Here is a 143852-nt window from a genome sequence, read left to right on the forward strand (position 1 = left end):
AATGAAAGGTCTGAGCCAGTAAAGCTGAGAATGACAAATGGGAACCACAATGAAAAGCATCCGACGGATCTGGAAATTAAAGTCCAGCCTCCTGGAGTCTCAGAGGGAGCTGCTCACCAGAGGAGTGATTTTGGGGAATGTCAGGAGTTCCTCATCTGGGTGTCCCATGCATTGCAAGGAAAAAACAGGAGGCTGTTCTCACAGGCACGTTCAGTGCTGCCCTGGCTGCTTTGGGACAAGCCTGCTGGAAAAATGAAAAACCACAATTGGCTGGAGCAAGTGAACACTAGGTGTATGGTAAAGAAGAAGAAGGAGAATAGAAGGTGGATTGCTCATACTGCAGATGAGGCAGGACAAAACTGAGGCTTGGTGAATCTGGAATACCATGGGAGAAGAATAAGGATGATGGAAGATCTGGCTATTATCCACAGTGCCATTAGCACCATATGCGTCTAAAAATGGAGTGTTTTAAATCTTCTGCAACAGAAATGATTTGTGATGACATCAGACTATTAGGTCATTGCCCATTCATCATGAACTGGGGCCCACACAAGTTTCCATGCATAGTTAGGCCACTGGCCACTACAGTAGAAATCACAAAACTTGCAGTTCATTTTTGGCTCAGATGCATTTCTTTCACTAATAAAACATTGAAATGACCAACCTGGCACTGCCTTCCATGGAATGAACTGAGGCTGACTCTGTGCATTCATCCAGGTGCCCATTTTTTGCCCCTAGACTGAGCAGAAGTCAGTACATGAGCTATAGCCAGTGCATTGAGATTTAGAAGGGTTTCAAGGTACTTCTGATTTTGTGCCTCCACTGATTTTGCCATTTCTTGATCTCAGCCCATATGTCATGCTTTGCTGTGGATTTATTGAAGTCAAGAGTTTACAGCTATGATCAAGATTCATAAGATAGTTTGTGGATGCCAGGGAGATCAGAAATGAAGAAGTGGGACAGACAGATACACCTTAAGGAAAGTGCTTTCCTCCCCTCTCTGAAAAGCAATCAGCTGCAGCTATGAAAATCCCATTCAGGAGCCTAGTCTCTTTAAAATGACCCAATCTCACTCTATTTCTGTGTCATTTGTCCCCCCCCCAAAAAAAAAAAAACCAAACAAACCCCATATTTTGGTGCATTTAGGAATTATTTTTTCCAGCACTGTTACACAGTTTCCAGCTACGCTGTGCTTGAGGTGCAATACCCTACCACCACCCCAGCTGCTGAAACGTAAGCTCAGCTACTGGGGCACCATCAGCCCTTTATAGGGATTTGAGTTTTCAGAAATGAGGCATTTGAGCCCTGTGACAAGAACAGACTTCCCCATGGGAGCTGTCTGAAGGAGCAGTGACGCACTTGTACATTTGTCATGTGTGTTTTGGGTCTCCTTGATGTAAAACCAACAGGGAGCAGGAGCAAAAGGTGAAATTGTGAGGTCTGTAATGAGTGAACTGAGAAATGGAGGAGCTCCATTCCCCAGGACTGCTTCTTACTCCTTTGCTCCTGGGGCAGGCTGGCCCCTGCTGCTATGGCAGCCTCCCACCTCCAGCGCCCAGCTCCTCAGCAGCCTCCTTTGTATAAGTCTGCTCTGTTACAGCAGGGGTCCAGGCTGCCAGCAGTGCACAAATGCACTGAGCCAGGAGCCTGAGGCATGGACACACAGATTTAACGCCTTTTATTCTCTGTTGGTGGAAAAAATGTCATTTACTTACTACATGTTTTCACTGTTAAAAGAAAGAGAAGGTTGTTGATACACAAGCAATACTTTAATATACTGACAGCGTTTAACCAGTGCAGCTCCCTCTCGATGGACACAGCTGCCAGATTCAAGGTGTTTATAGCACAGCATTGCCAGGGGAATGAGTTATAACCACGTGATAGACCTTCACACACCCCCTTGACAGCATCAGATCAAATATCAGTTAGGTAAACAAAAAGACCATCCAAAACTCCAGCCCAATCAAAATAATAATTAATGGCATGTAAGTGAGGTCTAGATTTAGGCTGTCATTACAGAGGAAGATGCATTCAGAGGATCCTCTTCAGGCAGTCTGTAGTAGCTCAGAGAATGAGTCACTTGATGCATCTCCGTGGGCATTAATAGGCATAGCTGGTAACAACCATTGACATTTAAGTACTTCACTACTGAAGACACAGCCATGGTGGTCCTCAAGCCTGAAGAGATGATATCTGCTCATGTCTCCTTGCCACTATGGTCCATCTCCCCAGCTTGCTCATCATCAAGTTATAAGGGTTTTGTTTGCACAGTGCAGGTGTAGATGGGCAAGCAGTTTCAGCAGAGGCAATAAGGACCACAAAAGCAATTTGAATTCCTTCTTTGTCCCTTCCATGTCAAACCTGCAGGTCAGGAAGGCTAGCACATGTGTAGAGGGAGGTTCTAGTCCTCTGCCATACATAGTAATTAGGAAACCAGATTATGTATATCTGACACTGTTGCCCTCCATCTTTTTATGTCACTATCACCACAATCCACTAGCAAATACAGGAAAAAGGGTGGAGAAGCCTTTTTTTGACTATCAAACCAGCACACCTAGAGCATTAAAGTCTTTGGAATTAAAATGTGCAAAATAGCTTGTTCAGCTTACCACAGAATCTGCCTGAACACCAGCACTTCATTCCACAGACGCCCTTACTATGCTTACCATTACTCCTTGCACCTCCCATCCTTAAAAGAAATGAAGATCCAGCTAGAGAATAGAGTACTTCAAAGATCAACCTGTGTGAAGACTTTGAACGTCTTCCTTGTAAAATGCTCTGCTAACTAACCAACAGTCCCTCTGCACTGGAGCCTTTCAGCCAAGCAAACTGAAGCAGCATTGTATCAGTCAGGGTCTTTCTCCCCACTCTTCAAACCCTAAATGCAGTTTGGGAATTTGTGTTGGTGGAAACACACACACCCACTTTAGCTGACATTTTTCAGACATCCGACTCATTGGGAGTCTACTCGCTGCCTGGTGTTTAGAGAGGGGAAGGTTAAATTAAATCCTGATGATGATATGGCTCATCCCCAGCAAGGCAGGCACTGCCACATACCTTCGTGATAGGAGACTCGTTAGAAAAATTCTGCCTAGCTCTCCTCAAACTACCACAAGAAATATCAGTTTCCACCCTGAAAATATGAAGGGTGAAAAACTATCTAGGGAGAACCAAGCTCTAATTACTGACCACTAAGTTCATAGAGGTTATCCTGAACTAACTAGACTTTCACTCAGTCCAGCACAGCAACTCCTACAACTTCATCCGTGTCCTTGTGGATCATTTGGGGTATTTTTTTGCAGTGTTTCTAAATCACAACACCCCATGACCCCATGGCTTTTGGAATCCCCTTCAAGTTGATTGCGTTTTCCAGGCTTCCTCCTTCATCTTTGTTCAGGATATAAGTATAGCCCTATAAAGACAGAAGCGAGAAAATCACGCTGTTTTTACTGGCATGAGTTTCCCATCTTGATTCCAGCACAATTTGTTTCCTTGTCCAACAGCTTCTTTGAACTTGGGGGTGTGTGTTTTGTGTGGGGGGTGTGTGTGGAAGAAAACAAACAGAAACTCACGCAAAAAGCCTCACAGCTAATTATAGAAAAATAAGGCAGGTGAGGTTATTGACTTCATCATCTTCCCTAAGTGAAGTTCTGAGATTTAAAAAACAAGTGCTTATTTGGCAAGAGAAATTTGTTTAGGACCGGAGGTCTGTTTTTGTATTTTTTCTCAAGGGAGCAGGGAATTTTGGAAAGCTACTAAGCAGCATTTTTCAAAAAAACCTCATTTGGCTCATGTGTCCTTTTCTGAAGCATTTCACCGGAAGAGCAAAGCATGCCGCTAACACAGCGCGAGGAGGTGAAGGGAACACGTGCCAAGGTCACCTCCCCAGCAGTAGCAACGGCAAGTTTCACAGCAGCGATATAAAACCTCCCTCTGATACAAGACACCAGTCACAGCTACTTTTTAAGAGCTATAAAAATCCAGAGCAGGCACACATGAATTAAAGCAGTTCGGAGAGAAGCGTTGCGTGTCAGTCTCGGCAGCGGGTGACTGAAGGGCACGTAGTGCACAGGGGAGCGGAATGCCCATGGACAGAGTTAGCTGAAAGATTTCTGGTTTTATCACCTCCAGGTGTGTCAGTGGGCAGCACAGATGGTTTGCAGCTGGGAAGCCAGTCAGCATGCTTGTAAGGAAGCAATGTGACCTGTGTTGTGAAGCAATGCATACCATGTTTTCCTTTCTGGCTTGCCCAAATCTCCTTAGTTGACATTTAAGTCCATAACCTCCTGTCCTAGGTAGACTAGGAAGCAGACTGTGAAAATCCCCCTCCTCTGCACCACAATATTTTCCTTATTTATTTCTTCGTCCCTCATTTCTTTGTTTCCCCTAAGCTAGGCAAACTCAATTCTTCTGGGCTTTGCTCATAAGCCACATTTCCACGCTGGTGTCCTCTGCAGAGCACAGGATGTGGCAGGTCCTCGGCAAAAGAGGCACTGAGAAGGTCCCATAGGGGCTTCCCTCAGCTCCTTTCCCTCCAAGGTTAGGGCAAGGCAGTCTGAGGCAGTTGGGGTTACTGCTCAAGTGCAAACCTGCTAGCTACGGCAATTTCTCTTCCTTGTCCCCTGCTGCAGAGCCTGTCATGAGAAATAAGCTTTTGCTATGAACCCACTGACTAGCCACAGCTGGCAGTGAAAAACATCCAACTAAATGACGATGGCTAGCTGTAAGTCTTTCTGGTTTTAAATGGTGATTATTCCAATTGAGTGGAGTAAAGATGATCCACTTTTTTAGCTCTCATATCTATCTACCAGTACTTACCCCACCTCCTGGTTTCTTTGTGTGAAGTTGCAGCAGGGCTTCCACGCTGCTGGCAGCAAAAGCATCCTCCAATATTTCACTACACACTGGAAACCTTAAAAGCAGTGGAGCAGAACTCAGGGCATGGAGCTAATGGGCCCAGAGCCCAGTGGCACTGAGGTCCTAACGCCCATTTACAAGGCAGAGAAAAAGAAAACACTTGGCTGTTCCTGAGGGTCTGATACTCAGCACCATCTAGCGCTTGTCGCCTATGCTACAGTGCACAGAACATGCACTTGAAGGCAGTTTTCTTCCTGGTCACCAATTTGTCAAGAGACAGGCAATCTAGTCTGTTATTTTCCAGGGCTCTGTAAGGATTTCTTAAGTTCTAATCTTACACCTTGGACCAACCCTTTTTCTAGTGTGGGGAAAATGCCTGCAAAGTGGAGCTGTTCTTTCAGACACCAATACAGTGCTTTGAGATGTGCAGCTCAACAATATCTAGTATCGCTACCCATATATCACAGGAGAAGCAGAGGGGGAAAAATAGGGTGTAACACTTTTAGAACATATGGAGAGCATTATCCAAATAGCAAAAATCTGACATAAATCTATATACACATACTTATAGCTCAGATTTGGGCTCTCCATAGCCCTTGCTAGACAAGTAGGGATAATGATTTTTTTATTCACAGTGCATTGACAGGAAGTCCCACTCTGATTTTCACAACTTGCCACCAGCAGTTTCTCTGCTTTTATTTACAGCTGAAAGTCCTGGACAGAGTCAGGGCACAGAGGTAAAAAGGGAGAACAACTGGCAGATCGCAGCTGATGCAAAGTACTGTGGCATTTTTCAAAGGACAATCAATTGGAAAGGACTCACCATTAATCAATGTGAAACAGATACATGTCAGATCCCCCACAGAGCACATTACAATGTGAAACAGCTTCTTAGAGCAAGGTTTTGCGGAGGGAGTTTGGACAGGCAGTTTTTCTCTTAAGCCTGCATTTCTGACAGCTGCCTCATACCTTTTTCCCAGACTTGTCACATTTGTGCTGAGATATATGTCTTCTCTTTTTTTGCTTTGTAACCACTGCACAATCTTTCAGTTTTTTAAGCAAAGAAAGATAGAAGACATATTTTATATCATCTATACTGAAGCTGGAGTTTTTCTTGTACAAGGAAATGGTTTCTTGTTATCTGAAGATGACACCTCTTTTTTACAATAAGAATCTCCATCCTCTTTTTTTCAGTTCTCTTCACTCCCCCATCTCAGAAACTGAACTTATCCAGCAGCTTAAAAAGTAAAATAATAAAAGAAATATGGTTTTGTTCTGTTTCCTGGCGACCAACACCACTGAGACCCCAGGTAGTATCACACTGCACCATGATAGTTAAGTGGGAAGAGAGGATGAAGCACTAACCTTGGAACAGAAAATCCTTAACACAGCTGTCTGCTGTTCATGATGGAATTCAGTGATAATCTGTTCTGAATAAGAGAAATTATGTTCCATGCATGTTTATTTGGCTTTTTGGTTTTTTTCCCTTACTCAGCTTAACCATCTTGGCTGTCTTGCATTACTCTACCTACCTGTAACAGCATTTAACGAAACTCCCTTGATGTGGGGGCTAATACAAGAGGGCACACTGTGGCTCCCTTAATAACTCACAGAAAGCTGGATACGTGTCTTTGCACTTACCTCCAACCGCCTCTCCCTCTCTCCAGAACAATGTGCTCCTGAGGGTGTGGCAGTTACACCGCACTATGTAGAAATGAAAGGGCTTTAAAATGGCCCTTATTCCCAAATAACATCAAGGGGATGACAGTTTGTGTCAGACTGTAGGGATGAAGAAGGCAGTATAGGCCTGGACTACTGTGGAGGCCTGAAGGAAGGAGGACATCAAGGAGCAGCGATGGGAACTTGCGGCGAGCGAGGAAAGCAAGCAGACAACTCAACGTGAGTGATAGAGCAAGCTTCAGCTTTATTTTAAGTCGCAGCGCTTTTATATGCTCTTGTAAACAAGCTTCAAGGTCACGGGTTGCGATACTTCCTTAACAAACAGTCTAGTTCTGCCCTTCGTGCCAAATTACTCTCAAGGTCAACGTGTCCTTCGCCTTTCTTCCTCTTCTTGGTAACTTGCAGATTCTCTGTATTTTTCCCATCAGCGGGTCTGACGCCGGGTCTGTAGTCAGGCAGATTCTCTGTATTTTTCCATCGCATACCCATAATCCTCCAGCCCGCTTTCTATCTCAAACAGCTTATCGTGGGACCCACATGTTGCTTCAATCCTATAGTTTCCCACATTTCCCCCTTTTTCTTTTGTTCCTTGAGAAAGGAACACGGCATTCATGCTTCTTTCCATCATTCGTTGCATACATTGCAATATACAAGGGACACACATTAATATAATGATAAACATTATAAATATCATTAATCCCATCTGCAAAATACTTTTGATCCAATTACCAACGCCCCATCCATTAAACAAGCTGTTAAACCAATGCCATGGATCATCCTCCCTAAGTTCTGAGACCCTCCTTTTTAAGCTCTCAATATTTGCATGTATTGATTCCGAGTGATCTGATAGATTCATGCAACACATCCCTTCAAATTCAGCACACCCATGTCCTTGGGCTAAAAGCAAAAAATCTATGGCTGCGCGGTTTTGCAGCGTAGCGTGTCTTACAGAGCCTACATCTAGTAATAAATCAGACAATGCCTCTGATGTGGCATTTGTTTGCTTAGCTAGCCAACACCCTAGCTTGTTTAATGTCGTGAGGCTTTGAGCAACACCGACTCCAGGAGCCAAGAAGGAAGCAGCTATGATCTCTGTCGGATTCCAAAATCTAGCTGTGGAGTCACAGTTATCCTCAAACTTATGAGTGCTCCTTTTGCTTCTCATCTTTCTATGATGTTGATAAATCATTGAAGTGTTGGGGGTAAGAAGCGTCAGGCGACCTATAGAGCAAGGCCCTCCCTTTATATGTGACAGGATGCCAGGCCAAGCCCGATCTCCACAAATTAAAAACAAACCTGCAGGTAGCGCAATAGGCATATTGCTAGAGCGTGATATATTTGCAGAGGTATAGTTACACCAAGCAGTAGCATTTTTATATATACTTAGGGTGGCATTCACAGACCAAGAAAGAGACTGGTTTTTCCCCGTATAATTAAAATATAAACAAACATCCATTGACAAAGAACCCAATAGCTCAAGCTCTTGCGGCTCAAGACTAGTTTGAGGGTGATGGGCTGCCCAACCGTCCCGATTATCCACACAATTCTGGGGAGTATCACAAAGGCTTATTGGTAGTATATTTTGTGGTACCACTAGCATCCAATTATCAACCGGCACTCCAACCAAACAGGTGGAAAAGGGATTTCCTGGAGATGATAATGATAGGCAGATGGAATCTTGGCCTGTTAGATTTGCCAGGGTAACCCATACATTCTGTTTTGGCTGGGGCGGTATGTATATGCCCTCGGTGATTCTTATCACGATACTCACGATGAATAACGGGAGTACCTTCGTGTACATTTTTTCTTTGTCTTTTCCCAGTGCTTTGGTGCTACTTCCCATATTTCAGGTACCTGGTTCTTTACAGCACACTCTTGGCGCAGCACTAGCAAAGGAGCACTATTTATTTGTCTGATCCAGTCAAGGGTGTGCAATTCATATCGTCTAGAACCCTCTACTTTGTGGCCTGTGATGATTAAAACCTTATGTGCCTGTAATTGGTGATAGTAGCAACTGTCACACCACCTTCTAGCTCGATGGGCTCTTACCCACCTGCGCTGTTGACAGCTATGACACTCTCTTAGTACCCAGGGTCGGCACTTATTGCATTGGGGACATTTTATCCCTATCCTGTCTACCTCTACCGGTGTAGTCATACGTCTTCACCGTCTCCTGTCACTTCGCAGATTTCGTTCCTCTGTTCACTAGGCATAGCCTTTACCCATTTACTGGGTATCCACTTTGGACCACAGCGGCTAGCTCCAACGTCTGTAGAGAGTCACATGGCTCGGCATGTATTAACTGATGTTTCCATTGACCATCTTCATGCCATGTTGCTGCTGCTCTCCTGGAATGTTTACCGGCATCCGTATAGACAGTCACTGCTTCTATTATGGGCACTGCTTTGCGTTTTGGCCTTTCCATCCAGCTGTTATTGCTGATCCATTTAAGAACAGGAGCTTTTATTGATTCTAGTTTGATTTCTATTGCTTCTGTTAATAAGCTTGATTGTAGCGCTGGGGAATTCCTCAGCCACCACTCCAAATCTTCTCGCTTTACTGGCAGGTAGATAGTATGTGGCTCTGCTCCTATTATTTGAAGGATATGAGACCGACCCTTTTTAATTATCTCCGCCAAATCTTCCGTCTTTTCTTGAATTGTTGTCTTCGGCTGTAAGCTTGTAAATATCCATTCCAACACCCTTATCTTCTCCCCCTTTTCCTTTTTGCACTGAGTAAGTGCACCCAAAATGTGAGTAGGACCATAGAGTATGGTGAGATCGATGGGGAGATTGGGGTCCAGCCGGTCTACTGCTCTCTGGACGATCTCGGAGCTAAGACGTTGTATCATAGAGGTTTGTTCAGCAGTCGGTCGGACCGGCGCGGCAGGGTCAGTGCCCTTTAACATTGGGCGAAGAACTTCCAAGTCATCGTTAGTGATTCCGGCTACTGGCCGTAGCCATTGCAGGTCTCCTAACAGCCGTTGAACGTCATTAAGGGTTTTGATTGCTGTGTGTAACGTAAGCTTCTGTGGACTTACTTGAGAGTCACTGATGTGCCACCCGAGGTATTTCCATACTGGTGAACGTTGAACCTTTTCTGTTGCTATTACTAGGCTGTGTAGCTGGAGCTGTTGCTGTAAATATAATTCTTGCTGTGCTGAGAAAGGTTGTTCTTGCGCAAGCAAAATGTCATCCATGTAATGGTAAATTACAGTGTCCGGCCATTGCTGCCTCACGTTTTTTAATGCAGCATCTACAAAAAGTTGACACAAAGTAGGGCTATTCTTCATGCCTTGTGGCAATACTGTCCATGCAAAGCGTAAGTCAGGACCTTCTCTGTTGATTGCTGGCAATGTAAATGCAAATCGCTGGGTATCCTGAGGATGCAACTTTATAGTAAAAAAGCAATCCTTTAAGTCAATAATCAGTAAATGCCAACCAGTTGGTAACATGGCTGGATTTGGAAGGCCAGGCTGTAAAGCACCCATCGCTTGCATTTGTTGATTTACTGCCCGTAGGTCATGTAACAGCCTGTATTTCCCCGACTTTTTTTTTATAACAAAAATAGGGGTGTTCCAGGGGCTTGTTGAAGGTCAGAGATGTCCTTGGTCTAATTGTTCTTTTATTAATATGTGGGCTTGTTGTAGACTTTCCCGTTTGAGCGGCCACTGCCCGACCCACACTGGCTCTTCTGTGAGCCATGTCAGTGGGATTGGGAAAGCCCATGTGGCAGTGACCACACCCGAAAAGGGGCGCTAGCTGATGCAGTGGAGTCAGTGGTAAGTATCACACCCAACTGATTCAGCACATCTCGCCCAATCAAAGCATGGACTCCTGCTGGCAACGGCATGACTGTGACGTATAAAGAGGCGACTCGGCCATCGATAGTTATTTTAACTCGTTGCTGGCTGCGTTGAACTAGTGCTGTGCCTCCTACCCCTTCTACTCCGTCGATCTCACTCCTTAGTGGCCATTGAGGCGGCCACTGATTTCGTGCAACAATGGTGATGTCAGCTCCTGTGTCTAGCAAGGCAGAAAGCCTTTGGCTCTCACTACCATGGGTAATCACTACACTGGCGAGGGGTCTTTCATTCAGAGATAGAGTCAGGAAAGTAAGTCCCCCAGTGGATCCAAAGCCTTCTGTTCCTCTAGCGTTGGTATCATTTGATACCAGCGGCTGTGCCAGCTGTTGTATCGGTACGAGTTGTGCAAGTCTACTGCCTTTTGGTATACATATGGGGGGAAAGGCAGTCTGTGCCACGATACAAATTTCTCCTTCATAATCACAGTCTATAACTCCAGGAGAACAAACAATCCTTGCAAACCGCTTGATGACCGTCCAAATAATAATGCTCCACACGCTTGCCCATTGATTATCAATGGGCCCTTTATTCCTGTCCTGATCTTCTGTGGACGAGTGTCTATCAAGGTGACATCTACTGCCGTTGCCAAGTCCAAGCCGAGGCTCCCTCTGGTGGCGGGTTGTAAATTGGAAGCTGGCCGGAGTTGCTCGGCATGACTGGTGGCGTGGTGACGGAGGGCTGAAAAGTCACCGGAGCCGCTATCGGTGTCTGCGCGCTGCGACCCCGGGCGCTCAGCTGCCCGTTTCCTGAGCGCCAGCAGGCAGCTGTATTGTGACTTTGAGCTTGACAGTTTTTACACCATAAGTTGGTTTCGCTGCACTGTCTCTTTATGTGTCCTGCTTTTCCGCAGCGGAAGCACCGAAAATTAGCCGGCCCTTTTTGGTTATTGTTAGGGTTTTTGGCTGGACCCAATGGGGCGAGAGCGGCACAAACTTGTTGCTGAACCTGTACTATTCCTTGCCCAACTTCCCTCAACGCTTCAACTAATATAGCTTGAGGGCCGGTAGGTACTCGACTCATGCGTTCAAGCATCACTTCAATGCCTGCGTCTAGGGGAAGTGTAATTAAAATACTTTTAGTAGCATGGTTTGAGTTTTCCATAATACATTGACGCAGCAATGGGCCCTTCATAAAATCATGTAAGTCGGCACGATTTAACGCTTCTGTAACTCGATCTACAAATGTGGCAAAAGGCTCTTCCCTCCCTTGTTTAATTGACATGTAAGAAGGGGTGACTGGTGCTGTTTTGACACGCTGTAAGGCGTCCCTCGCTAGCTTCATTGATTCTCTTAATACATCAGGGCCTGTTTGCATTTGCATGTCTATGGACGAGAAGGGTCCTATTCCCATAAGTTGTTCTACTATTACTCCTGCTAGCGGATCGTTTTGCTGGCGTTGGGTGTTTGCCGATCTATCACATAGGGTATGCCAGTGAGCCTGCCATAAAAGCTGCTGTGACTGTTTCAATATGAACTTCATAATGTTTTTAATATCCTCGGGACAAAGCAGCCCGCTTCCCCAAATGTAATTTAGCATCTGTCTGGTCGGTTCACTGTGTACACCCGATTCACTGACAGTACTTCTCAGCTGGTTCAAGATTTTCCAATCAAGAGGGTTATGGTGTGCTAATAAATTTTGATTGTTAGCAGGGTCTGGTTTATAGATGACAGGGAAAGCTTGAGCTAGCAAGTCGGCGGTCTCTAGGTCCCCATTTTGTAATGCCTCTAACCCAATTTTCCGCCAGTCAACTTGGCTGCGCACAATAGGTACAGAACGGTGACTAGACGGCGTGCTTGGCTTATTTTCCTCCACCGGAGAGACTGCATCATATGAATTTTCAATACCTTCACCTCCCTTTCCCAAGCTCATTCCTTCTCCGCTAGTTTCTACAGATATAGATCTACCAGGAGGAGGAGGAGGAGGAGGAGGAGGAGGAGGAGGAGGAGGAGGAACAACAAGGGGTCTTCGAGGTACAGTAACTAGGATCCCCGAGAAGGGAGGCGAGGGATTATCTAAGCCAATTCCAATCTTTCCAGCATTGGGGTCACAGTTGTCTAGCCGATCAGAGGCGGCTGTCGCTAATCTTTTTTCAGTTTTATATTCTTTCATACAGTTAATCACTTCCCACCAAGGTTTCATTAGCTTTTTCGCTGTCTTATCGTCATCTATCACCAAGTCCCACAAACAATCACCATAGGCTCTCCACTCCTCTACTTCAAAAATCAACTCCGGTTCTTTAAAAAACCCTTTCGCTTTGCCCACTGCAACTAGTCCTGACAAGTCCTTTAACTGACTTACTCCCCGCTTTTCTAAAAAGCGCTTTAATAATTCAAAAGCTACCTCAACCTCCATCGCCCGATGTGAGGATAATCAGCGTTGTTTGTACGGCTCTCGCTCCTGGGTTAGCTTCAACTGCGGAAGGCGGATCCCCTCTTGAATTCCAAGGTTGGGTCCAGGCCGGAGGGTCGGAAAGTATCAGGAATGATGCATAAAACGACTCCTCTTTTGCCCCCTGGCTGCCGTCTGCCAGTGCGTCTCCATCTCTCGCTGCCGTATCAGAGATAGTCCTTTTCATGTCCCTGTTCGGGCGCCATTTGCGGCGAGCGAGGAAAGCAAGCAGACAACTCAACGTGAGTGATAGAGCAAGCTTCAGCTTTATTTTAAGTCGCAGCGCTTTTATATGCTCTTGTAAACAAGCTTCAAGGTCACGGGTTGCGATACTTCCTTAACAAACAGTCTAGTTCTGCCCTTCGTGCCAAATTTACTCTCAAGGTCAACATGTCCTTCGCCTTTCTTCCTCTTCTTGGTAACTTGCAGATTCTCTGTATTTTTCCATCGCATACCCATAATCCTCCAGCCCGCTTTCTATCTCAAACAGCTTATCGTGGGACCCACATGTTGCTTCAATCCTATAGTTTCCCACAGGAACTGACCTACTGGTTCAGACTGGAGGTGCCTCTAAACCAGTACAAACAGCACACACTGGTGAGGGCTCCTGGAGACTCATTATTACAGAGGCTCCCTCGGCACATGAAAAAGGCCCACTTCCTCAAAGGCATTTAGGCACAGGGCCAGGGCAATGAGGTAGTTCTCAAGGCTAACCATGTTGCCTTCACTGAAAAAAATCCAAAACCATGTAACAGGTAACATGGAGTTCAGATACTCGCTAGGGAGCCAGAGCAACAGAAATGCAATTCGAAGATAGCTTTCCATCCCTGCCATTAGTGAATACCAAGCAGAGAAAAATGCAAGAAGCCACGGGGATATGTTGTCTTCAGTCCTGTCAGTCATGGATGTGACAGCTGGCACCTTTAAAGACTGTCAAAGGAGAGGAACCAAGGCTCTCCAAATGCCAAGGCTGTCAGCAGCATAATTAACATGTCATGTATGGTCTGCTCAGAAATGCAGCACTTGCTGCACCTCCAACTGCCAGACTATCAAAAATGTTGCTCGGCTGGTAATTCCTGCACCTTGCAATAATGTCTATGTTACTGCAAAGCCAAGAAAAAGGCAAACTGTAGTGTTTGGGAAGAACCACATCAGTTTGTAGCCCATGGGGGAAGGCAAGCTAACCCGCTGCAGGGGCTGTTGGTACTCCCACTCCAGAGGAGTGTCTCTGGAAACTTGTACCCAGTTGTATTCTTACAAAAGTAAACCTGTTTCACATAGACAAAACACCCAAAACAAAACGGATGGAGCCAAGTTCTGCAGAGGATTCATAAACAAGACAGGTTTGGGGACCTCAGCAACTGGAGCGTGCTCCCCTCTAACCCTCAAGAACCAGGCTGAGGCAGGTAGCAACAAGTGACAGGTAAAAGAGAAAATTTCTCTCCCCCACCTCTGGCAGCGTACCTTGGGCAAACTTACAAACACAAAGTGATGAGTGATGGAAAGAAAAATGCCATGTTGTGAAATCCAGCCCACACAGAGAGAGGCATGGCAATTCTCTCCCTCCACAGACAAAATGGGTGTGCATGGTTTAGTCCAGGAGGGTCCTAGTACAGGTAAGATACTTGGGCAACCTAGATGAATGCTCAGGTTGAGCAAAATCCAAATTTTTATTTAAAAAAAGGTAGATCTGTAGCCATCATGACTGACCAACATGACCAGGCCAAGGATAAGCACCTGAATCCACTGAGAGCCTCAGAACAACAATTCAAGTGTACCTGAGCAAACTTGCTATTGCATTACTTAGAAGTACAGTATTGCTACTAGCACAGGCTCTTCCACGGCTCATCTCTGACAGACAGATCTGGAAAGGAAAACTCAAGAGGGTGAGGCCCAGATGTTACTGTAAGGAATAAGGGACTTAAAAGGTCAGGGTGAGACGCAGAGAAATAAGAGAGAAAGCAAGCATGCAAAAAAGCAAAAAAGAGCTTCAATAGTGGTAGGCCTGGTAAAAGAGCAAATTTTTACTGAATGTTAACAATTAGCAATGAAAACATACTAGAAAGTTTTAGCTATAGACCGGCAGAAAATTTCAAACCATAATAATATTTTAAAAATCTATTTCTGCACAATAAATATACCACTTCCCCTCCTCTTTCAGGTTGATTTAAAATGATACAAGTTAAGGATATCTTACAGAACAAAGAACCTTAGTTAAGAAAAGATTAATGAAGGAATTTTTCCTTGCAAATTTCCATTTCTGAACAAGTGATTTGGAAAAAAAAAAAAACACAAAACTCTTCAATGATACCACTGACTCCTTAAATTTAGAGGACCTGTAGTCCAAATCTTGTCTCAACATCATCATCTTGTCTCAACAAACGGAAAAGACAGCAACCCTGTGGTCAGCCCATCGGTTCCATTAAACAAGAACAGCTTTATCAAGAGTTCCTGCATCAGAACAAAGGGAGAAAACCAAAGCAGAGTGAAGAAGTGAGATGGGGACCTTGTACTCCTGATTGCTGAAAAGGAGTTTCTCGGCCAGGCAAACAGCTCTCACCACACTGATCAGACGCATTAAAGACAGGAGATAGCACTATCAGAACACATGCTCAAAATGCTTTTCAGAGAAATAGTTATAGCCAAGCTGCTGCTGTAGACAGGAGGTTCTTGCTGAGATTACAATCAGCTGCGTGAATGAGCACAGAGACAGAGCATATTTGGCTAGATCAGTTTTTGTTAAGACCTGTCAGTGGTACAGGAAAGGAATAAAATTGCCCTTATAATGAAAATGGTCTCATTTGCAGCTCTGTGATAAGTAGTATTCATCACGAATCTTTGATTACTTGTGCTCAGGCTGCTACTGCAGCTCCTCTGGGATGGCATTAATGTACCATTTCTCCATGGCTCCTACTTATCTCAAACAGTCTCTGTTACAAACAGGTTTTTCACCCCTGGCCTGTGAAATTTCCTGAATTATCTGATAAGGGAGAGTTTCAGCCACAATCACAGCAGGTCCATGGTTCTGCCCGAATATTATAATAAAATACAGGTCAACTGCACTATACACAGTAGCGTGAAGCATGATTTCAGGGTTTTACTGAAACTTCTTTACAGAGACGTATAAAAGTTGAGCATAGCTTCATCATTTGGGAGAAGCACACTCATCTCACACAATCAAAAGCATCTAAAGCAATTTCACAGAAAGGGGTATGTATTTTTAAAAAGTTATATTTATCTAAGGTCTAGAACCAGGCAAAAAAACAGGAATATTTAAGGAAGTCAGACAGCAGCACATTTTAAAAAACAGTAACAATTAGCACACGCTAGCTTATATTTTCAAAGCATTTTACAAAAACACGAATTAATTAAGCCCACAACACCCTTGTGAGATAGATTAAGTATTATTAGTCTCATTTTAGAGACAGGGAAACAGGCATGGAAAGAGTATGACCTGCTCACAACCACACAGATCAAATCCAGGAACAGAACACCAGATTCTCCAGTTTTCTGCCACATGTGGTCTGATCTGTTAAAAGATGCTGGTCTTTAAATAAAATTTGTTTCCTCTCATTCCTTTTAAGACACCTGACCCCATTTCAGCCTGATGATAAACAAGTGGAAGTCATGATAAACAAGTGGAAGTAGGAAATAACATTTTTTATAGACTGTGTGTTGCTGGAAGATGTTTAAGAAAAAGACTTGATGTGGGTGCTTCCATACTGCTAGTGTCAGAGTGTGTCGCTTCTCATCAGGCAACTGCTACCAGGAAACTCACTGAGGCCTATACTGCGATGCTGATATAGCTCAGAAGCTGCAAAAAAAAGGTAAGGTTTCTTGCCACTTCCAAACAAGGAATCTCTCTCTGGCAGGGAGTCTTCTCTGAGAAGAACGCATATGAGTACAACTGCAGTGAAAGCAAAGACTTTTATCAGGAGACTCTCAAGGTTCAGCTAAGGGTGCAGATGTATCTGTTCAAAAACCTGGCAATGTTCATATATTGTGCTCTGTGTTAAGAGAGATGGTCTGGAGGCATCAGTCATCCTAGGGGGTAGAAAAGAACTCTCCATAGTCAGTTTGAAAAGACCAGTTCCCTTAGCATATCACCTTTGCACCAAACTAGTCAGTGACAGACTAGGATTAAAAATTCCAAACCACTTGAAAATTCAAGTCAACAGATTTAACTCTATAAAATGCCAAATCTGGCAGATCCACTGCTGCCTGTTTGCAAACCCAGGCCTAGATGTTAGGGGAGACATAGAAATAAAAACAGTCCTTCCACCTTCAGTTACATATGTCCATTAGACACTACCTAGAGTCGAGGAAGTTAGTCTCATGACAGCTCAATCTGAAGATCCTCCCCATACTTTCGGATCAGCTTCAAGTGGTTATGGTCCACTGACCATTGCTCTGGGAGATGCTTGGGCTGCATGCTGTCCAAGAAATGCTGCCGCCAGCGTCTCTCTAACTGCATAAGGGAGCGCAGGCCTCCTTTAGCAAAACACTGCACCACCTTCAGTCCATGTGGTATGTAGCTCTCGTTGAAGATCCTGCCAGGACAGAAGCAGAATTTATTTTCACACCAGTCCGCTGTCAGACTCTAGACCAGTCTGCAATGAACAGCAAGACACCGAAGACACTTTCAACTGCAGAGTTTAATTACAGACACATGGTAAGCTAACCAGGAGGGAGAGTTTTAAGCTTTGCTTCAATGACAGATTGCTCTCTGGAACACAGTTACGCTGGGAAGCTGATTTCTTTGAACTGAGAAAGTGTTCTTTTTTTATAGCAATTCTAAACAAAGCTCTCAAGGACCATCAAAAGCTCCTCAGGAGACAGACTGCAAATTTCTCACAGTAAGAACATATGACACTCCAGAGCCCTGATCCTGCCACTGAATTCCCTGCCTGGATAGGTTCTGAGTTACAACATTAGCATACTACAAACCACAGTGAGCCTAACAAGGAGAAAATACTGACTTCATGCAGACAGAGACCAGAAACTAGTTAAGATATTTGAGGAGACTTTGAGAAAGCGGGAGAGGAGACTTCTGATATTATTGTCTTTCAGTCTTCCTCCCTGATCTGTCCTTCAAAAGAAGTATAAAATAGTGGAGGGGAAGATGGAGAGCAAGAATGGAAGATTGATGGAAGGGAAAGGGAAAGAAGGGAAGAAACAAGAGCTGCAATTCACAGACCACTGCTGGGTTGAAGGGAGAAGGCAGTAGACAGAAACAAAAACACAGTAAGAAATGCAGAGTGTGCTTGTCTGTTTAGAGACTTAAGCTACAGCAGAGACAATTATCTTCTTATCCTTGCTTTCTAGTTAAATGTATCAAACTACTATAAATCCAGACTCTGCAGGCTTATAAAAGTGATGAAGTTACACTTTCAGAGGCTCATTTTTCCTGTGCAGATCAACTTCTAGTTGTCTCAAATTCAGACATTCCTTAACTTGACATGATTATTTTAGGTAAGATACATGAAAATCCCAAGGCGACCAGCAACAGGTTTTGTCTTACTTTCATTAAAAAGCTGGGGGGTGGGGGGGTCGAATTCAGCATGTGTGATCCTCAGCTCTGCAAATCCTGGATTTTCTTTTATTTTGCTGCAGTAATATTTATCCAAGGCTCTGTGTGTAGACAGTTTTTTGTTGAACGTATGTGCCAACATAAATGACTAAAATGTTACAGCTTGTTATACCTGGTTTCCAGACCAGCTGCTTCCTGGAGCATCTCTGGGGTGACTGCCTCTGTATTAAAGAAGTCCTTGATGCTTTGCAGAAGTTCTGCCCTTCGGGGGTCAGGCAGGCTGTCTGCATTCAGCAGAGCTCGTGCACCCGAGCGCACTTGCCTGCGCAGAGGGTCCTCCAGCAGACGCACGCCTTCCTCGGAGCCCATGGGGGCACCAAACTCCTCAGCCAGCTGCTGCTTGAGATGGTTGTCATAGTAATTGGAGATGGCATGGCAGGACGTGCAGAGCAGCAGAACGTCATGAGAGTTGTGGTCCTTCATCTGGATGGGGAAGTGTCTTCGGTATTCATGAGGAACAATGTTCTTCCTAAGGAAGACAAACCAGCCAGCTCATTACATTTGCCTGGAGCTACTGTTCATCAGTTCCTCCTCTTTCTGGCCTACAAAGAGTCAACCAATACTAAAAGTACAGGAAAACAAAGATCGCCAGGGTCAAAACCCTCAGTGCAGCAATAGGTTCTGCAACTTCTTTTTACTTGTACTTCTCTCCACAGGTTTTCTGCATTTGTCTTTTTAGTCCCCTTCCAAAAATTCATTGCTTTCAACTAAAAAAAACAACCAGACAAACAAACAAAAGTGATTCATTCTGTCCTGTTTTTGGCTGGGATAGAGCTAATTTTCTTCCTAGTAGCTGGTATAGTGCTGTGTTTTGCATTTCATATGAGAATAATGTTGATAACACACCGATGTTTTAGTTGTTGCTTAGAGTAAAAAAAAATTAAAGCAATGCACAATGAGAAGCATAGCTCCTCACTAAACAGCAACAGCTGCAAAGACAAAAATCTCACCCTTTGTGACCTTGTGGGCTTCAGGCTCACCTAAACCTTTCAAGAATATAAGAATTAAGTAGTGGAAGGAATAGTACTGCTATTTTCAGAAGGGCATGCCATCAGAACAGTGTGTGCTGGCATACTGCTGCCCACTGTGAAACTGCAGCACATACATGTTGCATACATGTTTTTCTCTCCAAGGACCAATACCTCCTGCCTCTGGAAGAACAGGGAAGGTTGGCCTGTTCAACATCAAACTTACCAAGACATATACAACTACAGAGCATTCAAACAGTGATAGCACATCCAGGATGCGAACAAGCTTGATGTTTCAGGCTACTAACCAAGCTTCTGGATGTCAAACTAGATCCAGTCCTCAGTCCTGTTTTAAAAGATGCATTTTTCTCCTATCCCACTAAACTCACCGGATATAGGACTCTCGCTTGCCACATACAACACACAGGTTCTCTTTAATAGTCAGATAATAATCAACTTGAGACTCAGGACGTCCTGAAGGCTCAAAGCGCAGCTTCACAATGAATGGCTCTGTGCTAACTAGCTCTGAAAGAGTAAAGGCAAATAAAGAATATTCAAGAGAAATTTTTAATTGAAAGCTAAAATAACAATGCTAAAACATAGGAGTCACCCTAGTGAATCCCAAACAGCATTTCCAATAAGAAAGGATACAAAAAATTCATGCCCAGTTATCTAAGAAACAAGGCAAAAAAACCCAAAAGCTCTGTATTTCAAATACCAACAGAAAACTGGTATGCTCACCTCCAATCCTCTTGTCCAGATACCACTGAGCCTTCTTGCGATCACAAGTGCACAGGGGCTGTCCGTCTGGTGCATGCAGGAAGCAGTTGTCATACAGTGGAGATTTTCTGTGAAACAGCAGCATTACAGCAACTATAATATCATACCACAAAAACACAGCTCACTATAGCCACTCATTCCACACTGCAATTCATGCAGCCTCCTCCAAATCACAGGAGTGTCCCTAAACACACATTGGAGGCTGCTGAGCACTGCACAGGCTGCTGCTAAGGGAAGCAGAACATCTAAAAATTTACCTGGGGTTCACCAGCTGACTGTAAGGTATCATTGCTCTCCTGCTGCCAACAGAATTGTAACTCTGAATCTCAGTTTTCAATAAATGCCATCGATGATGACAGTATTTTAAAAAAATACATTAGAAAACAAAAGGGAATCAGAGTCAAGAAGGATGATGAGCTGAGTAAGCTAAAAGAGACTGTCAACTTACATATGGGCAAGCCCATATTTTAATGTTGTATTAAGACAACTTTTCTAAAACTTAGTGTAAACAGCAATTACTTCATTCATCCAAGAGAAATACTACAAAACAGCTCTTGGAGCCCTCCCTGGGAACCCAAAGATGTGAGTCAATGGGAACAATGAAGCTGAGCTGAGGCCCTCTGAAACACACGCACTTGAACTTAGCCAGTGGCAAAAAGTCCTGCTTGAGCAGCCCCCGGTGGTTTGTGGCAGCGTGTGGAAGGGCTCTGTTTTGCAGAAAACATTCCCTTACTCTGCCAACCTCCTTCAAACAAACTGAAGAGCAGAGCAGGCTGGGCTTGGGGAACACCTGGGAAGAACTGGTCAAGGATACAGACTTGCCACAATATGCTGTGGAAATGTTTCCTTTCTTTCCAGCAAGTTCACTGAGCAGAGCTAAAAAGCTTGATTCACAGGCTATGTAATTGACAAAAGGATGTCTTCTGAGGTCCATGGGGGAAAAAAACCCAGCAAAACAGGTCTTCTTCCACGGAGCATCAGCAGTTCAGCTCAAAACGCCATGATAATTCAAGTACTGCGCAACTCTAAATAAATAAACATTAAAGCTAAACAGGCTTAAAGAAAGGAAGAGTGGAAAAGGACTTCTGAGATCACATCCAGTCTTATTACAGACCAGAGCCAGACTGCTGGAGATACTGTGAAAAAAAGTGAGTGTACAGATTGCTCATGAAGTGGAGCATGGTTAAAACCAATAAAGAAACAAACAAACACAGGAGATCTCAATTTAGCTTGGACTGCAATTTTGTTTAAATTTTAATCCTCCCATGAGGTACAGTCCTTCTGTTTTGTATGACACAGGCTCCAACTGGAAAAAAAGAAATCTGAAGGGACTTACTGCGTACAACACAATACTGTTAAGGACTGCTAATGAAACCAATGTTTCTGGCTGCATTAATGTCTTCATTGCCAATCCAATAAACTTGAAAAGCAGGAAACAAATACTAAAATTACTGGTTTTCTTTCCAGATGGTGATTACAGACAATTTTAGTTCCTACATCCATGTGATTAATTTTATTAGATTGTATCTGAACAAAACCAAACATACTAGCTCTCCACAACTTCCACTGCACTGAGCTTAAGGAGACTTCTCCAACTTGGTTTGATTTAAAAACAACTGAACTTTCATTAGCAAAAGGCCATAAGTATTTAGGATTTGCTCCACAAAAATTGCCTGTGGGACAGGGATCCTGAATCCAGCAACATCTGCCCCTGCAAGGCAAAAGTAGTACCATTCCCTCCTCTCTCTCCCTGGCCAACACAGAAGTGTAATGCTTTGACGCTGCCACAGACTTTTCCTTCCTGTGCCCTCTAGCACCTCACATAACCTCTCTCACCCCTCCTAACCTTAGCTTTCAGCTCTGCTCAGTACCCTGACATCTCTGCGGCCACAGTGACCTGGGGCAGCACAGTACAAACAGCAGTCCATGAGGCAGATCCTGCTCACGGGACAAGCTCTATGCAGTTGCCACCTTCTCCCTGGAGGAGACACAGCACAGCTGTTTGGGCAGTAAATGCCACCTGGACAGCCAACTGCCTCCTGCTGGGCCTCTGCTCTCCAGCTAATGTCTCCATAGGGGAAGGAAGGGCAAAAGCTGAAGACAACCCCTCAACCTGCTCATGACCTAGTACAGAACCAAGTGCTGCCCCTACTTTCAACACTACTAGAGGGAAATGCAGAAAACAGAAACAGGATCTGGCTCCCATGACTGTTAGGTCCTTTCCTAGCTCATCTTATCCACTTTGTTTAATGAGTAGAGCATGAGGTGTCATTCAAAGTTTTCCATCTGTGGCACAAGGAGTAAAATGTGCTCATAGACTAACCTTGCAGAATATCCCACACCCAGAGGCTTTCGCTTCTGCCTCCGAGGATCTCTCACTTGCTGACTGCCAGAGAGCTGGCCGTTCATCGAAGATCTCCGATTCCTTGTTTTCTGAGGGGAATGTCCCTCTCCACTCTTCTCCTCTCCTGCGTTGCCACTCCTTCTTCCCCTAAATGGGACATCCACCAAGCCCCGGCATTTACCCAGAGCTTTTTCCCAAGCAGCAATAGAGTTTTCACCTTCGGATGTAGCAGAGAGGCTGGCAAATCCCAGCAAATGGAGGAACAGAGCCACTGAGACCTGGGCATCCCTAGCAGCATAGAGAACCTGCAGAAAAGTATAGACATTGAGATACTGACAAACAGCAAACACTGCCAAACATTATCAGTCTTTAACACCTCCTACAGTAAAGCCAGAAGCTGGATTTATTTTCTTTTGAAGTTCATGCAAAGTTCTGGCATCTGAATGACACTTTCATAACACCACCACATCCCACGTTTTTAGGATCAGACTTGAAATACTCATGGGACTGCAAGGGACTGAAAAAAATTCAGGGCAGCCAGGCCTCAAACACCCTTCTGCCCCACCAAGCCCTCCCTAACTAAAAAAAAAAAACAACCAAAAACCCAAAACCAAACCCTCCCTTTTGATACACCGTCTACAAATATTCAGCATGGTTATTTATCCTGTCACTCCCTCTACTGGTCATTGATTTTGTAGATACCTGCAGCATAACTGTAAGGAAAGTGATCAATCAGGGAAATCATAATGGTCTAAAGATAGTGAACAAGGTTTCCAGGGTCTCTTTCTTATATTGCACTGACTGCTATAGATTGAAGGAAAGAAAATAATAAAGTGAGGGTTTGGGTGCACAAACACTTCTTCAAGGGATCTTGCCTTATAGACCTTTCAGGATTAAAGGAAAACAAGGGTCAAGAATCCAGGGAGAGTAACAGAAAATTATCTTCATGGAAAAAGAGCAAATGCGGGCAAAGAGTCTGAAATTAACTTTAGACCACAGTCACATACAAGGCTTTGAAGCAAAACTCAAAGAAAGCTCAGATCTCCCTATTGCAATATCTCTTCTGTACTAAGAAGGTTCCTTTTCCTCCCAAAACACTAATTTGAAGACACACCTGATCTTGTGTCAGTTCTTCTGCCTCCCAGTTGCTGCAACGCACATGAGGAGACTTGTCAAGCGAGCAGTTCAGGACTTTTTCAGCTAAAGACTTAAGGCTAAGGCAGCTGTGAAGTAGATCCTTCCTTCAGTTTAACAAAGAAAGTGAAACAAACATTAAAAACAAAACGATACACCCATGTAAATTTTGATGGTCTCACATGCCCCGAACCTACCAGAATATAATGTACATGGTGCATGACTCCCACTCAAGCAGCATACAGCTGCCTGTCAGCTTTACAGGCCCTCTCCCTCCCTCCCCTAAAGTGTCCTTTCTAGATTTAGTAATTATCTGGTGCCTGCAATATAGAAAACAGGCAAGGCTGGGAGTTAGTAACATTTAAGGCTGAAGCATTTGGCCCTGAACTACCCACTTCTGAAATGAAGAGGTCTATCATAGAGTGACGGACCGCTTGCCGCAGGGATTCATGAGGAGCATGAGAGCCAGGAATGACTCAGAGGAACCCTGGCCACTAGAGACAATTAGTCCATCCTCATTGATAAAAAGGCACTGTCAGGTCAGCAAATCCACGCCCCAGATGACTAACAAGACACCCAGGCATACATATATTGTACGTGAAGAATATTCCCAAGTAAAACATCTTATTTTAGGATGAATGAAGGATGAGAAAATGACATCATGATTGTAACCTTTTAATGGAAGCATTGTTATTAGAAGAGAAAATTAGAGCTGGTGTATTTTAGTAATTTTCAAGAAAACCTGTAATTCAACAGTTCCAATTAAGTGCTCCTGGCACATTTATCCCATACTTCTAGGCAGTGTATTCAAACATCTGCTGACATGGCGATCATTCTCACTGTGCCTGGACTTCTTGCAAGCTGAAGTATGATACTCAGAAAAGTCCATATGGGTGTTGCACGAGAAGACTAACAGGCACAATGAGCATACGAAATCTTTATGAAGATTTCATTTCCCTTAAGACCACAGAACAGAAGCATGACATGCCCTTGGGCTGCAGCTGCCAATGCCCATGCTCTAAAACCACCCTGAGAACTCCAGACCTACCTGCCTGGTATCATTCAGCATATGCAAATTACTTTAAAAATATTTCCAACTCAAATGATGCCTCAAACAGAGCTGCCTCTGTCTTCAGACACTCACCGCTGTCTCATGGCTAAATACCGGAGATCCACACTCCCTTTGACTGGAAGACTATAATCATGAAGTAACTTGCAAGCATCTTCCCAGCACCCTACCCCAACTTTCAACACAGTGCTATCCGCCATGATGTCCAACAGGGTCTTTGGGATGGTGTGTCCACTGGCAACAAGCCTGGGCAACCGAACAAGAACGCAGAGGCCACTGGAAGAAGCCATCTGTAGAAGGGACACAGGATTTGCTTTTCCCTCCACAGATACCTGAAATAACGACAAAAATCGGAGTCTGGGTTACAGTATTATTAGCAATACTGGAGCTAGAACAAATTCTAAAAAACGCCACTGAACACAGGAAACACCTATCAGTTTATACAGTCAAGTATTGTAACGTGTCTCTCAAATGTTACTGCAAATTTTGTGATCTCTTTCACAGTATTACTGTCCCCAAGCTGCTGTTTGCCACGCTCCTACAAGAGAAACTGTCCCCCTTTCACCCTTCCCCCTCACAGCTGAGCTGGGGGAAGCAATCAGACACATTTCTTAACCCACATCGGTACAAAGCCATCCACTACATAAAAGTTTATGGCAAACACATTGTTTAGCTGTGGCTTATATCAATGACTGTGGGGTGAAAATATTTCCAGCCAAAATGATGGAGAAGCCAGACTTTATAAATTAATCAAAGCCTGTTTTGAGAGTTCACACAAGCAAACGTACAAGCGGAAGATGAACTTTCGCTTTCTGGTAGTCCCAGTGAGTTATATCTACACACCAGTGTTCCCCTCCTTTTTGGGTTTATTATTCTGAAGAAATTGTTTCTTAAGTATGTAGCTGGATTGAAAACAGTGTAAAGCCAGGCTACTTCTAGTCAATCACCTTTAAAGAGATATCATACAAAACATATAATGCTATATTTAGCCAAACAATTATCACTATGTTTAGTATAGTCGATTTATCACAGGAGTTCAGTAAACAAATACAACTAGTGAATTAAGAACTTATAGTCAACACACTTAAACGTGAGGACGATCAAAATTAGCAGCTACTTCACTGCTGTCATGACAGATAATCACACAGGCAGTTTCAAGAGTCAGTCCTATAGTATCCATTTAAGCAAAGGATCACTCAACGTTCAATGATTTCCCGCTGCAATTTGCAATCTAAAGGAAAGGCGTTTCTTGATCACTCACCCACTCACAATCAACTCCAAGCACTGGCCACTTCTCCAGCTCCTTCTTCAGCAAGGGTTCAACACAATCCCACTCCTCCTGCTCTGAAACTATCACTATGTCTGCACCAAGGGTCCTCTCTACCCAAGAAAAGGTGGAAGATCTGAAGAAGGAAAGTACCTCCTTATCCTCTGCCTTTATCAGTTTCTCATCTCCCGAGTTTAAAACTGCTTCCTCTTGCTGACTACTACAGCATGCTTTTCCTTTCCGACGCTGGGCTGCTTTCCACAAAACCAGGCCCCCCACAGCAACACCCAGCAGGGTCGCCAAAGTAACTGTCACTGCTGTTTGCTTGGGCATTTTTTTATTTCCCTTCTCCCCCTTTCACTTTACCCACTCAAAATGCCATTGTAGGATTTTATCATGGCCTGCAAAGAAAAATGAGAGAGGTGGAAATTAAAGACAACTTAATGAAATGTGTTTAGAGGTATTAAATACACCCAACGGTACCATAACAAGGGTCTAGCCGCAACTTGGGATCCTGACAGAAGGGCTGGGTCCCGCTTTGATAGCGTGGGGCCCAGGGGACAGACTGCTGCAGTGGTGGGTTGGGCAGTAACAGGAGCCTGAATGCTGCTGCTGGTCACACCACCAGCCACCTTAAAGGGAATTCATTGATTTTTACTGGTGCAACCGGGTGCTTCCACAAACTTTGATATTCCAAAAATAAACTAACCAGGGTTATTATCAACATCTTGTAGCTCAGTCTGGGACCAAATCAGGATAAACAAGGACAAGATGAAATTACTACAGAATAAGCATGCCCATTCATGCATTAGTAAATAAAAGGCATTGTCCATTATATTCGCATCCATAAGGTCAAAAGCTCTTCAGGCACTGAAAAGCCCTAAAGAAGCAGTACCTATTTATAAATCGCCTTCCCCCCGTCACACAAAAGCTTAACTTCCCTTCAGCAAACTGAAATCAGCCCTGCCCTGCAACCCCTCTCCCAGCCCACCGGCGCTGCCTGTCAGGGTCTGCCCTTACGCGCCCTACGACGCGAGCAGGGGGAACAGGAGCTGAGGTGCCGGTACCGCTACCCCAGCCCGGCACCGCCGCCCGCCCCGGCGCTGGCCCAGCTGCGGGTCATTTACTGTCGCTGCCCGAACGGGGCGAGAAGACCGAAGCAAGGAGGGCCGCCCGCGCCGACGGCCTCTCCCCGCGGTGCAACACCCGCCTCCTCTGTGGCACTTGGGGAGACCCCTCTTTGGGAACCGGGGGACGGCCGGAAGCTCGTCTGGTTTTGGCCATGGGGGCGGGATGGGGGCCGGCCGGGGCCCCCCTTCGCCCCGGGGAGCGGGCGGAGGCCCGCAGAGCCCGGCCTGGAAGGCCACAGCCCCACCGCACTGCGCAGCCTTGGACACCCGCCGGCGCGGCCCGCTGCCGGGATGCGCGAAACAACGCCTCCCCGCCCGGCCCCTACCACGCCACCGCCCAGCCCAGGGGCGCCCCGCCGGGGCGGCCGCTGCCGGCCGGCCCGCCCGATACCTTCGTCTCTGCGGTACGGCTGTCTCCGGCAGCGGGAACACCCCGCCGGGAGGTCGCCGCGCACACCGGGAGCCTTAGAGCGGAGGACGCTTCCTCCTTCCCGGCAGTGCGAGCGGGCGCTGGGCGCCGCCATGTTGTACGGCAGGGCCCAAACAGGCGCTAACGTACCTTCAGCCGAGGGACACCGCCTCAAAAATAATACTGTGGTATCAAATATTAATGAAAATATTGAAAAGCGAGCTCCCTGTAGAAGGTTTCTGAAGTGAAAAAGTGGGTTGCTGTTGGCCCTTAGGAAGGCTCCATGAGCCCATGGTGGCTGGCTGGTGGGAGCCCCCAGCAGCCGGAGGGTGCCACAGAGCAGGCGGGCAACATCATAGAGTGTCCTGAGTTGGAAGGGACCCTCAAGGACCATGGAGTCCAACTCCTGTACCTGCATGGGACAACCCCAAATTCACACCATGTCTCTGAGGGTGTTGCCCAAGTGCTGCTTGAACATCGTCAGGCTTGGTGCCGTGACCTCCTCCGTGGGGAGCCTGTTCCAGGGCTCCACCACCCTCTCAGTAAAGAACCTTTCCCTCATATCCTACCTAACCCTCCCCTGGCACATCTCCCTGCCATTCCCTCGGGTCCTGTCATCGGTCACCAGAGAGAAGAGATCAGCACCTGCCCTCCTCCTCCTCCTCCCACCCTCGTGAGGAAGCTGCAGACCACGATGATGTCTCTCCTCAGTCTCCTCCAGGCTGAACAAACACAGTGACTTCAAGCCTCTCCTCATACAGTTTCCCCTCTAAACCCTTCACCAATTTCGTGGCCCTCCTCTGGACACTCTCCGGTAGCTTTATATCTTTAATGTCCTGTGGCACCCAAAGCTGCACACAGCCCCCGAGGCGAGGCTGCACTGGTGCAGAGCAGAGCGGGACAATCACCTCCCTTGTCCGGCTGCAATGCAGGGCTTGATGCACCCCAGGACTCGGCTGGCCCTCTGGGCTGCCAGGGCACACTTGGCTCATGTTCAACTTGCCGTCAACCAGAACTCCCAGGTCCCTCTCTGCAGAGCTGCTCTCCAGCCTCTCGTTCCCCAGCCGGTATGTACACCCAGGGTTGCTGTGCCCCAGGTGCTGCAGGGCAGGCAGGGGGGTTGCTGGCCAGGAGCCGTGGCTGCCCACCGCCTGGGGCAGGAGCAGGGCCCCGACAGGGCTGCCAGAGGCCTTGGCGCTGGGAAGCCAAAGCAGGGGGAACAGAAGGTAAAGAGAAAAGGCAGAGCTGAAAATAAAAAGCAAATCCTCCAAAGTGGCAAACTGGAAGAAAATAAGAAGGGACAAATCAAGTGGAAAGGATTAAGAGGTTAACAAAGAATTATAGCAAAGCTCGGATGTGGGGAGCAAGTATAGTCTTTTCTCCCAATTTGGTCTCTTCTCCCAAGTTACTAGTGATAGGATGAGGGGTAATGGCCTCAAGCTGTCTCAAGGGAGGTTTAGACTGGATATTAGGAAAAATTTCTTTACTGAAAGAGTGGTCAGGCATTGGAACAGGCTGCCCAGAGAGGTGATGGAGTCACCATCCCTGGAGGTGTTCAAAAAATGTATAGACGTGGCACTTTGGGACATGGTTTAGGAGGCATGGTGGTGTTGGGTTGACAGTTGGACTTGATGATCTTAGTGGTCTTTTCCAGCCTTAATGATTCTATGAAGTATGAACATTAGAACTGCGACACCGTAACACATGGACAATGACTATACAGCCAGCTGCCGTGTTCATGGTTACCCTCATCACCAGGCCTTGAGGCCAAGGTTGTCAAATCCAAACAAATTTCCAGCCCAAATTCCATTGCAACTGGAAAAGATCTGAGCACCCAATTTCTTCCAATGCCTTTGCAATTCCCAGTATTTCCCAATTTTTGTGCTGTTAGAATCCTGGCTAGTTGCACCTGTTTGAAGCAGACACTGAAACCACATGTAATATTACTTTAAATTGCTCTGACAATTTGACAGCATCAAATTTCATTTTAACTTTGCGACCCATTTGTAATAAACTGGCATCCGCCCAGAAATCTGAAATAGGCCAATTTTTCCTTTTACAAATTGTTTATTTTAGTTTCTAAGGTAATAGGGGTTTAGTGTAAAGTTACAAAAGAGAAGACCAATAAAGTACCTCAGCATTTATTACACAGTGAAAGTCTCACAGAGAAGGTGCTATATAATGGGAACCCACAGTCTAGCCTTTCTACAATAACAGGATTGTATTCTTGGCTGCATTTAAAGTCTATTTTTCAGGGCATCACTGACATAAACAGAGTCCTGTAAACCAAAAGTCTCTCTAACAGCTTGTCTTACTACCTACATAGCCATTTATTCAAGTATAAAGGTTAAATTAAAAATAAATGAAAGCAACTGATGCATGAGTGCACCCTGGGTAAAAAACAAGTTCCCAAAGCCTCATGGGGACATTGCTGAAGATGAGAAGGTAACCGAGTGAGCAAACACCAACTGCTGGCTTAGCCTTACTTAGGAAATATCTAATGCAGTAGGTACCTAGAAGCCTTTACATGGTAAACAGCAAGATTTATTTTTCTTTCTGTCCCTGTAGCCTGATCTGAGATCTCTGCTGAGGTCTCTGTCTAAAGACTCATTTTTAAGCCTGATTTCCTAGGGAAAGAAGGCGTATGCACTTACACTGTCTGTTGGTGCTTCTGCCTGTGGGTTCCCTTCTCTTCCCCCCTTTCCTTGCCAAAAAACATGTTTAAGGCATTGCCCAATTCCATCTAAATTTGTACAAAGGTAACTTCTGTGAAATGCAAAGCCAAATCAATGAAACAGACCCTAATAAAGTTGTTACTGATAAAATGGTAAGCGTGTGCAGACACTGCTTAACATACGTAAGAGAACCCACACAGCAGTCACATCAGGACAAGTCCACAGGAAACCAGGCTTCACTTGTTCTGCTGATCACAGGAAAAAAATTATTTTTGTAATCACATCATAATCTCCTTTAACAGGGAGAAGACTAGGGTAAATGACTCAGTGTTCAAAGGAAAATCAATGATTGTGGAATATCAGAGGAAAGAGGCTCCAATCAAGACTTAAATCGCTGTTAGCAGACAGTGAGTAGAGAGCTGTGTGTAGTCCCCACTAGCCCATTAACAACACTCCATTTGGGGTCCTATCCTAAACTACAGATAAAAGCCAAACTCACATTTCAACTCCTAACATGATTTATCTTCCTCGTGTTGATACTAGTAAACCCATGACTACATATTCAAACAAGTCAATTTGAGCAAGGTTTGTTTTAACAGGGCTGATACTAGGGAGGCAGTAGGACTGCTTCTTTCATCAAAAAGTCAGAATGAGATCAATCAACCGTGAAGCCACATCCTAAAGGTGGAGGTTCACGCTGCAACAAGGTGGGCAGAAGGTTTAAAGCCTGTTGAAAAGGCAATTCTGCTTCCCCCTTCTACCTATAGGCATTCATAGAAACATTTAGGTTGAAAAAGACCTTTAAGGTCATCAAGTCCAACTGTTAACCTGACACTGCCAAGTCCACCACCAAACCAAGTCCCAAAGCACCACATCTACATGACTTTTAAATATCTCCAGGGGTGGTGACTCAACTACTTTCCTGGGCAGCCTTTTCCAGTGTTTGATAACCCTTTCAATAAAGAAATTTTTCCTAATATCCAATCTAAACCTCTCCTGATGCATCTCGAGGCCATTTCCTCTCGTCCTATCGCTTGTTACTAGGAAGAAGAGACCAACCCCCACCTCACTACAACCTCCTTTCAGGTAGTTGTAGAGGGTGATAATGTCTCCCCTCAGCCTCCTCTTCTCCAGACTAAACAACCCCAGCTCCCTCAGCTGCTTCTCATAAGACCTGTTCTCCAGACCCTTCACCAGCGTTGTTGCTCTTCTCCAGACACGCTCCAGCACCTCAATGTCCTTCTGTATTGAGGGGCCCAAAGCTGAGCACACTATTCAAGCTGTGGCCTCACCAGTGCCGAGCACAGGGGCACAATCACTTCCCTGCTCCTGCTGGCCACACTATTCCTGATACAAGCCAGGATGTTGTTGGCCTTCTTGGCCACCTGGGCACACTGCTGACTCACATGCAGCTGGCTGTCAACCATCACCCCCAGGACCTTCTCTGCCAGGCAGCTTTCCAGCTTCTCTTCCCAAGCCTGTAGCGTTGCATGGAGTTATTGTGACCAAAGTGCAGGACCCAGCACTCAGCCTTGTTAAACCTCATACAGTTGGCCTCGGCCCATCAATCCAGCCTGTCCAGATCGCTCTGCAGAGCCTCCCTACCCTCAAACAGATCAACCCTCCTGCCCAACTTGGTGTCATCTGCAAGCTTACTGAGAGTACACTCGATCTCCTCATCCAGATCATTGATAATGATATTAAACAGAACTGGCCCCAACACTGAGCCCTGGGGAATACCACTTGTGACCAGCCACCAGCTGGATTTAACCCCATTCACCACAACTCTTTGGGCCCAGCCATCCAGCAATTTTTTTTTATCCAGCAGAGAGTATGCCTGTCCAAGCCACGAGCAGCCAGTTTCTCCAGGAAAATGCTGTGGGAAACAGTGTTCAAAGGCTTTACTAAAGTCCAGGTAGACTACCCAGGATTACCCTTACTCTACTGCCTTACTTCTGTGAACATTGGTGCCAGACTGATTCAAGGAATTAAGCAAGCAGAAAGCTAGCACAGAAAAAAAAAAAGTTTTCTTCTGGTTTAACTGCTTGAAATAGCTTACCATAGAGCCAGATCTCAGATCTACATCCTAACCCCAAAGATGAATCAGCAGTAACTCACTGCAGGGATCTGCCAGAGACTGCAGGTTTTGCAAAGAATCTGAAAAAGCTGCTCTCAGAGTTGTGAGCTGCCAGATTGATCCCATGAGATGAGCTGTATTAACATTCATCATCATCAACATAATTCTGCATTAATTGCCAACTCTTTCATTGCTTATGTAGGTACAGAGAGGAATTTCACAATTCCGTCTCTTGAAGAGCTGCTTAACTTACCCCAGTGGTTCAGTTCCAGAAGGCACGATAAGTTGGCCTCACAGTTCATGGCTGCTGAGAAGGTAACACCCCCCATCTCCCAAAACTCCACTCCCAGCTGGGTACTCTTGACTTGCCTGTGCTGATTTTGGCACTCATTGGGGCATTTGCATGAGCCAAATGAACTCAGTAAAACCAGAGACAAGCAGGTCCAATGAGTAGCAGCACCAGCACAAAGAAAGGGACAGAACACACAGCCACAAAAAAGAAAGCTACCTTTCAGTGGCCACAAGTCACTAGATTGGCTCAGCTGCATGTTAAAGCTATCTCTTTAGCTGAACAGGCCCATGGGGAGATGTTGAAGAGAACAATGCTTGTTCTTCCCACCTTTCTGGTCTGTGAAATCAGTAAGCAAAAGGAGAAAAGCCCAGAAGCCATCTACTTTCCACTAGAGGGAATAAAGTCAACAAACAAAATTATTTTTAAAAATGATATGGCTAAAACATGACATAGTCTTCTTGGTTTACCTGCCTTTTGTTTCTATTTCCCCTCAAAAATTTAAAAAAAAAGGTATAAACAAACCAATAAAAGCCTTGAGTCATCCCCGCTTTCCTCTCTAATAACTGCTCGCTCTCTGTTTCACTTCTAGACTCATTCCATAGACAACCAACTATCAGTGTCCAAACTTCTCTATTTCCACTCTGGAGTAACCAAAGCCATTCAAAGGTTCATCAGAGCTCAGAAAAAAGTATTTAAACCTCATCCTCTCTGGCCAGACACTATCAACCATGCTTCACTTAAAATCTTTTACCTATTTAAGCCTTCCTTCAAAGTGTTCTTTGACAGAGTCTCACAGAGCTCTATCCTTGGTCTTTTTATTCTCCCACATTATTGCTGAGTTATCTGAAATACAAGTAACACCTCTCTGCAGATGAGTTACACCTCTGATGAAAAAGGCAGATCTATCTCCCTCTACCCAAACTCAAATCATAGCCTTTTTCCCTCTTACATGGATGACTAGCAGGATGTTAAAGCTCAGCGGATCTAGAACACAGTACTTTCTCTTCCCTGAAAGGCCTCTTACTATCTTCTTCGTGTATATCTGTGGATAACATCACCAGTCTACCTGCCACTCAAGTTTGTATATCAACTGTTCAGCTCTGAATGAAACCTCTTTGTAGATCCTAGCACCCAAGGTACATCTAAATTTTAGACTTCTATATAGCATCTCTAAGACAAAGTCCTTTGATCCATCCATGCAGCTAAGACCCTCGTTTAGGTCTCTTGCTTCCATACCTAGACTGCCCCAATACCTCTCCCTCCAGCATTAACCAACACAGTAAAACAACAGCCATTAACTGCTGTAAATGCCATGATCTGACAATACAGTAAAGCTGACTGTAGGCCTCCTATTAACGATCAGATATGCCACAGCCATCAAATGGAAACCACTAATGCAATTTAACTCATTCTGCCAATTCAAATTTGTTTAGAAAAAATGTTGGTGGGATAATTTTGTACCAGCAGACATTAAAACCAGATCAGGTATTGTCTTGTCAGTCCTTCCAGAGGCAGAACAAAAACTCTGTAGCGTAGGCAGAAGCCAATGTGAGAGCAATGTGACACCATGGTCATACCTGATCCAGATCAATTTAGTACTGCTGGGAGACTGGGCTGTGCGCAGCTCTGGAATTAGCAATGCTGAAACCACAACCCAGGATTGTTTACATGTATCATTACTCTGACCAACATCACTTCTCTGTTGGAAGCATTCTGCTAGTTCCCTCTGCTGTACTGCATCATTTACCTATCTTCATTTCCAAGAGCATCTATGAAATGTCACCGCCCTGTTCATTATCTCCCATTTAATTTCCAGTTGACTCCTCTCTGTTGTCCACTTGCTGAAATCCCAGAACTTTTTTGTGTGTGTGCTTTATTTCATGCTGCTTTGAGGCATGGCGGAGACTATAAACATCCTACAGAATTAAGCAGCTCAAGGAGTATGTACAGACCCTGACTTACTCTGCCCATTGAGTCTGGCCAGGCTCAATCCACTTGGGTCTGTGACATTCAAACACTCTCAGTACAGCACCCAGCATGCTAAGCTAACATGTCCAACAGAACGGTAATGTGAAGAAGTTCAATCTGTTTGACCAAGTACTGTCCATACCTCAATTCCATTCCAAGCTGTGGAAGGTTTCTATTAAAGCAGAAAAAGATGCTTCACAGATGCTACTTCAGCCGACTTGGGCCAACAGTGTTTGTGTTTTGAAGAGATTACAGCACTCTGACATTATTAACACAGCAGCATGTTATTTTCAAAGGAAAATACTGCCAGTATAAGTCATGATAATTTCCTGAGGTGTTATATATTTTCAACAATAATTCAAACAAAGGAATCAGAGAGCAAAAAGAATGCTTACCAACACTTTTTTTTTCTAACCTATATGGTCATGTGAGATAATATTGCATTAGCAGAAAGGGTTGGCAGTCTTCTATTATTTCACTTTCAAATTCTGACAATGTTATCTTCTTTCTGACTGCTTACAAATATGATTAAAAAAACCTGTCAGTTAAACGTTTCCAGAAAATCCTGGTGCTGTGAGTTTAAGAAGTAATTTTATTTCTATTTGTCCAAGTAAGTACATAGCTTTCCTAGAGACTGTATCCAGAACATGGAGGAAATCACCAAAGATTTTCTTGTGTTGCATTTCCAATGGAAGGCTCCTACACCTATTTATTTCAATACAGAAACCAAAAATATCCAACCTGAACAATACATTAAGAAAGAGGAGAAAATGAACCGTGTGACAAAAGTGACAGCTGCGGTGTTCAAGGCCAGTTTGGATGAGGCTTTCAGTAACCTGAAGTATCCCTGCCTATGGCAGGTGGGTTGGAACTAGACGATCTTTAAGGTCCCTTCCAACCCAAACCATTCTACCATTCTGTGATTCCATAAAGTATTTCTGGAAGGCTCTTGGACCATATGGCAATATGAGCGGTATGAAAATTATAGGGGAGAGAATGGAATACAAACTGATGGAGTCAGTTTAGAGTCTATAGGTAGAAAACTAGTGCTAGTTACCTATGCTGGGAATTCAGAAGTGAGCAACAGTTACCGATTGTAATTGCACAGAATTTCATGGCATGCAAGCAAAAGAGCTATAAAATATGATTTATACCAGTACAATTTACCTGTCTCTGAAGCTAAGGCAATAAACACAAATCATGATGGACAGGGTCTTTGCCTCTCTATACTGAGGCTTGCTAGACATGTTATATAGCAATAGTTGGCCATCAACAACTGTAACTAGAAAAAAAATCTTCATAAAGCTCAGATGCAGAAAAGATTAGGCGTTCTTGTTTTTCACTTCAATATTAACATTGTTAATTATAATTCTAACAGAAAACAGTTAACAGACTGTGTCTGGAAATTCCTCACACATTATTATTACACCTTAAGTTCTGATACTTACACAGTAATGTGTATTGATAACACATATGGAAAAGAGTTCTATACAAAGCTGAAATGTAAGAAATGTCTTACCTTTTTTTTATTTTCTTACATCTTTTTATTCTGATTAGAAGTGAAAAGTTTGTTATTTTCTTTTGTTATATGTTAGAAGTAACGCTGTAGTGTTGTCAGTTAAGAAGCATGGTTTATGGATTTCATGTTCTTTAGCCAAGAAGAATCCCAAAGCATTTAATTGACTTTCTGTAACAAAACAATTCCAGTTTCTACTGAGAAGCTGTCACTGGAACATGGCAGCAGTCTAACAATATCCAGTAATGGTACCACACCACAGTTTATGTCAGGAAGGATTTTTTGTGTTTGCTTGTTTTAACATTTGGAAACTCCTAATTCCCAGCAGGTGCAGTTCCACACTGGGAAGGCCAGGACTGTCAGGCTAATTCCTCACCTTCTGAAAACTAGATCTTCCTGAGCTACTTGAGTGAGTTCACCTGCACCTGCTGGGAAATACAGACCCGAAAGTTTCAGGCCGCAGGTCTGGAACCTCGTGTGCAGGGAGTACACGATCAGGCACTGCAAGGTGGGACTGGGGGCTACATGCTGCACCTCAGGGCCATTACTCTTTGAATGACACTTGTGTGTCTTACACAGCATCAGGTGTCACACGAGGGACAGGGTCCTGTGAAAGATGGAAGAAATTTTTTGCCACAAACACACAGGTTAGGGTGTTGTAAAATGGTGAAGGGCAACACAGATCAGTTCTACCTGCTTAGCTGGCTGCTTTTAGGAGTTTTGTTGATAATGAAGGGTAAGAGAAGAAAATCCATTTGTATTTCTGACAGTCTTCTGGGACTGCAGAGGGCTCTACTTACTTGAGATGGGGCAACCCTCTTATTTTCAGTGTTGCTCGGGTAGGACCAGGAGAGAGCAAGCAATAAAACCTAGAGAGCCCCATAAAACTTATACGAAAAAAAAAAAAAATCAACAAAACTCTACAGACATAGTATTTGGAAATCCCACAGAAAGCACTCACTACTTACGGAGGGCATATCCCCACCGCAAACAGTATGCACTTGGGGCAGTTCTCTCTCCCCCATCCTCCCTCCCGTGAGCTGTTCGCAGGACCCCACGGGGCACCCCTCGCCCCCCACGGCGGGCCGCCTCGGCTCCCAAGAGGTCCCTTCCCATTCACCTCAGTCGGGGACCACGCCCGCCCGCGGCGGCGGCGGCGGCGGCGGCGGCGGCAGCCCGCCCGCTGCTGCTGCTGCTGCTGCTGCCCTTCCGGGCCGGTAACAAGCCCCTCAGGGGAGGCGGGCCGGGCCACCCCTCACACAGGGCAGTGCAAGGCGGCCGCGGGCAGCAGCAGTGATGGCGGCGGGAAACGTCCTCCCCTAGGTCCTCGGAGTTACCAATTTATTCGTGTCCGTCCGTCCCCCCATCCCGCCGCGCCGTTACAGGAGCGAGTTAAAAGGCGGCGGCGCGACGTTAGAGCCCAGCCGGGAGCGGCGGGGAGGCGCGGGCTGCAGCTGAGGATCAGCTGCTGAGGGGAGTGGGGAGGAGCCAGCGGGATCAGGAAGCGGTGGAGTGTCTAACACCTCTCTGCCATGGCTGGCTAAAGAAAAATCATCATAACCATAACAAGGGGGGAAGCGGGGGAGGGGAGGTGGCGGCAGCGGGGGAAGGAGCGGCGGGGAGCAGCGCAGGCGGCAGCATGAAGAGGAGAGGCAGCCGGGGGGGCAGCATGCGGTCGGTGGTGGGGTTCCTGTCCCAGCGGGGCTTGGAGGGGGACCCCCTACTCACCCAGGACTTCCAGCGGAGACGCCTGCGGGGCTGCAGGAACCTCTACAAGAAGGACCTCTTGGGCCACTTCGGCTGTGTCAATGCCATTGAATTCTCCAACAATGGAGGCCAGTGGCTGGTCTCAGGTAAAACGAACGCTCCCCGTCCCTCGCCCCCTCCCGCCACCCCCTCCTCAAAAAGCATCTCTTCTTCCTCTCCTCCACGGCCGCCTCCCCCGCGGCCTGGGGGGAGGGGAGCCGCGGCGGCGCTCAGGAGTCATTTCCCAAACCCACCGGTGCCTGGGAATAATGTTTCCCAAGTAGAAATCTAAAATGGTTGACAGGTTTTAAATTCTACTATTATTGGGGGAGTGGGAGCCCTGGACAAAGTTTTTACGAGAGTGTTTCCAGGGGGTGGGAGCTGGGGGCGCCCCTTTCTTTGCAGGCTCGCGTGTTTTGCCCCTTAAGAGATGTTTTTATTTTGGGGGGACACGCACACACGACGATGGGGGGGGGGGTAAGCGCACGGCGTGCATTGTGGGCGGCGGGTGACATTTGTCAGCACCGTGCCCTGGGGCGGGCGGGGGTCGGCGGTGGCGGCTGAGGCCGTGGTGCCGCTCGGTGGCGGGCGGGGAACCGGATGAAATTTAAGGACTGGTCACTTTGAGACCACCACCCCCCGCTCCCCCATCATTTTTTGTAGGAGGGGAGCAGGGGTTTGTTTTGTTCCTCCTTCCTCCCCTAGCAGGACGCGTTTTGGGTCGGGAGGGGCGTATTTTCGTGGTGACGTTTTTTGGGTTCAAGCCCCCGTGTCCCCGCCGGTGGCCTGCCCGGGGGTGGGGGGATGCTGTCAGGTAGAAGGGAGACGAGAGCTTGGCATCAGCTGCGACACCGAGAAAGGGGAAAAGGCTCTGCGACCCCTTCCCCCCTCCGGGGAGGGGCTCGGCGGCCGGCTGCCTGCCCCCTCCCCAGCGGCGCTTGGCGCAGGTGCCTCTTCCTCCCTCCCCGCCCCTAGGCTCGGAGGGGCCGCGAGGGAAGGAGGCAACTTGAGGCCCGGGCCTGGCCGGCCGCTGCAGGCCGCGCTCTCCTCGGGCGGCTTTTAGCGATAGGCCGGGGAATCGAGGGCCTATCCCGCCCGCCGCGGGGCACGGCGCGGCGCCCCGAGGACTGGGGCCTTGCGGGGCCGCGGCGCCCCTCTCCCGCCGAGTCGGGGTAACCCGCGCCCCGCTGCTAGGGGGCCAGAGCCCGGCGGGGAGGGGGCTGCCCCGTCCGCGGCGTGCCGCGCCGCCTCGGGGTCGGCCTAGCCGCTTGAGGGCCGTGTCCACTGCAGGCCGCGGGCTGGGGGAGCGTCGCGTCCCGGCCGTCCCACGCCCTCGGGGGAAGCGGGCTGGAGGGAACGGCCGCCTTTCCCCTGCCCTCCTGGCAGCGGGGGCTGCCGGCAGCTACCTCCCCCGGGGCTGGGCTGCTGTTCCTAGGGCTCCTTCCCTGGTGGGTGGGGGAATGGCAGAGCTCCTTGGCATCAGGCCGTAGCAGCTTTGTTGAGAGTGGTCATTCCGCTTGGAAGGGGGTGACGGCGTGGTTGCCAGCCAAGGGCTGGGGAGGGGCAAGAGGGTCTCGGTTTTGCTTGGCTGGCCTCTGGTGGGCTGTAAATAGCGACAGGGCTGCTGAGGAAGGTGGCGAGGGCACAGCTGAGAGGGCTGCTTATTGCCTTGCTGTGGTCTCTGGGCAGAGGTGGCTCTATTGCACAAAGGTATCGGTAAAAACTCCAGAAATAAAACAGGGATTCAATAAAAAGTTACTGTGGCTGTTTGGTTTTCTTTAAGCAAGGGCAGAATAAGCACACCTTATGAACACAGAGTGGATGCTGATACACTGAGACCTTTCTAAATTTAAGTTTCTTACCTGAAGAAACTTACAAGTCCAGTGATTTCTGGAATAGGTGTCCATGAAGGATCTCAGTGTTACTGTCAGAGATACGTTTATCTATATGCATGTGCAACTCTTAAATGGATGCACATCTCATCTGGTGAATAAACATTTATACACACACACATATATATACACACGCGCGCGCGTGTGTGTGTTGGAAGGGAATGCTGATTAATCTCTTCTAAAGTTCCCTGATGTGCTAGCGTTGGCATGCTGATTTGTACTGGTACTTCTCCAGTATGAAGTCAAGCTATGTCTTTCTAATTTACAGACTCCTACAGAGAGCGCAGGTGTGTCTCTTGTTGCTTTTTTGTTTTCCATAATAAGTGGTGGAAACACCTTTGGTGTTTTCTGTTCTTCTTGCTAAAGAAAGCCTCAGGAGGCACTTCAGGTCTTGCCATATCATTGAGGCACTTATCTATGTTGACATCCATTCTTTAGGTAGAAGCATAAGAAGTTGAGAGCTGGAAAGGACTTTAAGAATTAGTATTGTCCAAACTGCCTGAGTCAAGGTAGGTGCAGTGAGAGAATGGAGGCAGATTTCACATCACATGGACATCTAAAGAAGTGTAGGTAAAAGGAAGGCTTTCAAACTATGTCCACTTTTCAATTCCATAGCTTCTCTTGAAGTTAGAGAATGTTTATAGGGGTTAAGCTTTTCCTCAGTATGTAAGACAGAAATGGTACTAGAGTTGTACTGTCCTAAATTTCATGAAATGAATAGGAAGCAAGAAAAAAAGCAAGGTTGGGAAGAGGATACTTAAGTTACATGTGCTAGCAGTGCACATATTTGGGATAATTAAGAACAGACTACCTTAAGGCCTGAGAAAATTAAGAGCTCTAATTGTGGTAACTGTTTTAACAAAGTTTTACATTATCTGTGACCAGAAGATCTAGAATGCTTTATGTGACATAACAGCAGGCAGGTGCTTTGTTCTCCCTTCAAGAATAAGAAATTTAAAAGGCAGAAGATTTATGGATACTCTCTTAAAATTTCTTGCTATCGTAAGCCCAGGCTTTGTTAAAATTACACTCTTTTTTTTAAGGTCATACTTAATCTTGAAACTCTGAGAAATAGCAAAAGCAGGAAAAAACAGTAAGAAGGAGAGCTCAGATGAAAGATAAGGGAAGAGTATAAGCTGCTTCTAATGTGGAGTTTTCTAGAAGAGTTGCTTCAGAAGACTTCCAAATGCAGATAAAGCCTTAGAATAGATGGCATGTGGATCTCTCCTCCCTCAAAATAGTCAGTGTGCTGAGGTAAGGATGAGATGTTAGATACTTCCATCTGTGCTTATTGCAGCTAAGAGAGTTAACAGGGATATTGGAGTGTGTGAAAAGGGAGAGGGCAAGCAGCCTTTGCAGTCATTCCGTTTTAAGTAATATGTATAATCTTAACCTAGAGAAGTCTGCTTCAGCTAAATTGACTTATTAACAACTTAGACCTTGTTAGATCTGTTTTAACTGCAGCTGATACAGTGTATTTGTGGTGGCTGTACAGGTGCCATTTAAATGCTAGCCTGCATCCAAATTAGTGCTGTTCTCATCAGTGTTGGCTGGAATGCTTTTTTTTGGATATCTCTCCCACATTTTTTTTTCTTCTTTTTTGGATATCTCTCCCAGAAGCAAGTCTGTAAGGCTAATGATTACTGTTTCGGTAAACATTTCAAACTGTTTAAACAGGGTTTACATTACAGTTCCAGATAGTTTTCCTGTTAGGATTTTGGAGAGAACTGCAGCATAGACAAGCTTCAGCAGGCCTTCTGAAAGCATGTTTGAAAATTTTTGGTATCTTAACTTCTTTAAATCAAATCTTGTATTGGAGACTGCACATTTAATAATAATTCATTTTGTTCCTAACCAAGTTTTCAAGTAAAAAGAAGTTGAGGTCAACAGGTTGAGTTGGGGGCCAGTCTGTAGGCTTTTTCTATGACTGTATGGAACTCAGTCTCACTTTAGAGAGGGGGAGAAAGAGAGAGAGAGACACTAATGATTTGGGGCAGGAGTGCTAGAAGAAAGGACAGGCTTAAGGACAAGAATTAAAGAAAATTGAGAGAAATGAAAGGAGGAGGTGGATGCTCAGGAGAGGATGCAATGTGACAAGTAGAAAAGACCTATCTGTAGAATGACACAAGGGAAGAGGAAAGCTTAACATGTAAGAAATGTGTAAGTGGGCTGAAATTAGCCCACTGCTGGATGGAGTTGAAAGACTTCATTAGACAAAATGTCTCTTTGCAATACTTTGTGTACTAGGTGGTGGTATTTTTCTGTTAACAGTTTGAGAAACACATGACTGTCTGTGCATGGAAATTAAGTTCACCATGCAATGATATGCAACTGAATTCTTCCCTCAGATATGTCAAGCATCTCCTTGTGCAATTTAACTTCTTAAAAATCATCTTTACTTAGTCTGTGTCTTCCTCCCGTCCTCAAGTTTGGTGGATATGTTCTCCTATTTGTTTATCTGACTGTCATTTTTCATGACTGCTATCTCTTACAAACATGAGTATCTTTTTCAGAACCTCCCACTTCCCCCCCCCCCCCCCACTTTAAACTGCACTTTCAAGATAACTTCTGGGAAGTAGTATAATCAGAGGCTTACTTAATCCATGTGTATGTTCTTTTTCTCTCAGCTGCTTCCTCCCTCATCAGATAATGCAAAAATTAATTGCTCTTCTATGATCATAAATTTGTAGGAATGCAAGAAAGTACTGCAAATTTATCTGTCATTTGGTTGCCATGTAAGTCTGATGGAGCATGAACTTTAAACAGGGGAATGAGGTAACTTTAGCAAAGGTAGTGGAATATTACTTCTGAATTAAGGGGATTATGTATCAAGTATGTTTTAAAGAGCGGTAGTCTTGATCTTAGTCTCACTGTGTCAAGCAGAATTCTGTCTGAGGAGGGATCTTAGATCCAGTTACTAGGCAATGTTTTCATTAATGTCTGAGAAATTATAAAATTTAAAGGTGGTACCAGAAAAGGAAGCAATAATTTCAGAGGATAAGAGTTGAACTTAAAGTTAAGAGACAATACCTGGAAAAAATGGCATATGGTTTGATAGGGACAAATGAGAGCCACAGCATGTGAATAAAAATGGTGAACTCTACAAATACACTATGGAGACTAGACCGTAGTCATGTAGAAGAGGATCCAAATGTGTTAGTAGATCATAACATAAATATCATCAGACATGATAAAGCATGTGAAGCAATCCTGCATTATTTGGTGCTGTTGGGACCTCAGGGTGCTGTGTTCAGTTCTGGGTGCTGTACTTTGAGATGATGTGGCTGAACTAGACAAAGTTCAGAAGAGAGTATGAAGAGTGATCAGAGGTCTAGAAAATGGAAGTCTGAAAGAAATGGGTCCATTTAGTCTACAGAAAGAAAAGCTGAGTAGAGATGCAAGTCTTAAGCTGCATAAAAGTGTTTTTAATATATAAAGTTGTTATATAAGTTGTAAACTCTGTCCACTGGGAATAGGACAAAGCAATGGCCTTAAATTATAGGAAGGAAGATTTTAGGATGCTGTTTGATCTTATGTTTCCCCTTAGTCCTGTAGTTCATTCACTTATTTCTCCTCTCCATTGTTTGTAATGTGGCTCCTCTGTAGCTTAAAGTCATAAACTGGTGTGATGGAAGCATCTGAAAAGGCGGAAGGAATAGGGAAGGAGAGGTTTTTTGTCTGACAGTTGATTTTTCTGTCAGGTCAGCTTCTTTAACCTACTTGCCCTCTGGCTGCATCACCACTGAATTCAATAAGAGGGAAAATAGCAGGAGCACATGGCAAGGGGGAGTGGGATTATATGTAACGTCAAACTGCACCCTCGGGCTAGATATTAAGATAATCTGCCTAATGGCAAGGATAATGAAGCTCTGAAATAGGCTGCCTAAAGAGGGTGTGAAATCCACATCAGTGGTGGATTTTTAAGAACAAACTAGACACACATTTGCTAGGAATAATTCTGACACAGTCTGGCTTTTTGCCCATGGCCAGGGTCAACTAAGTGATCAACTTCTTGAAATACTGTCCGATCTTTCGGTGATTCGTCCCCACTGGTGTGTTTTGAGGCGCTTCTGTTAGCACACAAGAGCTCAAGTGCGTTTTATGAGCTGTGCAGATACTGTTTAGACTAGATACGCTTTTGGCAAGGGTACGTTCTGGCCCCCTTCAAACCATTTTAGGACTAATAAGAACAGTCCTGGACTACAGGTAGACCACTGTTGCTGTGAGGTAGACTCTTTTTACAAATTTAATTGTGTATGAATGCAGTGATTACCTATCTAGAAGGTAACCAGATTGGGAAGGACTAGTCCAAAAGCAGGGCAAAACTGGAATGCTTTGTTTAGGAACTGTGGAGGCAGTGTTTGTGCTGAGTCATTTGGGACCTGTACACTTATCTAGAATAGGCATATTCAACCTTCAGTGTTTGTGCTACTTTAAAAACAAAACAAACCCAAATGAAACCCCCCCAAAAAACAAACAATCCAAAACAAATGATAAACTTTTTTGGGGGGGGAGTCTTCCTTCTACCACCCCACCGTGGCCCCTGACTCTTGAGGTGTGCAGCATGCACAAACGGTTCTGAAGTGGGCAAACCATGAAGAAGACAAGATGCTTTTAATTATTCTGGGAGGTTCACTTTGGGTCGTCAGGAACTACAAGAGTGTCAAAGGTGAACATGAAGTGTTTGTCTACTTAAGAATCTGTTTCAAGATAACTATCCCAAGATTTGAAATGCAAGCTTTCTTTTTTAGATATGTTCTGTTATGTATTTTCTGGGTAGAATTCCTTAATCCTCTGCCTCTTCATGTCTCTCATCAACGTTAGTCAGAAGGACCAAAGCATTAGCAAAGTATTTCGGTGACTTGGGGCAGGAGAAGAAATGTGTGTTTATGTATTTTTCATTTATGTGTGCTAGTGGGAAAAAAAAAAACCTGCTCTTTACATCAAGAATAATATGGGAAGGTGATAAAATTTCCAACCTCTCTGACCACAAACACTTCTTTGGTCTGACATCTCTTCCTGTCTGGTTTTGAATGTAGAAGCAGGTTAGACCCATAATGAACACTGAAGTACTTGTCTAATTACATCTTTTAAAATGTGGTTCCCTTCTGAAAAGTAACTGTAGAATGGCATTGTGTGATTCTTAGCTGGGTAACACAAGCTTCTACTTTTCAAATTGTCAGTCATGCAGTCCTAAACAGAATTGGCAAAATAAGATGGAAGTGAGGCTATTTCCACTTTGTAGATGTGAAACATATTACTTCTGACACCATGAACTGAAAAATTACAAATTCAAGACTTTATGTGGGGCTTCAGTTCCTAGAAAATCCACACGTGGAGCTCTGGTGCCTAAGGTATTTTCATAGGAGGCCATATATCCAGGTTTCCCAGATGTGTAGTAAGCCTGTTGCTCTTGGTATATGCTCTGTATTGCGTCGAGGACGTACCGTTGTCATGCAGTTTTTCTCTTTTGGGGAGCATTGCCTAGTTGTCACCAGCCTGTGCAGTGCGTCCAGTGCTTTTTCAAAAGTGTTGAGTGGCTTCTGCATCATGTGTTGGAGAACTGGTGTATGTGCACATTAAATCCACTGTAAACTGAAAGCCTCTTAATCTGCATTCATTGATCAACTACAGAACAAATGCTGTAGGCCTGGAGTTTAAGAGTTCTCTCACTTGCAATTTATGTTGCATAATGTGCGTACGCTTTGTCTGATGAATCATGGTTCCTTTCTAGAGTGTAAAAGCTCTATGTATTCACATTTTCTTTGCTGTCTCCCTGTATACCTGCCCATACGTGTATACCTCCCTCCTTTCTTACCTCTTAGTCTAACTTCTAAGACTCAGGTTTTGGTAGTGGAGAATGCATTTGCTGGTTTGCACCTCTCCTGGTTTCAGTCACATAAGACTTGCCTTTTCTTGGGTTTATTTGCCTGTGATTTAATACTACTTGTTCTGTAGTGTGGGGATGTGGAGGCTGGCAAAATGGCTTTCTGGCACAGATCCTCCTCTGTGACTGGACACATTGTTGAGGCTTTTTCTTTCTGGTGGAACTGGCCTTACGTCAGAAATATTTCTGGAATAGCTGAATTGGAGTTAGACAGGAACACACTTCCAACCCAGTTAGCATTATCGTTTTATCAAACCTCTCTGTCTCACTGGGGTGTGAGAGGAATTAAAATGAGGTGTGAAACAGGGGTGTAGAAGTTCTCAAAGACAAGTATGTGCAAGACAATACATAGATGGAGAAAGGACAGAACTGCGTGAGTGTGGGGAGCATTTAAAAGGTCCTAAACTGTGGAACACATGCCACCACCAAGGCAAACATAGTTCTTGGACTGCTGGGGTATTGGATATTCAATAGTGGGGCCCTTTGTACCAAAGTCTCATGGAGATCCAGGTGTCTGGGAAGAGAGAGACATTTGGATTCAGTAGGAAGAGTTGTTTCTAAGCTGAGCAGAGGAAGCAGGCACTAACATATAGAAACTTATAGAACATATAGAACTTATAGAAAAGAAGGTAGTGGCAACTTTTGAACACTGTCAAAATTTTTTCTGCAAAGGTTGCAATTTATCCCTTACCATACTCTGTGTGTGCTGGAAACCACAGTAATGTTTGTCTTTGGGTTTCTTCATTATTTTTTGTTTGTATCTGGACTAGGTGGGTAGTGGAAATGAATAGGATTTTGCTGTTAAAGTGAGACACCTAGATGGCTGTGCTATGAGGTAGGAGGATGTGTAGACTTACTGCAGTGGTTTTGCAAATTGGTTTGCTATGGTAACAATTAACAACAGTATGTTGTTATGTTTTGCCCTGAAATGTCTTTTATAGAAGTCTTGAAAGACAATAAATATAGTCTGATAGAAGCAATGTTGGTGTTCACCAGCCTTAAATGTTGCTTAAATTGTTTGCCAGGTAGAGATAACTTTAAGACTTGACCGTTGGCAGCTTTGGAAAGTAACCGCTTCAGGTGTGACAATCACTTCTTGATTTTAGCATGACTAGTGTGGTCATATGTTTCAGCAGTCATGTATTTCTATGTCTCCTTATTACTAGCTCATCTGCAATCACTAGGGTGCAAATACAACTTTCTCTCCTATTTATAGACAGAAAGGAAGCTAAACTTGCATCGCTTTAGTTGACCATAAATTACCGTGAGTTTTTCTGGACACATCACATTTGATTCTTATTCCCAGTAGTTATCAAATCCATCCCAGATCTTTTTATTGTCTATTACTTGTTTGCTCTGTAAAGTACAAAATCAGGAGGAGGAATACACAATAAATTTCATGGAGCATGGGTGAGCATGACATGCAGCTGTACTGTCTATCAAAGTGATTGTCATAAAATCTGTTAGGAGGCTTAAAGGCTGAGAGACTGTTAACTTAAAGGATGTTTGACATAGAAGTTTTCCCATGGAACTGAGCTTAATGGCATCATATGATGTGAAAAGTTTTAAGAAATCTGATTAACAGTAGTTATTCTATACACTTTTACTTCTTGAAGTAAACTGCAGAGCAATTTATTTCAGTTCCCTTTTGTCTCTGTTTCATGCCTTTTTCTTTCTGGATAGCAGCTCAGAAGGCACTGAGTTTATGCTTTTGATTGTGCAAAGCAGCAGTCAAATGTTTTAAATGAAATCAGCATGTTTCTAGTGGCACTTTTGACTTGTGATGCCATTCCCTTTTGTTATTAAAGACAGATACCAAAAATATTTTGAGTCTGACTTGAAGCTTGATTCAGATTTTTACAGGCATCTAAAATTGATTTGGAGAGTGCTGTCCAATACAATAGTATCTTGAGTTTTTTTCTTTTCCTAATAAACAACATAATTAAAGCATGAACAGTGTCTAATAGTTACTTCATATCTGACTGTTTACCAGACAGAGAAGGCGGCACTTATATTTGTGCATAGGGCTCTAAACTGAGAACTGCACCTAGGGATGCAACCAGAATTAGTACAACAAGCTGTAAAGCAAGGCAGGGTTGAACTTTCCCCCCAGTTATTCTCTTTGTCAGGAGTTCACCTCAGAAATGTCTGTCTTCACCCCTACAGATCTAGAAGCATAACATAACTGTGAATGCTAAGGACTTCTCAATGCTTCAGTAAAATCTGTTTATGGCCAGATGCCAGTCCTGTAGCCAACCTATGCCATGAAGGCTTTGCAAAGACTGCTAGAGGAGACAGAGTTGTCAGTGAAAGCGGAAAAAAGTTCCTCTTTCATGAATAACGTAAGTGATGCTGGCAACAAGGAGTTGGTGTAGAAGCATTTTGCCAACATGCATATGTTGATCTGGCATGTAATTAATCTACAGCTTGCTACAGAATTTTACATACCAGTAAAATTCTCAGTCTTCAGGTTGCAATAGGTTGTCACTACGTGTTGGCAGAATGGCAGCTGTTTCATACAAACTTTTCCTGCTGATTCCTCTGTTTTATTAATGTTAATTGAATATTAATATTCTCACAGTAAGGTGCATGGCATCTTAATGTAAATGCCTGTCTATATATCCAAACCCTTGCAAAGTATAAAATTTTTATGCTAATTAGGGTTTCAGCAAAGCCTTTTATGAATAACTGGAGAGTAAAATAACTTGTCTGACATCGATTTACACATGACTCAGGCAGTAATGCACATTTCCTTTCTTTCTTCTAGGAGGGGATGACCGCCGGGTCTTACTTTGGCATATGGAAGAAGCCATCCACTCAAGAGTCAAACCAGTTCAGCTGAAAGGAGAGCATCATTCTAATATCTTCTGCCTAGCTTTCAATAGTGGCAATACAAAAGTGTTCTCTGGAGGTAAGGAAGGAAGAGCACCCTGATTTCACAGGAGTTTGCATTATGAAGGCCTTGGAGTAGAAGTCATAAGTGAGATCCTGCCCCACATGAAAAGGTCTGTTCCATAGTCCCCTCAGGATCTGGAAGGTGTCCTTAAGTAGCAGCTGAAGATTCTTTGGGAACTGGGAATTCTTTAGCTACCACAACATTTTCAATTATGTCATGCTTCTCCTTTTTGCATCATGTCTTGAGCTATCGTGAGAATCCTAGGTCCAGTCTGCCCCTACTTGTGCTACAGATTGTGGAATGTGGTCTTTATTATTCCCTATTAGCTGTACTGAGAGCAGACCCTGCATCCTCTCTGGCACTTAAGCCTGATGCTTGAAAGTCTCTGCTGCTACTAGCTGATTTTAATGCACCCTGAGATGGCTAATGAAGGACTATTGCCATCTATTGGTGGATCACTTTTCAGACCCCATTTCAGTCCTCACTAGGTAAGTGGCTGCCTTATAGAACTGCTCACACATTGGGCTCTAACTGGCCTTGATATTCTTCATCTTTTTTAATATAAATCCACTTTTAAATGCAAATTTTAATTCAGCGTTAAAATGAATATAAGGAAAGTGGGCATGTACTTGTTCTGGAGTAATAATACCTAGAATTTCGGTTTATTTCACCACTTGATTTTTTTTTTTTTTTGAAACGTTGAGGTAGGAGAAAAATCTAATTGAGAGGAAAAAGGCAGAATAGCTCAAAATGCAGAGTGATTTTCTGCTGTACTTCTTCCTCTGTCTGATATGATAATAGAATGGACAGAAATTTGTATCTTTCATCAGTATGTCCATTAACATACAGCTAGACTTATTTTAGGATATTGTGAGACTACTTGGTCAGAGCCCTTCATTACCTTTTTGAACCAAGATTCATCAGCTGCAAATCAATGCTATAAATTGATTTGAAGCGCATGTGAATGGTGGAAGCTTCCCATCCTACAACGCTGTGTTAAAACTATAACAACCCGTAGAAAAAAGGTATGACGAAGCTTAAGATGGTGTCAATTTTAAGGATTAAATGATTCAGATACACTTCTCAGGCGGATAAAATCCCAAAAATGTCAAATAGCGATGTCTGTGTTCTGATTCTGTGGACTGCTACTTCTTTTATGGGAAAGACAGCAGTCCACACTGTCTTCAAATGAATGTACCTGCACGAGTGAGTCCAATGAAATTCTGGGCTGGAGTCTGTTCTACTTTAGTTTGAATTCAGACAAATGGAACCATACATGAATATTCAAGGAATGAACTGTGCTAAATCTTGCTGAAACAGCTGTGATGGTATTTTCTCATTTCCAATTCAACCCTCTGTCCATTGGGCCCTGCTATCAGAGGCTACTGTTTTCACAGGAAGGGCAGCCGAGTGGTTTGACTGTACCTTGCCGCTGCAGTTAACACCTGCAATTGAAGATTTACATCATTGATTATGGTGGATTTTTGCTTGGATGTCAGGTTAGATGAACTGTGACAGCTGATACACAGACAAACTGGCTGTTCTCATCCCTTTTTTTTTCCCCTCCTCCAGTTTGCATAAACACACTGTGCCTCTGCCAGAAATTATTTCCATTGGAGGAGTCAGGAGTTCTTTCAGCTGCTCCACTAAGATTTGCAGAGCTCATCTGCAAGGGCTGCAAGCCTGACTCTTGGATCCCTTGTAAAGAGTAATTTTGCTGCATGGCCTAGATGTACCATCTGTTTTATCTCTGCCAGTAAAATGGGACTATCTATATTTATTCACTCAATGATTTCTGGGATAGTCTTAAAAGGTCTGAAAGAATTGTGGGATCTATTGGTTGTCATCCCCCCCAGTACTGAAGTTGGAGTTGTATCCAAATCATGGAAGTTGGAATACTTCAAAACACTAAAAACTAGAGTGTGGAAACTAGCACAAGGTGCACAGAGCTCCATTCTGTAAATAAAGCTGCCAGTGACTAATGACACAGGATCTGGTGACCTTTCCCTAAAGCAGCTCTTGGTAGCAGAGGAGAAAGGATTTTCCACTTCAGTACGAGTTGAATTTCATTGAAGGAATTTCAAAGCTCTTTGCTTTGAAGGAGCGCATGTGTAGCGTGCACCATGTGTAGCCATTACAAAAATGGAAGGCAGGAAGTGAGTGGACAGTGTTTTGCGTGTAGTGTGTGGAGAAAAAGAAGTGTCTCAGGATACCGAGGAAGTTCCCATCCCTGAAGAATAATACTGTTGCCCTTCTATGTCCAAAGACACAGAGAGCAGAGCAGCATTTGAAATAAAAGATCCCCTCTTAGTAAAGCATGGATTTTTTTTTGGGTGGTTTTCTTTTGCATTTAATGTTAGCTATAGGAAAAGCTGAAATAAACCTATAGGGAACTGAATTTGTTTCTGTAGAGGCCTGATGTGACACATGGGGTTTAGGCCACCTTAACTGTGCTCCTCTGTATGTGCTCTGCAGTATTTCATCCTCACAGGTATAATTGAAGGGAATGGCAGATAATTCTTGTCTTTCTGGTTGTTGTAACTGCAGTTATCAAAGGAGGAGAGATTATAAATAGGAGCATTGCATATACAATTACAACCTAGTTATTCTCAATGAAGAATGAACTTTCCTGTGTTGAAGTAAAACACTGTAAGTGGGAACCCTACTGTGCTGAACAGCAGTGACATTTTCTGCAGGGATGAATCCTTACCAGAAGCAACTAAGCAGTTTGTGGTTAGATTTGTCACCACCTTCTCCTCCCACACACAAAACAGAAGTAGTGGTTATTCCACACACCCCCTCCTTTCATTCTTTCCCATTTTGGACCTTGTGATGGAAGGGAAGGTTAATCCCGTGACAATGAGAGGCCTGAAGCCAGGCATCTAGAATGATTCTTGTGCTCATACTGTATGGAGAGTCAGGAGGAGGAGTGTCTGCTGAAGGAAGTTTTGTCACTGGTGAAACTAGGCTGCATTTTTCACTGGTGAAATACATAGGCACTAGAGTAGTTTTACTAGGTATAAACCTTGCCTGTAATGTATAATGGGCAGTTTCCATTGCAATTAATGATCAAAGGATGCTTATGCGCAAGTGACTTGTTTATTGTAGCATGGAAAAGATGAGCTACTGTGGTAATCTAAGGCTGGCATGATTTAAGTAGGAGCCTGTGCAAAGACCAAGAAGATGTAGAAAAATCTCACACTTCATTAGTCAAAGAGAAACTTTCTCATATTTATTCTGTTGGGACAGAATACAAATTGAAATGTGTATGGGAAAAATAAAAATTAAAATAACTGAACACCTAAGAATCATAACATGAAAACTTTTTCCTTCTGAACCTCTGGCTTTGGTGTACATTAGGAAAGCTTCAACTTGATACCACAACTACAAAGACATAAGTGCAAAAATATGACTTTGTGGGGTTTCTGGGTTTTTTTTTTGTTTGTTTGGGGATTTTTTTGTTTGTTGGTTTGGGTTTTTTTCTGAATTAAATATAAATATGTCCTTAAATATTTCTAAAGAGGAGGTGCCAAATTAGATAAATTTATATTCGGTGCAGAGACTAAAAAAAAAATTCTGTTGCTATAGCTTGAAAAACACTGTGTGAGCCAGTGGAGTTACTTTATAGCTGTGACCACCTTAGTCTGCATGCATGTGGTTAGCCTCCATTGTATTTAATGGATGTGATCAAAGAAAAGTGACATGATTGTCCGGTTACTTGGTTTGTTTTTTGTTAATACAAAAGAAATTACACTTGCTGTCACGTTCCTGCCGTCTCAATGGTTGCAGAACTCTTAATGTGGACTGTGTGAACTGGTGGTGTTTGAGCTGGGAACTCAGTGCATTTTGCTTATGGCGTCTCTTTTCTCCTTCCATTATCATTTTATGGAGCATCCTCTGAGCAGGAAGAAAGGTGTATTCACATGAGAGTTAAGTATTCTACTGCTTTATATAGTATTCTTCTCTTTACTGCAAATGTGCCAACTCTCAAGCTCAAACTGAACAATGATCAGTAATACAGTTAAGTAGAATTACTTATTGAGCAGTAGCAGATGGAATGGATTGGTGCATTTAATCATGACTGGAAATGTCACATTGGAGGCTTTCACATAACTGAGCAGGGGGCTGACCACTTGGCAACGGAACTTCTTTCTGCTTCAGTTTTATTTTCAAAATATAAATTTTTTTAAAAAGTATTGGGTGTGTTTTTTTTTCACTATTATGCTTTCTAACCACTGGAACATGATGTTAAGTGTTTATATTTCTCTTTATAGGCAATGATGAGCAAGTTATTCTCCATGACGTTGAAAGGTAAATACACAGCTTGTGTTTCCACTGCTTCAAGAGGTCGTTTAATGTCAATTCACTGCAGGCACTTTTTGTTTTAAATTAATGGTCTGGCAGAAGAGCATAGTGTTTTAATCCTGAAACAGCTTTTTATTTATCTAAATTCATATCTGGAGTGAAGTATTGCCCACCACCCCATTTTTTTCACCACTTGGGTTCTGCATCGTTTTGACCTTGGGAAAGAGAATGGTTGGTTATTAAACACACATGCTCTCCTGCAGGCAATATAGTAGGTTCTGAGTAGCTTCAGAGCCATATTATTCTGGCACATATACAAGTATTGTGGCACATATGGGCTTTTTGTTTTGCTCCTCAAAACACTCACCTGACTTGTATTTAAGATAGCTAGTGCTTGGCCTACCTAACTACCTTTTAAAACTTTAGCTGCAGCTGCCTGATTCTCCACAATAATGTGAAGCATATTTATTTTGATACTTACTTTTTACCAAAACTGCAAAGCAGTTGGAAATAAGGCTTTGTTGTGCTACATCAAGGTTAAGCTCTTAGTCAAAATATACTAAATACAGTAGTGGTATGGAGCTCTCTAGAAATGTCTTTTGAGCTTACTGCTTTTGAAGTAGAAAAAAAACCAAAGTTAAAATTTTGGTCTGTACTGATAACTTATACAGATTTAAGCAATGACTGTTTAAATAACTTGAGCTCAAGAAAATCAAGTATAAAGAAAAAGCAGGAAGAGACCTATGTAAGAACAGAAAAATATAAAACCTTAAATCTTTGAGTTGCCTGAATCCATGATGTGGACATATTTCATGCTATGCTTGTCCAAATCCTTTTGCATTGAACTGATTAGTGTACATCTGCCTTTCATCATACCTTTTATCTACTTCTTGTATAAATCCTACATGAGAGCTGGGCAAAAGTAACTTCATCCTACTCTTCTAATGCTTTCTCAGAAATATTATGTTTGGTGGGTGGTCTTGTTGTGGCTTGACTTTTTGGGAGTTTAGGGGTGTTTTGGGGGTGCATGGTTTTTGTGGGTGTTTTTGTTTGGTTTGGGTGGGAGGTTTTTTTTGTTTGGTGTTCTGGTTTTGTTGTTTTTGTAATTCAGTGGGGAAATATAAAAATTTTAGATGCTGGTCTTTGTGTTCTGACTTTTCAATCTTCTACAAGATCTTTGTCCTTAGCAATTTTCTACAGAACACACTTTTTCCTGCTATGTCTTGCTTAGATGTTTTAACAAGTCTTTTTGATATGTATATATTTTTAATTTGCTTTTGTTATCGGGTTTTTTTAGGAACACTAAGTCCAGTTGTAATGCACACAGAATTCATTCCTCTAAAGCTATTTGTGTGATCTTCTGAAAGAAACCTTACTAGTCTGGCACACTGAATTCTGATTTTTATAGAAAGAGTACTCTGTCTTGTTGAATGACAACACTTGGTCTATCAACTGCTTTTTCATGCTTTTAAATGGCTTTTTCTGTTCCTGCTTTTTTTGTCCTTTCCATTAATGATCCATGAGACAGAATTAGTAGATTTTTCACTAAGAGCATCGATTACCCTGTGAGCAAAACACTGATTTTATGTAGGATCTCTTTGGTGGAGTTTCCGTGAGGTGTGGAGATTGTACACAAAGTATATTCTCTGAAGAAGTAGAGGGGGTTTGCCAAAGAAATGAAACAACCCCAGAATATTCTGTCTTGGTATTTTAGCTTTTAGCCTCTCCATGCCACAATTTCCTCCTTTTTAAATTATCTAAGAAGTTGGGAAAAGAATGGACAATGGGCTTTTTTTTTTGTTAGCCGGGGAATGGATGAAATCCAGGTCCTTTGTGGGGACTTATTTTTATTTTGTTCTCTTTTGCTGCTTTTTCTATATGGAAAAAATAAAGGTCTGGTCTATCCTGGAGAACCAAGAAAACTTGTTTAAAAAAACAGCTAAAGAGTTGCTCCTTTGAGCTTCCACCAAAGTTTTGGAGGATATAGAAGCCTGTATTAAAGAATGAACTCTGTCTTATTTTCCTTTTTATGTTAAATAGTGTAAATTTAGTTCACAGATCCCAAGACCTCTTTCCCTTTCCCATTACCTCCTCCCAGCCTTAATCTAATGCAAGATGATTTCCATAGCATCTTGCAGTTTATGAAGCTTTTAATGTGTGGGGTTTGGTTCGAGGGTTTTTTTCTTCATAGCATGATATCTTGGTCACTTTACATGGGCTCTTTGTTTTTTACTCTAATTAAACTTCTTATAAGTTACATAAACCTTGTCACTAAGTATTACTAGGTAGATTAAACTGTAAATAATTTTGCTTCTTAAAACAACAGCAGAAGAAGGAAGAATGATAATACTGTGTGTCTTTTCTCCAGCACTGAGACTTTGGATGTGTTCGCCCACGAAGATGCAGTGTACGGCCTTTCAGTGAGCCCAGTAAATGACAACATCTTTGCCAGTTCATCAGATGATGGCCGGGTTCTTATCTGGGACATCCGAGAGTCTTCCCATGGAGGTGAGATCTCTAGATGGAAAAGATGATTGATTTAGAAAGAATTTAGGGAAGGGAAAAGTTATGTTTATCTGGGACAGTCGAGGCAGGAAGCATTGGAGAAGGGTGAAAGTAAGGCATAATTCTTGTGGCTGCTAATAGGCAAGCCTGGTCTTTACAGTTCAGTGTTACTGTCTTAAATGACTTCATAAAGTACTAGCATATAGTGCAGGCTAGCATAGAACTTGGTATGAACAGGTATTAACTTGAGTAAAGAAGCAGTGGAGAACATGTTTCTTCAGTAAAAGCATCTTGCTAAACTTGAAATCAGTTAAGAATGTGGATTCTTTTTGTTTTGGTTTTTGTCTATAGCCTAGGATAAAAAATTTTTTGGATGTTTAGAAAGCTGTTTTGATTTGAGTAATTTCCCAAAGTTATTTATATGCTTTCCTTTGTCACTGAAAATTGTTCTTATGCATAATGTTTTCTGGTGGTATGGAGACTTAGACACCTTAGGTGATAACAGGGAAGTTGAATTATTACTTCAATCCTTGTTTTCTAAAACAGAACTGAATACTGTTGGCTTATGTAACAAACCTGCATCTTCTCAAAACACTGCAATCTCTGTTTTTACAGCTGCAGTTTTAAGGCTGAGGAATTTAAATTTAGACCTGTAGTTACATAAATTTGGAGTGGAATACTTCAGTAATTGAATTTCAGTATATGAATACTTAAATAATACATCGGTAAAGGAAGTTGTGAGTTTACTCCATCCTATAGAACACAAAGCTGAGAATTTAAAGCGGAGCAATCTGTGGGAGTACAGAATCTGGTTCCCTGCCTTCTAAAATAAACTTTCATCCTTTTTTGTAAGCTGATTAAATGCAATTGCCTCAACTCATAGTTTCTACTGGTCTTACAGGAAACTTGTTTATGGCACTGAAATCCAGCTTATGTGCTTTGTGGCAATTTGTACACATTTGTTGTTGGGTCAAGGCTGCTGCTTAAATGAATTAGCTTTTTTCATACCTAGTGAATTTGGTAACTTTCTAGACTGCAATTCTGTCCCTTTTTGGCTAGGAAATGAACACTGAAATAAGACACTTTATAGTTTCACAGGAGTATTTTAGAGCCACTACTATCATGAGGGCTTTTCTGAACATGAGTAACCAGAATTAGGTCTGTCTTGATAAGACCACCAGAATACTCCCAAGTAGATTGCTTATTGATGCCCTCCCTACCCCAGGCATATTGCCTTTGTATAAACAGAAACTAAATACACTAGCACTGCATTCAGTTTTCATTAGTCTGATTCTTACTGTGAATTCTGATTCTCTTGTGCAATTGTGATACCCCTTATCTCTTTCCCATCTGGTAATTTTCGTAAAACATTCTGAAAAACAATGCATGCACTCAGTATATGTGTATCACAGACTTTAATTAAAATATTTCTCTTTTATCTCTTTGTGGAACTCATTAATAACCTCCCTCTTGCTCAGAAGTCCCTTACTAGTACAGTGAACTGTTGTCTTTCCTTCAGCCAGTTTTGTACCCCATGCAACATTCTTTGCTATCCCAACTGCCTGTAGCTAAACTTGATACTAATACCACATGTGAATTTAGTTCTCATTAGATCTAGCACTTTTCCCCTGTATAAAAAGTCAGTTACTTTATCAAATAAAGAGATCAAATTAGTCTGATGTGACTAATTTACCTTTGATAAATCTGGGTGTCACTTCATCCCTATCTTTCTGTTTTTATAATATGCAAGTGATGTGACCAGACACTGAATATGGCTTCCAAATTAGAAATGGTGAAATGCTGCTTTATTTCCTTCTCCTGAATGCCACACCATAAAGATCTGTCTGTTAGGAGAACTACCTGTTGCTGACAGTGGATGTCAACTGTTGGTCGGACTGGATGCTTAAATGCTTGTATGAAGCTGCTCAGTATTGTAAGCTAATGTCCCATCTGCTTTGCATTTCTGAAACTGCATGAAATAAGGTTTACCCTTTGTTGTAGTTAAACCTTGCTACTGCTTTTACTGTTGCTGAGACTTTGTATGAGAAGGCTGTACCAGTGAAAATGGAGTAGTGTCTTAGGTTCTTTTTAAACCAAGGGCTTTTCCATGCTTATATAGGAGTCCTAAGTCAGCATTTATGTGAGCCCTGCCAATGTTTACTACGATATAATGCTCGTCACTGGGGTAATTCACTTCTCTGCAACGGTATTGTCACGGGAATAGGCACTATGCTTGCCAGTGTTATGTATAGCTAGTTACCTTGAGTGGCCAGCTCATTAAAATCTTGCAAATAACCACATAGTTTAAAATAGTGCAGTAAAAGAGGCTGGAAAAGAGGTTTCACTCCCTGTCTGTTTCTCCCTGTTTTTCATATGCAGTATTTTTTTATAAACTCACTTTTCATTTTTGTTAGAGATGGTGTTGAGCTTCTCCCTTGAGAAACACTTTCATACTCTGTATGAGAGCTACAATTATGAATGAGCATAAAGAACAATAAAAAAAGTAATCCCCCTACTTTTCATTAAAGTGATTCAGTGCCTTATTAGTTTAGCTCCTGTAATCTCTTTAATTTGACAGGCTGAAAGGCAACTCTTGATATTTTAGAACAAAAGGCTATTTATAATTAAGGGGTGAGGGAAAACACCCGTAATTAGTGACAATGATTTTACTAGACAAATGTACACAAAAGTTTGTTTTTAAAAAAACAACCCCTTTACTTGGCAATCTGATATTGTCTCTCCACTCGGCTGATGCGGGCCTTTGCTCCTCAGTGGGGGCTGCAATTTTAATAAGTCTCTGATGTCCCAGCAGGGATCTGATTTGATGATGCAAATGTAGAAGGTCAGTTTTGGTTTAAAACCTTATTTGGAGCTCCCGGCAGACCAATAGCAATCTCTAAAGCCTTGGGGCAGGCTGGCAGATCAAAAGTTTGCTCCTGTTCTTCCCTTTACCTCTGCCTCCTACGACAATTAATAGCACCAGGGAGCTTCAGCCATGATCAGAGACCTTTGTTTTGATCACTGCTAAATGAATATTAAAAAGGAAAGTCCGTGTCAAAAAGCTGTAATGGAGAATAAAAGGAGGATACACATGTGGCAGGCCAAGTAGAAGAATTGTCTCGATTGTTTGATGGGCAGTAGTTTCAGAAGGTACTGGGAATTCGGGAGGGTTATCTGTTTAACCATGTAAATATGTCTTTGAGGGATGCGAGGAAAGAAATTAAGTACCTTTGGAGGTGCTTGTGGGGCTAAATGTGCCTGCACACAGTGGCTCAAATTAGGGCAGTAAGAGTCTCCCAAGCAACACAGTGGTTACATCAAAGCAAACAGTGAATTAAAAAGTCTGGCATAATCCCTGGCTCAAAATAGGCATTGATTCTTGTTTAAGTTGAGTGGAAGGGTGGCTGCATGCCACAAAAGATACACACAGCAAAGAGAATTAGGCTGTGCCTAAAGCCATGAAGCTAGCAGAAAGATACAGGGAGGGATGACAGAGTCAAGGCTTTTTCCCACTCTTCATGGCAGCAGCATTTTGACAGAATGAATAGGGCAGAGTAGCAGCCCAAACAGTCTTGTAACACTAATCAAGGTGAGAGGGAGAGTCTGGATGAGCACCTTTTTAACTCTGAACAGAAAAAGCCAACTGTTAACATTTTTATGCAGGAGAAACACCCTTCTTGTCTACTTGTACAGCTGCTTGTACAGCACTTAAGAGGTGGCAGGACTCTTTTCTGCAGGGTTGGCAGCTTGCTTTGAGCTGACTTCCATACAAACTTATTTAACTCTTTGTAATATTATTCTGCTGTATAAGCAATTGCTGCTATGTTTACAGTTTGCGTGATCATCAATGGCTGTGGAATCCTCCAGGAGTATATTGCTAGGCAACTTTTAGAAGCGCCCCTATGTGTAGTTCTTGTAGGATGACCATTTGGTCATGAACATGAAGATTCAAATACTTGATCTTTAAGCGGCTAGCTTTAAACTCGACCTTCCATAAGCAAAATGGTGTCTTTAAATCCAGTCTGTGTCCTTTTCCATGTTTTGACAAAGGTAACACATACGTGGGTGGATTTTAAAACCTCAGTTTTTATATTGCTTTGAATGTGTCAGCTTGAGAAATGGTTTGAACATGCCTCCATGTCTTCAGATATTGTTATACTGGTTCCGTAGTAAGCTGCCGAACTTATTGCATTGAACAGTTTTATGCGTTGTTTGTTCTTATGTCTGAAATGTCAACTTTTTCAACAGACCCCTTCTGCTTGGCACACTACCCATCAGCCTTTCACAGTGTGATGTTCAATCCAGTAGAACCCAGATTACTGGCTACTGCCAACTCTAAGGAAGGTGTGGGACTCTGGGATATTCGTAAACCTCAGAGGTAAGATCTGGCTAGCCTTGTCTTACACTGTGCTCTTTCTTTCCTTTTGAGAGGTGATGACATGCCACTCTCTCATTTTAAATTCAGAACTTAGGATGGTAAGAAAAGAGGCAGAACAAAGGTAATAGGAATGTTAGTAATGTTGAATTAAATAATTTTGCATGATTAACATTCTCCTTCATACATGTGATCTCGTTTGATTTAAAATGGGGCTAGATCTCCAGTGTTAAGGTAAGTGATTTTGGAAGCCTGCCTGGCCTCACCACTGCAGACTAACTTGGATTATTGTGTCAAAGTCACATCATTATATTTGGCACTGGCCTGCTAATACTGGAAAAAGCCATGGTGAGCAATGCTTGGTTTACAGTTTGTTTTTTCTACCCAGCTCAGTTTTCAGTGGCTGACTAGAGATTGTGGGCAAGGCAGCTTTTTACTCAATGCTTATGGGTTTTATGTGACTTCCTAGACACCTGGATAATCACTTTGGCTACATAACGTACTTCTAGATTTGTACAGAATTTTAAACAAATGAAAAAAAGAAGTTTGCAGTATTAAGTGTGGCTAGACTGGGTTCTGAAGTGGACGTAAGAAGTGTCATACCAGAGTTCTGCATGCGTGAGAGATTAAGCTTCTGTTGAAGTCTTTTTCAATCTTTGAGATTTTGAAAGTAATTTCCTTTTATTATCATAATAATCAGAAAAAAAATTTGCACATCAAGTAAATGTTTCTCCCTTCCCCCCCCCCCCACCAAATTTTACCTGATTCCAGTTACAAGAGTAAGTGTGGAAAAGGTAATTTCAAAAATGTGAGAAGAGGGGAGAATGGGTGGTACTTGCTTTACAGGACAGTAGCCTCAGCTATTTTAAACTTTCTGTAGCATACACTTGACTCTCCACTTAGTGGTGAATTCCTTGGAATATCCAGAAGTGCATATCACTAAATTCTTCTTGGGTTTGTACTGTACAGAGAATAAAAAATTCTCAAGTTAGTTATAGCTGGCTTTAAAAAAAGTCTAAAATGTTTAGACATCCATTACAATAGCAAACTAATTCTGGTTTCAGGAAGGTTTATTGTTCTTAAATATTAGTGGCTTGAATTTATTTTTAAGCTTGAATCAGAATTTACATGCTGATGATGGTGGCTCTAGACCTTGCTCACATTTGTAAAGTTAGCCAGAGCCCCTCTTGGCAGGTGTTGTACAGTCTGCTATTAAATTTCTGTTTAATTAAAATTTAACTGAAAGGGAGTTAGGAAGTTCCTTAAGCTATCTTCTCTTATCCTTGTCAAACTTAAACTCTTTATGTATAGTAAGTAGTAATAACTTAGTAACTTTCTAACATCAAAATAACTTCAGTGTTTACTGGATAGAGGGAGAGAAACACAAGACGTTAGGGTTATTTTGCTCTTACAAAACATGTTTCTTGATATTTTTGCCATAAAATTTGTCATTTTCATTTCAGTTCATGCCTGTTTCTTCCTTGTGGGCTAATATGGACAAGGTTGGCTTCCTCTTGCCAAGTCAGCTGGCCTTACACTGGTTTTTTGCAGGATTCTTTGTTTTTCAGCTTCTACCTCAATTTTGTGATTTAAGAACTTCTGCAGATTGAGTTGGTCTTGTTTCTGAAATGGAATTACACTAAAACATTTCTCTCTTCAGACATTTATTCTCAGAGCATGAATATAAAACGAATGATGTTGGTAGAGTGGTATAGCTTATGTCAGTAGAAATTCTATATGGATGCAAAGTTTAAATGAAGCCTTTCACATGGTAGCAAAGTGAAATAGGATCGCCTCTGGAAAAGTTGCACAAGCCTAACAGGAAAAGAGAGGGGAAGTATCACTAAGGGTGCAAGCATTGACCCCAATAAATGCATGAGCAGATTACTTGAGTAAGGAAATGTCCTCTTACAAATTTTAACATTAAGACCTTGATTTCCAAAAGTTCCTCAGCTTATATAGAAAAGTGTTGATGAGATTTTGCTTGGGGTGGTAGCAGCTATCAGGTCATGGAAACTCAGATGATCTCCACTCTAGATGCTATCCTGCCTTCTTCCTCAGTCTTAACCAGAAGGCAAAGTGTTTGCTGAGAGCTTGTTGCAGGCTACTGAGTGTGTATGGGATGATAGTCTGTGCTCACACATTTAAGGATGCACATTTTTAGCTGTATTGTGGCGTTGTTCTTTCTAATGCCAAATATAAAATAGCTGTAACAGAATTTAATTGGCAATGCTTCTTGGCACATAGTTTGTATTTCCTCAGGTTTAACGCCAGTGTGAAAGACTTAATAACCATTGACAAATCTGAATTCTACAGCCTTTTTTTGAATGATACAAGGGGAGGGGAAATGATGCCTTTATAATGTAACATCTGGGATGTGTTGGAGACCTTGCATAAATTAAAATGGTGGAAGCTTGTACGCTTCCATCTGAGGGACAAAAGCTACCCTTTTTGGGTCCTAATCTGATCAAAGTAAATATTTCTAATTGAAAAGCTAAATGGTGATGGTTAAACATACCTTGCAAATACAGTGCTGAATTCTAAGGCTGATAGGTCATACCACTTTTTCCATGTGTAGGGGAACGTGTGTAACACCCTTATTGTACAGTTGGACATACACCATGTATACTATGCAGCTGTTCCCTTAAGCACTGAATTTAAAGCTTTTGTACCTACTAGGCGTGGTGCATTCTGTGTAATAGGCACATGCTTCCTGCCTGCAGCCCGCTCCTCCCAGTGGACTCAGGAACAGGAAAGTGAACAGTAAGAGACAGACTGCTCCTCACAGAGTAAATGCTGTTGACTGATACTTAGAGCCTCAGACTTGGGCTGAGCAAGCTGAAACTTAAATGAATGCAGGTGGTAAGTCTGCTTTCAGCTGCCATTTTTCAGGGACAGCCATCAGCTTTCCTCCTTTGCTTGATCAGGGATGTGCCCAAAACATGGTGAGGAGGGTATGCTTGGCTGAAGGAAAGAAAACAGCCTAAAGCACTCAGTTGCCACTGCAGTTTGTTCCCAGAAAATTCTCAGGGAAGAGGACTCCAAAGAGTTGTGTCCTGTTAGTGGGCTGCCAAAGCCAGAGTCCCTCATATTTAAATAAATTAAACTGGATTTTTAGTCTTCATTAAAGTAACAGAGCATTAACCAAAACTCCTGCTGGTCTCTGCAGATCTAGTTCGCTAATCTAGAAACATGGAACTTGATTTTTAACTAATTTGGGGCCAATTCAATTTGTCTTAAGAGGAAAAAATTTTATTAATGTGTAGATCAGTTAAGATACAATCCTCAGTCCTGTGAGGAGGTGGAAGCCAGAATCTAGATTTTTGTCTGTGGATTTTAGTTTGTTACCATCTTCTCTGGGGAAGATACACTGTGAACTTAATTATCAGGGGGAAAAAAACCTTTTTTGTTGTTAAGGATGAAGTAATCCACATAATGCTGTCAGTACTTGTTACAGACTTTACATAGAACTGAAGTTGGTGTGTGAGGGAGTTCGTGTATATTTTCTGTATTCTTATTAATAATAAAGGACACAAAATGTAGTTTCAGGTAAGATGTGTGCCAGAAGCATTTTGGCTGATGAATTTTATAGGCAGAATGGGTTAAAGAGCCCTGAACTTCTCTGTAATCTAGGGGTAAACAGGAAGCTGCCTGTGTAACTTGCATGCCAGAACACCAGCACAGCAAAGAAGGGCTACTGCACCGGCTGCTTTTCTCATTGTCAAAGTCTGCTAATGGTGGAAATCCTTGCTTTGCTATAGGTTTGTAGCGCTCTCTTACACTGTTATCAGTATCCAAAAAAATGTAACACTGCCTGAGGTGTAGGAAGGATGAGCAATTAGAGGTTTTTTGGGGACACAGTGTGGAAGTATTGACTTGCTGGGATTGTTGAATAGCACAATATATAACTATAGTATGAAATTGCTAGATCTGTCTATTCCATCCCTAGCCTACCTTTTTATTTCCATTGTGCATTAAGTTAACTTGTGAGGGACTGTATTTTATGCTGTAAGCTGTCAAGGGAAATTTCTCCTTGCCTTCAGTATTGATGTAATCCTTCATAATTCTGTGGCCATCATGGGAATTTTTCAGTCCTATCATTCCACCTGCCGTGCTAGCAGAAATGAGTAGATCAGGTAAACTTCAGCTGTTTTGTCCCAATGTGTTGTAGTGGGGTTATGATTAGGGGTTGAATGGGTATAAAGAAGGGGAAGAAATGTAGATATTTTTAGATATTTGCAGTGGATTACCAAAATAATAACTTCCAGTGGGTTAAGCAGGGCTGCAGCACTCCTCTGATATGGGAAAGGTGAAATGGTTATAGGTAGTTACTAATTTGCTGCTAGTATAACACTTCATTTAAAACTCACTTACCCCAACTACTGTCCTGTTCTCTGTCAGCTCTCAGATGGACGGAGAGTTAAAATGATGCAGCCACTGATCGGTGTGCTTCATAACCAGAGACTGTTCTGGGGAATCCTGCTGCTGCTCCCCTGCAAAATCCAGAAAGAAAATGAAAAGCCTGGAATTACAAAGACTAGCTGTTTGTGGCCAATAGCAGTACTGTAGCTAGCAATAGCTTCACATAACATGTATTACAGCCAACAGCGCTGTATAGGTGAGATATAGGTGAGGTTTGTCAAGCCCACAGGATTCAGCTGGCCTTCATTCATTTGAAGGGGGTCAGGCTTAATGCTGAATTTCTGGTTTTCAGTCAGCAGAGGCTTGTAGTGTGAGGTGTAGTTTTTCTTCAAAATTTTTCAGCTTGATGATGCACTGTCAGAAAAGGGGTGATTTGCTGTTAACTTCTAAACTTGTGTGGCGTTCAGTGGAATATGGCTACGTGTGCAGTTTTAAACTAAAAGCTCTGAATTTTCAAAATCTTGAATGGAGTAGTGATATCCTACCAGGTTAAGAGAATCCATGCTTGTCAGAAACAAATGAGCTGCATCTACTTATTTATAAAAAAAAAATTTAAGGATTTTTCCACTGGAGTATTTAAAATACACGTCTTCTGCAATTGGATTATAGGAGAATTCATCTTCTAGCTTGCTGTTACATGCCTCCAGCCAGGAGAGGTGGTTTTATCTGCTTCTTTAGTCAGGCAACACTGAACACCTCTATAAATTAAAAAGAAAGGGTTAGAAAAAAGTCCTGATTATGAGTAGATTTTATTCATCTAATGTGAAATTGGTTAACTTTCTGATGGGAAGCTGGGAGTGCTTTATGCTTGGCTACTACAGTGAAGAAGGTAATTGAAAAGCCAGCATTTCTTGGCATGCATGGGGACGTTTAGAGACTGTTGTACAGCTCTGGATTGTGAAAAGTTTAGCTCACTTCAAATAGTCATAATTTGATTAGTTGTGCTGACTGAGTCAAGATAGAGGCGGATTCATTTTGCTTTTTCCCAGAGTTCATTCACAGCTTGATACCTCTTCTCAGATCTAGTGCAGCAATTGAGATTCCCTCCATCTCCCCCAGTATACTATTAAGATCTGAATGTGGTGGACTGGCTCTACAAAAATAGCATGTGAAACACTGTTGTAATGATGCTGGACTTAAAATATAACTAATAAGTTGACTATTGATTCTGGAAATCTTATTTTTCTATTTTTAAAACGTTTGAGTATTGCCATTCTTTCAGGTGGACATCAAGCTGAAGCTAACTTCAGTATTGTTTCTTTTTTAAAAACAGTGCACTGAAAAGCTTAAATGTGGTATTGATTAATGAGGCTGTTGTAAGGTACTCACACCACTAGATGGGGTCTGGAAGCTGTGCCTTTTTTAAGAAAATCAAAAAAGGCAAGTCTGTGCATCTTAAACTTTACAACAAAACATGCATTGCAAACATGTATTGTTACAGAATTGCTGGGGGCTACTCAGCGAGTCAGGTTACATATAAATTTGAAGCAACGACTATGTAACTCTAGCTATTTTTAGGTACTCACGTTCTCCCTTCTTCTTTCCGTGCAGCCCCATGCCCATCTCCTTCTTACTGGAATAAAAAGGCTGCTTTTTCCCCCCTAAGAAAATATGGTAATTATCTCTGTAATTCTTTCTTTTCCTGTATTCCCCCTGCCTCCTTACATAAACTAATCTGGAAGTTTTTGAGATCAAAAATATTATTGGCCTGTCCTATCAATGACTATCACATACTTTTAAACTATAAAATGGCTGTTCACAGACGTGTTCTGCTTGTGATGAGCCTGTTGAGCCTGTGGTTATACACAGTGGGGTCCATTTGTGTGTGCAGTTCAAGGGTTAAAATGCTGAGTCTTGGGTCAATATCAGAAATACGTATCTCGGCATTTTTGTAAGCTTGGGAGGGCATATCTAAAAGCTCCTGGGCCCTCATTCCTGCTATGTCCATTACATGAATTTTGTGGTTGACCTGGTTTTTTGAGCCAACTCATCATGTTCAGAAGTTACAAAGCTTTTCCAGGTTAGTCTTCTGCTTTTTTATGGCCTAGCAAGTTGAATTAGGTTCAGGGAGGGCCCAGTGATGGAGAAGACAGAGGGAGGCCTGTAAGGTTGAGAACAGGAGATAAGAAGGAAGCAAGACTTTCCTCATTTGAGGAGCAGTGAACTATTAGATATGCTTAGCTGTTTGTGGCATTACTCTCTTACTTGCTTCAGTTCCTTTTGCTACACTAACCTTCCCTTTTTTGTCTCATAAGCATGTTCCTTACAAGCACTGCTGCTGGCTTTTTACAAAGTGGAAGTGGTGAAACATAACCAAAGCCGGGGATAATTTACCTTCCAAGGCTGCTGGTTTAATGGGAATAAGCTATAATCAGATAGTGTTTCTTTTCATGTTCCTGCAGTTACAACATAGTGTTCCAGGATGCCAGTCTTGAGTGTTGAGTTCTGGGAACACTTTTGTCCCTAGAACTCAAGTACTGGATTCAGGTTCTGAGTGGGGTAGAAATCCTTACAGGTGGTAGACCTTCTTAAGGTTCTTCTGAAAGCTCAGGAGGCCTGTGCTGTCTGTGTACTTGAAAAGCGTGATGATGAGTTAAAATCATTGACTACTAGGGCAAACCTGGTGTCCCTTCTTGACTGTAAACCTTATGGCATATTTTAAAAGGTAATATGATCATACAAGTCATAATAAACTCAAGTTAAAGGCATGTCAATTTTGGTGTTTTCCATCATTGCTTTACCTGTAAAGCCAAATAGGAACATTAATTCAACTTTGATTTCTTTCTTTGTCTTGGCTGAGGAGTAACTGCAGTTCAGAGCCTCTTTAAGCAAATTTTTTTAGCTCACGTTAAACGAGTATTCGTGTCTCAAAAAACACCAGTGAAGAAGGCTCTCATAATGGACTTCAAACTAATGTAAAATTTGCCTCCTGCACTGAGAATTTAGAGGAAGCAAACTCCAAGCTGTGGATGAGGAATACCTGTTGTTAGATACTAGTGAATCATGTAGTGATTAGCTTATTAAGTAGTAAGCAAAATATAAATGTGGACATTTGTTCCCTTTAATAGACTAACTAGATTCAAGGGGATCTTGAGGGAGGACTCTTCTCAGCCTGTTTATGAATGTTGGGGTATGTTGATCTTGCCAATGTGTGGAGGTCTTTGAAGGATGTGGCCATACTGTGCTGCTGGTCTCCAACTGACAGTGTTCTCTAAAGTCTGTGTCTTGAACAGAGCATTTTCTGCCAAGTGCTATTTATTGAACATATATAATAATGTCTATGTTCCTTTTCTGGGTTAAGAATTACTAGGTGTTCAGCTTAGTCATTGTCCTTCAAGAAAACACAATCCAACTTGTTTTAAAACAATGTACTGAATGCATAATTTCTGATCAAAATCTATTGGAATTCACAGGTACTCAGTACTTCTGAAAATCTAGTTCTTGGCTCCTGATTGCTTTGCCTTATAGCTTCACTTGTTTCATTTAGCTCACAGTCTCTTAAAGACAGGATGAGTGTTACCTCCTTGTTTCTGGATCAGTGTAATGATCTCTGATGGCAAGAGGAAAACACTGTATGTGCTATATTACTTCCTTCTGTGGAGGGGTATGGAATATCTCTGTGAACTCATGATAATCTAAGGATGTAGAAGTCTTGCAGGCTGTTTATGTTAGACTGGCATACTGACATATTGTTGGAAAAAACTAGGCCTAGGCTCATAAGCCCTTTGCTGGTTTTGAAATAGAAGTGGTAACTGCTAAAACTACAGGCAATTTGAGAACAGCTCTTCAGAGTTCAGTTAGCGGCATGTCAAATAGACCATCTTTGCAAGAGAAGGCTAAGTTTTACCTCTGAATAGAGGCATGGTTTATTTTGTTGGGTATTTTGGGTTTTTTTTGTTGATGGGTTAGAGTGCAAGGGAAAGGGAGGAAAGGGAGATGAGTATTTGCAGCTCTGTACCGCAGGTGATATTTATAGCCTGTTGCGTAGAGACTTTAGAAAACCTGTATGGTGGTGCAGAAGATATTCTAAGGTTGTAAAACCAGCATTGTAACTGAGTCCAGGTCTATAGATTTAGGGTTGGCAGTTTTAGCTTCCAGGCTCGTGCTTTCAAGGTATTTGATTCTTAAAGATCATAACAGAACAGCAGTTATTTTTCTGGGAAATGCTCATGCACATGCTGAGTTTTATCCGTTCTAGCTTACCTTCCTGAGCTGACCCCTAAAAGTAGCTGTTGCCTAGTTTTATCTGTGTGTTACCAAGATGTCTGGTATGTTGGCTGAAATACTGAGCGTCTGGAAGTGCAAGTGTGGGACCCAGTATTGTTGATGCTTGTGTTGCAGGGGATATTAATCTGGTGGGTAACCACAGGGTTTGCTACTGACAGTGACTTTAGTGAGATTCAGGGCTCTTTGGAGGCTAGAACCGGTAGATTGGGAATTTTCTCAAAGTAGCATCTTTTGTTGTAATTGTTTTTTCCTTACAGGTTTTTAATAAGATGTTATGTGATGGCTACAGGAGTGGGATGGCAGGAAGAGTATGTGGAGGTTTAAGGTTTCTCTTTGACTGTTTTGCATTTTGACCCTGCATATAAAGAAAAGCTTGTGATTCTAATTACTTCTGATGCGTGTGCTTTGGGATTGCCAAAGCCCTTGCAAATGGATGAGTTGTCTACATCACTGAATCGGCAGCTACTTGTTTGAGTTATTTCAGTGCAATAGAAGTGTGCCTTATGTTTCTCTTTGGAGACCTTTGTCAGTCCTGCTCTGAGCAAAGTACTGTATAAATGAGTGCAGGAGAAATGTGTGTATCTTGGCAACCACTTTTTGCTTGTCAAGCTTATCAGTTCCTTTCTTTGCTTTTCCAGTTGAACCATTTGTTGTGAATTTTTACTAACTTTATGCTGCTTAAAGTAAATAATTTAGCTAGGTTACAACATAACAAATTTTAAGTGCTATTTAGGCACTCAGCAGTATGGGTCAACCACACCACCTCAAATAGTTCAAATAACAATTTGTTTTCTCTCACAGTTCAGGAAATACAACTCATCCCACACATGTACCATTCCCATCTGTTTTGCTTCTGTGCTACTGAGGCAGCTCACAGCTGATCTGTGCCTGTCTCAACCTAGAATTTTTGAAGCTGTCCTGACCAGGCCTATTTGCCCCAAATAACACAGAACCGAAACTTAGATTTCTTCCCTCCTCCCCATCCACCCTTTGTTTTCCATTATTTCTTAAAAATTCTGATTTTTTGCTCAAGTTCATGGGGATTGAATTATTCTTTTCTGGAAAACTTTGGAATGTGTTGAAGGAACTTTTGAATCATAATGGCTTCTGGGGGAGTGGTACTTTTGGGATGTGTTTTGGCTTTTTCCTCATTGTAACCATAAATAAATCTCCAAACTGTTTGCCACAGGTTTAGCCAAAATCAAATTACTTCTTTAGTGTTAGAAACATCTAAGGTAGTCTCCTCTGCCTTTTTAGTAGGGGGCCACTGAAGAAAAAAGGGAGTACTTAATTTTTTGACTTTGGGCAAAGAGACGGTGACAATCACTACAGCTGTAGTCATGCTGATGGCTTAAGTGGTATTTCTGCTGGGAAAAGCACTTCCCTGCATATGGACTCCTTTTTTTGGGTGTGCCACTTTCAGCTGATTGATGCTTTTTTCTTTCTTTTCTTTTCCCTTTTAAAGAAGGAACTGCTGTGCTAAAGTTGCAAAATAAGTTGTAAATCAGTGAATTTACTGCTAGACACTTTTTACCCCAAAGGGAGTGATCTTTTCTGTTGCTGGTGTGAGCACCAACTAATAGGTAGTCCAGAAATACTAAAGTAAGTGTGCAAATCTGCCAAATACTGCCTGGTATTCAGGTGTGTGAAGCAGGTGCTGTAGTCCCTTTTTCCCACCTTTATGTCGTGTCATTATTGTGGAAGTAACCAGGAAGGTACTATGGGAAGAGTCCTCTCACTTAGCTTCATTTTAGTTGTACACATTTCTTATGTCATTTGCAGTTGTGCTTTATGCCTGACCCTGTCAGCCCTTCTTGGGATAGAGGGTTTAGTTTAGCTTTTTCTATGTTTAGGCTGGTGTCTTTCCTGTAGTGGAGTATATTCAGGTTAGTCCACTGATGTGCAAACTGCAGATCTCTGTGTTTGTTTTTTTTAAATGACAGAATGAAAGATTTTTTACTTTCTCTAGCACCCCCAGATTTGTTGATCAGACACACAGCTGAGTTTTGGAGTACTGAGGTTCAAATTGTATAACAAACGTGTATTGTTAGTAGTTCAGCTTTTAAATCGTTGTTGTTCTCAGATAGTGCTATGGTCACTCTTCTTCAGTGCAGCTTTTCCTGTCTTGATTGAGTAGTTTTCTCAGACCTTCATAGTTAAAATCACACTACCCATTGCAGATATTTAGCCCTCCATCATATGCATGGGGATTTTCTGATCTGAAGATTAAACTTTTTCACACCTACCAGCTTATCCACACTAGCCTGGGTTTGGTTCTGGCCAGGTACTTTAAGCTAGGTGCTGTCCTTTTGCTCTGTGGGATCCAGCATGCTCCCAGAAGCGGTGATGGTATTCAGGTTTATAACTTCAAAGAATGTAAGTAGCTTCATGCAGTAAACAAGAAGTCAGGAAACCTGGTTTTGTTTCACAGTGTTGGGCAGGTCTGTTGATTGACCTCCCTTGCCCTCTGTTTTTCCTGTATCAAGGAACAGGAATACTGCCTACTTCAAAAACCTCATGATGCTTAATCTTTTCATTAGCTTTGAAATTCACTAACACACAGGTCTTTCTAAAGCAAGAATTTAAAGTGCAAAGTATTGCCCTTGCAATACAAATTTAAAAAGTATAAAATAGTAATCTGTTGTTCAAAAGAAGCTCTGATTTAGTGGGCTTTTGTGGCCTGCTTTCTTAAGGAAATGGGTTTGTGATCATATAAGCCTTTCCCTAATCACCTTTATGCCTCATTTCAAGGAGGAGGAAATTAAAATGAGGAAGGGAATTAAGAGATACTTTTTTAAAAAAAAAGGTAAATTTTTAAAAAATTACTGGTGACCGAATACAAGGGAGAGATCCTCTTAGTGCATTTATGGGGAGAACATCTGAAATGTTAGTTCAACCCTATAGTAAGACAAGAGAATTAGTCCATCATCAGTCCATGGGGAAACTGGTGGAACCAACTTGATGAGACCAAGGTTATGTGGGCAGTTGCATTTGGTTAGCTTTACATGTTGTTTTTATTCATCTTGTACCTATTAGAGGCAGAAGTTTTACTGATTCAAGACCAGATGCTACTTCTGCAGAAAGATGTTGGATCTTGCCACTTTTCAATGAAAAGAAAGGCTTACTTTCCTGTTGCTGCTCTTCTCTTTAATTTCAGCTTTTGTAGCTTTGGTAAATTCATGCAGCTTTACTAGAGAAAAGGGGGTTGAGTTATTGGATGAGAGAACAAATCTGCAGCTGGTGTTACTCAGCTTTCCTAGTGCAATGCAAGAATCACAGCACAAACGTGTGTAGAAAAAATGCTTTGTAGGACTTGCAGTAGTGATACATGACTGCTTTTGTGTAGGCACTAAAGGTGCGAGGATGGATTTACTCCTCAGAAGGAATGACCAACTTTTATACCTAGATTATCTTTCTGAGGTAACGTTCTCTGGTATCTGTGTTCTTTGTGTTATACTGACTTGTGTGGAAACAGCTCCTGTTCCTTCATTTGGTCTAGAAGTAATCTTCCTGTGCCTTGTCTGGCTCTATTTGCATCTTCTCTGTCTAGTTATTGGATGGAACCTACTCTTTGTGTCTTGCTGGATTCAGCTGGGCAGCGTGTTGTCTCACAGGCTGTACTCCATCCTACAAGGTATTATTTCTGAACAGGCTGAATAATGGACTCTGACTATAGAATTTAGGGATTAGAAAAGGAGGAGAATGATGAGGTGATTTAGCTAGCTTGCTTGTGGTTGTTGGACACTTGCTCTTTACTTTTTCTCCTCTACTTTCTTTTCTTTTTTTATCTGGCTAAATGTGTTTTGTTTTTTTTTCTTTTCCTGCAAAACTACAATAACACCTAGATCATTCAAGCAGAGAGTGAGAATAGGACACTCTTGTGTTTGCTGACCGTCAGATCTGTATGAGGGCAAGCCTAGGACAGTGAGAATATCTGGGAATCGGTCGGTAATAACACTCAACCAAAGCTTGGATAGAGCTGGAGGAGGATGTGAAACATTCAAACAAATGGGAGGTTTTTGTTTGATGTTGTCATTTGCTACTGTTTAATTGCTGTAATGGCAGAAGTGTAAGCCTTAACTCCTAAAAGGATGAGATGAGGGGGAGAATTTAGTATACTTTATGCCTCTGCTCTTGTCATACTCCTTGAAATACTGAAATTCTGTAGGGGTTTTTTTGTGTGTGTGAATGAAGGCAAAATAAAGGAAAACAATGCTTTCTGGAGAACTGCCTGAGATCACTGGTGAAGCAACGTTAGTATTGAGTGATTCAATTAGATCATAAGGGCCAAACCACGCAAGCCTTTGCTGTTACAAGGTCTGGCTGCTCTGGGTACCGAAATCTGGTGATGTTCGATATTCTTAAGGCTCCAGATTTTGAGTCTGTTATCAGGTAAGAATCTCTCATGCTAAAAAAAACCCTAATAAATTATTGTCCTCCTGGTTTGGAGGGAAAGATGAAGCTTTTGTTCACCTTAGAGCTTGCCATGCATGGAAGTTTATTAATGATGGGAGATTCCTTTTTATACCAATTTACATGTTCCTGAGCCTAACAGTAAAGAGCAGAAGGAATGACATGTTCTTGAACATGCAGAATCTTCAACCTAAAATTCCAACTCTCCCAGTCTGGGTGGATGCAGTTGATTTTGCTTGTATGTTCTTTTTGAAGGAAAGCAAAGGTGTTTAGTTTTGCTAACAATACACAACCTTTATTTTATTTGATTATTCCTTAAAGTCCAAGCAAATACCCCTTACTTCCTGTTAAGAATTCTCGGGGATGTAGTTCTTGAAGAGAATTCTTATAAAGGTAGTGAGATAGTCAGAAGTAGTGATGATAGAATTTAGACAATGAGCATGTTACTGAGAAATAATAAAATCCTGAGTATGGTTTGCATACATTCTTTATATTAAGACACTGATGGACTTCCTTCATATTTGTTTAACACTTCTGAATAAGTACAAAGAAACTCCATATGCTTTGACATGACCTACCTGCTTTTCAAAGAAGCTATATTGAGATTTTTGAGAGTCTGGTAATCTGTGTAAAAAACCATGCATGTTAATTGGTCTTGTGCTTGCTTTTCTATTATTGGTTAATTTGACTTTTTCTAAGTGTTTGCTCCAGACTGAGTAAGAATTGTATGTGTGTTTACACACACAGAATAACTTTCTTCCAAGTAAAACCCCAAACCTTTCTGCAGTTTTCCAGGCCAAGATTGAGTTTGCCAAGTTTCATTCTAGTTCTTTTTGAACAGTTACAAGTTCCTCAATGCTGTGGTTATAGAAATGATGACAAACACAATTGTATGCAATGGTGTGTATTAGTTATGAGCATTCAATTGATTTTTTCCTTTTAAGGTCATTAAGTTAGTTTCACCCACTGCTGTTTGATATCAACACGGCCTCCCTTCCGGCCTCCCTTCCAGCCTTGACACTCATTTCCCAAGGACAGTGTCCGTACTGAAGTTTACTGTCAGATTTGTAGCTTATCAAGAGATGCTGTTCGATGTTTTTATTTAACGGTTCTATTTAATGCTCCCATGCATGCTGCTTTTATTTTATTTCTACCAAGAGACTGATATTCTCTCAGTTTTAATGGATTGTCTTCAGATTTCACAGAATCACAGAATGGTGGGGGTTGGAAGGCACCTCTGGAGATCATCTTGTCCAACGCCCCTGCTTGAGCAGGGACACCCAGAGCAGGGGGCACGGGAACGTGTCCAGGTAGGTTTTGAATGTCTCCAGGGAAGGAGACTCCACAATCTCTCTGGACAGCCTGTGCCCCTGCTCTGGCACCCGCACAGTAGAGACCTTTTTTCTCATATTGAGGTGGAACTTCCTGTGTTCCAGCTTGTGCCCATTGCCCCTTGTCCTGTCATTGGGCACTGATGAAAAGAGCCTAGTCCCATCGTTCTGACACCCACCCTTTAGATATGTATGGGATTTCATAAATACCTCCCTCAGTCTTCTCTTCTCCAGGCTAAACAAACCCAAGGCTCTCAGCCTTCCCTTATATGGGAGATGCTCCAGTCCCCTGATCATCTTGGTAGCTCTCCGCTGGACTTGATCAAGGAGTTCCACATCCTTCTTAATCTGGGGGGCTCAAAACTGGACACAGCACTCCAGATGTGGTCTCACTAGGGCAGAGCAGAGGGGGAGGATAACCTCCCTCGCCCTGCTGGCCACACTCCTTTTAATGCAACCCAGGGTACCGTTGGCCGCCTTGGCCACAAGGGCACATTGCTGGCTCATGGTCATCTTGTTGTCCACCAGCACTCCCAGGTCCTTCTCAGTAGAGCCGCTTTCCAGTATTTCAGGCCCCAGCCTGTACTGGTGCCTGGGGTTGTTCCTCCCCAGGTGCAGGACCTTGCATTTGCTTTTGCTGAATTTCATCAGGATACCCTCGGCCCAGCTCTCCAGCCTGTCCAGGTCTCGTTGGATGGCAGCACAACCTTCTGGTGTATCAGCCACTCCTCCTGGCTTGGTGTCATCAGCGAACTTGCTGAGGTTACACTCTATCCCATCATCCAGGTCACTGATGAATACGTTGAACAGGACTGGACCCAGCACAGACCCCTGGGGAACACCACTAGTGACAGGCCTCCATCCAGACGCTGCCCCATTGGTCACGACCCTCTGAGTTCTGTTGTTGAGCCAGTTCTCAATCCACTTCACCGTCCACTCATCCAACCCACACTTCCTTAGCTTGCCTGTGAGGAGGCTGTGGGACACAGTGTCGAATGCCTTACTGAGGTCGAGATAGACACCATCCACTGTTCTGCCTTCGTTGACCCAGCCAGTTGCACCATTGTAGAACGCTATCAGGTTGGTCAGGCATGATCTCCCCTTGGTGAATCCATGTTGCCTACTTCTGATAACCTTCTTGTCCTCTACATGCCTGGAGATGACCTCCAGGATGAACTGCTCCATCACCTTTCCGGGGATGGAGGTGAGGCTGACTGGCCTATTGTTTGCCAGGTCCTCCTTCTTGCCCTTTTTGAAGATGGGAGTGACATTTGCTTTCCTCTGGTCCTCGGGCACCTCTCCTGTCTTCCACGACCTTTCAAAGATGACGGAGAGTGGCTCAGCAGCAACATCCGCCAGCTCCCTCAGCACCCGCGGGTGCATCCCCTTGGGGCCCATGGATTTGCGAGGATCCAGTCTGCAGAGGTGATCTCTGACCCAGTCTTTCTCAAACAATGGTAAATCTTCCTGTGTCCCAACTTGTCCTCTCACCTCTGGGGGCTGAGATGCCTGAGAGCCAGCCTTAGCAGTGAAGACTGAAGCAAAGAGGCATTCAGCAACTCCGCCTTCTCTGCGTCCTGCATCACCAGGACCCCTTCCTTGTTCAGCAGTGGGCCCGCTGCATCCCCAGTCTTCCTTTTACTGCTGATGTATTTAAAGAAGCCCTTCTTGTTATCTTTGACATGCATTGCCAAGTGGGCCTTGGCCTTCCTCGTCCCGTCTCTGCACGCCCTGACAGCATTCCTATATTCCTCCCAAGTGGCCAGTCCCTTTTTCCACATACTGTGAACCTCCTTCTTCTGTTTGAGTTTCTCTAGAAGCTCTTTGCTCATCCATGTGGGTCTCCTGGCTCCTCTGCCTGACTGCTTCCTCCTGTGGATGCACCAATCTTGAGCTCGGAGGAAGTGGTCCTTGAATACTGTCCAGCTCTCTTGGACCCCCCTGCCTTCCAGAGCCCTAGCCCATGGGATCCCTCGTAGCAGGTCTTTGAAGAGGCCAAAGTTGGCCCTCTTGAAGTCCAAGGCTGTTACCCAACTCATAGCCCTGCTTCTACCTTGCAGTATCCTGAACTCGACCATCTCATGGTCACTGCAGCCAAGGCTACCCCTAACCCTCACATCCTCAACCAGCCCTTCCTTTTTTGTTAGGATAAGGTGGAGCAGCACATCTCACCTCGTTGGCTCCTCCACCACTTGCATCAAAGAGTTGTCCTCGATGCTCTGTAGGAACCTTCTGGATTGTGCATGGCTCGCTGTGTTGCTTTTCCAGCAAATATCAGGGTGGTTGAAGTCCCCCATGAGGACCAGGGCCTGCGATTGTGAGGCTACTTCCAGCTGCCTGTAGAAGGCTTCATCAACTTCCTCTTCCTGATCAGGTGGCCTGTAGCAAACACCCACAACAGTGTCACCCATATTTGGCTGTCCCTTAATTTTTACCCACAAGCTCTGAACTTGTTCTCCTTCCATTCCAAGGCAGAGCTCGATGCATTCCAGTTGCTCCCTCACATAAAGAGCAACTCTCCCACCTCGCCTTGCTGGTCTGTCTTTCCTGAAAAGCCTGTAGCCATCCATGACCCCATTCCAGTCATGCGAGCTGTCCCACCATGTCTCTGTGATTGCAGTGAGATCACGGCCCTGTGACCGCACACAGACCTCTGGTTCCTCCTGTTTATTGGTGTACAGGCATTTCAGAAAGGTGCTTGAGCAGACAGGTTTCCCTGGAGGGTTGTACGAGGACCCACTGTAGCCGTGCAAACCCTTGAGGTGGTTGGTCTCTCGGTTGCCATTGCGTGAGGCCACCATGGCACCTTTATCACTGCTCAGGTTGTCCTGTTGCATTCCCCCATCGTGTGTGATGGCATTAGCATTGCCGGTTTGTCGCCCTCCCCCCGAGTTCCTCAGTTTAAAGCCCACCCCACCAAGCTTGCCAGCCTGCTGCCAGAGATTCCCTTGCCCCTTCCTGACAGGTGGAGTTCGCCCTTCCCTAGCAGTCTAGATTTCTCACTAGCTGTCACGGTTTGTCATCGAGGGGAGGGTATTGCTTTTCATCTGATGCATCAGTAAACTTCTTAGTAACTGTAAGAAGGTGTTGTCTCTGAAATCCCTTTGCTGGAACATGCAGTAAGGAAGGAGCAGGTAGAAGTGGCAGTTCTGACACGAGCGACATATCCAAGCATGTCTACACTGCCCCACGTAATCCTGGGTGAAAACAAACAGAAGTAGCACTGACTAAAGGTACAGAGCAGCACCATGATGCAAGTGGAGATAGTAACTTGAACACTGAATATGATTAAACACAGTGCTCTCCTTCCTCTTCCCTCCCTACCCCAAAAAAAGAAAAAGAGCAAAAGCTCTGGTTCTGGTTAGTTTGAGGATCTTTATAGCTTCCTGATTCAGGCATTCTCTTTAGTACTAATGAGTATTAGTACTGGTTTAATACTGTAAAAAGTCATTACTTCCCCCAGTTTCTTTCTTGGAGATGGCTGACTGCTTTTTTTCCTGCAATTTTAATGGAGATGAAATGCTCTAGAAGACATCTTGGGCAATTAGTGTATTTTTTTTCCTAAAGGCAGCATGGTGGTTCTATAATCCACTAAAGATCATGATGGAAGATACTGAAGTCTTGGGGTTCCTCAGCTCTAAATACTGCTACCGTGTGCACTGCCTGCAGTAGGAGACAGAGGAAGAGAGATCTCTCAAATCCTTTGTGTCCTCTATTTGTGAGCTGGGTTCCTTGCTTTTTCACCAAGATGGAGCCATGAGCTGCACTCCCTGCATACCACCCCACCCCACATCATATTTCTGACCGTATGTCTCAGAATTTGTCTCGCCGGAGGAAAGACAGCAAATATTTCTCCTCTGAGTCAGGAAATCAATGTTTTGGGGGTTTTGGTGTCAGTTTGTCTCTCTTCATCCCCGCCTAACTACCTGTTGCCTCTTTTCATAGCTTGTTAAAGGAAAACACCGTGCAGTTAATTTAACAAACCCTTTCAAAGAGGCAGAGGGGAAGCAAGCAAGACACAGCAGGGCAGGGAAAACAGAAAACTGTCTTGCTATTAGTGCAGCAAAATGCTGCATCTGGAACTGTAGAGTGTGATTTTTCTAGGGGGGCAGAATTGAGGCAAATGGGGGGAAGTCATCAACATGTCACTCTCATGAATGGCTATTTTAGCATTTCTTTATCAGCCAAACTCTGCCTGCTGCCTTTTTTTTATTACTGTGGGGCTTGGTTTTTGGGGATTTCCTGGTTGTTTTTGTTTGGTTGGCTTCTTTTTTTTCTTCTTTGAGCCAAATGTTCAAGGAACTGCAGCACAAGCTGTATTTCCATTTCATGTGTGGCTGAATTGTGTGGAGTGAGGGATAAAGGTAGCAAAGCTGTGAATCTTTTGAGAGGTCTTAACTATGCAGCTCCTTAGTTCTAGACTTCTTATGTGTGTATAAGATAATAATTTCTGAAGTTCTAGCCTTTCTTATTTAATTTCTGAAGTCAAATACTCTTATAGAGCTTTTGTTACACTGAAGTTACTGAAACACAATACAGAATTCAACTCCAGAAAGTGTTTTCTTTAATAGCTTTGACTGCTGTAGGAGCTAAATGAAAGCATCTGTAAGCAGAATGGAAGGTAGCTTAATATCACACTACTACTACTATAAAACATAATCTCAAAATATTTCAGGCAGGACATAATAATTTGTAACCATGGAAACTTTGCTTGAAGATTTGAAGGGATGGGGCATCTGGTAGGTTTGCTCACTTGTAGGCAGGAGAGAATTCCAGGTTGTGGTTTAGATTGAGGAGGAGAACTGGTAATCAGGAGAGGGGCTTAGTCTTGCTGCAGTGGTGGCTGCACCTTAATGTTAAGTCTGGTTGGTTCATATATGTTATGGTCGTCTTACCCGTGGTGGAGAGCTCATGTATTTCTATAGGAGAATCGACCTTTCTTATAAAAAAAAAAAATCTAGTTTTATTTCTTCTGCATGTTTTTTGCATTGAGTTTTTGATTGGCTTTTGGGTTTGGGGGTTTTTTTGGTGTTTGGTTTTTTTTTGGTGTTAATTTTTGTGGTGGTGGGTTTTTTGTTTTGGCTTTTTGTTTTAGTTGGCTGGTTTTTGCACGTTTGGGGTGGCGGTTGTTTTGGTTTTTTGTTGGTGTGTGAGTTTTTTTTTCTTAAGGAAGTGAAAAATTCCATAGGAAAAACTTTTGGCTTACACAAATCTATCAGGAGAGGGAGAGGGGGGAAAGTAATGTGTGTTTGGGGTTTGTTTTGGTTTTTAATGCCTGACTGAGTATTTTGAGCTGGCTGAGTACTTTATTGATCTTGATGAACAGAAACTAAGGTTGATGAGGGGGATCCTAAATCCTTGTCTCTAAGGTTAGTATTTAGTATTTTCTGATGTTTTTTTACTTAAAAACCATAAATACTAATAAGAGAAGCTCAGTGGCTTTGCCTAGGAGGAGGATAATGCACACACATGTGAGAGAGCAGGGACTCTTCATGCTGATACAGGCATTCAGAAGTTTCAGTGCCCAGCTTGAAGCTCTTACTAGCTGGCTTTGAAAATGTGACTTCTGGTTCCGTGTGACACCCTGGCTTTGACTGTTCAGTTCACAAAGTGCGCGTATGTGAGAGTAATATTTCTAGTGCATTCATTATATGGATTCTTCTATTTTGTTTTTGGTTTTGTTTAACTCTGGCTTAGGAACCATAGTTTTTTAACTTTATAGTATATCATGTAATGATGCATGCTTCAAGCTGCTTGGAATGTGGCTTCCCATCCATGTGGAGTGACTAATTTTTCACAAACTTTGGGGCAGAGGGCTACATCAGAAAGTATAATGCATGAAGATCTAGGAATAAACTTCCCTCTAGAATCTGCAAATTCTGTGCTGGCATGCCTTGTCTGGTCTAAAAGGTGCATAAGTCATAGGTCTTAACAAGATCTGATGGGGATTGCTCAAAATGTGTTAATAAAAGGTTGAGCTCTGGTACTGCTTAAGACGGTTTCAGTGATCACTGAACAAAAAAGGGGTAAAATGTATGTCCTCCTCCTTCCATACACACAGTCATTTCAAGTACAGGGATTGAATTATGTCTTTGAAAAAAACAGAAAGCCTGTTCAATGCAAGTTGAATTTCAGGTATGCTTATATTATCTTTAGGTTCCTGGATGGAACAAATTCCATATTCTGTTATTGTTTTAAAGAGAGCCTGGAAAGTGGTGACCCTTTTTTTTGTCTTGTGTATGTCGATAAGAACTGACACGCATACTCCAGCTCTGATCATACAGCCTTATATGGGACAAGGAAACAGCTAATTCAACCATGTGAGATTTTTAGGTAATAGTGCCATGTGGTAGCATAATTGTCTTGCCTACTTCGCAATATTTTTAGATGAAGCAAGTCTGAGATTATCTAAGTGACTTATTTTAGCATTTCTTGCAGTAGCTTGTTAGTAAGATGGCCTTTTATTTAAGACAGCTGGAACTGATTGCAAAGTTCAGACATCCTCTGATGCCCTGTATAAATGTAAATAGAAGCAGAAGGGAGATAATGATCAGAGTATTCTACAATAGGAGAAACTGTCATCTGCTGCCAGAGCAGAGGAAAGAAAACTTTGGGCTGACTGGATTCAGGCACCAGCTGGACAAAAAATCCTGAGTGCTGATAGGGTCAGTATCAAATGCCGACATTCCATAAGTACAAGAACAGCCTTTTTAAGGCTAAGGCTACTCCATGAGTCTTTGCTCCTATGCAGAAAATGTAGTTGTTATTAACAGAACTACTCGCAGTCTATAACTTTACTCTTCTGAAGACTGTATCGTCTTAGTATTTTGATGGTTTGTCATTCAGGTTTTGAATCAAGATTGTTCAGGAATTGATTCTTTGAAGCAGAAACTAAGATTATGGTTTACTAGGCTTGTTTGTTTGAAATGACTCAGTAAGGTTAAAGAGAGAGTTCTGTCTTCAAGTAGTTCAGTTCATACACATGGCCTGTCTCACTTGTTTCCTCTGCCTTCTCCCAGTTCGCTGCTCCGCTATGGTGGAAACCTCTCCCTTCAGAGTGCCATGAGTGTCCGGTTCAACAGCAATGGAACCCAGCTGCTGGCACTGCGTCGGCGCCTTCCTCCGGTCCTCTATGACATCCACTGCCGACTGCCTGTCTTCCAGTTTGACAACCAAGGGTACTTCAACTCATGTACTATGAAGAGCTGCTGTTTTGCAGGTGATCGTGATCAGGTAATAAGCAAACGATGGTGTCCCAAGTCTCCAGAGCTTCCATGAGTTTTTGAAAACACCTCTGTAAGGCTTTTTTTCCTGATTCGGAAGATAAAACAGGAGGCAGGACACATGTAGGCTTACCTCAGAACTGTTTTGCAGCATAAGCTCTGAAAGAAGAAACCCATGTACCAAAACATGTGGTAAATTATACCTCTTGTTTGATGTGATCTAGTACTTAATTGGAAGGTGATAATCACAAGAAAATTATTTACAGAGACTTTTTAGGTCCAGTGAATATGATTTTAGAACGAATATTATCTACATATGATAAGAAAGCATCTTCCTTTATTTCAATATTGCTAGTGAGTGCAGTAGAGGCAATCCCACAAAACATAAATATTGATTCTTATTTCAAATTGTAGTGTTTCTCCCTTAATACTATACTACTGGATCAGATTATAGGTCTTTATAGTTCAGTGTTCTGTAAGTGGTGATGGCAGGTGGTTAGGAAGGAATGGTTTGTTCCTCACTGAGGCAGGACTCTGTCCCTACTACTAATTACAAAGAAATAGGTCACATAAAATGACTTAACAGCAGTTTGTATGATTCTAGAACTGGATATTGTCTGTGGACAGCTGTATTTAATAACCACTAATACTGTCCAAGGACAAAAAAAAGTGTTCTCAAGCCACAGTAGTAAAAGAATTAAGATCTGAAAATCTCTTCGATGTCGTCAGTACAATTCCTTCAGTCAGAATTTGGTCACTAGTTCTATTGCTGCTGCTGCAGGAGGCAGAGTTGAGCTTCTTTCAGATCACAAATAGGAAATACATTTATGTCACTGAACTTGAGGAGAGTTTCTGAGTTTTATGTAGTTTTTGGCAGAAGGAGAGTGAAAATGCTATAATGAAACTCACTTCAGAAAATAGTGGTTTACTCTAAAAAATGGGCAAATATATCTTTTGTTTAAGAAGAAAACTGCTGATGACTTGTGGTCCATTACTCAGCCTAAAGATGACACTCTTTTCTCCTTTGGAAGTCAGAATATACTGTGTACACTCTGACATTTAGTTTAGCTTCTCATCTGTTACTGAAGATCTAGATAAAAGCCTTAGTACTCTGTTGTGCTTTCTAAGCCATTCTCTTATGGATATGGTGTTATTTTAATGGGAAGAATATGGCTGTTCTGTATCAGGCTGATGCGGTACTACAGAAGCCTGCATTTTTTAAAAACTTGATATTCTTTTGGCTTGACAGACTTTCTGTTCAGATAAGCAGAAGCGCATAATGCTACTAACCAGTTGGAAATCAGAGCAAAAGACATTATTCCCTTATAAATGATATAAGTTAATAGGGAAGATGAAGTTTAATGTGGAATATTAGATGTGGAACTTGACATTTAGATACCTTCTTGTACCCATGCTCTAACTGGAAGGAAAAAAAGATAATGAAGTTGCAGAAAACGCCAACACGTGGTCTAACTGTATACGCCTGAAACTGTTCGGTAATGCTCCAATTCAACTGACTAAGATTGTCAACACAATGAATAGTCCTTAGGGATTGCCTCTTACAGAGAACGCAGTTCCAATTCCAAGTGTATCTAGGAAAGGTTAGAGTTGGAATCTACTGTAAGATAGAGAAGACAAATGAAAAAAACTTACAAGTTTTGAGTTTTGCCCTTCTGTACAACTAGTGTGCTTCTGCTTTTTGGTGAGTTTTGCAAGTATGAAATAACGTATAGCAGACTCCCCTTGAGAATGAGAATTCACCAAAAAAAGAAATAAATCTGTTTCAAATTTAATCTGGTTCCATCTCCCTCTCCCATTTAATATTGCTGACCTTTGCCTTGATAAAGAAGGTCTTTCATTCGAGATCCATGCAAAGTGAGCTTCATAGAATTACTTGCTTGTATTTCCTTTTAGGGTCAAAACTTTGTATGGGCAAGGCTCATTTGAAGGGATCTAAGGATAAGAAAGTTGTCTTCAAATTACGAGTGGCACTTGTGGTAGGAAGGCTTCTTCAGAAATTTTCTCTTATTGCACCTCTGATTTTTCAGTCTTCAACTTTTTTCATCTTTATTAAACTGATGACTCAATCTTTTTTTTTCTCCTTTAAGCTGTCTTAAATAGTTAGGTTTTAATACTTCTTACAGAGCCTAGTATTTTAAAAGTGTGCCTCTCCTGTGTTCAAAAACTATTGTTTCTGCACAGTTACAGTGCCTCTGATAAAGCTGCATTTCGATTCTACATTTTAACCCGAACAGGAAAGGGATATCGTTAACTCATCAGTGCTTAGAATGCAGTTGCATGGGGGGGGAAAAGTGAACTGCTGAAAGGGGGAGTCCTTTCTTATCCAGCAGAGGTGATGCAAGACCTTTCACTAAATCAATTTCCTAACCTGGCAGAAGCATTTACTACTTTTTCTGGGTTAATGACTTACATTGACAGTCAGAGGGCTCTGGCAAGTATTTGAATGCAATATAAGGAAAGGATCAGAGGGTGCCTTTCAGCACAGGGACTCGGCTCCTTGCAGAACTACAGTCTTTGCTAATTTTCCTATGAAGTTTGTACATGGAAAATGGTTTGCTCACAGGAAGTTTTCTGGTAAGTCATGATTATCAGGGTTTAAAAACCCACAACTGCTAATATCTCAGCACTTGCCTTTAGAAGTTTGCTGTAACACAGTGGTGAAAATCTACAGAGAAGGTAAATAACACCATGTTCCATATGGAGCTGTTGGATTCTAGCATGGCAAAAATTAACAGATTCCAAGCTGCAAGCACACAACTTAGGAGTTTGCTTAGAGATCACCTTTATATTTAAAAAAATTAAATACTTAAGTTCCAATAATGATCAAATGTGTTATTCTTACTTTGACAAGGTTTGTATGTTAAATTAACACAACTTCTTTGCCCAAATAAAATGCAGACTAGTAGCTGGGAAACAGTTTGATTGGTTTGTCTGTTGATGGCAGGTAGGCTCTGTATACTAATCTTTTCTCAGTATTGTCTTTTTGGTGCCCACAGATTGTGACAGGTACTCAGCAGGACTTGGATCCAGAACTCCTGACGTGTCACTCTAGAGGGGAGCCTGCTACAGCAGGTGTGCAGTGATCTGCATATTTTTTTATTGGGGCATCTGTAGTGCAAGTAGATTGAAACTTCTTAATGAAGAATGAAATACCATTAATGCTTTAAGAAACAGAACTCAGAAAGATTCACCTGTTAACCCCAATTATTTTTTTTAAGTTTAAAAGAACACATTCTGAAGTGTTTAGATGGGTTTGAGTTGTTGCAGGTATTTTGGGTGTGTGGGTTGCAGCGCAAGCTAAGTGGCAGGAATCTTGGAGGATGAATAGCTTTGCTTCTTTTTGTGTCCTTGCAAACTGTTTTCCTCCAAAAGCATTATTGCCCTAGTCCTTGTGAACCTGCTTTGAAAATCAGCAAACAGTATATGCAAGCGTTTTTCCCAGAAATGCCACAGACAGACTTTTCTTGTTTCTTACAACTACCAAAGTTTGAGAGGAAGAGTTTAGCTGGTATTTTGTTTGCACACATTTGCAACTGTTTTCATTTGCTCCTCTCAGAACTGTCTCTTGTCCATGTCATGAATGTAACAGCCTCTCTCAAATTACACTGATTTCTTTTTTCTTTTCCTTTGTAGGAGAACTCTGATGTTGGTAGATAAAAGCGTTCAAAATTGTGTGCTCTTTGTGTTATCCAGGAGCTCACTTGAGTCATACAGCTGTGGAAGGGAAAAAGGATAAGATAGGCTAGATGGGTCAAGCATGATGCTCAGCTGCCCACTCCCTCTGGCTATAGAGATCTGTGTGAGAGCATAATTTATCCATCTTTCTGGTACAGGCATCCAGGCCCAGAATTTTAAAGGCAGTTTGTTTATGCACCTAACTCCCACTGACTTCACCCCAGTGTGCCCAAGTGTTTGTTTACATACAAATCATAAAATGTGTAAGACACTCAAGTTGTGTGAGGGTACCGGGGGAGTTTCCATTCTTCTTGTCAGCATCAGAATTTGGGAAATCTTGTTTAAATGCTAAGGATTTTTAGTTGCTAGACTGGTGTGGAAAGTAGCTTCTTGGATCTGAGGATACAGGAAGTATTGAAGGGCTTTGGGTACTCATGCATGTTTAAGTGTAGGAGCTTCAGAGGCCATGGTGATGGGCAGCAGGAAAAAGACCTACAAAATCCCCACAAAACTCAACCCAACCTCCAAACTAAAATAGACCAAAAGCCTTTCTTGCTCAAGAATTGTTGCCTGTGTCACAATGATGACAAAGCAGATGTGTTTCTTAATACCACAATGCTGTGAGTCCTAGTTGTAGATTACTCTTTAAATTTATTAAATATTGTGCAAAATATGATTTGCGCATCAGAATTTATTACAAAGCAGAAGGCAAAAGAATGTATAGGTATCCTTTTTTGTAGGTAACTTTATTTTTCTTTCTTGAGGGTAAATTATTTTCTTAACATAAGTTTTCCAAAACATATTTCAGAAATAGCTTTCCCAGTTATGTCTTTTTTTACTTTAGGTTTTGACATTGAGAGGCAGCAACAAGAGATTAATAGCCTGCACAGGTGACTGCTCTTTAAGTCTTCCTGACTCTACACCCTGGTTAACTGCCTTGGGGAGAAGAACTTCTTAGTTGGTAACAGCGAGAGCTTCTGAAAGGGGAAGAGGCAGCCACTCTGGCTGGGGTTGCAGACTGAGGGTACAAACAAGGCAGTATGCCATGGAGAGGGAAGGTCCAGTACTTCACTTGGGCTGTACTGGCACCCACCTGGCCCCTATAAAAGCTGGCTGAAATACACAAGTGAGAAGAAATATATTGAATGACTGATTGTGATTTGTATGGGATTTTACTGTTCTAGCTACTGAACCAGACCACCACTGTGTCGTGAGTGCTGATGTTGGCAAAAGGGATGTAGGTGGGAACATACCTACCGAGCTGGTCACAGGTGTTTATAAGAGCAGCTTTTCGAGCTGTACTCAGTGGGAACTCTGTACTAAAAGCCTAGGTTCGTTGGCATAAAGGTAACAGCCCGACAGAAAGATCAGGAATTGCAAAGAGATGGAAATACTTGACCAATTGACTGTTGTTTATTTCTTAATTGTTTAAGGAGAGGAAAGGAAAGGAGTGCTCTGCTCTGTGGGAAATCCTGGTTTTTTCTTATTCCTCTAGTATTGCCCAGCTCAACAAGCTGTATTATCTTGCCGATTCCTTGTTTGTTTGCTTCTTGTTCCTTTCATAATAGGAAAAAGTCTTTTGCTTCTCCATCGATGTGTCCTTAACCTTGTTTCCCCTCTGGTCAGTGGGTACTCTAACAATAGAAAGATGATCTGAAAACAAATCTGTGGGTTTTCTACCTGCAGGAAATAGACTTAACACTAAATTCTGATCAAATGGTAAATTAAGTATCAGTCTTTTTTTTTTTTTAAATGGAGAAAATAGCAGAAGTTGTCTTATTTATAAGGAAGATGAGTAGAGTAGTCTTGGCATCACAAGAGGCCCAGAAGCAGCTATAAAACAAAATGTTTGTTGTGTTCTGTCAAACATTTTTCATGGAAAATGTCATATATAGCAAGGCCTGTGTCCATGGTTGTGATGTTTTTATATACATATATATTAAAGCACAAACACAAATATATATGTGTATATGAGATGACCTTTCTTACTTCTTGCTTTTGTTTATTTATAGCTTGTTTTCTTATCCCCTTTGAAATAGTTCCATGAGAAGCAGATCGTGGTGATATTGGGATTTTTGGGGATTCAAGGATGAGTTCCCGTTTGGCTTTCCTGATGTTTTAGTAGGGGGGTGTAATTATAGTACCACTTTGCCCTCAATGGCTACTTACAGGATCTCTCTCTGTCTCTCTCTCCCCTCTGTGTGGCTGCCTGTAAAAGAATATTTCTAGGCAGTCCATAATTCTGGAATCCTCAGGCCCTCTGTCAGATTTTAAATTGGCGATTAGGCTTAAAAGTTCTTGAAGATGGAGAGATGCCACAAAGAACAAAAGAGCGTAAGCCCTGTTTCTATAGGAAACCTTTCCTCCTTGGAACAATACACAGTTATGTTCTTCATTTAAACTAATTCCTTCTCCAAAGTGCTGACTGCTATGAATTTCACTCTCTTGGACAAATAATCAATGCTTTTCAGACTTCAGTGACGCTTATTGTCAAACGGTGGTTTCCACAGTACATATCCCACCACAGAGAAGACATGCAAGGCAGCTCTCCTCATATGCTCAAGAGGAATTAAAGAATCTGGATTGGTGGCAGTCTGCTAGGCTGAAGTCTTATCTGTTGTCATAGGAAAAAACCCAAAAGCCTATACCCCACCCATGAATTATATTATGTTACAGACAATATATGGAGGGACAGTACATCCTGCCTCTTAAAACGAGCTGTGCAAAGTGCCAGCAGAACTGTTTCAAATTTGGATGCCTCCGTGCTTCTTCCCCAGGGTGTGGATTTTGCATTACTTCAAGAAACTAAGGGATAGCTTGTTAAAAGTCCCCCCAAAATTCTGTCTGCTCTGATCTTTTCTGCCCCAAGTTTCATTGGCCCCTCTGAGGAAAGGACAGACATGCCTCAAGTGAGTGGGAAATGAGATTTAAGAAGTTTAGTCTCTTTCAGAGCTGACTTGTTAGTAAAGCTGTAAGCAGCAGCATGGGATTTGAGTGACACTAACAAGCATTTTCCTGTTAGTAACTTAGCAGCAATCACTTTTCAAATGGTTATCATCTCTGTGCTGTTACCCATGTTTTCATTCATCCATTTATAATTATATGCTTATGGTGCTTTTTGGTTTGTGCTTTTAAGCCAAATTCTCCTGCATTCTTCTTGCTTTGCCTTATATTAGTAGGGCCATTCAAAAGACTTGCTGATACATTTGGGAAAACGATCCATTGTTTTCCCAATTGCTGGTCCCTTGTTTAGGGCCAAAAGCTTAAAAATGTTTCTGATGTAGGTCATAAGGAAGAATAAATTTTATGGAAATGGGAAATGTGGATGTTGGAAACTGTAAAATGTTTGATTTATGTACAAGTTTATTGAAATACTCTGTATTGAATAGCACCTGAGGAAATGTAGCCAGTGGGATTTTGAAAGCTTTCAAACTGACAGTGGTAAGAACAAAAACAAATTCCCCAGAGCGGTAGTACTCTGCAAAATGCAATGCTAATGCTACTGTTATGAGACTGCAGCAGCAGCAGATTAAGTCTTCACTTATATCAACTGCTGTAATTTCCTTGAGGAGAGAGAAAATGAGAAGAGTTACAATGGAATGAGTGGGAAATGCTAGTTGGAAGTAATTCTGCCAGATTCCTGATGATAGTTCATTTTAAGTATTTTACACGTACTTGAAGCTCTGGCTGAATTTGTGTTTTCTCTAGCAGCAGACTCTAACAGTGCCTGAGAGTTTTCTTCCTTCTAAGGCAAACTTCTGAATCAGCAGCTTGTAGTCATCTGGAAGCCTTTTCCTGTCATTGTTGCTAACAGCTAGATAGAGAAGCTGATTCTTCCCTTCTAAAAAACTCTAATATTAATTATTAGCAACTGTTTTCTGTCTAATCTCATGTTTATGTGAATATTGCAAATATTGATTTTCAAAGTCCTGGTCAGATACAGCAGCAAAAATGCAGATGATAAAACAGGTGGTTTTAATATTGGTCTCTCCCCCCAGACATCTGAGCATCCGAGCTCCTCATGCAGTGTCTGGTGTGATTCAGAATTCAGCACTGCACTGTTTCTTGGGCTTATGCTCTGCTTGGAGTTTGTCTTTTGTGGGGGCCAGAGTGCACGCTGGCTTAGTCATTTACCTTCTCTGTGAGTGTGCATGTTTTTGTCTCCCACTGGCTAGCCTCTGTGATTTGATTGTCTAGCTTTCTTCTTAGAGTGCGTAGTTTGTACTCTGCTAGGAATTGCATTTTGCACATCCCCTCAGGACCAAAAATCCTTGTCCACACTTAAAGTGGAGTCTAAGCACATGCAGCATGACATTCTTTCATCTACCTCACCCCAAGCCCTTCTTTTTCTTTCCTTTCTGTTCCTTCCTCCTGAGAAGTGTACTCTAGTCCCTCAGGACTTCAGCCTTACTAACTAGGGCTTGGTGCACTTCATAGCAATTATTTCTTTGAATTTTTTCTAGTAGTATGGACTGACTTTTGCATTTTCTCAATCCTTATTCTCCAGCTTTCAACTGCTGTGGAAAACTATTGGCTTATTGTTATGCTAATAATGAATACTTCAAAGAAAAATTTTCACAGATGATCATGTAAATGTCCTAGTAAAGTCAGTCCAGCTGTGCTCTCCGGAGGCCTGGGGTTCCCATTGTCTTGTACAGAGAGTAGTAAATAGCATTGAGTTTCTTTTTCAAATGTCATGGAAGAGGTGTATTTCTGGCTTTAGCAGCTTGGGTGTCTGCTCTTGAAGCTTCAGCTGACATGTCTGTCTTGCAGTAAGTGCAGTCATGAAGGCGTGATTCTGGCAATCTCTTGATCCCTGTCTGAAAAGCCATGTTCTACTTCTCAGACCCCTATTACCTAGTCTTACAGGAAAGGACAAAAGGAATGCATTTGGGGATTCAATTCTAAATTGTGAGAACAGCAGGAAAACATGTACTCCAGAGGTATCCTAATAGGGAAAGAGTGGGAAAAAAAATGCTGGCTGCTATTGTGGCAGCAGTGAAATGGCAGACACACCAAATAGTTTGTTATTTTGTGGAATATGATCTATTTCTGATAATTATTGGCAGAGCTAACTATTGAAATAAAATTTAATTTTATGTAAAAAGTTTGCAGTTTGCAGCCCACTACTTATGACACCAAACTTATGTAGATGACTTTATCAATTAATGTTTTTAGCACATGATGGCTGTCTTGGTTGCAAGATTAAACCCATAAGCACTTCTTTAGAGCAGCTAAGATTCTGAGCTGAGCTTTTTTCCTGTGACTAGCTATAAATTGCAATGGAGATGCTTTATTCATTCCTGCTTGTTTTCTCTTAATTCACTCCAGAATACTTTGGCCAAGTGTATTTGATTGGTGCAAATTTCATTAGGCTAGAAAATGGTAATGAAGTGAAGGACTTTGTGGTGCTTTTAAGTAGGTAGGAACTATCTCAACTGGAGATATCTCCAATGGCGGAGATATTCAGTCCAACTGTTCAAAAGCCATCTGGACATGGTCCTGGGTAGTTGGCTCTAGGTGACCCTGCCTGAGCAGGGGGGTTGGACCAGATGACCTCCAGAGGTCCCTTCCACCCTCATCCACTCTGATTCAGTGAACTGCTTTAAGATACTTTGCCAATTCCTTTTTTTAAAATCCCCAAATTTTGACCACCTGAATTTATGTAAATCTATGTGCTGAACTGCAGCTTATGCGTCTGTCTATGGGGCCTAAATTTGTCTTCCCATTGGACTCTTTATGAAGCTGTGATCTGTGATGGACTGAAAAAGTTTCAGATGGGCATTTCCCTGACACTACCCACCTCTCTCCCCAACCCCCAACCCAAAATCAACCCCAATCCACCAAGACAATAACTTCCCTTTTTATTCCAGTAATCTTTGAAAAAAAATTAATCGGAAGAGAGCTCTGGAGGTCATCTGTCTTAAGCTGCTTTTCAGAGCAGAGCATCTTCAAAGTCAGATCAGGTTGCTTAGGGAATTGTCCAGGTAGATTTTGGATTTGCAAGGGTGGAGATTCCACTACCTATCTGAGGCTGAGTTGCCATGTTTGTTATGCTCCCCCTGAACATGCTGTTCCTTTGTGCTCAGCTGGAATTCCTCTTGCTGTGACTTGTGACTGTTGCTTCCTGAGTCCACTGCATGCCTCTGAGGAGAGTCTGTCCCCAGCTGCTTCCCCTTCAGACAGTGGGAGATCGTTCAGGTCCACTCTGTCCCTTCACTTTCTCTTTTTCTGGCTAGATAAGGCCTGTTCCCTTAGCTTTTCCTCACAGATCCTGTGTGTTCAGCCCTAGTGGCTCTCCTTCACTCTGATTCGTTAGTGTCACTCTTGTATCAGGGGACCCAAACTGGATACAGTACTCAGGTGTGGCCTCAAGAGTGCCAGGTGAGGGGAATAATCACTTGTCTTGGCCTCCTGGTTACACTCTGGGTAGTGTAGTCAAATTGCCATCAGTCCACATCACTGCAAGAGCACTCTAAATTTTCCTGTCTCCAAAGCAGGACAGAGTGTACTCAGATCAGCGGTCTTTGCAGGTAGTGTGTTCATGTTCGGTGGGCAATGATACACCAGATTTCCTAGCCAATTGGCCGTTGAGTTGTGCAGGTTACACAGTATGTTCCTCTGCAAATCAGTTTTGAAGCTGATTTGAAGGGTCTGACAGACACTTAATTCCCTGCATGTATGTAACATGTTTTTCCTTTGTAGCGTGCCGGGTGCAGGATATCTGAAATCTGTCACTTTGGGGCTGGCCATTGTTGGTAGGTTGGTTTGATTTATGAAGTAATGTGCTAAATGACTCTCATATTGAGGAGTTGTCAGAACTTGTTTGGTATAAAAGGAGGAAAAGGGCGTTACGGTCATAAATTCAAGATACTGAGCATTCTAGCAGTTGTAAAAGTCTCCATTTTCCCCACATGTCCTAGGCAAACCGGTTGCCGCATCAACCTCACAATTTGGTAATAAATACTAACAACTGGCAACATCTTTAACTTCAAAATGCTTTTTTGTTCCATGTAGCATTTCTTGTGTAACAAAACATATTAGACGTGCTTTCTTTCTGATTGCTGGGAGGTTGCCTCTATGAGCCCTAATCTATGTAGTTTTGGCACAGTGGCTCAGCCTGATGTGGACTAACTTTTATGAGCAGTTAAATGAAAAGGAAGCACATATTCCTGGCACTGTCAGGTCAGTCTTTGGCAGAGGAAAGTTGCCTAAGTGCTTGAACACATTGTCTTGTAGAAATAACTTTCTGGCTTGGAAAGGATGGGTCTGTGAGTGATGCCGAACTAGTGTGCACAAGTCTTGAAAGGAACTTTTGTTTGATCAGTGCTTCTTGCCTGTCAGAAAATGAGCAGACTTGTACTCATAAGTGGTTACATCCTACATCCTTAAAAATAAGAGAAAAGAGAACGGTTGCATTGTGATAGTAGGAAACCAGAGAAGGGATTTTAGTGGTTGGTTTTTGCATTTTTGTGACTGGAAACATCCAAACATTGCACAAATGTAATTTAGCATTGCAAACATAATATATGCAAATATATAGCGTTTTTCTCCATGTTAGTCTATATTTTTTGTTTATTTGCCTCTCAGTCCTGTGTTACTCCAGGACTTGTCTCCTCACTGCTTGATTCCACTTTGCCTGGTGAGTTTGTGTCCCTGGAGAACAAAAGACAGAAACCAGTTATATTTAAGCCAAACAAAATAGAACTTGACTCCTATCAAAGGTTAGAAAAGGGACAAACTTGCTCCATTTCTTTCTTTCTCCCTTCCCTCTACCCTAATGACAATAATGATAATAAAATGAAAAATCCAACTTCTTGACTCTATTGATAAAGCAGAAGCCTTAAGTCAGTAGAGGGCTAGAGATTTGCACTGTCTATACCAGTGTAACTGGAATTGGAATCTGGCCTTGGTTCTACTACGTGTCATCTCATCTCTAATTTGGGAGTGAAATAAATGACAGGGAGCACAGTTTATTGGAGAAGAGATATTTGAAGACAAGGCACAGTTTGTGGCCTTTCATAACTGAGAGGTGTAAGCCCTTTACCATGTCAAACATCACCTATCAATCCAGTGCATGTTTATAGTATATTGAACTACTTTAAATTGCATAGTGCCTAAATCTCTGTATAATAAAGAGATTGCGTTATCATTCATGCACTGTTGCAGATGGGCAGCCTTCCATCTCTTCAGAGTAACTATAACCAGGAAAAAATGACAGTACAATAAATGTTGGTTGTCTTTTTTAAAAAAAAAAACAAAACACTTGAGGCTTCCTGACAGTGAATGTTTAGCTATGATTTTGTTCAGTGTTCAAGATCATCCTCAGCGACTGACTTTGGTGGTCTTCATTAGACTGCGATGAGCCAGATATGTTGTGCTTGTGTGCAGTGGACATGCTAGCTCTCTTAGGTATGTGTTTGATGGAGGTTTCCTCAGTACTTCAGGAGATTAGAGGAAAGGATGAAAGACACTGACATTAAAAGAAGACTAGAGTTGCAGGCTGCAAGATATGAGAGTTTGATCTAGACATGCTTGTATTAAAGCAAACTAAAATCCATAGCCTTATTTAGAAAAAAACAAAAAGGCAAAAACAAACCAACCAACCCACCGCCTCGGGCAGTAGGCACTAGATGCATGAAGAGTGCTTTTTGCATTTTGGTCTGTTTGTAAGCATGCAACATGTTTGTACTGGTGCCTCACCCTCATTTAAGGGTACGTTGATCAGTGAGGTGCAAAAAGTGATACAAATAATCTTTTTTGTTCTCATTTTTGGTTTGGAGAAACTAGATCAACAATAAAATAACATAATTCAGGTGATACTTTGTGGTAAACTGCTTTTATTTTTATTCCTAACAGTACATCCTTTCGGGTTCGGATGACTTCAATTTGTATATGTGGAGGATTCCTCCAGATCCAGAAGCAGGTATGTTTCGTTGTTTTGGAATCTGGGGAAGTGGGGGGCAGGTGTCTGACAAATACTAGTTTGGTTTTTTGAAAAGTCCTGTTCTTACTTAGCCTCCGAATCTAGAGTAATTCTGATTAAAGCTGGATGGGGAGAGTTTAAAAATGCCTAATGCAGTCCCTGGATAACAATGGACAATGCTCTTTTTGAATCTTTTTATTGTACTGATCTTTTTCTCTTCTCATATAATGATCATGTAAATCTCCTAGGTGGCTGGAGCAGGGTTTGTCTTTCCTCCTCATCTACCAACTCTGTTGCTGCTAAGCTGATCTGAGTTCACTGAGGAACTTAGGATCTGTTACTAAGAAATTTCATCTCATAATGAAGCTTGCAGTATAAAATGGTGCTGGGTCTACAGGCTGCTCCTTACAGCTGTAGTGCATTGGCATCTCTTCCCCTTTTATATCAGAAACCCTCCTGCTGATTTCTAATGCAGAGCTGTTAGTGCTCCTCCTCCCAGAAAGTAGAAGGTCATTTCTACCAGCTGATATGCTCACTTTTGACTCACTTCTGACCGTTTCCCATGCTGGGGCAGGTATGCTAAGCAAGCACCACTAGCTCAACTCTGTGAAAGTATAGGAGGAAGGGTGTTAGATTAAAGAACAGCAGCATCATGTGTGGGATGAGCAGTAGTGTTGTAGATGGCACAGTTAGTCCCTAATTTGCTATCATCTAGTATGGTGTAGCGTTTGGCAATATGACATCTGCTGCTATCTCTAAGCCTTACAATGTCAGCATATCTTCTGTTAAAACAAATCTCTGCTCTTTTAGAATGGTGTTGAATCTTGATTGAAAGACTCAAGTCTTTAAGAAACATACTACTGTTCTTATTTTTAACTGCTCCAACAGTTTAAACCGTACATTTTAGTGGTATTAAGTATAACTGAGTGCTATGCTATCCCATGGTCTCAGGTGCTTTAGCAGTAGTGAGAGCAAATTACAAGCTGTGTTGGAAGTAAAATGAAAACATTTTGTTTCATCTTCAAAGGCTGTTAATCACAGCTGTGTAATCCACAGCTAAGAGGATGACTGGCCTCTAAAAGGTTTGGTTAATGGCAGGGTTTTGAGGAAAATGCCATTGTAATTTTGGATTGCTTATTTAACCAACATTGACATTGCAGTCCTGAAGAAGGTCCTGCTAAATAGACTATTACCTTGGCCTTCTAGCTTTGTGTAGAATTTATAGAGACTTCTCCCTGCTTTCCTTTTTAATTCGTATGGTTTCTTTACATTTGGCACTGTTTTACTACTACTTACGGAATTTCCTCCTAGTTAAAACAAAGGTTACATACGTTTAAATTAGTTATGTATCTAAGTTTTTGTGTGGACTGTAGAATTCCATTTTATTCATGGTACTATATTTATCTTGACTCCGTATGTAAATTCTGGATTTGGGATTTTGTGTTTATCTGGCTGCGATGCTCTTAAACTTTTTTTTCCTAGGCAGCTGCAGATGACAATCGTTTTATCTGGGACCTTTGCACAAAGAGTGATAGCTAGAAATACCACAAAACAATGACCTAAATGTTTTGGTCAGCTTTGTTTCTGGCTCTTGTAACTTGAGGAAGGGTGTCAGTAAACTTGCAACACTCAGTTGCAAAATGAATTACTTAATGCTAATTTCCCTCAGTGGTTGCTTAATGGGATCAGAAGATCCTGTAGTAGGAATGTGTATGTCTTAGTCTCTTGTAACTTGAGCAGTTCTCTTACTGAAACATTTTAGCAAAACTCGTGAGCTTGGTTTTGTTAGACCTAAGGATTTGGCTTGTGTGACAAATAACTCACGGGCTATCCAAATCACCTGTGACAGGCTTATTGAAGCTCTTCATTCAGCTCTTCTTGAAGGGTTGTACCTGTTTTGAATGTGGTGAAACATAATTTCTTAAATCTTATCCTGTGGTTCAGAATAACGTTCAGCTAGAGAGGTTGCTGAGCTTCCTTATCGGAGAAGGAGTCTTGTTGTAGGGTTGTGGAGACCTTGGAAAGCTTCTGCTTCAATGCAAAACTTCTTGTTCTCATGTTCTAGCTTAAAATAAGTGTGTCTTTGGGTCTATGGTCTGAGGGGCTGGAATGTGGTCTTTCATTTAAAATAGTGTACAAACTAGACAGGATGATGTAATGTCCTGTACCGTTGGTTGGTATTTGAAACAAAAAACAAAAGTTGAATTCAGGCATTGTGTTTCTATAAATATTTATGATCGACTCCCTTAAATTACATCACCTATTTGTAAATAGCAACTTTTTTGCAAGCATAAATCTTTTTACAGAGCTGCATCCTTAATGACAGCTTTGAAATAGATTATTTTGCTTAAGTACAGGTGCAGCAAGTACTAGTTATCTAATGGTTAGCAACATTACTACACAAAAGATAAAAGTGGTAAGGAACACACCAGTCAGACAATTGCAAATGTGTTTCAATCTGGAGGAATACGGTAACCTGTGTTGGTATCTTTGCCAGGAAAATGGAACAAATCTGCTGGTTTTTGCAAATAATCACAATTTAGAGGTGTCTTCCCAGAAGGTTGCAATGAGTCATTCCCTCTCAGCTGGAAACTTTGTCAGTGGTTTTGTTTGGTCCAGTTATTACACAGGATTTACCTTTTTTCACAGACCTCCCCACCCTGAAGTATCTCCTAAATTGCTTAGGAAGCTATTCTGTTTTATTGGCTATCTTCCTCCACAATGTTAGATTATTCTGAATAGGCCAGGATTTCCTGTGCCAGACGGTTGTTTGCTTTTTTTACCACCTTCTGTTGTTTCTTGAAGATGGAATAGTTTGCACTTTCTTCTCCATCCAAGTACTACCCAGCTTTCCTCTGTGCTTCAGAAATAATTGCTGATTGTTTGGTGGATTTGTTAGCCAATTTCCTCTTTAAAGTATATACCCTAGTTTTCTTCAGAGGCAGAGTTTCTAGCAAAATTAATACGTTAGTCTAGCAGAAGAAAAGCAGTCCTGTGTTTCCACACTTTTACTTGACTCCAAGGCAAGCTAGAAGAGAGAAGAGGCATTGGCCCTATGTGACCTGCCCAGCAAGACTGTTAACATGTAAGCACTTCAGGCAGTATTTAAACTGAACTCCTATAAACACGGTCTCTCAGCTAGTAAAGAATCCCTGTTCAAGACAGAACCTGACATGTCTTGTGCTGTAATAGAGGGCTTAAGTAGACCAAATGTTGTGCAAAATGGAATTTACATTCCTCACCCACTACTCTGAATCATCTTTGCAACTCAGAGCTTGTCTCTTGCTTTTGAAATACTGCTCAAAGATGGTACGTGAGGGATATGATATTTATTTGTGATTGAGAAGACAGTTGGGGACCTTTTAGTTTACATGAGCAGGCTGTCACCAGACTTCTGAAGAACTTCACTAAATCAGAACAGCAAACTGCATTTCAAAACCTCTTTTTAATTCTGTCTTTGACTGTAACTGCTGGCAAGAAAGGGCCTGTCATTGTGGTCCAGTTACTAAACTAATTGCACCAATCTTCAGCAGAACTAATGCAATTTTTCTTCCCTTTTTTTTCCTCCTTGTTGGTCACTGTAAATGCAGGCACCTCTTTAGGCTTGATAAATTCAGCGACAGATCTTTTCACAACATCTGAAAAGGATTATCTCATTGGAGTCAGCTTGTGGTTTAAGTTCTCAAAATTCCAGGCTGATAAGTGAAGATGAATAATAGACAATTAAGTGTTTCTTAATGCCTTGAGACTTTTATATGTGCACACATACATTCCAGTTGGGCTGGGGCAGGGGGAAGCTATCTGGCCCAATGGTGAGCATGCTCTGGAAGGCATTAAAAGAATCAATTTTTCTGAGGTGTAGTCTTGGGATCTAAACTGTTTTACTTTTAGGACTGCAGTTTGTGTCTTTCTTCAGGTCAGTGTTGACCATAGTGTGCTATGGAACACTTGTTTATCACAGCAGGTAAGTGGGGGGCAGTGTAGAAGAGGTTTCTGTACTCAGTGGGATTGAGACTGGCTTCTGTGTCATGTGGATTGTAACACCAGAAACCTGAGGAAGCGTCCTGGCTAGATGGTGTCTATCAGAAAACAAGGTAGTGTTGGGTGCTTTGTAGTGCTGTAGCTAAGTGGAGGAAGGTTCAGCATCCATGAGTGTTTATCTCACCCACCTTATCATGTTTAATATCTAATTTAGCACTAGAAAGCTGAAGATAAGTGAGCACTGAGAGAGGCTGGAGAAGCCTTAGTCCCCAGCAACTAGCCACCTGATTGTACCAAAGCTCCTTTCTCTATATTGTATTGAAGATGTTTGCAGCTACCAGTACAAAATAAATGCACAGGCATGCAGTTTTCACACATCCATTAAAAAAGAACAACCCAAACCAGCTATTGGTTGGGTGATAATTTCACTTACTTTATTCCCTTCACATTCAGAAAGCATAGTTGTTGTTGGTAATTTGCATGGTTCCAGTACCATTGTAAAAACCATTGTGACCTATGCAGTTAAACACGCTGGAAGTGCAATCTCTCTCAGACCAGGAGAGGCGACAGGGTGGAAAGGGTGTGCCAAAATTTATTTCTATAGTAATTCTGTCTTAGCTTTCATATTGTTGTTCAGCTCCACTGGTGATAACAACAGTGGGAGAGTTAGTATAGATAAGGCATAGATAGATATAGCAGATATTTAGCAGCAACAAAAGGAGGGAGAAAATATACAGCCAAGAATAGCCACTACAGCTTTCTGCATATTCTGTCGATGTTTAAGTATTAATTTTTTTGTTGGCTTTTGGAACTTCTGCAGAAGTACAAGGGGGCTGGTTCTAGGCATAGGCTTGGCAAAGTGGGTGATTGCCTGGAAGGGTGGGTTGCCTGAGGTAGGTGCTGACACCAGCCCACTGCTGCCTGTGTTTATGCTAAAGCTCTGCAAGGCCACGCGGATCCTTCCACCTGGCCTGGGAGATGGAGGGGTGGTCCGAAGGTGACAAGTGGAGTTGGAGTCACTTTCTTATGTGGAGACGCCACCTTTTGCTTTCTCTTGTAGCAGCAGACGTACTAAGCTGGAGTCCCCTTGTTGCCTCTTCCAGACTGTCTCCTCTTACCATGCCAGGAGGAGAAAGGATCTTGGCCAGCCTTTGCTGTTCTCACACTGTCTTTCTCATGACAAAAGTCAGTTTTGCCTGTGCTGCTGAGAAACCTTGAAGTTGCTCTGGCTGCTGCCAGACCTGGGATCAGATTCCTGATCCCACTAGAAAGGATGCTGCAGGGCCCTGTGCTCTCAAGGCAAGCGTACTTGACTTTAATTCTAGGTTCCCCACGGACAGGTCTCTGAGGAGCAAAGCCATCCTCTGGCATGCATTGTACGAAACAAATACAGGTGTGTGAGTGACCAGAGATATTTTTTTTTAAGGAGTCTAAACATAATCTGCTGCACTGAGGGCAGAGTCCCTATATGCTGTGTATATTTGCTTGCATTGTGCTGTACATTTGCTTTCCCAGCTATGATATCTCTCTTCTGGTAGCACATTATGACCTCACAGGATTCAAATGCAGGTCAGTGATATATGGTCTAAATGTGTCCCAGATTATTATTAATGAAAACTAAATTAATTTTAAACGAGCTTTCTACTGTAGTGCCAAGTATTACAGTGGAATGGTATGCTATGGCACGCTGGCAGCAGTTGTAAATATCTGGTTCTTCTCAGGAGTTTTCAGCACTCACAAGTTCACAAGACTTGTACGAAGTTATGCTTTGGTCTGTGGAACATCCTTCTACCTTATATGAACAACCAGTGGGACTTCTTTTTCTGTGTCCTAGATAGAAAGGACTTCTTAATGAGGTCATTTAATTCCTCTGTTACAGAGCCAGTGGAAGATTGTTCCTTATCCCAGCAAGTTCTCCAATACTTTGACAGTTCTTTAAATATTTGGGACAACACAGTTTCCATTAGTTTAGAGACTGTTCTACATTCTTACGGGATTTCTGCACTAGGGCAATTTTCCTAATAATCTATCACTTCCCTTTTTTCCTTATCCTTCAGCGTCCTGGCTTGTATCAGGAATAGTGTGGCCAACAGGAGTAGGGAAGTGATTGTGCCCCTGTGCTCGGCACTGGTGAGGCCACAGCTTGAATATTGTGCTCAGTTTTGGGCCTCTCACTATAAGCAGGACATTGAGGTGCTGGAGCATGTCCAGGGAAGGGCAGTGAAGCTGGTGAAGGGCCTAGAGAGCAAGCCTTATGAGGAGAGGTTGAGGGAGCTGGGACTGTTTAGTCTGGAGAAGAGGAGGCTGAGGGGAGACCTTATTGCTCTCTGCAACTACCTGAAAGGAGGTTGTAGCGAGGTGGGGGTCGGTCTCTTCTCCCTAGTAACAAGTGACAAGATGAGAGGAAATGGCCTTGAGCTGCACCAGGGGAAGTTTAGGTTGGATATTAGGAAAAATTTCTTCACTGAAAGGGTTGCCAAACATTGGAACAGGCTGCCCAGGGAGGTAGTGGAGTCTCCATCCCTGGAGGTGTTCAAAAAGCGTGTAGATGTGGCACTTCGGGACATGGTTTAGGAGGCCTGGTGGTGCTGGGTTGACAGTTCGACTAGATGATCCTAGAGGTCTTTTCCAACCTTAATGATTCTATGATTCTATTAAATAATTCATTAATCTGTGGCTATGGTTTTTGTTTGTTTTTTTTTTATTAAATCCTGTGTGTTGTAGAACTTGTGCATGGGAAGTCAGATTGCTATCCAGATATCTCACTCTACTTCATTGTAGTTTACTAGTGTTCTTTAAAATGTGTTGATATGTACTATCCAGCATGTTCTCAGTATGTGAAATGTCAACTCAGTTGCATAAATATTTACAAAACTGCATAGTTAACAAGGATTTCATTAGCATAATATTTAAAACATAAAATAACAAAGCAAACCAAGAAGTAATCACTTTAGCAACTTAGTAGGCATCTACTAATTCAAAACATTGTATTATTCCTTCTGTGTGTATCTGAGCCTGTAAATATGCCTTGTGTTGCCACAGTATTCTTGTCAAGTTTGTGTAGAAGAAATCTGTTTTAAAATGTATGCTTCAGATTTAGCCTTTTGTAAGTTATTTCTCCCAGCTGGTCAGATATCACAGTAGGATATTACTTAAAGATTTTTTTTTTAGGACTTTGTATTATTCCTCTTTGGAGCACTTATGTGCAGGGTGGAGAGGAAGAGGGACTTTCTTGACATTTCATTTTGCATATCAAATAAAAGCAGACCAAAGAAAAATCAACCAGCAGAGCTAGAACACTAAACCACTACTCAGAACTGTCTTTAAGCATAGCAATTTTTGGAAAGTATTGCAAAACCGGATAGTATATCTCCATCCAGTCATTAGAGGTTAGAAAGTTAGAAACCTAAAATCAGCTTTTAAGCCGACAGACTTTTTTATATATATATATGTTAATAACATATACATAAGCTAGTGGCTTCTGTATACACACTGCTTATACATTTGGTAACTATCTAAGAGTATAAAATCTGCCATGCTAAACCAGTTGCAGGACCTGTGTATGCCACTAAATTCAAAAGCAAACAGTGCTCCCATCCCCTAAAAAACCCCCCCAAAACCTCAAAAGCAAAATTTGAGGGTTTTACGGATAGCAGAAGTCAGTTCTGTTGAAACAATAGAAATTTAAAAAAAAAAAAAAAGTTCAAGTGAAGACAGCAAAAAGAAATAGAAATTATTACATGCAAAAGAGGAAGACGGCCTCAGGAATTTGAGCAGTTTATGGCCAACCTCCACTTAAGGTACAGATGCACTTTTTTTTTGCCAGCAGACATGAGCAAACTTAACTCATGCTGCGAGATAGCTAGAAGCTGCAGCTAAGCCTCTGCTGAGAGACCAGGGCAATTCCAGACAAGTCTGGACACAAGCAAATGTCTGCCACGCATATACTTGTGTAATATGATACCAGCTTTGGCAGGCTCTAAAGTGAAGGGACCACTGTCAGGATAAGGATGTAGAAGGCTCTCCACAAAGCACTTAGAGATGTTGCTTAGGGGCATAGGAGGTGATAAACTAAAATTGCATCGGGCAAGGAGTTGTCCAAAAATTATGTTCTGAGGTAGTCTATTATATTTGACACAAAGATTATCAGAGTATTGCTGGAGGTGATAAGTTTTGGTTTAAATACTGGAAAAAGCTAACTACTAAGCTTTGAGGTTGCAGTGATCTGCTCTTAGGGGACTTTTCCTGCAACTGGGCAGTTAGTTGTTTTAAGGGGATTTGTAGGGAAGTTCACCTTCACTCTAAGAGGAGTGAAGTATATTCTAGTACTATGCTTCTCCTGATTTTATTAACAGCTTAGAAGGAATTTAAGGAACTTCAATATTAAAGCAGAAAGCTTTGGAGTTCCTTCACAGAATGGTTTGGGTTGGAAGAGACCTTTAGAGGTCATCTAGTCCAACCCCCCTGCAGTGAGCAGGGACATCTTCAACTCGATCAGGTCGCTCAGAGCCCCGTCCAGCCTGGCCTTGAATGTCTCTAGGAATGGGGCATCGACCACCTCTCTGGGCAACTTGTTCCAGGGTCTCACCACTCTCACTGTATTAAAAAAAAAAAAAAAAGTCTTCCTTATATCCAATCTAAATCTATGCTTTTTCAGCTTAAACCTGTTGCCTCTTCTCCTATCACTACAGGCCTTGGTAAAAAGTCTTCTCTCTTTCTTGTAAGTTCCTTTATTGAAAGGCTGCAATAAGGTTTCCCCAGAGCCTTCTCCTCTCTGTCTGAACTCTAACTCTCAGCCTTTTCTCACAGGAAAGGTGTTCCATCCGTCTGATCATTTTTGTGGCCCTCCTCTGGACCCGCTCCAACATGTCTATGTCCTTATGAGAGAGTCACCTGTCTCAATCATGCTGCTTTTTATGCACCCCAGGACACAGTTGGCTTTCTGGGCTCCAGACGCTGTCTGAATTTGACTACAGCCTAGTGAGAACTGTGTTCCAGACATGGCATGCTGTGCACTTGTCATCCAGTGCTCTTAGTGTATTGAGACACACTATAAGTTCAATGCCAGAAGACAGTTCTGGCATTAAATAACTGTTATCACTCCTTTACTAGAAAAATAACCGTGGGTTAATTCACACTGCTGACAGTCCTGCAAGAGGCCAATGACTGACTTGGAAATGCAGCCCACGTATTTAATTTCCGTTATAATTCTTTATTCGTTATCTCTCTAACTTCTGACTTGTACGCCGTATTTCTTGTTTCATACTGAATTCAGACAGCTTAGAGTCCATGGATAGTTAAAACTTGTAATAGGCATTACTTACAGACTTGGAAACATTTCCTAAGCAAATTGTCTCTTCATTCCCAAGGCCCTCTTTCCTGGAACATTTGTCTGCTAGGTCAAGATAAATGTGTTGAGAACTGGACTTGATGTAACCATCTACCGCTTGCTTGATAGATGCAGTTGGATTGACAACTGTGATTTGGCTGAAAGGAACGCTGTGGGCGTAGGGCAACTTGCCATCAGCCATAAATGTGGTCATGAATGTCTAGCAGGGTGAGCAGAATTGAAAGGATGTAAGAAATCTCATAAAATGGGAACAAAAAACAGAAGAGCCCAATTTGGCATTCAGTGAACTTGCTCTCCAATCAGTTACTTCTCAGGCAACTTTGCTTACAGTGGTGTGAAATCTTGCTGCAGTGGCTGAAGGCAGAACTTAAACTCTGAACCCTTACAGAAAATACAAGTGTACCCAAATAAAGGAGCTGTTCCAGGTAGCTCAGTCTCAGTGCAGTTTCAGTGAACATATGTGGAAGTTAACTGGAAAAATAGTCTCCCTTTTAGGTTTTTTTTTTAATTTTTAAACGAGCCTTCATTTTATATGCAAAGTATTTAAAATGGCCATGCCTTTTGATCCTTGGAGTTACCATCTCTTAACATGCCTGAAGAAGGGAGAGAGATGGTAATCTTTCTATCCCAAAGTGCCATGAGACTGCAGTTTGGTCTGCAAAAATTGATTTGTGTAAACAGAACGCTTTCCAGAAGCAGTAAAAAGATCTGTCTGTAGATTTTTAGGGTTGGATGACGACTCATTTCTGAATCCTTATCATGGTTTATACACCAGGTACACATCAGTCTGGTGTTCAGAGTGTAGTTATGTAGTCAGTGAATGGAAGGGATAGAGTACTTTTTCGAAGAGGGGCTGAACACAAGCTCGCTAGCTGCAGTTCTTTATCACTGATGTAACAAATGGAAGGTGATACAGGAATGCCTTTTTTGTTTGTTTTAGCCCTTCTATCTTGCTACTCTTCAGTGTTAATGCAAGTTTTTCTTTAGGAAATGTGTGTTGCAGGAGAAGTCTTGACTCTGTTTAGAAGACGAGATGGTCAACATTGGGCTTAGGGCTCAAACCAGCAGCTATTTCAGCTGAAACAGCTCCTCTTGAGGACAAAGGAGGAGGATAGCAAACAACTTCAGCAAGAAGAATATAAAGTTTACTTGTTTAGTATTAAGATGACTATAAGTAACACAGAAGCTAATGAAATTATTTTGACTTTTCTGTAAGGTGTGCTTATGACTTTGAAGTTGTAAATAGCAAGGTGGCTTTCCTCTGAAGTAGTTTTCAGTTTTTACTTCCTGCTTTTAAAAGTTTTAGTTTCTTTCACCGAAGATGTTAATCATAGCATGTTGATTGACACTTGTTTATTCAGATACACAGGTGTGCTTTCTAACAAATTTATGGTTTTAATCGTGTGAATCTACAAATATAAAAAAATGACTCTGTGACAGTTTCTTCCTTTGGCGTATAGACCTATTAACAGTCAATGACCAAGCAGAAGAGTTGTCTGGCTTCTGTTTTGAGTTTTACCATTAACACAGAAGCATTCCACTTCAGCTGATTCCCTGCCTTGTGACAAAGAATGATACAACCTACTGGTCAGATGTGTTATTTCAGGTCCCTCTTTAAGCTTCAGTCACAGAAATACGAGTCGTTACAGATCTCGGTCTGGGGAAGGCTATACTAAGTCCAGCTGTAATGTAGTAACTCAGGTTACTAGCCTGAAGATTGCCTCCTTTAGATTCCTACACATCAGACGAGAGTCAGCTTTGATAGTAATGAATTGCTGATTTTAAAACTACATAATTAAGTAAAAAAGAATATAGCTATTTAACAAGTCAACCTCTTTATTTGCCTCTGCTTCAAATTTACAAACTGTGAGCAGTGTCATGCCTTAGGGACTCTGGTTTCACTGGTGATTTCATTAAGGATGTATCTTGTTCTTATTCACATAGTTGTCATATTAGGTCAAAAACCTTAATTGTTTGTTTAGATAGTTGAACTAAAGCTAGCTTCAAGTCCTAATTTGCAGGAAGGATGTTTTTCATCAAACTTGCAGCTTTTCATAGGGGCATTCCTCATAAAATTGGAATTCTGCAGCCAATGCAGGCCTTAAAATATTGCAAAATAAAGCTGAAACACATTGTCAAGTATAATACATTAAATGATTATGAACGAAAGCAATATGAAGATTTAATCATTCATTTCAGTGTGTGCTTGTTTTTCCCCTAGGTGGCATTGGCAGGGTCGTCAACGGTGCTTTTATGGTATTGAAAGGTCATCGGTCAATTGTAAACCAAGTCCGGTTTAATCCTCACACTTACATGATCTGTTCTTCTGGCGTTGAAAAGATTATAAAGGTAAGGTTAATTATCAGAAAAAATGTGTTCTTTCAATATTTTAGGAAATGCTTTGTTTTGCTTAGCGTTGTTCTTTTCCACACCCATCCTGTCTTCTCATTTTATTCTTTTGTGAAGTGGTATGTCTCATTTGCTGGCTAAACTGACGCAGATTATTAATTGGGCATTTCAACTTTAAACTCCGTTTCAATTTTAAAGGTTTTGGAGGTAAGGGATAAGATCAGAATTTCCTGGATTTGTACCCTGAAAAAGGAATTTTTTCCAGTATCATTCCATACATAAGTGAAATATCATGCAGTCTTTCTTGGGAGAGTTTGGTCACAGCTATAAGACTTCTGATATTTGGGGCTAAAATTTAATTAAAATTGCTTGAAAGAATATCATTGAGTTTTAGCCTAGCCCGACCTAGCTGGATTTGGCCCAGATACTGCCTCAGGAGCGCTTCTATAGCTTTTCTACATGCTTCTGTATTGAATCAATTCAGCATACCTTTCTGTGGCTTCCAGAGGAAACAGGACTCTTAATACCTTTCACAATATGTCTTTTCTGAATCCTGTAACACTGTACAGTATTTTTATAAAGCTTGTGCCTTTTTATGTGGAATGTAGAGAGATGACAAACTTTATTAGGTTCTGAAACTTTCTTTCCTTAAGGAAAGACAGCCAATACGATGGGAGCAAGGCAGAAACTTATTGTCATTTCTAAAAGCAGAAGTTGAGGGTGGGGAGGCAGAGGATTGTGCTATGCTAATGCACTTTGCATTCTGCTGCCACAGAAATTTTACTATAATTTAGGTCTATCAAAAAGGTGAAAGAAACCAAAAAAATTTAAGTAGGATAATGAGAACTGGTGCTGTGTCTAATTATTTATTGAATGACTTCATAAAAGTCTTACCTTCCTGTGGCTGTAAATGAGGTTGGTTGAGTATTGGTAAATGGCTTAGTCAGCTACAAGGTGACTGAACGAACTTGTCCTGCAAAGGAATGTTTTAGTGGTCTGCAACTTCTGGACCAGAACTGGCCCAAATCATGTGTATCCCTCTAACAGATTTAATCACAAATCTATCAGATACAGGCTTTGAACAAGCATGCGTTGAACAGTCTTAGCATATCACCGTTTTTCAATTTCCAAGAAGTCAGTCCAGTCGAACTACCACTGATTAACAACAGTTTTGCTAGAGGTTTTTTTTCTTTTCTGCTTTGGGAACTTGATTCATCCAGCCTGAATTCTCTTTTAGATTTTAAATCTGCTGACCCTTCACCCTATGAATCCTTCCTGCATGAGTGTGCTTAGACTGTGGGATTAGCATTGGTATAAACATCCCCTGTGTTGCTTTTGTGTATTTCTGCTAGGGTTTTGGCAGGGGGGGTAGGGGGTGTGGGGGTTTGGCTAGTGATTAAAAGGTTAGTTCGATTAAGGTCCCAGTCACAGGTTGTGTAACTCTTTCAAAGACACCTCTGTTTGATTGCTTTCTTAGAAGAGAATGCTAGTTGTGTCACAGTATGTGCAATGGAACTCGCATTAACTGCTTTGAAGGAATGGAATTTCCCAAACATTGCAAACTAGAAACAAATTAAGAGAAAGCTGTTTATTATGGTTTTTTAGCAAGCCAGAACTTCTTAACCTTTTGTTGTATGTCATTTTGCCTCAGCTCATAATGTGCGTTGTTTGGGGATCAGGTTGTTTTAAGGCTCACATCTTGTCTGATCTGCATGTCTTCACTCCGTAAAGGTACTGTCTTAGTGAACAGTGGTTTGCAGGTGACCGTACAATGGCTTTTTTTCTTCATTCCAGCTACTTCTGCAGATAGGTTGAAGGCTAGTAACTGCCACTAGCAGGAGGGCAAAACAGGAAAGAACAGCACTAGCTATGTACTGCATTAAAACAGCTGGGAACACAAGTCCTTCCCTTGCACGGGTATCTTTCCCCCATATAGATACTTGTTGTGCTTGCTCAGAGAAGTGGGGATGACAAGAGGAAGTGCCATAAATAAAAATTGTAATTAGGGGTGTTAATGTTTTCTTGGTTGTTTGGGTTTTGTTTGTTTTAATCAGTTCCTTAAGTGTCCTTCCTTTTACTGTCCTTCAAGTGTCTTCTAAAAATCTTTCTGGAATTAAATCACAGAAGGTAACTTCACTGTGGTTGGCTTGTATTCCATTCCCACAATTGTAGAAATTCTGTGAAGAATTAAAAATGTGGATGCAAGTAGCAGTTTGTCAGAGCCCTTGATTTTTTTAGACTAGCTGGCCTAAACTTATTACTTCTAGAAGTGAGGAACTGATAGCACTGTCATCAAGGCATGATACAGACAAACAGTTCAATAATTCTACTTGCCTCTGCCAACACATTTGCTGTTTTAATGCTGACTGCAAATAAGGTACAAATTCATCTCAGGTCCAGTGCTGCTGGAATGAATAGCATTCACAGGAATTATTTTGACCTTTGTGGTTATGGGTTTTTTGCGTAAAGTTTTATTTTGTTGCAAAGCACCTGTAAGAATATAATTCAGTCACTCAGTTGTTTAGGGTTTGATTTCTGCCAGGACTAAGAATACAATGGATAAGATGGAGGCAGGGGGAGTGAATATTCAACTGAGGAGGTTTCAGAAACCTAAAATAAGTCTCAACAAGCTCCTTAATAAAGGATACTAGAAGCCTTGACTCCAGACAGTGTGTGCTGGACACATAAACCCAGATGAATTGCTCATTGCCCTCCATTTCAGAAACCTGAACCTTTGCAGCAAGTTTTTGCCACGAGGGCTAAAGCAATATAAAATAGAAAAATACCACTTTCTCCTCAGTTAAGGGTGTGAGACATTGGGATGTGCTGGCAGGAAAATGAATTGCATTGCAGGAGAAATAAATGAGACATTCCCTGTGATGTGTGGGGCTTAGAGGAGGGCCACAGAGAATTATGCTGTTAGAAGACAGTTCCAGAAAAGATAAAACAGTGTGTAAGGATTTTCAGAAAGAAATACTGTTTTGTATTGCAAATTGAATACTCTGTAACTGTGGTTCTGAGCACAACAGTTGTAGGTCCCATTTGTTTAAAAATCGTCAGTGTATCATCAGTGTATCAAAGATAGCCAAGTCTATTTGCCCATGTTGCTATGGTGACAGATCATGTCATTGCGTCTAGCTGTGTCTGCCTGATCAGATAATCGAATGTAGCTGGCTTTAATTATTCTTATGCTAGGGGCATAACGTCTTTTTTTTGTTTTAAAATTTGGGGGTTTGCCACCAGGGGATACAAGCGATTCAAAGATGCTGTCTGAAGAATCCCTGCTGAAGTAGAGAATCAGTTTTGTACTCCCCTTTTCTGTTATTGTTCCTATTTTTGTATCCGTACTTGGGGCATTAATGAGTAATATTCAGCTCCTTAATCCTCTGACAGAGAAAGAACTTCTTGATATTGTTGCTTCGGTGGGATGCTTTGCCAACTTATTTTCTCCAAATTGCTCACATCCTTCCTTGACATGGAAGTCAGAAGATGAGAAAAAGGCAAAGGCATTCCATTTACAAAGAAGGCCATTTCAGATGCCACAGAAAGCACTGGACCAGTCACTGCCAGCTTAAAGATTTCCCAGGTCTGCCAAGGATAGAGCCTTAGTCTAACTTCTTTTTGGGACTCTGGCAGGCCTTCACACTCCTTCATGGCAAAATGTCTGAAACATAGGGATATCAATCTCCAGAGACATCTGATCCTGTAAAAACAGGTATTCATCCTGAATTCCGTTGACTTATACATTGTTTACTCCTTCTCTCTGAACAAATCTGTCTTGGAAGGGAAAAAGCTCAGTATGGACTCTTTGGAGCTACCTTTTCAATATTTAACACTGCTGGATTTTCTCTGATGCTTGCAGAGTGAGCAGAAAGATATGGTAGCACTAACAAGGATGTGGAATCTCTTTCTGCACACTATATGTACCTTTTTAGATTACTTTTCATTATAAAACAGACCTTTTCCAGAGGGACTTCAGAGCAGACTACTACTCCTCCGTTTATACTGGCTCATACAGAATCTAAGTGTTTCTAATACTCTTGCTTAAAAAAAAGTTTCATTAACCCTAGTGATCAGTCTAACACTGCTAAGACTATTTGAGGAAGGGGCATGTCAGCCTACTTGTCCAGGCATACAGTGTGAAGCATTTACAAGAAGGTATATGCTTCTTAAATAAAGATCTGATCTACGTGCTGAAATGCTCAGTAGTGGACAGAGGGGGGAAAAGATCTGACAAATTGTGAGAGAGAAGGTACTGAGCATGTGCTAGTTTACATCATCAAGAAGGCAGCAACTCAGAATAGTCCTTTGAGCAAGTAGAGTTCTATTTTTCTATTAAAAAACTTGGTGTATCCCCAAATCAACAATCTCTGTCATGCAACAACTTGTCTTCATGAAGTTGGGTGTGGGAAATAATTAGAGGATGAAGAGAGATTCTTTCTGTTCTCTTGAGTAATTCAAAAAGGTTAAGAATGGTTGATGGAAGTCTATACATAGTGGGTTTAGGCTGGATTTTGTATCTTTACCCAAACCTGATGCTTGTCCCTTGAGCTGTATGTCTAGTAAGTGCAGTGCTTGAACCAAGCAATGGAGTAACCAAGCAAGTATGATATTAATGAATTGTACTGGAAGAGAATATGCTTCAGTACTGTAAATAAAAAAAAGAGCAATTAAGTACAAATAGTGAATACACCTTGATATTGAGGTATGTTTGTAGGGACAGGCTACTGTAATGCGATGTAAAATTCCTTTCCCGTTGCTCTGAAAGACAGCTGGATGATTGCCATACAGAAAGAAGTGTATCTGCAGCCCACTTTAATTTTGGAATAGTGTCTCTTTTATCTGCATAGCCAGATCATATGGGAAAGCTCTGGTAACCATAAATTACAGAGGATGCAAAGTGAAGTTTGGGAGAATTCCAGAATAAAGGTTACCTGTGCATCTTAAACTTGGCTATGCTGAACAAATAATAATTAATTTTGGTTTACTTCCATATTAAAGGTATATGGTCTTACTGTACACTGTTGAAAATCTCTGAATACAGAATTACTGGCATTCTCGTGGGCTTTTTTTATACTGCTCGTCATGGTAGTATCAGATTATGTTGCGTGTGTTAACTCTGCATCTGTGAGATGAGTGCTGATTATCCCATTTATACAGGCAAAAACAACTCTTTTTGTTAGTGGTTTTTTCTACTTGGATCAAAACTTGGCCAATTTCTATTGGGAAAAGAGATGTCTTTGCTGAAGTCTATCCCAAAAGGTCAACATGGTATAAACAGCTGGCACAGATTTTTTTTTTTTCCCCCTGAGCTTTGGTAAAACCAAAGTATGACTGAAATCAGGCATTTTATTAGCAGAACATTAAGGCAGTATTGTGGATAGGCTTCATACTAGTTCTGCTAACGGTGAGTGTCATGCCATCACATTAACTGTCGATCTAGAATAAAAGTGATAGTGGTTGTCCAGTGAGTGCCTTAATCATATTGCCCCTGAATCTGTGAGTAAAACTGAGAAAGGTGAGGAGTTCCAATTATTATGCTTGCTATAGATTATCAGTTTCGTAGGGATATTGGTGGATCTTTTTTGGTGCTTCCCCCTGCCGCCCCAGGAGAACAGAAGGAAGGCTAGATGGACAGCACAGCCAAGGCTGTTGCTATTGATTAAATCATAGAATCATAGAATTGTTAATGTTGGAAAAGACCCTTAAGATCATTGAGTCCAACCGCTAACCTGTCACTGCCAAGTCCACCACTAAACCAGATCCTCAAGCACCACGTCTGCCCTTCTTTTAAATACCTCCAGGGATGGAGACTCCACCACCTCCCTGGGCAGCCTGTGCCAATGTTTGACAACCCTTTTGGTGAAGAAGTTTTTCCTAATATCCAACCTAAACTTCCCCTGGTGCAGCTCAAGGCCATTTCCCCTCGTCCTATCGCTTGTTACTAGGGAGAAGAGACCGACCCCCGTCTCGCTACAACCTCCTTTCAAGTAGCTGTAGAGAGCAATAAGGTCTCCCCTCAGCCTCCTCTTCTCCAGACTAAACAGTCCCAGCTCCCTCAACCTCTCCTCATAAGACTTGCTCTCTAGGCCCTTCACCAGCTTCACTGCCCTTCCCTGGACACGCTCCAGCACCTCAATGTCCTGCTTATAGTGAGAGGCCCAAAACTGAGCACAATATTCAAGGTGTGGCCTCACCAGTGCCGAGCACAGGGGCTCTATCACCTCCCTGCTCCTGCTGGCCATACTGATCCTGATACAAGCCAGGATGCCATTGGCCTTCTCGGCCACCTGAGCACACTGCTGGCTCATGCCCAGCCGGCTGTCAGCCAGCACCCCCAGGGCCTTTTCCTCCAGGCAGCTCTCCAGCCATTCCTCCCCAAGCCTGTAGTGTTGCAAAGGGTTGGTGTGACCCAAGTGCAGGACCCGGCACTTGGCCTTGTTGAATCTCATACCATTGGCCCCGGCCCAACGATCCAGCCTGTCCAGGTCCCTCTGTGGGGCCTTCCTGCCCTCCAGCAGATCAACACTTCCAGCCAGCTTGGTGTCATCTGCAAACTTACTGAGGGTGCCCTCGATCCCCTCATCCAGATCATCAGTGAAGATATTGAACAGGACTGGCCCCAACACTGAGTCCTGGGGAACACCACTCATGACTGGCCGCCAACTGGAGGTGACTCCATTCACCACCACTCCACGGGCTCAGCCGTCAGCCAGTTTTTAGCCCAGCGCAGAGTGTACTTGTCCAAGCCGTGAGCAGCCAGCTTCTCCAGGAGAATGCTGTGGGAGGCAGTGTCAAAGGCCTTACTGAAGTCCAAGTAGACAACGCCCACAGCCTTCCCCTCATCCACTAAGCGGGTCACCTTATCATAGAAGGAGACCAGGTTAGTGAGGCAGGACCTCCCTTTCATAAACCCATGCTGGCTGAGCCCGATCCCCTGGTGGTCCCACACGTGCCACATAATGGCATTCAAGGTGATCTGCTCCATGACCTTTCCCGGCACCGAGGTCAGGCTGACAGGCCTGTAGTTCCCCAGATCCTCCTTCCGACCCTTCTTGTAGAGGGGCGTCACATTCGCTAGTTCCCAGTCATCTGGGACCTCCCCGGTTGACCAGGACTGCTGATAAATGATGGACAGTGGCTTGGTGAGCTCCTCTGCCAGCTCCCTCAGTATCCTCAGGTGGATCCCATCCGGCCCCGTGGACTTGTGAACATCCAGGTGAAGGAGCAGGTCGGTGACTGCCACCTCTCCAACAACTGGGACTTTATTCTGCATACCATCTCCATCTCCCAGCACAGGGGCCCGACAACCCTGAGGGTGACCAGTCTGACTATTAAATACTGAGGCAAAGAAAGCATTAAGTACCTCAGCCTTCTCCTCATCTTTCCTGGCAAGGTTACCTTCCGCACCTAACAAAGGTGGGAGATTCTCCCTGGCCCTCCTTTTGTCACTGATGTATTTATAAAAACATTTTTTGTTATCTTTAATGATGGTGGCTAGTCTAAGTTCTAGCTGGGCCTTTGCCTTCCTAATCTTTTCCCTGCATAACCTCACAACACCCTTGTAGTCCTCCTGAGTCACCTGCCCCTTCTTCCAAAGGCAGTAAAGCTCTCATTTTTCTCTCGAGCTCCAGCCAAAGCTCCCTATTCAGCCAAGCCGGTCGTCTCCCCCGCCTGCTCGACTTACGGCACATGGGGACGGCCTGCTCCTGCGCCTTTGAGACTTCCTTCTTTAATAACATCCAGCCTTCCTGGACCCCTTTGCCCTTCAGGACTGCCTCCCAAGGGACTCTGTTAACCAGAAACCTCACCAATCCACAGTCTGCCCTTCTGAAGTTCAGGGTAGTGGTTTTGCTGACCCTCTTCCTTACTTCATTACACTTTGAAATGTTACCTCTCTCCACTTCAAAGGTAGCGTTCGGTAAAACTCTCCTCCTTCAGCTTTCCCTACTAAAACTGCTGCTGTGCCTTGAGAGGATGTGCTTTCTTTCCTTCATGGCTGTTCCCTAAAGGGAGTAGCGCAGGCCTGCTTTTCACCTCCATACATTCAGCTTCCTGCCTGCTGATCTGGTGTGACTGACTATGCAGCTGGATGAAATGTTACTCGACATCACTGGCACAAGCAACTCTAGTTTCCTGGGAAACAAGTGCCTTCATTAGTGCTAAGACTGTATTGTAGGCAACAAACTATTCTTACCATTAGTGAGTAAGCATCCCTATTACATAAAAATAGAGCCCTGCAATTTGGGAGAAATTATTACACACTGAAATATTGAAATGATGGATAATCTGCAGTGTGAGAGCTTTTAAGCCCTGGATGGGTGAAGTAGATGCAGGAAAAGCACATTTGTAAGAGGGGACACACATACCACACACACACACACCCAGAATGATTGTAAGTAGGGGTCTGAGGGGTAAAAATTAACAAAAACAGCCTGCAACTTGCAGTTGTTCTGTGTATTTGTGCTACTGTTCTATTTCGGATGCTTGTAATAAGTTTATTGATTCAAAGACATTTGTATTGGGTTTTTATTTTCTGCTACAGATCTGGAGTCCTTACAAACAGCCTGACTGCACAGGGGATCTGGATGGTAGAATTGAGGATGATTCACGTTGCCTCTACACTCATGAAGAGTACATCAGTCTTGTGTTGAACAGTGGTAGTGGCTTGTCCCATGACTACGCCAACCAGTCAGTCCAGGAAGATCCACGGATGATGGCCTTTTTTGACTCCCTGGTGCGCCGGGAGATCGAGGGCTGGAGTTCTGACTCGGACAGTGACCTCAGTGAAAGCACAATCTTGCAGCTCCATGCAGGAGTAAGTGAACGCTCCGTTTACAGTGAGTCGGAGTCCTCCGTGTCTTTGCATCACTCCCCTCCACATGTGGCTGAAGAGTCTGATGAAACTGCCTATAACTTAAGGGCCTTAAGATCAACTGAATCCCCCTCAGCCAGAGAAGATGTGGCTTCCCGTCAGCAGAGGCTCTCTGCACTGAGAAAGTATCAGGATAAGCGTCTCCTGGCCCTTTCCAATGAATCTGATTCTGATGACAATACCTGTGAGGCAGAACTAGATACAGACCTTTTCCCACGGCCACGGTCCCCGAGTCCTGAGGAGAATGAAACCAGCAGTTCCAGCAGCAGCAGCAGTACAGAAGATGAAGAAGAACTGAATGAACGACGCACATCTATGAGGCAATGCAATGCACTGAGGCGCCGACAGAAAGCGCAAAAGGAGGAACGGACTAGTGCTAACACAGAGAACGTAACCCCCTACATAGGTGAGGATATCTACGATTACCCCCAGATCAAAGTAGATGATCTGTCGTCTTCTCCAGCTTCTTCGCCAGAAAGGAGTTCAACCAGCAAAGAAGTTCTCAAAGAAATTAACTCTCCTTGTTCAGACAGTGAATCGGTGGAGAGAAAGATTTACAAAGCTTACAAATGGCTTCATTATTCTTACATATCGTATTCAGCTAGTAAAGATGGTGAGTCCTCCAGAGGAGATGGGGAGAATGACGAAGGGAAACCAGGAACTAGTGGAAGGCACAGTACAGCACACTTGCCAAATAAGGAAGGTGCTAAGAACTTGAGTTCAGTAGTTCCTCAAGGTCCCTCAGCTCTTTCTACTGAAAGCTACAATAAGGAAACCTTAAAAGAAAGTGGCTTGATAGAAAATTCTAGTAATGGTCAAGCTTATGAACGTGACAATCAGCAGCAGATGGAGGGTCAAGAAAACACATCTGAAGACACTAGCAGCGGAGATACAGAACATTCTTTTGAGACTAAAAAGCTCAATAGAAGAGCTAACTGCAAAGGGCTAAATAGTTGTACTGAAGAACCATGCATTCAGACTGCAGGACTTGTGGAACAGAAAAATAGTCAGAACTGTCAACCAGCATCAAGCCATCACTCACTGGTCCCTCCATTCTCCACTGTTGCCATCTGTAGCATGTCAGGTCACTGTGCCAGAAACCAGACTGATGACAGTGAGGAGAGGAGCCTTGACACCTCCTGTGTTAACCACAACAACGGCCACTTGCATCTTCGCCCTTCGCGCTTCAACAACGGACAGAGTTTTGGAGAGCAGGAGACTGTGACACAAGGACTACAGGTGCGCTCAAATGCTGATAATGGCAACTTTGTGCAGATGGGCGTGACCTTGCACAGGGACTGCTGCCTGTCTGAAATGGACTCCAACAGCTACAGCGTGAGCGCAAGAGACGATACCGCTGACCTGCATCCTGCAGGCAGTGAGAGTACTCAATCTCTTGGAGGACTGAAAAGACACAGGGTGGAGTTGGAAGATGCAGATTCAGAGAGTTCATCCTTAGAAAAGAAGCTAAAAACATGATAAATACAAATGTCTGTCATAGCGTGCACTCTCTCTCAAAAAAAAAAAAAAAAAAAAAGGAAGAAGAAAGTATTAAAGGCACATAGAGCTTGGGTCTGAAACATTGCGTTTGATTCTCCGTTCCATTCTTCAGTGGGTCTGTTTTAGATTGCCAGTGGTTCATGCTGTATAAAAATCCAACAATTTACTCCTTAATGAGACTGAGTCTAGTGTACCCATACAAGGTTCTGTTTAAAGTAAATCCTTATTAAGACGGTTGACTGAGTTATTCTTGTGTGAACATGTGTCGTTTGTTCAGCCAGCCAACCAGGATGATTGCTTTAAGTTTTAATTGTTCTTCTGAGAAGGAATTTTTCCATACCGACACTTATTGCACATTACAGGCTGACGAATGATTAAATTAGATCACACTGGCAGTAGCTTGGGATGTGTTTCTTGTTGAGAAAAACAGGGAGGAAACCTTCACGGGCCCTTTATTCTGTTTCAGACACTAAAGAAATACAACCATTAGGGAGGATATTTTCAGAACTGCGTGGTATCTTTAGAGATGGTACTTCATAAAGCACTTGCTCCTGATACAGTTCAGTGACACTATTTTTATGCCAGCAGAAAAGCTATAGGAAATGAGGCTCTTTCCAAAATTGACTTTAGAATGTTCCCATGGTGACATTGATTTTGTGGGTTTTTTTTAGAGAAAAGTACTGAATAACACAATGTCATCGCTATACTAAAACGTGATTGTTGGGCAAGAGGAAGGTATTACGCTGTAGGCCTCACTCTAACCAAGGACTGTTAAAAATCAGGCATTGAAACATGCCTTTCTGTGAGCTTAACACATAATGAATCTCTATTAGTATTATTTATTAAGAATATGGCTCAGAGTGTTGGGGTGTATCTTGACTGTGCCCCCCCCTTCCTCTCTGTGCTTACTTTTGGGAGGCAGTAGGCCAGTGAAAAAATAGCAGAAGGATGGATAACGTAACTGATGCACATTAACAGCAACACTTGCTGAAGTCTGAAAACTACTTTTTTATAGAAGTTTTCTTACCCCAAAGCTCAAAATTGGTTGGTGTTGGAGGTCAGGGCTGGTTTTCCACCACTGTGTTGCAAATATTTAAAACTGCAAATGGGTAGGTGGATTCAACAGGATAAGGGCCACCAAGATGATCCAAGGACTGGGAAGCTGCCGTACAAGGACAGGCTGGGAGAGCTGGGCTTGTTCAGCCTTGAGAAAAGGAGGCTCAGAGGGGATCTCATCCCCGTGTACCAGTGCTTAATGGGCAGCTACAGAGAAGATGGAGACTCCCTTTTTACAAGGAGTCGCATGGAGAGGACAAGGGGGGATGGACACTAGTTGCTCTTGGGGAGATTCCGGTTGGACACCAGAGGGAAATTTTTCACAGTGAGGACAGTCACCACTGGAATAATCTCCCCAGGGAAGGGGTTGGCTCGGCCACGTTGGGCACCTTCAAGAGCCGTCTGGACAGGGTGCTGGGCCGTCTTGTCTAGGCTGGGCTCTTCCCAGAAAGGTTGGACTAGATGATCCTGGAGGTCCCTTCAAACCAGTGATTCTGTGTGTGTATGGGAGAGCTTCAGAGAAACATCCCCGTGTGCTGGGAGCAAAAGGTAGGGGAGTGAAGAGCACAAGCTGTAAAAATTTTCTTACAACTACTGTGTGCCATAGGCTGTTTGCCCATGCTTGGTCACCTTTGCTAAGTGAGTATTTAAGAAGCGTGTAAGATGGCTGAAAAAGGGAAGGGATGTTTTCAAACACGAGTGAAAGCAGCAATAAAACAAGCAGATACACTGTTACCTTATTGAAAAAATTGTTCTGTACTGATAATGTTTTAGATGGCTGCAATCAAGATCACTATAGGAGTGTTCTCCTTGGTCGTATAAACACCTTATTGTAAATGCTGTTTTTTAGCCAAAATCTCTAAGTTGCTGAGTCAAAACTTTATTTTTTAAAAGTTCTTTACATTGGAAAATTCTCTCAGCTGTCACATCTTCCATCCTCCTCTGAAGAATGCCCAGATTGCTGATGGAAGAGCATCTCCACTCTCCTTTGACATGGTTGTCTTTTCTCAGTGTTTTCTCAAATGCCTTGTGGTCTCACTTTCTGGTTCTTTTGTTTGTTTTCAAAAGCAGAATAAAAGCTCCTGGGTTTGGTGTTAATGCTGCTCTGTAGGCTCTGGCCGTAAAGGTTTGCTGTGGTTTCCCCAAAGACAGCCTCCCGTGCTGCCTGCATGCTTGTTATTTCTAGTTTCTATCAAGCAGAAGCAGAAGGTAGGCTGTGATCTTAACCTTTTGTTCACAGGAAATTTCAGCACATACAAGAACTGTAACTTCCGGATCAGTGGGTTCACCTTCTCACATAAATAAACTTACCAGCACTAGGCAGCTTCGTTATCTGGAAAAGACCAAAAAAAAGCGAGCAAGCAGCAGCACGTCTGCTGCAGGTAGCTGACCATGAGAATGGCTGCTCTTTGGAGGTTGCTTTGCTTTGCCGTTGATCCCGTGCATCCACACTGGGTCATTAACCACGCTATGGCCTGGCAGTTTCCTGTGCTGCTATATCTGAGTGGTACCGTGCCCTTGGGATTGTTGCTCTCCATTGCTAGGGAAAGAGGGTAAGCTGTTCAGATGGAAATCTTACCAGTTTATCTGAAGAGGTTTCACCTTTTCTAATAATCCATGCCATGTACTTAGAAACAAAAAAGTTGTCTAAATACGGAACCACCTTGTTAGTTAGCCAGTATTTACTTACTGTGCAACTTGTTACAGCAGGAAATTGGCTAGGCCAGGTTGTACAGTTCAGCTCCAGAAAACCTTATCAATGGGAAAGAAAAACTCTCCCTTACATCTCTTCGCAAGACTTTGGACAGAGAAAGATTGATCCTTAAAGAAATTCTTTTTGATATTCCTACAAGCTCACAAGTGATGTATTTGCTTATTTCAGCTTTCTCTGTTTAAAGCATTAATGTCAAACCAACCTGTTTGTGAGAGAGTCGAAGCCGACTCTTCTGAAGCAGGCAAGCATGAGGCTTTTCTGGGCTGGGGTATTAACTGCTTTCAAAGATGCAGGAGGACATGAGATCTATCAACCGCAGGGGTTTTTCCAGTTCTCAAGTGATCCTCTTGCCAAAGCTGGCAAGTCTTCTCCAAGGTGAGTGGCTCAATAGAGGTCACGCTTTGCTGTCGAGGAGCAGCTCGCTCTTGCAGACTAAGTGCATGCAGAAAGGTACAGCTGCCTTGGGAAGGGAAGAGCACAGGATTTTGACCATGGGCAAACTGGTTGATTGCAGCATGTTCTAAAATCCAGCCTGTCTCGGAGTAACAACTAGGAAGGACAACTTATTTCAGAACCTTTTCTCCTCCAAAAGTTGCAGTGGATTTTTTTCCCCCCTAAGTTTCATAATAGAATAAGTGATTGAAACCTGGTCCTAATCTCTGTTTATAAGCCATGCCACTTGGTACCTAGGAAATCACTCTTCCTCAAAAAATTATAAAAGATAAATGTAGTTAGGTCTGCTTCTGAGGTCTTGTACTTCCCTGCATTGTCACATCCCAGTGAACAGAGGGAGGTCTCTTGCTTACTGTGGCCATCAGAAGCTGATGTGGCTTGGTATTAACAAAGTCTTGGGATGCTTTCATTTGCAGTTGAAGTTTATTTTTCTGTTTGTGGACAAGACCAAGATGGGATTTTTGTTATTACTTCATTGGGTTAAAATGTCCCATGTTAGTGAGTTTCCGTCTGTTTTTACAGGCAGTACACCTGACGCTGTCTCCCATTTTCACCCACTCAGATTCTCCAAAACTCTTTGCCAGACCTGGGAAGCTCAGCGCTCTGCTGTGGGGTCCACAGGCTGCCAAAGCAAATAGCTGCAACAACTGAATTGCTATATGTCTATGTAATCTTCAGGAATTCTTTAATTCTAGCACATGCATAATTTATAAAGCACATCAGCACACTCCTGCAGCTGGGTCGGTGCGCTACTTAGCCCAGCTAATGCTGTACCAGTATGAACAAGAACTCTGTTTCAAACACCTATTGAGAAAATGGCCATTCTTTTGGGAGAGGAGAAAAACCGTAACACCAAAAACCCCAACAAAAAAACCCCACTGGTTATGGTAGGTGCTAGGTTTGCCAAAGTTTTTTTTCAGTGGTTGTGCAGGTCAAAAGCAGTGAAATATCAAGAGATGTCAGTGTGTTGTGTTGCCATAGGAAATAAGCTGTATGAATTTGAAGTTTGTACTCTGCCTGCTTCAAGTCAGGGTCTTGGGCCTCCTGCCTTTCATCTGAGTATCCTAAGCATCAGCCTATTGCATTATTCAGGCGTGGGCTTTGTTCTTCTTTTGTCTGAAATGGAAAGGGGAAAGGAAATGGAAACAGTTCCACAAATACTGGAGCAGGGACTTGAGCCCAGCTCTGTTCATTTCTAGTTTGCTGAGAAAATGCTAGAGGATTCTTTTTCCCTTCTCCACCTTGTGTGATCTTTGGTCCAGAGAGCAAGATGGGGATGCTCACCCAGCCTTCTATGCATCCCGTTTGTCCCAAACATGGGAGGATTGTCCTTTCCAAGTTGGGCAGAGTGTGTATGATATTTCTATTGTTATTATTATTTTCCTGTAGGCATGTAATACCAAACTCCTAAATGAGTGCCCGAGCCAATGAGCTGTTTGGGATATGTCTGGCAGGCTCAGCTTCTCATGAATAATTTTTTCTGTTCAGTTCTAGTCTCAAGTAAGTGTTGGCCAATTTGCAGCACTGGAGCTGCAGCACAGAGGCATTATTGCTGCTTTTAGAGCTGATCAGAGTTGTCTCTGCTGAAGCTGCCGTTGGCACACTGGGCTCTTTGGAAGCAGGTGGTGCGAGTGAGTAGAAACATTCTGTACGTTCCTATAAATAGGCAAAAACTGACTGAATTTGAACTTCTGCTGGGGGACCAGGTCCTTCACAGCCAGCCGATGCCGCTGGCTGTATACCGAGCGCTTTTGGGATGGGATGCTACTGGAGCTGCTCATTTTGACGTAGAATCTACCCCTGGGACCACATTACTACAAGTCAGTGGTCTGCAGCTTTTTGCTGCTTAGAGCAGCATTAACAGCTAAAACCACCAGCTCCTACCTACTTCTAGGGGTTTGCATTCTCATGACATCAAAATGATCAAACCCTATGCTCTTAGGGAAAGTCTGGTGTCTAGGTGTCCTGCCTCCAGAACGAAAAGAGTCAAGTTCTACTTTTCTGAAACAAAACTTGCTTCAAGGAAATCCTGATGTATCTTTTTGAAGTGCTTTGGCTTTACCTCAGCATTTAAGGTGAAATACTCACGAGATACATTCTGAACTCTTCAAAATGTGGATGCACAGCAGAAAGAGAAACAGCATGGGCTTCAGAACTGAATTCTGTCGGGGAAGGGGAAGGAAGTTGAAGTGTGTTTAAAAACAAGCAAACAAAAAACCCTCCATACCATAAATACCAATGAGGTTCTGAATAAAAGTTCATCACCTGCTTCTAAATCTGGCTCCTAAAAGGCTAAGCAGTATGTTAATGGCAGTGACTTAACACACTTGGGCTCGGACAGCTGAAGATTCCTGATCTGTAGAAGCCAAGAACCCACAGCTGTGCCTCGCAGCACGCTATGAACAGGCCAACCACGGGAGTGTTACCCAGTAGGGATCCCTTCTTCAGTTTGCGGCCTGCAGGGAGTGACACAAATGGGTGTCAGCAGCAAGGTCGCCCCTGACTGTGGCTGATCCTGCCTCCTTCTTTTTGTACAGCCTGTCTGGTTTAGCTTCATATTGCCTGAGACATGCTGAAGAAAGATCCCTAGAGGAAGCACTTTGGTTCATGTTTGCCTTTGGACCTTAGAGGGAAGTTTGGGAGCTACATTTTTGGGTGGTCTTTATGTAGCTTATTAAAATGAGGAAAGAAAATTAATGCATCCGTGCAGGAGGAACAGAGAAGTCCAAGGCAGGAGCCTCTTCTAACTCACTCTTGCCCTTCCTGAGGTTTCTACGTCTCCTCGAGAAGCCCTGTACATTTTTCTTCTCTCTACTTTCTAGGCACCCAACACTGCAAGCCTTTCTAGATCCTAAAGATGGAACTGTCCCCAGTTCAGGATGTCACAATGCTCCTTGCTTCAGTGACGTTTCCAGTATATTACAGCCAGATCTGGCATTTCCTGGCTTGGGTTATATCCTCTGATACAATTTTCTTCAAAGCATGAGATAAGCCTGCTTCCCACCTACCTAAGTTTTGGAGGGAGGGAAAAGAAAGATGATCTAGGCTTAACAGGCTTGGAATGAAAGGAAGTGTGTGTTTCTAGCTGTTTATAAGCCCTCTCTACACTCTCAGTATTGCCAAGGTTTGCCTTTCACACACACCAACTCTACCGAGCAATGCACTTAACTGCACACAGGGACGACAGCAGCAGCAGTCCGGTATTTCCTTTTAATGCAGCATCAGAACTGAGAATTGATTCGGTATGTCCTATGGGGCAGATCTCTGGTCTTTTCATAATAAAGCTTTTTTTAGCTCATACATGTTTCTTATGATGTGGAGGACTTATTTTTAAGCTGGGAAAGTCTGTAGCAATGTTTTGAATTCCTAACTGGCTGACCAACTAAGATAATCTGTCTGAGCAACAGTGGAAGCAATTTACAGCCTTAGATGGAGATTTTTATTTTCTTACGCATACTTTTAAACTTTTAAAGTCAAAACTTTTACAGTTACATGGGCTCTTTACCTTTTATCTCCCATGTATTTGGCCAGGAAGGGCATATTTTCTCCACTAATGATATAGATGCAAAAGATACAGGTATTTTGTGGCCCAACTTCCCAGCAGTTAATCGACATGTTGGGACAGTAGATCACCTTGCTAGAGATGCACAAATTGCAGCAAACAGCAGGAATAATGGCTCATTAATCACTTTGCTACACTCTGAAGTTGAAAATCTGTACAAACATTGGAAGGTTTCAGTGTGAGTGACACATCTTGAGGTCTCCTGCTGCCAGGCCTGAAATACCTTTGCTGTTTCTACAATTTTATCCTGTCGTTTCCAAAGTCGGTGTTTGTTTCCAGCCCAAGGGCAAGTCTACTTTAGTCTTACTCTTGCCAGATGAAAATTATTACAGAACATAATGTGAGTGTATTGCTTAGCTGATTACATTAGTGAAGTTTAAACCAAACTAAATCCTCAGCTGATCATACCGTACAACAATTATGCTGCCTAAAAGAAAGGATTTCATCCATGTACAGCTAGGGAAAAAGGACCATTTAAACTGCAACCTCTAAGTGAGGAGGAGACTGATGGTTTCAAGAGCAGCTGAGATCTGTTAGCATGAAACTGCAGCAGAAAGGGAATCCTTCTCCGGGGCAGAGGCATGCAGTCCTGCACTCTTGGGCTTCCCGTGGGAACTGGTTCAACTTCCGAAGCTGGTGGAAAGCCGATAGGTTTCCCCTGGGTTAACGTGTTTGTTCACTCGCACGGAAAACCCCAGAAGGAGCAGCAGGAGTGTTTGGTCGGGGACAGGCTGGAAGAGGGGTGCTCTGCCTCCCATCATCAGTGGGAAGCGGGGTGTTGCCCTCTTGAGAAGTGATTTACTGGGGAGGGAGGGGAGTCACTAGGACTCCGTTTCCCTCCCTCACTGATACCACGCAATATGACACACTTGCTTTTCATTTCAGGATGCAAAAACTCCATTTCACTGCTGCTGGTAGCAGGATGTACTGTAGCTGTGGCTTCTTTCCCTCCAGCCCTGACTTAAAACAGTTTAGGGACATTTTCCTAGAAAGTCCAAAAGCCACACCAAGAGAGCTGGGTGCTGGTGGTTTGCAAATGAGCTTGGGTTCAGGGGCAGTAACTGCAGTAATAAAATATGTATTTGCAATTAGCCAACACTGAAAGGGGAAGTTTACTGCAATCAATATGAATTAGAAATGAGGAAATGTGGGCAAGTAATGAAGGTCCTATGGAAAAAAATGGAATAAAGGGCAAGAAGGAGTGTTCAATTAAATCCAGATCAGAAGGAACCTGTTGTTTGCCCAGGATTAGCTGAAAGTACAGTTTGTCTGCAGTAACATGGGGTAAGCAGCAGCACCATGCAGCGTGTATGCAGGATCCCTAGAGGAGATGCCTCTGCCGCAGGAGAGCAGGTAAGCAGCTGCTGCTCTTGCTGGGTATCTTCGAATCACCAGGAGCAGATAATTTGCACTCAGGAGTTTTCAATTAACTACACAGAGAGGTCTCTGAACTACTAATATAGTGGGGGTTTATATTAATAAGTCTTGGACCTCTGGGGGACTGGGAAGCAGCTGTGGAAACGGGATGACCTAATTCCAGTCCCATTAGCCTGCTTTCAGTGCCAGCAGAGTGATGGAAGGCTTGATGTGGGACAAGAGCTAAAAAAGAAGCAAGAAAGATATCATCATGGCTAATTAATAGCGCAAACTGGTAGGGAATGGCATAGAAAATAGACTGTGTTGAGCTAAGCATATTTTATGAGCCCTCAGGTTCGGCTGGTAAATGAAGAAGTTGCAAAAATGCTTGGACTCCTGGAGAGGTGCTTTCAGTGTTGCAAGGTCTAAGCATTGTCTATTAAACTAGAACAACATGCATTCAGTGTGTTTAGCATTGGCTCAGTGATAGGTTTCCAATGTTAACCCCAAGCAGGGAATCATTAGAGACACTTTTACTTGACAGCAGGACCTGAAATGGATTTTGGTATATTTATTACTGATATCTTTATTAATGTCTTTATTAATAATTGGGCAACACACACAAGCGTAACTATGTCCTTTGCAGACTGTATTACAAGCAGGAAAGGTACACGGTGAGAAGGATGGGGCTCTTCAGCCTGTTGTGCCCAGCAGCCCACCCTGGATCAGGCTCTGTTGCCTGGGGCACCCCACACCATCTCAGTGCCTGTGGTTCCATACAAGAACTGGGCAAAGGACTTGGGTATTTCTATGCAGTACTTACACATAGATATTTAATGACCCAAGAGCATCACTAGAGAAAACAGCACTGGGGCAGCAAACCAGTGATGAACGTCCAGAGGTGCCATCATCAGCCAGACTCAGCCTTGCAAAGGTTTGTTCTCATTAGTCCCAACCCTCAAGTTGGCTACTACTGCATATAGATTCCATGATATCTCACAAGGCTGCCTGGGTGGCTTCTCCAGCCATCACCCTCCTGGCCAGGCTGGGGTTTAGGTCCCTGCCAGGGTGCGGGGCTGGATGCCGAGAGCAGGGTGGAGGGACTGATCATGCCTGAGGCATTGTACCAGGGGTTGTGTCCTTGCTGAGGCCCCCAGGGCCTGCGCCTGATGTGAGGGAACTGAAGGCAGCACAGCCTGCAGCCCTCCAGAGAGAAGGCAAAAATGGAAAAAATGTTCATATTTTTTACATATTCAACTGACTTGGGTTGTTTCATTTGCCTGTGTATGTTTATATTCTGTGAAAATGTATAGCTATACATTTTCACAGGCACATGTCACTCTGTTTAAACATGCTTGCTGTGGCAGCGTTGGTTAAATGCTGAAGCTGCTGCCTGCTTCAGTGACAAGAGCAGAACCGTCCTCACATGCCAAACTGAAGCACATGGAAGAGCTTTACTACTGCGCTTTGCAGACTATCTCGCAGGGTGCAGGAGCCCTTATTTTTTACACCCTAGATGTGATAAAAGAACCCGGTATTTGGGAGGCTTGGCCTGTTGAAGATTAAATAATTGATTTGTGCGACACAGCAGCGAGACTCAAGGCAGCTCGACTGGGAGCAGCCTTTTGGTGGGTTCAGGAGGACCAGGAGGAAAATAGGGCTGATGCTGGCAAAGGAAAGCTTCTTTGATGCTAAAGAACTTGGATGTTGCTTGTTCCCAGGGGCCAGATAAGTTCTCATTTAGGCCAAACCTGGGCCTGTTTTTTGAGAAAAAGAATAGCTGTTAGACAAAAGATAAATCACAAGGCTTTTTCTCTTTGTGCTCACTTACCGCTTGTGCTGGCTTCTTAACAGGCTTCTGCGAGAGGAAAGGCATAAGTCCCACGATGGCCCCAGCTCCTGGGAGCTGGTTATGGGAACATTATGCCTCGCTTCACCCCACCTTCTGACTCTTGGGGGAAAGGAGCATCCGCCTCGCCGTGTGGACAGGCCACAGGTGTCTCCTCCACTTAGCGAAGCAATGCAGGGCTGGGGATGAGCTGGTGGGGGAAGCTGGCAAGTAAGAGACATAAAACATGGATCTCGCGTTATAGCTGGTATAAGCATGGGAAAGGGAGATGGGCCTGGGGGACTTGGGTATGGGAGGGACACAGCCAGAAAAGCAGGAATTTGTATGGTTAAGGGGTATAAAACAGGCAACTCCATGTTACCTTTTCTTAGCATCTTTTAGGAAAACTAAATGAAACCAGACTCCAAGCAGTTTCTACAATTTGTGCATTTAATTGCCTTGCTGTTGATCACCTTCACTGCTGCAGCACAAGTCAAACCTGGGGGTTTCTCACAAAGAGAAAAGTTTGCACGCAGCACTGTGGCTGGGTGACGCTGACTCTTCTGCATCTTATGCAGCTGCACCACAGAGACGTTAGAAGTACAGATGTTAGTCCCTGTAACTAACCCTGTAACTTCCAGCAGACCAGTTTTCTGCTGGAAGCTAATGGTGTGATGCGTAATTGTCTGCGGAGGTGAACCTTCACCTGCCTGATGTACTGGAGAGGCAAGCAGAGAAAGGAACTCCTGAAAAAGCATTTCAAATGTCATTTCAAGTAATGAGGCTGCATGCATCCATCGGAAGTTATGTTAAGCCCACATGAGCCATTCCTAAGGTACTGCAGCTGGCTGGTCCAGTCGCGTGCTTTTTAGGTGAATGTAAAAGCCATGTTTGCCGTGTGTACAAAGACGAAAGCCCCCTTCAGCCCATTTTCTTACTAAGGCATGTTGTGATTATTCTCTTTTGCAGTTTCTTTCCACTGTCCCCCCACACCTTGTGCTACTCAGCCTGTGCTCAGCTGAGTGGACAGCTGGATCCAGCCATACCAGAAGTAACCTGCCAGATGGCAACAGGGGTTTCACCAGTGCTAAATGATGACCAGAAAAGGAGATGGGAAAGAGACAGATAATAGTGCAGATTTGATTGTAACATCATTGAATCATGTCTCTGAGGGGCCCCTTGGAGCACTGCCCTGAGGTCGTGCCATTTCTGGTTACTCTAGTCTCTAATTGATGTTTGCACATCTATGAATGCAGACAGCTCTCTGGAGAATAACCCAGGGGGTGTCCGGTTCTATGTGGCAACAGACTGAGGAAAGATGGGATATACAGATATTTTGACTAAAGAATCTTTTCTGTGTTGTATTCAAACTCTTTGAGATGTAGTAAACTAATTCACTAAACAGTCCTGGTGATGTTCGCTAAGTTTATTATACACTTTGTTATCGGTTCATCTCTGAAAAGTACGAGCTTGAGGATCTTTCTCCAAAAGCTTGGATTTTGTTGAAGATGGTACTTGACTACCTTCAACAAACTGAACTAAGTTCCCTCCTCATGAAAAGTATGATGGGGGAGCTGATTTAAACAGTCAGAGAATTCATCGTTGCATAAACAGAGGAAGAGGCTGAATTAGTGTTAGTGCGAGATCTATGAATGTTCCTGGAGAAATTTTATTACTTTAAACCCAAAGAGCTGACTCTGGGGCCTAGCTTTTTCTCCTTAGCTCTAACATTTCCCAGTGGAGCGCTCTGTGATGATTAATACCTCAGCTGTTCTTATTTTCTTAAATAAATCTAATTTTTTTCCATGCAGTAAATGTAATCAAATTGTAGGTATCACTCATTCGTCCTCTTATAACTCACGTAATATTAACAAGACAATGTCCTGCTGGTAAAGAAAGCAGTGTGCTTGGCCCTGGGCAATCAGTAGAAGAAAACGAAAGCATCTGATCAAATTGCTCAGCTTCCCAAATAAATAATTTTTAGATTATGAGGATAATTACACACTCCTTGCCTTGTTCTGTCCAGGTTGTTCCTAGCTGTAGAAAATCACAGTGGTGGAGGAGCGATGCTGGATGGGGGGATAAGAGACCTAGACAAGCTGGAGAGGTGGGCCTGTGAGACCCATGAGGTTCAACAAGGCTGAGTGCAAGATCCTGCACCTGGGTCGGGGCAACCCCCAATACCAATACAGACTGGGGGATGAAGGGATTGACAGCAGCCCTGAGGAGAAGGACTTGGGGGTACTGGTGGACAAGAAGCTGGACATGAGGCAACAATGTGCGCTCACAGCCCAGAAGGCCAACCGCATCCTGGGCAGCATCAAAAGAGGCATGGCCAGCAGGTTAAGGGCGGTGGTTCTGTCCTGCTCTGCTCTGGTGAGACCCCACCTGGAGCGCCGCGTCCAGCTCTGGAGCCCTCAGCACAAGGAGGACATGGACCTGCTGGGGCGGGTCCAGAGGAGGGCCACAAAAATGATCCGAGGGCTGGAGCACCTCTCCTGCAAGGACAGCCTGAGAGTTGGGTTGTTCAGCCTGGAGAAGAGAAGGCTGCAGGGAGACCTTATTGTGGCCTTTCAGTGCTGTGCTGGTTTTGGCTGAGAAGGGGTTAATTCTCTTCACTGCGGTGCCTGTGGTGGTCGGGGACCTTTCCAGCTTCCCAAGCTCTGCCATGTCGGCAGGAGGCCGGGAGGGGCGGGGCCGTGGGGCGCTGGGAGGGGCGGGGCCACAGCCAGGGCAGCTGACCCCGACTGGCCAATGGGATGTTCATTCCGTAGCACGTGACACCATGACCAGTATATTAAGGGGGGCGGTTGCTCGGGGTGGTGTCAGGTTGGCGGGCGGTGAGCGGCTGCAAGTTGTTTTGGTGGTTCATTCCCCTTCCCCCGCCTCCCCACCCCAGGTTTTGTGCTTCTCTCTTTGTTTTCCTTTCCATTGAATTTTTGTTGTTGTTTTATTTTAATTATTAAACTGTTCTTATCCCAACCCACGAGCGTTACCCTTCTGATTCCCTCCCCCATCTACCGGTGGGGGAGTGAGCGAGCGACTGTGTGGGGCTGAGCTGCCGCTAAACCACGACAAGTACTTAAAGGGGAACTATAGGAAGGATGTGGGCAATCTCTTTGGCAAGGCCTGTTGTGACAGGACAAGGGGTAATGGTTTTGAACTAAAGGAGGGTAGATTTAGACTGGATATAAGGAAAAAATGTTTTACAATGAGGGTGGTGAGACACTGGCACAGGTTGCCCAGAGAGGTGGGAGATGCCCCATCCCTAGGAACATTCCAGGTCAGGTTGGGTGGGGCTCTGAGCAACCTGATATAGTTGAAGATGTCCCTGCTCTCTGGAGGGGGGTTGGACTAGATGACCTCTAAAGGTCCTTTCTAACCCAAGCCATTCTGTGATTCTATGATATGGCTGGTGCTGAGCACAATGATGCCACCGAGGTGACAGCATGCAATAATCCATCAAAGGAAGTACTTGGTATTCTCATACATATCTTGGAATCTTCTATAGGGCTTAAAGCATGCCACCACATAAGTCTTGAATTATATATGAATAGCTGATTGGGCATAGCATATCTGTGTAACCACAGCGTTATCTATCAGCCTAAGAGCTGTCGGCTCCACCTGATGGGAAGCGTCTGCTCCCGCACAGCACACCTGTGGTCTGTGTCTTCCACCTGTGTCAGAGAACCCAGTTACTGCCAAACTGGTGTGGCCCCTGGCCCAGCAGAGGAGCTGGCCCTGCTGTAGGAGGAGGAAAAGCTCAGGTATGATGTCCCACAGGGGAGAAAGGGCTCTTGTCCCTCCCTCCTTCCCTGGCCAGCCTCCCCCAGTGTTTAGGAAGATGCTGGCCCTGGGACTAGGCAGCACCCCCAGAGCAGCAGGGAGCTGCAGTACGGTGGGTCTTGGACCACTGCAGTCACAGGTAGCTGGGGAGGATGGCTCCTGGCGCTCGCTGTTGCAGGGGCCTGGCTGGGGCCTGCTGAGAGACGGCTGCTTGTGCTTTTATGCAGCAATGGTAGATAAAGGGGGGGAGATATGTGGACCACCAAAGTGGCAGATGGGTGGCAGGGTGGGTAGAGCCAGCGTGTGCCATGTCAGCCCGTGTGCAATGCTGGGTGAATGGTGCCAGTCCTCTCCTTCCCTTGGGCAGGTAGGCAGTGGATGGGGGCTCTTGTCCCCCGACAACTGTGTCAGAGTTCAGGCAGGTGGTGACACACGCGTAGGCACCGCCTTCACCCCAGGCACTTTGCATCCTGCGTCCCACAGCGCCACCCAACACAGCCAGCTTGAGGGGCGGAGGGCTCTGCACTCAGGTTGGAGTGTACACACTCTCTTGGGAAATAAAGTATCATTGGCTAAAGGTTGAGCCTGAGGACTTTAAAAGTGGGTTTGTGGTGAAGCAAGACATGGGTGGCCCTCATCTCATGGAGGCAGATCCTGGGCACAGAACAGGAGCACACTCCAAGCCCCTCTCCTCAACTGTCTGCAGAGGATGCAGTCAAGAAGAGAGAGCGAAAAAACAGCAAATAGAGATCTCCTCTACCTTCATTCCTTGTGAAAAGCTACTAGCAGGTCCGTAAAGTGTACATGCAGGACAAGGGCTGTCCAACCTACCTATGGGGCCAGTACCCTCTGACATGCAGCCTGACCCCAGCTCCATGTGGGGTCAGGTAGGGCACACTGCCAGCAGAAAGGCTCAGCACCCCCCTTCCCGAGCAGGGGGCTCTTTTTTCATAGGGACCAAACTTTGGTCAGAAGCTCTTCACCATTGTGGGAGCAGACATCTCAAAACCTCTCTAAAATATTTCTCTTTTGCATTGTGCCTGGAAAATCACATGATCTGGACTTTTTTGGACTACAAAAGTATAAAAGCCACTGCTTGTTTCCCTGGCCCTCTTCTCTACACAGGGCTAAACCCTCTACCAAAGTCCCTGGCAGCTCTGGAAAGCCTTGGTGATGGTGGTGATGCAAAAACCTTGAGGGTTTGTGAGTGAGGACATGCAGCAGGGAAACCAGTTAAAGGTAGCTCTGTAGATCTGCTAAGAAAAGGGAGGGAATGTGGGGCTTTCAGGAGCCAGCTCCTACAGTTGTTCCCATCTCTGACTGGTTTTGCAGGTACTTTGGTGTCTCACCTCAGCCTCTGCTGGACAAATGTCTACAGTGCTAGGTTAAGAAGGATCTTCCTTTCTATATGAGGGAAACAGTGAAAAGTCTGGGGCTGGTAACCTTGGAAGAAGATTGAACAAAACATAGGTCATGGGAGCTTCAGTGTTTATGAGATTCAGGAAACCTCACAAAAGGCCAAGACTGACTTAAGGTATGTAACGGTCTCACGTCTGTCTGGCCACATGATTCTCCACTTCCCTCTGAACTGCCTCACCAAGGTTGCTGCCAGATGAGGAAGACCTCAGGTTTCAATCAGCATGGCAATTCCCTTGTCCCTTCTGCTGTTTCCCACAACCCTCCTACCTCCCTGGCTGTCAGCCTTTTCAAAGTGAACAGGCTGGATAGGGTGCAAGGGCAAAGCACCTGTTCCCCGGCTGCTGGTCCTCCCCCACCTCTGCCATCATGGCTCCTCTGAGCTGGCGTGAATGAAGGCCAAACTTGGGCTGCTTCCTAGCTATAGGGAAAACGGCTTTCTCCACAGCCAGCTCTGACATCTCTTGTCAGCAGCAATTTCAGGTTCACCAGATAATAATAAAAACCAAAACCATGCCTGAACTGCAGCCCTCTTTCATACAGCCCGATGCAGGGATGGGTCCCTGGGAATGGACCCGTGGCTGGAGGAGGGCGGCATGTACCCCAGTGGGCGGGTGCATGGCTGCAGCTCCCACAGCCTCCCTGCAGGAGGGCAGGCAGCCATGTCCCCCCGTGCTGCCTGTTCCCCGGCCATGGGCAAGCTGCCCGCCAGCTCCTCAGTCTCCCTCTGTGGAAAGGGAGTGAGGAAACCACAGAGGCTTTCTGCGACCTGCACCTGAAAGCTCTTTCCCTATCTGACATTACCTCCTAATAGGATTTGGCTGGTCAATACCGGCTAGCGTGCGTGGAGTGAGCACGTTTTTAAACGGGTGTTGAAAACCATTTTGTGGAGAATTTCCAGCCTGCTTATTGGTCCAGGTGGGAGAAGCCTGGATGAAAGCCACATGCATGCAACAGTCTAGACATGTTTGATTTTTTTTTTTTTTTGAATTAAAGAACAGAAGTCCCATAACATCCTTTTTTTCTTCAGCATTCATACAAGTAGCCAATATAAACAATTGTCTCACTGCCCAGAAATTTGGAGTTGCTCACAGGATAAAGCCATGACCTACTGAACCTCTGGGAAGAGTAGTATTAGCCTCCGTCTGGTCTGCTGCCTTCTTGGCTTGGGTCTGGCAACTGCAGCCCTGCTGCCCAAGGACCAGCACAGGCGCTGTGGTGCAGTGTGTCCCCAGGGTGCCTGTGGGGCTGCTGCTCCCATAAAAGGAGAGGAGACATACAATGAGATCACTGAAGTCAAGGACACCCCGCCCCCGCTGCAATTAGGCACCTAACAAACTGGCTGCTTCTCCGATTCAGCAGGTTCCCCAGCTCCACTTCAATCCACTTAGAAAACTAATCTACCGAGGACTAATCCTGGGATCTGTGACTGGCATTAGATTCCATGAAAGCATTGACTATAGAGAACGTTTTCCATCATACCCAGGAGCTGCTGCTCAGGATGGATTTCAAAATGCCTACAGATGCATGTTTGCAACAGCAAGCCTTCAGGCTGACTCACAGGCAGATGACTTCTATTTAATGAGAGATCACTTCCGAGGTCACCAGCGCCCATGCCGCAGACTGGCTCTCATGCAGGAGTGATGGAGTTTCTTGTCACAAAATGAAATATTAGGGTAAGTGTCACGAAGGTCAGATAAGTAATGCACTTCCTCTCAAGTGAGGATGGTGGCTGCTGGTTCCTCTCACGTTTGTGGGTGCTGCTCCTTCAGGCTTCCCCAAGCTGTCATGCCACCACATAACTGGTATAAAGGAGTACTGCTGCTGTCACTTATCCAGCTTGTTTCACACAATTGGATTTTCTTTTCTGGGTTTTCTATGCCTTTAGCTTTGGTTCGGCCTGAACACTCAACCATGGTTGGAATTGTAACCAAGAGGCACCCAACAAAGAACAAAAAAGAGCAGCTGCCTATATATGCTGCTTAGCTTTGAGTGCAGTGGAGGAGATGACCGCTGCCCAGGTTGGACTCCTGAGCATGGAAATGGCCCACATAAGTCCAAAAACATATTGAGTGAAAAGATATCTGCCCAGGAGTCAGCCTCCTTGACAGCACAGGGAGGAAGGCTAGATGCCAGTAGGTTTGTGATGGCTGTATAAGACACCCTGTGCAATTAGGAGACTTGTTTTTGATGAACAGTTGCAACAGCCAAGAATGGAGAGTCTGTAACTCCCCTGTAGCAGTAGGATGAGTGTGGGGGATGTAGGAACTGCTAAATGGGATGAGGGGATTGTTGCCTTTCATCTAAGCTCTTGTCCTTGTCCTTTACAACTTCAAGATAAAGAACAGGCCTTTGGATCTAATCAGGCCTTGGAGAAGCAGCCAGGCTGACATGGTTCAAGGCTTTCAAGCCCTCTGGATTCATTCTGGTCTAATCCCTGTGTAGTTAATTTTACTTCCCAAAGCCCTGTTGCAGGCTCTGTCACAGGCTTTTACTTGCATCCCACCTCAGGCACATGTGGTGCTGGTGGGTAACCTTGCAGAGGTGCTGCATCCCACCACAGGTGCCTGGGTCCATCAAATCCCCTGTGCACTGTGGGCTCAGGAAGGCAACTTGGGGTCCTCTGGCCTGAAGGTGCAACCCCAATATGAGCAGTTACTACTGTTATCATGGCAGAAAATTCCTCGGGTGTCTCTCATTGAACTTCATTTCCTGCCTCGTTCTGCCAAAGCTCCCGGTTTCCATGGAAATTATTTATTCCTTTAAATAGTTCTCATTCAAAAACAATATCATGGGTCCTTCTCTGTTCTTGGTTTAATTAAAAATAACCTACTCCTTTCCTGGCATTGATTTTGGCTGAAGCAGTTGGAGTTGGACACTAGCCTCCAACCTCTCTGATCCGTCCTCACTCCCACCCGGAGACAACCCTCCTGCCTCTCTGTTGCTCACTGTAACCCCTGAGGTCTGTCCTTGGCCCTTCCTGACCTGTCCTAAGGAGAAACCTCATGCACGTGGGTCTGGAAGGAAAAGGCAGAGAGGAGGAAAGAAGGAAGCTGCTGAGCTCCCGCAGGACAGCACCGCACAGCCTGACACCCATCCAGCACTGGAAGAGGAGCCTGATGCCCTCCATGGCTCTGTTCTTGAGTTTCCTTGCTGTGAGCAGGGAGGCTTTTGAGAAATAAGAAGCCCCATGAGAACAGCATGGCCTGTGATAAACCAGTCTATAGTGCATCACTCATCATTGCAGCCCGGATGTTCAAATAAGCTGCCAAAAGGGAGCTTTTCCCATCTTCCTCAGTACTTGGTTTCCAAAACAGATTTTTTTTGTTGTTTTCCCTCTATGAGTGGAGCAAGCACTTCTAACCTGAAAACTGGAAACAAAACAAAGATAAAGACATTAAAAGGCTAAACTGCATATTTGGTATGTTTTAAAGTGTCCATTTTATTGCATAAAAGTCTGAACAGGCAACCTGGTCTCCATATAACAGGGACCAGTCAGTGTTTCTTGGGACAGTTACTTCTTGCTTTGCATAAAGAGGGAGAGAGAGCATCTGGTTTCTCTGCTTCATTTTAAATGCCAATGCTTATTTTGTTAATACAGTTATGTTCCAATTTTCCTTACACGCTGTAGAAAAGGAATGCTTTGGGGTTCTTCTAGATACAAGCACATTAGCTTGGTTGTTTTTAAGGCAGTAGCAAATGTGCTGAGAGCCTGGAGGGCAACCATCAGCGAGGAGAGTGGACTGTGGGAAGAGTGAATTCCCATCTATGAAATTAATTTCTGATTTACTGCAGAAATTTTCTGACTGCATTAACTGCAGCCAGCACTGGCTTAGAGTGGGAGAGGGACAAAAATCTGTCTATGAAAAATAAAAGTATATGATACAGCCTCCCAAATGCCCTTTGCTCAGGCACACAATACAGCATCCCAGGAATGCCAGGTTGCTAATCCAGAAGGGCAGGTATGAGGTACACTTCATTCTGCAATACTCAGGCTGAGAAGTCATTTAAAGTGGTTGCACCACCTTTTGAATGAGCAGTGAAATTCGTCCTTATAAGGCGGAATTCCTCCTGCTAGGAGGAATCCCGTGGGCTAGGGCTCTGGAAGGCAGGGGGGTCCAAGAGAGCTGGACAGTATTCAAGGACCACTTCCTCCGAGCTCAAGATCAGTGCATCCACAGGAGGAAGCAGTCAGGCAGAGGAGCCAGGAGACACGCATGGATGAGCAAAGAGCTTCTAGAGAAACTCAAACGGAAGAAGGAGGTTCACAGTATGTGGAAAAAGGGACTGGCCACTTGGGGGGAATATAGGAATGTTGTCAGGGTGTGCAGAGATGCAACGAGGAAGGCCAAGGCCCACTTGGAATTAAACCTAGCCAGGGATGTCAAAGATAACAAGAAGGGCTTCTTTAAATACATCAGCAGTAAAAGGAAGACTGGGGACGCAGCGGGCCCACTGCTGAACAAGGAAGGGGTCCTGGTGATGCAGGACGCAGAGAAGGCGGAGTTGCTGGATGCCTTCCTTGCCTCGGTCTTCACTGCTAAGGCTGGCACTCAGGCATCCCAGCCCCCAGAGGTGAGAGGACAAGTTGGGACACAGGAAGATTTACCATTGTTTGAGAAAGACTGGGTCAGAGATCACCTCTGCAGACTGGATCCTCGCAAATCCATGGGCCCCAAGGGGATGCACCCGCGGGTGCTGAGGGAGCTGGCAGATGTTGCTGCTGAGCCACTCTCCGTCATCTCTGAAAGGTCGTGGAAGACAGGAGAGGTGCCCGAGGACCAGAGGAAAGCAAATGTCACTCCCATCTTCAAAAAGGGCAAGAAGGAGGACCTGGCAAACAATAGGCCAGTCAGCCTCACCTCCATCCCCGGAAAGGTGATGGAGCAGTTCATCCTGGAGGTCATCTCCAGGCATGTAGAGGACAAGAAGGTTATCAGAAGTAGGCAACATGGATTCACCAAGGGGAGATCATGCCTGACCAACCTGATAGCGTTCTACAATGGTGCGACTGGCTGGGTCAACGAAGGCAGAACAGTGGATGGTGTCTATCTCGACCTCAGTAAGGCATTCGACACTGTCTCCCATAGCCTCCTCACAGGCAAGCTAAGGAAGTGTGGGTTGGATGAGTGGACGGTGAAGTGGATTGAGAACTGGCTCAACAACAGAACTCAGAGGGTTGTGACCAATGGGGCAGCGTCTGGATGGAGGCCTGTCACTAGTGGTGTTCCCCAGGGGTCTGTGCTGGGTCCAGTCCTGTTCAACGTATTCATCAGTGACCTGGATGAAGGGATAGAGTGTAACCTCAGCAAGTTCGCTGATGATACCAAGCCGGGAGGAGTGGCTGATACACCAGAAGGTTGTGCTGCCATCCAACGAGACCTGGACAGGCTGGAGAGCTGGGCCGACGGTATCCTGATGAAATTCAGCAAAAGCAAGTGCAAGTTCCTGCACCTGGGGAGGAACAACCCCAGGCACCAGTACAGGCTGGGGGCTGAACTACTGGAAAGTGGCTCTGTTCTCTGTTGAAAAGGACCTGGGAGTGCTGGAGGACAACAAGATGACCATGAGCCAGCAACGTGCCCTTGTGGCCAAGAATGCCAACACTATCCTGGGCTGCATTAAAAGGAATGTGGCCAGCAGATCAAGGGAGGTTATCCTCCCCCTCTACTCTGCCCTAGTGAGACCACATACGGAGTGCTGTGTCCTGTTTTGGGCCCCCCAGATTAAGAAGGACATGGAACTCCTTGAGCAAGTCTAGCGGAGAGCTACCAAGATGATCAGGGGACTGGAGCATCTCCCATATAAGGGAAGGCTGAGAGCCTTGGGTTTGTTTAGCCTGGAGAAGAGAAGACTGAGGGGGGATTTCATAAATACCTATACATATCTGAAGGGTGGGTGTCAGAACGATGGGACTAGGCTCTTTTCATCAGTGCCCAGTGACAGGACAAGGGGCAATGGGCACCAGTTGGAACACAGGAAGTTCCACCTCAATATGAGAAAAAAAGTCTTTCCCATGCGGGTGCCAGAGCAGTGGCACAGGCTGCCCAGGGAGGCTGTGGAGTCTCCTTCCCTGGAGACATCCAAAACCCACCTAGACGCGTTCCCGTGCCCCCTGCTCTGGGGGTGCCTGCTCAAGCAGGGGGGTTGGACGAGATGATCTCCAGAGTTGCCTTCCAACCCCTGCCATTCTGTGATTCTGTGAAAAGCTCCGAGCTCTGCTGTTAGAACACTGGAATGCGAGCACCACAAGGATTGCTTTGCTTCATGTGAGTCCCTTATCTGAGAAATTGGTGGTAAAACTGAAGAAGTTCACATGACACAAGAAGAATTTCTCCCTTATCTAAAGGAAGACGGAGATGCGCAAGTCAGAGGTACAACACACAGGATGACTTATGAGGAGGAAATGATGCAAAGGGGCCAGATGGTTTGGAAATCTGCCTGTGTGTCCTGTTGACAATTGTGCGTGCCCTATTTTGTGCTTTGGAGAATTGTATTGACATCAATACAATATCAATTTTAAAAACATTTGATTGGAAGCTTGAATCTGCTGACTGTAGGGCAAAGCAACAAAATCCAAAGTCTTTAGGGACCCTCAAATTATGCCAGCCCTAGTTTTGACCTCGCTTTGACATTGAACTGGGAGAAAGTGAGGGAGGATTTTGACATAAACCTTTTAATCTATCAGTTATTCGTCACTTCCTTTAGGCAATTTTTCCTGAAAGTAGCAGCCTCTATGCCTCTTAAAATACAGTGGGGGAAGATGCTGTGCTATCAAAATGATTCATTTACCTCTTACCAGACACCCACAAAGTCTTCCTGGAAGAGGTTTTTCAATCATTTAAACCTTTGTTTTAAGATTACTCGTTTCCTTTACGAATAAAGAGGAAAATGCTACCGCTTGGTATAAAACATAGGCACGCCAAGTGTTAAATTCCAGCTATTATTTCCTCCATACCCTTTTCAAAACCTGGCTAGAAACTTCTTGCGTAGTTGCAAGAAGCCTGTGTAGTCCTCAGCTTCTCTCAACATGTCACTTTAGACAGTGTCTCTCCATGTGCTCCCTGGTTAAGCTTCCTAACAAAACCCCCCTGCTTCCATCCCTTATGCCACTGCTTCTGGGTATTTCCCGTTTTACCTCTTTACTGTCCTGTTGAGGTAAGGGCAGCGGGCAGCCTCATCCGCCTCCAGCGCCCTCCCCTGCCCAATCTGCCACCAGTCTTGCACTGGTGGGAGATGTTGTCCACCTTTTGGGCATTCAGAGGAGAATATCAAATAGAGGTCAAAACTAGGGCTGGCATATTTTGAGGAATTCCTAATATCGGACAGACCCAAACACCACTAAGGTTCCCACTGGGAGCACATGACCTGATGGCCCCAATAGGGAGACAATGGGCCCAATATGTCCTTCCTCCTTTCTTTTCTCTGGTTCTCTACAGCCTCTCCTTCTCCACGTTTCCTTTTGCCTGGTCTCAGTGCTTGGCTGAAACACTGCTTACCTACCCAGCACTGCACGATGGAGAGCCAGACATTACATCTTTCCTTGCCCAGTCTGTGGACTCCATTACAAGGCACAGGACTCCTGGTGAAACCAGAGGAGCTGTGCGGGAAGCACCACAAGCTCACCTGGTCTCTGGGCAGCACAGACCCAAGACACTCTCTGTTTGGCCAGGAGTTCTCCAAGGCAAAAACCAGGTACCACAAGAAGAGGTCACCAGCAGTAGTGTAGCTGTGGTGCTGTGAGGCCATGCTACGGCAGATACTGTCTTTCAGACATGGTTTTTTATCAAAATACCTTGTCTTTCATGAGGAACTCAGAACATGTTTTTTAAAGAATAGCCCTGGACTATTATCAAAGACAATGTGGCCACTAGAAGTAGCATAATGGGGCTCAGCGTGACTTGCTTTTTTCCAGAACAATGGCCTTTGTTCTGGTGGAACTGAAGACAGTTTGGGCTCTTACCAATTGCCATTTTTATATAAACCGGGGAAGAAATAAAACAGAACCTGACTCCTTAGCTGGGCGGAGCTGCAGTGGTTTCTGCATTGCTGGTGTGACTAAACTGTGGTAAAAACACAATCCAGCCTCTCAAGGCAGCAGATAAGATTAATAAGAAAGTGTTAGTGGAATCATGCCTTTTTGGCCTGAGTAACCTGCTGGCCCTGCTCTGAGCCGGTGGTTAGACCAGATCTTCTCCAGGGTCCTTTACAACCTGAATTATCTGACGGTCCTCCAGAATGATAGACTCCTGCTGGTCTGCAGAAAAATTTGTCCTGAACTTTCACAGATATTAAAACAGAATAGGATTCAAGCTCTTAATGCCTTTTTACATTATAAACCTGGGGCCTGATGTGGTTTTCTGGGTTTGTTTTTAAGCAAACCATGTGGAACAAGCAAACCCAGGGCCTGCCCTGGTGCAGAGCTCCCCACCAGCCAACCCTCCTGGCCCTGCGGCTCAGCCAGTTCTTCCCACCCGCAGCCCATGCGTGTGCACGTCCTCCCTGAGGGCAAGACCCTGCTGTGGCAACTCTTTCCAAGCCTCCCCATTGGAGCTGGAAGGAGCAAGAGACATGCCTGTAGCTAGTAAGTAAAATGCAAGACCTGAGTTTTTCTCAGCAGGGCTGAGTGTGGACTGAATTCTGCTTCTGCTCTTCCAGGGGAGACAGAAGGCAGATACTAGCCCTGTTCCTTCCTCAGGGTATCCATCCCAGGCTTATGTGAAAATAGAGACCCACACTGGTTCCAAGCTGGTTGGAATGTCATCTTGTGCCTAATAAAAGGGGATGGTGCAAATGTGAGAGGGCACTAGCACGTACAGCATGGGGTTGTGCTCAGGGGATATGGCGGTCCTTGCTTTGAAACGCTTGCATCAACGGTGGCCACGGAGAGCTGGGAATCTCTGGGCTGATTGTGCAGGCAGAGCACGGAGGGAAACAGACCTGCTGCCAGGAGGGATGAGTTTGCTGCAAGGAGGTTGGTACTTCTGCTGAACCAGGCTGGAGAGGCATGGCAGGAATTTTTCAGCCATTCGCACCCATCTCTAATTTTCTCCCACCAAGCCTCTAGCAGAGCTGAAGTCTATTGATGTTTAAGAAGTTCTTGGAGCTGTTTTCTTCTCTCAGGGTGTTCTAGATGTATGCAATACACTGAGACTATGCTCCCAGGAACCTGTTCGATGGGCTGAACTTTGTAAATATAAATGCTAAGTCACAGATAAATTAACAAGGCAGATGATAAGCAGGTACAAGAGAAAACTCTACTGTAAATCCAAGGTGTGCCTCTTCTGTAGCTTTATCTGGGAATCAGGAAGAGGCCAGCACTCAGTCCTGTTCAAGGTAATAGTAGTTTTGCTATTGGGCACACACAATTTGGACTAGGCCTGGACCCTCTTTCTCCCTCTCTCTTTTTTTAATTGTTCTTCCCATAATTACCACTATTGTTGTGTGTAGTTTTTTTTTTCCCTTGTGAAAGTTTTCATTACTTGAGTGCAAAAGCTATGATGCAAATGGGAGTCACTCCCAGAACATGCCCAAGGGCTGTGATGAGACGGGTCGTACTGCAAAATAAGAAGGGTCGGGGGATCCATTTCAGACCAGCCAGCATCTGTGAAGATGATGTGCCATCACTGTGCTGCAAAAGAAATGCAAGCTCCATCAGCCTTAGTCACACCCCAGAAGAACCTGCATAGCTGGGCTGGGACTCACCTCTCCTCTGTGGTGGTCCTATAGGAGGGGTTGGGCTTTCTCTCCCTGGAGCTACTTGAAAGGTCTGAGCAAACAAGGAAACTGTCAGCAATTGCACCGTGCTGAGAAATGTCCAGAAGCAACAAATTGCAAAACATGGCGCAAATGGAGAGGCTTGTGCCCTCCACTTTGTTTTTCACTTCTAGGGATCTCAGGTGTCATGCACAAAGAGACCAGACGTCTGCAGACAGCCCCGTGATATTTACATTTTATTTTTAGCTAAGGCAATGTAACTTGTGGCTAATTTGCTGGTTTAAGAAAACAGAATCAGAGAGGAGTGAGATTATTTATGTGTTTCAGCGAGACCCACACAGCCTGTTCCAGCAGCTCTACAGCCCCAGCCTAAGCCCCTGGGTTGAGGGCCTGTGCATGTAGATGCCACCATGCTGAGAGCTGCACACAGCTCAACTATTAGCAGACACTATTTGAGCATGTTATAAAGTGATATTCCAATAACCTTAAGCTCATATATTCTCCACTTTCTTCTCACTCAAGTCAAGCAATAGTGCTAAACTGAACTCAGCACAAGGGACACCTGGGTACCTTTCAAAATCCAAAATTGAGCCTTGCTTGAGTCAAGTGATAGAGAAGTATTTATATTTATTTTCTACCATGTCAACTGTGTACTTTTTCCATTGCCTGTCATTCAAAGAATGGCAACTTAGGAATCCAGGGCAAAGGAGGGGGATGTTTGGTTAGTTTTTTGCCTTAGCAGAAAACCATCCCTGAATAAAGAGCCTGGAAACATGATTAATCCCAAAGATGTAGGTTTCAGAAATTATGAGTATGTGGAACAGAGTCTATACACAGACCTGTGATGGAAATTATTTCCTAGTTTTGTCTGCTGAGAGTCACAGGGTGCCCCAATGAGGTGCTGTCAGCACAGACCTTAACCAGAACTTCCCAGAAAATCCCTTCATCAACAAAGTTAGTATTTGTGTAGTGCTAAGGCTGAATTTGGCACTGCCTTGGCAGCAGTTTGCAAATGGATAATTTGCATGTAAGTTGCCTTAGGTTCATAGTCAAATATTCACACTTTTTTGATTTCCATTATTCTTCTGAGTGCCAGGTAGTTGAGGTACTTTAGGTGCACTTATATATACTTGGATCTGAAAGAAACAGAGGGGTTAAAATACGCTTCATTGGCTGTGGGTGGAAGTCTGTCAGTGGAGAACCAGAATTGTTTCTCTGAGAGCATAGTGCTGGATCTGGACCTGAGATGGCTGTGAGCATTAGGAAATACAGAACTGTACCTATTAGTAGTTGTAATGATTTGCAGTAGGAAAGAATATATTTCACTGTATTTCACAAACAAATATTGTCAATTCATTTTATACAATTGGCAGCTGTCTTAATTTTTTCACATTCTCCCCTTCAAAAACTACTTACTGTTTAAAAAGGAAAAAACTGCCTTTACAAACAGACAGGCAGACTATGCCACAAGGGTTTTTCTTTTATGTGGGTGTTTCTATAGAGAAAGACTGATTCTAATCCAGGGCTTTCATCCATGGGGTATCTCAAGAACCATCTAAGTTCATCTATGACAGCAGAGAACCTGGAACGGGACCTCATAAGAAATAATCAGGGTATTTCACAAAATCTCAGTATCTTGGCATTTCCAATTCCTCTCTGACAGACTGCAGCACTGTGAACAGTGTGTTCCACAGACACTGGGTGTCAGGGGGGTGTTCAAAAGGACAGGATAGTGCCACAGCCTCAGCCCCAGACCTACTGAGTCTTAGAGTAAGACCAGGTCACTTTCTTTTTCTTCCCAGGCTTCTATTTTCATCATTACGTTTCAAAATCCTGGCTGATGCAGTAGCTGAAAGATGCTCTTTTTAGCTCAACCTTATGAGGGAGGGTAGGGATTGCCTGTGGCTCTTCACCACAACAGTACAAGAAGCCTTTCTGAGGCTCATGCTTCGTTAGCTTCTCCAGCTGTAATCGTTTGGGTACAATGTATATAACCTGTGCAACGATTACTGCAAGAGAAAGATCCTTGATACACCCAGGGTCTGTGCACTGCCATCAACCGTGTGAGACTTTGTGCTGGCCCTGACTTCAACTCTGTTTCCAAATGACCACAAGCTCATTATCACAGGAACTGCTGCAATAAAAATACCCTGTGAGATGAGGAGAAAGAGGCTAGCACACTGACCTCTTGGCTCATTCTCGTCATCTTTCTTTTCCCCAGATGGGGATGTCCTCACTTCTTGACCAATGACTTTGAGGCAGTGGTGGCTGCTTGGGGTCAGGCTGCACATCGCCAAAACACTGAGATGGAGGAGGAGACCATGGTAACAAGCCACTTGGCTGGAGAACTGACCTCGACTGAGTGGAAAAATACTGTGGTCAGGCATCAGGATATACAGCAGCCACAGGGCCACCTCTGCAGGTGAGACTGGCCTTCTTCTTCCAAAGGACAGGCAGCAGCTGCCACCATGAGACTGAAGCCTTTTGCCCTGCCTCTCTGTCTTTTCAGGGTTTGTTCATCTGGAAGATGCTGTTTGGAGATGGGGAGGTGACACTGGGGATATGCTTTGGAGAGTCTTGGTTTCATACCTGTAGCCTTTCCCAGATATTTTTCGTGGAGATGGATTCCAACTCCTCCCTGTAAATGGAAGAAAACCAGATGTTTCCCACCCAGTGTGTTTTGGGCCAAGGCTTGCATAGGACAGATGAGATGAGGCTAGTGATTCAGTGACAGAGGAGCTGTGCTAGGCATGTGCCAAGGCTGCAACCACCTCTTCCTAAGGCCCTCCCTTGCCCAGGGTGAGGGGCAGTGGGTTCCACTGCGTCAGCCCCAAGGCCAGAACCCTCCTCCCTGTGATGGGGCTCCCACCGCACCCCCAGATCTCAATGCCAAGCTCTCTGACAGCACTGCTCTCACTAAATATATAGGGTCAGAGATAGGCTGCCCTGGGCCTCCAGCACACAGACAATAGAAATCCGAGTGCAGCAGTTCTTAGGCTTAAACATCTCCATTCCATAGCTATAGCAGCATGAATGACTATGGGTTTGCTCTGATG

At 43.4% G+C, this 143852-nt stretch overlaps 2 protein-coding genes across 9 annotated transcripts; one reads left to right on the forward strand and one right to left on the reverse strand.

The window, feature by feature from the left end:
* Nucleotides 1-15857: 15857 nt before the first annotated feature.
* Nucleotides 15858-27565, reverse strand: EXD2 (exonuclease 3'-5' domain containing 2). 3 transcript variants are annotated; one of them, XM_064460040.1, is made up of 9 exons: nt 27464-27565; nt 25937-26343; nt 24751-25007; nt 23587-23713; nt 22452-22777; nt 20090-20196; nt 19738-19873; nt 18493-18849; nt 15858-17340 (listed from the first exon to the last, which is right to left on the reverse strand). In XM_064460040.1, exons 2-9 carry the CDS (start codon nt 26273-26275, stop codon nt 17124-17126), a joined length of 1866 nt encoding a protein of 621 aa, XP_064316110.1. In that variant the 5' UTR covers nt 26276-26343; nt 27464-27565; the 3' UTR covers nt 15858-17123. The 3 variants fall into 3 exon arrangements, with proteins under 3 accessions (XP_064316110.1, XP_064316111.1, XP_064316112.1); XM_064460041.1 differs by lacking the exon at nt 27464-27565 and adding an exon at nt 27399-27421; XM_064460042.1 differs by lacking the exon at nt 27464-27565 and adding an exon at nt 27399-27414 and having other exon boundaries at nt 25937-26078.
* A 10047-nt stretch (nt 27566-37612) lies between these two features.
* On the forward strand, nt 37613-116303 carry DCAF5 (DDB1 and CUL4 associated factor 5). Of its 6 annotated transcripts, none has more exons than XM_064460033.1 (9): nt 37613-37862; nt 48302-48445; nt 52705-52741; nt 55104-55243; nt 59489-59618; nt 81028-81241; nt 93787-93853; nt 105406-105533; nt 114079-116303. In XM_064460033.1, the coding sequence occupies exons 1-9, from the start codon at nt 37649-37651 to the stop codon at nt 115885-115887; spliced, it is 2883 nt and encodes a 960-aa protein (XP_064316103.1). In that variant the 5' UTR covers nt 37613-37648; the 3' UTR covers nt 115888-116303. The 6 variants fall into 6 exon arrangements, with proteins under 6 accessions (XP_064316103.1, XP_064316106.1, XP_064316107.1 ...); XM_064460036.1 differs by lacking the exon at nt 37613-37862 and adding an exon at nt 40883-40901; XM_064460037.1 differs by lacking the exon at nt 37613-37862 and adding an exon at nt 41411-41429.
* Nucleotides 116304-143852: the final 27549 nt, after the last annotated feature.

Source organism: Phalacrocorax carbo, chromosome 9, assembly GCF_963921805.1.
Source record: "Phalacrocorax carbo chromosome 9, bPhaCar2.1, whole genome shotgun sequence".
In the NCBI taxonomy this organism is placed as follows: domain Eukaryota; kingdom Metazoa; phylum Chordata; class Aves; order Suliformes; family Phalacrocoracidae; genus Phalacrocorax; species Phalacrocorax carbo.

Bases quoted from the DNA above. Each gene is read 5' to 3' on its own strand.
- EXD2 (XM_064460040.1), bottom strand. From the start codon at position 26,275: ATGCCCAAGCAAACAGCAGTGACAGTTACTTTGGCGACCCTGCTGGGT. The intron at 22,778-23,586 runs GTGTGTCTTCAA...ACTTTTCTGCAG, and splicing joins AAGAACTGACACAAGATCAG to GTTCTCTATGCTGCTAGGGA. The intron at 20,197-22,451 runs GTTAGTCTATGA...GCTGTTTCACAG, and splicing joins GGTGTGGGATATTCTGCAAG to AAAATCTCCACTGTATGACA.
- DCAF5 (XM_064460033.1), top strand. From the start codon at position 37,649: ATGAAGAGGAGAGGCAGCCGGGGGGGCAGCATGCGGTCGGTGGTGGGG. The intron at 48,446-52,704 runs GTAAGGAAGGAA...TTCTCTTTATAG, and splicing joins TACAAAAGTGTTCTCTGGAG to GCAATGATGAGCAAGTTATT. The intron at 52,742-55,103 runs GTAAATACACAG...TCTTTTCTCCAG, and splicing joins ATTCTCCATGACGTTGAAAG to CACTGAGACTTTGGATGTGT.